This window comes from Gastrolobium bilobum, unplaced genomic scaffold (assembly GCF_033153095.1).
Source record: "Gastrolobium bilobum isolate Gb01-03AN ecotype WA unplaced genomic scaffold, APGP_CSIRO_Gbil_v1 utg829, whole genome shotgun sequence".
NCBI classification, from domain to species: domain Eukaryota; kingdom Viridiplantae; phylum Streptophyta; class Magnoliopsida; order Fabales; family Fabaceae; genus Gastrolobium; species Gastrolobium bilobum.
The window spans coordinates 710,941-838,129 of NW_026899533.1; the positions used below are offsets into that span (position 1 = coordinate 710,941).

The 127,189-nt window shown below is 36.3% G+C and overlaps 8 protein-coding genes and 1 non-coding gene across 10 annotated transcripts; 7 read left to right on the plus strand and 2 right to left on the minus strand.

Moving 5' to 3' along the window:
* Positions 1-11,194: 11,194 nt before the first annotated feature.
* LOC133291127 (glucan endo-1,3-beta-D-glucosidase 1-like) lies at positions 11,195-13,210 on the plus strand. Its single transcript, XM_061489324.1, has one exon. It carries the CDS (start codon positions 11,210-11,212, stop codon positions 13,208-13,210), a length of 2,001 nt encoding a protein of 666 aa, XP_061345308.1. The 5' UTR covers positions 11,195-11,209.
* A 15,453-nt stretch (positions 13,211-28,663) lies between these two features.
* On the plus strand, positions 28,664-39,007 carry LOC133291084 (acyl-coenzyme A oxidase 3, peroxisomal-like). Its single transcript, XM_061489266.1, has 13 exons — positions 28,664-29,166; positions 30,772-30,889; positions 31,307-31,414; positions 31,555-31,727; positions 31,817-31,916; positions 32,030-32,104; positions 32,219-32,349; positions 32,802-32,937; positions 33,015-33,134; positions 37,655-37,801; positions 37,882-37,986; positions 38,066-38,167; positions 38,433-39,007. The coding sequence occupies exons 1-13, from the start codon at positions 28,700-28,702 to the stop codon at positions 38,679-38,681; spliced, it is 2,031 nt and encodes a 676-aa protein (XP_061345250.1). The 5' UTR covers positions 28,664-28,699; the 3' UTR covers positions 38,682-39,007.
* Positions 39,008-42,788: 3,781 nt separating this feature from the next.
* On the minus strand, positions 42,789-42,894 carry LOC133291134 (small nucleolar RNA R71). The gene has a single exon (XR_009748766.1). It is a non-coding gene; the product is annotated as a small nucleolar RNA R71 (small nucleolar RNA).
* Positions 42,895-54,171: 11,277 nt separating this feature from the next.
* LOC133291075 (UDP-glycosyltransferase 79B30-like) lies at positions 54,172-59,376 on the plus strand. The gene is made up of 2 exons (XM_061489256.1): positions 54,172-54,191; positions 57,987-59,376. The coding sequence occupies exon 2, from the start codon at positions 58,003-58,005 to the stop codon at positions 59,374-59,376; it is 1,374 nt and encodes a 457-aa protein (XP_061345240.1). The 5' UTR covers positions 54,172-54,191; positions 57,987-58,002.
* Positions 59,377-63,332: 3,956 nt separating this feature from the next.
* LOC133291099 (transcription factor VOZ1-like) lies at positions 63,333-67,387 on the minus strand. The gene is made up of 5 exons (XM_061489287.1): positions 67,177-67,387; positions 66,625-66,848; positions 66,349-66,507; positions 64,174-64,786; positions 63,333-63,989 (listed from the first exon to the last, which is right to left on the minus strand). Exons 2-5 carry the CDS (start codon positions 66,844-66,846, stop codon positions 63,535-63,537), a joined length of 1,449 nt encoding a protein of 482 aa, XP_061345271.1. The 5' UTR covers positions 66,847-66,848; positions 67,177-67,387; the 3' UTR covers positions 63,333-63,534.
* Positions 67,388-70,556: 3,169 nt separating this feature from the next.
* LOC133291126 (uncharacterized) lies at positions 70,557-74,727 on the plus strand. Its single transcript, XM_061489323.1, has 4 exons — positions 70,557-70,849; positions 71,140-71,274; positions 74,019-74,105; positions 74,334-74,727. The coding sequence occupies exons 1-4, from the start codon at positions 70,718-70,720 to the stop codon at positions 74,490-74,492; spliced, it is 513 nt and encodes a 170-aa protein (XP_061345307.1). The 5' UTR covers positions 70,557-70,717; the 3' UTR covers positions 74,493-74,727.
* Positions 74,728-82,552: 7,825 nt separating this feature from the next.
* LOC133291107 (protein mak16) lies at positions 82,553-88,746 on the plus strand. Of its 2 annotated transcripts, none has more exons than XM_061489300.1 (9): positions 82,553-82,815; positions 82,926-83,035; positions 83,416-83,534; positions 83,637-83,734; positions 85,195-85,282; positions 85,367-85,504; positions 85,623-85,737; positions 87,462-87,598; positions 88,399-88,746. In XM_061489300.1, exons 1-9 carry the CDS (start codon positions 82,754-82,756, stop codon positions 88,441-88,443), a joined length of 912 nt encoding a protein of 303 aa, XP_061345284.1. In that variant the 5' UTR covers positions 82,553-82,753; the 3' UTR covers positions 88,444-88,746. The 2 variants fall into 2 exon arrangements, with proteins under 2 accessions (XP_061345284.1, XP_061345285.1); XM_061489301.1 differs by having other exon boundaries at positions 87,477-87,598.
* A 14,275-nt stretch (positions 88,747-103,021) lies between these two features.
* On the plus strand, positions 103,022-118,519 carry LOC133291076 (probable O-methyltransferase 3). The gene is made up of 5 exons (XM_061489257.1): positions 103,022-103,082; positions 106,681-106,701; positions 109,740-109,919; positions 117,174-117,637; positions 118,217-118,519. The coding sequence occupies exons 1-5, from the start codon at positions 103,022-103,024 to the stop codon at positions 118,517-118,519; spliced, it is 1,029 nt and encodes a 342-aa protein (XP_061345241.1).
* Positions 118,520-124,829: 6,310 nt separating this feature from the next.
* Positions 124,830-125,696, plus strand: LOC133291077 (uncharacterized). The gene has a single exon (XM_061489258.1). The coding sequence runs from the start codon at positions 124,830-124,832 to the stop codon at positions 125,694-125,696; it is 867 nt and encodes a 288-aa protein (XP_061345242.1).
* The last annotated feature ends 1,493 nt before the right edge of the window (positions 125,697-127,189 follow it).

The following is a 127,189-nucleotide window of genomic DNA, read 5'->3' on the forward strand; positions in this document are numbered from 1 at the left end:
ATTGGATTTTTGCATCGGATGAAGAGAGGGGAGGGGAGGGTGGTTTTTGGTTTGAGGATGGGGCCTTGATTGATTAAGATTAGGAGGGTGGGGTTTGGGACGTGGAAGTTAAGAAGAATGAATGGTTGATTGAAGTTGAAGGAGCAAGGTATCTTGCGCCATCAAGGTATGTGAACGTGACCATGTCAAGAAAGAAACCAAGATTTCTCGATTGGATTGTGCAAGGAAGGGATGCCATGATGCTTTGCGGTTAGAATAATCTAAGATGTGACTTGTTCAAGTGAGAACATGAGGAAAACAAAATAAAATATATGGAACACTTCGTAGTTAAGGAATTATATCGATCTAAGCTAAGGAAGGTACTTTAATTTTAGACTACACGTTGGTTATGTTGGTAGAACTCAAATATAAAATTTGATACATTTTACTTAATAAAGGAATGAAATGATGATTTTAAACAAAATGAAGTACAAATTAGTTTCAAACAATTGAATTTGTTATTCTTGGGTTAGGCACGAGAAGTTATCTTCGTATCAAAGAAAAGGCCACTCATTAATTTCAGTGAAATAGTTAAGAGAATTACAAATCACCTATTTCAACCCAATTTATACAATTATCGTTATATAAATGTTTGAAACATTAGAAATTGAGAGTAAAATTATTACCTAAACCATCATTCGAAGTAACCTGGAATAAGCATAACCCATTTGACATATAAGAAAAAAGAGGAAATTTCTTGTCATTATTACAAACATACGAAAAAAAAAACTTTCATTTAGGAGCATCAAACAAATAATTATTGCATGCAATGTTATTAAACACGGTCATCAATTCAGTTGGAGTACTGAGTCAATGGATTATTGATTCAATAGTTACTAGTTGGACAACATAAATTGATTTTATATAAAAATATATGATAAATATATGATAAATACATAAATAGAAGCAATATGACATCCAAAGTAATTTGACTTGATGAATAGTATGTCATTCCCCTTCCCATAGGTGCCAAGTTTGAATTCGAGGAGTGCAATTATGATAAACTATTTTGTCACAATTTCAAAATCTGGTTCAACCAACAAACGTATCGTTTGAACCCGATTTTTTTACCGGTTCATAAGTTCTTAACCGAGTTGCATGCATAACCGGTTAATTAATTGAATCGGATTAGTCCAGTTCTTAATTTAATTAGTTCAATCAGGCAGATCGAGCCAATTTTAATAATATTAATCGCTTCGTTACATACGAGAGATCAACATATGTACATATGTAAGTGCATGTGGTATGAATATTTTTAAATTTTGGTAAAATATCAAAAACATAATTAAAAGATAAATATTTAAAATTATAAAATGATATTTATATTGCATTTAAGTAGTTATTATTGACAACATAATTATTTTTTCGGATATAAGTGGGAACTGAACACATAACCTAATACAACCTACTCAAACCCCTTACCACAAGACCAAACCTAATGCTAATGCCTATTGACAGCATAATTCCAATTACATAGAATGAGCATAATTAGAGGTGTAAATATATCAGAAGAATTATCCTGGGCTTAGACCTAACGTATATTAAACCAGACCTAATTTAGTTTGTTTAGCAATTAAAAATAAGTTATTTAAAAAAAAGACCACAAACTTACTTTTATAAGGTGTGATTTATAAGATTATAAGTCAACCTAGAGCATATCATTTATTTTAAATAAAATAAAATTATTGTTTAAATTATTATTTTTTAAAAAATATTATTTTAATTATTTGGGAATAATATTTTTCTAATGACATGAGATAAAGTTATCTTCAGCAATCCCAAAATGACTTTATTTTGGTGGTTTGGGAAAAAATGTACATTATGTAATTTTACTAAAATGCTCTTTATTTTTTTTTCTAAACCCCTGGAATGATATCATTTTGGGATTACAGGAGATAAATTTTTAATCTCTAATTATTTTTTATGATTCATAATAAGTATAGCTGATTTACAAAGGTTAAATAAATTAATACCAAGCTTAAAATGTTCTATATTACCCTGTATTTCTTAAGGCCTAAGCCTAAACCTCGCTACGCTAAATATAACCAGGTGACATATAAAAAATACTTTTACTTATGAGCATCAAATAAATAATAATGGCATGGCTACTAGGAGATGGCTTATGGTGACTTGCTCAAGTGGCTCAAAGGTAGCGCAGGACACTGTTCAGTTTTCAATAAATCTTTGATTGTGATGTGGGGATTGTTTCAAATGATTCATACTTTGCATTTAGGATTTTTATTGGCTGGACTTGTTGGGCTTTCTCTTTCAATGCTAAGCCCAAGTTCATTGAGGGGTTTTCTAAAATCCCTAAACCTTAAACTCTAGATTACACCTCCTCTATATATTCATTAGTTGTGGATGGAGGCTAGGTTAGAGGGAAAAGATTCAGAGAAAATTATTTGAGAGATTTGTGAGCAAAACTTTAAGCTTTGTATTTGAGAGATTTCTAGAGAGAGTTTGAGTAAAACATCTCTAGGGAAATTTGATTATCACCATTGTTGGAGAGGTTGTCTTAACCATCACTTTGATTCTTTGTACCCATTATTTTCATAGTGGATGTTTGAACTGGACTAGGTCCCGTGGGTTTTTACTTCTTTATTGGAGAAGGTTTTTCCACGTTAAAACTGCTTGTTTTTCTCTTTCACACTCTCTCCTTTATTTTTGTTTTTCCACTTGGTGAATTTCAGGCCGAGGTAAGATTGCCGAGATCCGAGATCCAGGATCTTGTTGATTGACTTCCGCGAAAAGGCTTCTTAGCCGAGTTGAGGGAAACGAGTTCTCAACAGTGGTATCAGAGCCCTGGTTCGACGGGTTCTGAGGGAGACGAGATGGAGACCAGTGGTATAACCCATGATGGAGATGTGTTCAAGCTGACCGCAGACAATTTCACCTATTGGAGAACGATGATGGAAGATCATCTCTACTGCAAAGATTTATATGAGCTCATTATCCTTGATGAGTGGAAGATCCTGAGTCGTAAGGTGGTAGCTACAATCAGAAAATATATTGACAAAAATCTCTTTGAGCACGTGTCTGAATTCACAAACGCGTACGAATTGAGGACGAAGCTGGAGTCCATGATTCAGAAGAAGACTCTTAAGAACAAAGCATACCTAGTTCGCCGACTTGTGAAGCTGGAATACAAGGACGACATGAGCATGATTGAACACCTCAACACCTACAAAGGTATTGTTAATCAGTTGTCTAAAGCCGAGATGAAAATTGATGATGAGACGCAGGCTTTGCTGCTATTGAGCTCGCTGCCAGAAAACTGGGATACTCTAGTGGTGACTTTGAGTAATTCGGCTCCAGATGAAAAATTGAAGATGGATGTCGTAACAGATAGTCTCCTTAATGAAGAAGTCAGGAGAAGAGAACGAGGTGTTTCGAGCACTTCTGAGGCCAACATTGCTGAGAATAGAGGGAAATTTGACTCTCGGGGTAGAAGCAAAAGCCGAGGTCGAGATTGTGACAGAAGAGGAAAGTCCAGAGTTCGGTCAAAGTCAAAATATGAGTTGAAGTACTTTTATTGTGGGAAGACAGGGCATGAGAAGCCAGACTGCTGGACTTTGCAGAATGAGGAGAAGAACTGCTCTGTGAAGTCGGATCAGATTATTTCCAAGAAGAGGGAAAACAAGAGCGCCATTGCTGTGGCTGCCAACCCGGATGCCGAGATATTCCTCCTAGGTGAGGATAATTATTTGAATGTTGCATATGATGACTCCACCTGGATTGTTGACTTCGGTGCCTCCTTCCACGTTACTCCACACAAAGGTTTTTCTGTAATTTTGGAGTCGTGAAGATGGGAAATCAAGTGACCAGCAAGATTGTTGGTGTCGATGATGTGACTCTGACCACAGATGTTGGGTAACGACTTGTGTTGAAAGATGTAAGGTATGTTCCTGACATGCGATTGAACCTAATCTCGGTAGGCAAGCTTGGCGATGCCAGGTTTGTGAACTACTTCGGTAGTGTTAGATGGAAGCTGGCCAAGGGAAACTTGGATGTTGCTTGAGGTAAGAAGGAAGGCTCCTTGTATGTGATGCAAGGAAAGATCAATGGCGGAGAAGCCAATTCTATCCGAGATGGACCTAGCTTGGAGCTATGGCACAAGCATCTCGGCGACATGAGTGTGAAAGGGCTCCAAATTCTACACAAGAAAGGATTACTGACCGGGTTAAAAGGTCAAGCGTTGGAGAGTTGCACGCACTTCCTAGCTGGAAAGCAGCACCAGGTTTCTTTCGTGAAACCAGATCAACCCAGAAGACGATGGTATATTCTTGACCTCGTCCGTACTGATGTTTTCTCTATGTCAGAAGATTTCTTGGAGGAGCTCAGTATTTTGTTTCATTCATTAATGATCATTCTCGCAAAGTGTGGGTATGTATGTTGAAGTCTAAAGACCAGGTACTCCAATCCTTTAAAGAATTCCATGCAATGGTTGAAAGGGAGACTGGCAAAAAATTGAAGGTAGTCAGATCTGACAATGGTGGTGAGTATTGCGGCCCATTTGATGCATACTGCAGAGCGGCCGAGATCCGACTTCAGAAGACGCCCCCCAAGACTCCACAATTGAATGGACTGGCTGAGAGGATGAACAGGACTATTGAAGAGAAGGTCTGAAGTATGTTATCAAATGTCGGATTGCCAAAATCATTCTGGGGAGAAGCCGTCAGAACTGTTGTTGACCTGATCAGCCTCTCACCATCACGGCCACTTGAAGGAGAAATTTCGGAAGAAGTCTGGACAGGTCAGAAAGCGGCTATAATCAATTGAAGGTATTTGGATGCTGAGCTTTCGTGCATATCCCTAAAGATGAAAAGGCGAATCTCGATGCGAAGACTAAAGAATGCATTTATCTTGGTTCGCCGAGATGTGAGTTCGGGTTCCGACTTTGGGATTCAATCAATAAGAAGATAGTGAGAAGCTGAGATGTGATCTTTCATGAAGATGAGGACATTCATGACATCTCGAAGCCCAAAGTCCGGGTTACTGTTAGACGTGAAGAACCCATCCCTCCTATCCGAGATGAAGCAGGGGGAGAAAATAAAGAAAATAAAGAAATTGATGACCAGCAACAAGCTGATGATGACCAAGATACTGAAGTCCGAGTTGACGATGAGATCCAGAATGAGAATGATGAACCGGGTTCTCAAGCTGAAGAACAGCCAAGATATCCAACTCGAGAAAGAAGACCCTCTACAAGATACCTGTATGATGAATACACCGCTGTAGCTGAAGACGGTGAGCCTCAGAGTTATGATGAGGCTGTGACGAGCTCAGAGAAAGAAGAATGGGAAAAGGCAATGCAAGACGAGATGAAGTCTCTGCACGAGAATCAGACTTATGAGCTGACCGAGTTGCCAGAAGAAGACGAGCTTTGAAAAATAAATGGGTCTACAAGATTAAGAATGAAGAGAACGGGAAGAAGTCAAGATACAAAGCCCGAATTATAGTGAAAGGCTGCAATCAGAAGAAAGGAGTAGACTTTAATCAGAAGAAAGGAGTAGACTTTGAGAAGATTTTTCCTCCTGTAGTGAAAATGACCTCGGTTCGAACTGTGTTAGCTATGGCGGCTTCGATGGATCTCGAGGTAGAATAAATGGACGTGAAGACGACATTTCTTCATGGTGATTTAGAAGAAGAGATATATATGGAGCAACGTGAAGGGTTCCGAGCTCCAGAACAAGAAGACTTGGTATGTCGGTTAAAGAAGAGTCTATATGGTTTGAAACAAGCACCTCAGCAGTGGTACAAGAAGTCTGAATCATTCATGACTGATAACAAGTTTGAGAAGACAGAGGCCGACCACTGCGTATTTGTGAAGAGGTATGAGGCCGAAGATTTTTTGATTTTGTTGTTATATGTTGATGATATGCTTATTGTAGGGAAAGACAAATCGAGGATAACCGCTCTGAAGAAGGCGTTGAGCTCGTCCTTCGCAGTGAAGGACCTCGACCCTGCAAAGCAGATTCTCGGAATCAAGATTATCCGAGATAGACAAAAGAAGCTACTGTGGCTAAGTCAAGAGAAGTATATTGAGAAGATTTTGAAGAGATTCAGCATGGACAAAGCCAAAACAATGAGCACCCCCCCCTAGCCGGACACATAAAGCTGAACCAGAAGCAATGTCCGAGATCTGATGAAGACAAAGACGAGATGCTGAAGATCCCGTACCAATCCGTTGTTAGAAGCTTGATGTACGCAATGGTTTACACTAGACCTGACTTGGCATATGCTGTTGGAATGGTAAGCAGGTATTTGTCAAACCTCGGCAAAGAGAACTGGGAAACAGTGAAGTTGATCTTCAAGTACCTCCGAAAAACGACCAACTTATGCCTTTGATTTGGAGACGGCACAACCGAGTTGCAAGGCTACTCAGATTCTGATTTATGGGGAGATTTCGACTCGAGGAAGTCGATGACGGGATATATGATGAAATTTGCCGGAGGAGCTGTCTCTTGGAAATCAAGACTTTAAAAGTGTGTGGCACTATCGACAACCGATGCTGAGTACATTGCCGCTACTGAGGCAAGCAAAGATATGCTGTGGATGAAGAAGTTCCTCATGGAACTCGGCCATGATCAAGACAAGTACGAGCTGGGTTGTTACAATCAAAGCGCAATCCATCTTGCAAAGAATTCGACCTATCACTCCCGCACTAAGCACATTGATGTGAGATATCACTGGATCCGGGATGTGGTGGAAGGTGGAGAGCTCGAACTCGTCAAAGTGCACACTGACCAAAATTGGTCCGACATGATGACAAAGCCGGTTCCAACTAGAAAATTTGAAGACTGTTGTGAAGGAGCCAGGTTGATGCTGAAGCCGACGCATTGAAGTCGGAGGGGGAGATTTTTTGGGCTTCCTCCTTCAATGCTAAGCCCAAACCCATTGAGAGGTTTCCTAAAACTCCTAAACCATAAACCCTAAACCCTAGATTCCACCTCCTCTATATAATCATTAGTTGTGGGTGGAGGCTAGGTTAGAGAAAAAAGATTCAAAAAAAATTATTTGAGAGATTTGTGAGCAAAGCTTTAAGCTTTGTATTTGAGAGATCTCTAGAGAGAGTTTGAGTGAAACATCTCTAGGAAAGTTTGATTATCACCATTGTTAGAGAGGTTGTGTTAACCATCACTTTGGTGAATCTTGATTCTTTGTACCATTATTTTCATAGTGGATGTTTGAACTGGACTAGGTCTCGTGGGTTTTTACTTCTTTATTAGAGAATATTTTTCCACGTTAAAACTGCTTGTTTTTGTAACACTCGGTCGCTTCAAGAATCAACGACTATCCCCACATACTAACACGAGACTTTTTAGTGTGTTTTTTCCTCACTCGCACACTTCTCGGGAAAACTTTCCAAGAGGTCACCCATCCCAGAATTGCTCCAAGTCTAGCACGTTTAACTAAGGAGTTCTTCCGTTCCGGGCTACCGAAAAGTAGATGCATCTTGTTAGTATAGGTAGTACCAATTAATTCTTATAAACTATCACAAATTGTGCAGCCTTATACCTGCACAACCTTTGGAATCCCTCTCTTTCGAGTGTCGATTCGATTCATTCATGCATGTAACCCCCCGCTGGAAGCCTGTCAGGAGCCGCTCCTTGTCCGTGCCTCTTTGCACCGGCGATCACTCCCCGCCCTCGTCAGCGCTTGGGATGTTACATGCCCACCAACTTCTGCCTGGTTCGTCCTCGAACCACATCGTACTGGAAGAGAGGCCCTGCTCTGATACCACTTGTAACGCTCGGCCGCTTTAAGAATCAACGACTATCCCCACATACTAACACGAGACATTTTAGTGTGCTTTTTCCTCACTCGCACACTTCTCGGGAAAACTTCCCAGGAGGTCACCCATCCCAGAATTGCTTCAAGTCTAGCATGCTTAACTATGGAGTTCTTCCGTTCCGGGCTACCGAAAAGTAGATGCATCTTGTTAGTATAGGTAGTACCAATTAATTCTTATAAGCTATCCCAAACTGTGCAGCCTTATACCTGCACAGCCTTTGGAATCCCTCTCTTTCGGATGTCGATTCGATTCATTCATGCATGTAACCCCCCGCTGGAAGCCTGTCAGGAGCCGCTCCTTGTCCGTGCCTCTTTGCACCGGCGATCACTCCCCGCCCTCGTCAGCGCTTGGGATGTTACAGTTTTTCTCTTTCTCTCTCTCCCATTTGTTTTTGTTTTTCCGCTGCGCTGCCCGACCTGGTGAAGTTCAGGCCGATGTAAGATTGCCGAGATCCAAAATCCAGGATCTTGTTGATTGACTTCCGCGAAAAGGCTTCTTAGCCGAGTTGAGGAAACCGAGTTCTCAACAGGACTGTGGAGGCTTTGTACTATTATAGGCCTCGTGTTTATTTTATTTATTTTATTGTAACTTAGGGTTTTTAAGCTAATAATTATATTCCCCAAGTGCGATAAGGATGGTATAATAAGATATTATCGGATGTAATCCCCATTAGGTGAATCATGTAAATATGTGTCTCTATTTTCTTTCCTTTTCTTGTTCGGTCCCAACTGGGATGAGTTCCTTTCTGAATTGGATTTTTGGTTCTTATTTTGTTTCTTGGTGAATTTGATCGAGCGTTTGGTAGAGAAAAAAAAAATTTACAGGAAAATTTTCGGGAATATCTTGATCGAGCGTTTGCCAAAATCTTTTCGAGAATGTTGAATTAATTTTATTGATACTGTGTGTTAATTTTCTCAACACATGAGAAAGAAACAATTCCACCCTTTTAATGATAATCTTCTCCAACCATTTTACATAGAAAAACAAATGTTCCGAAAAAAAATTTCCAACCATATTTTTACTTCACCTCCTACCAAATATAGGCAAATAATTTTTCTCACGCCATTTTCCTAGGAATTTTTTTTTTTACTTCCTACCAAACACCCCCTAAAAACAAACAAGGATGGAAATTCCATGATAACTTGACTTTCCCTTTTTATTGTTTAGGCATAAGAACTGAGTTGCAGAGACTTTCAACATTTTATTTTTCACCTCAGAAGATGGATTTTTGACTCTCTGATTAGCTTAGAGTGCAATTTATATAGAAAGTGTTATTTGTGTTCTTTGTTGGTAGCCTAGTGGTAATGGATACACTGAGGCAAAAACAAATCACTAACAACGTTATATTGCTACAGCAACAGCTATTGATAATCTGAACACATAAAAGCAGCTCATCATGAAATGAAATTTACTGAAATTTTAACAGATTTTACTTCTTTTTTTTTTTTTTGTCTCCTCCTTCTCTATTTTTTTGTTTTCTTCCTTTTTCTATGTAATATTCAGAAGTGTGTTGTGTCAAATAATCCCCCTATGCTATGTAGTATTCCCTCTCATCCTTCACAGGTCAATTTTTTTTTTCCAGATATTTGTAACTGATGCTAGCTTCCTTTTATCATTTCTGTGACCTATCTCTTTTGCCTCAATTTGGCAGGATGACATATTCATGCATACTCCTTTTGAATTTTTCTTGCGGCTTGACTCTTGATTTTTTTCTTAATTGCTCTTGTCTTATATGCTTAAAGATGAGCATGCTTGTGGGATAGAAACAAGATTGATCGCCCCATTACAAAAAAAAAAAAAAAGAAACAAGATTGATCGAAAAATTTGGATTTTACTGGCAGGTTGTGTACATGAGAAAGAGAAGGCTCATTTTTTCTTCACACTTCAAGGGTCCAAAGCTGATTCAGACCAAAATTAGTGTTCACATAATCACATTGTTATTTCTAAAAGGCTTGTTTTTATTTTATAATAGTTTCCAAAACACACAAAACTGTTTTCATTTAATGTTTTGTTTTCATGCACAACTTCCTAGTTTCATTTAAATAAAGAAAAGCCGGGGAGAAGAAAATTCCAATTCTGTTCTCACCCTACAATTGAATGCACGTCCTTGTAGAGACTTTGCCATAATGATGAAAATGAAACTTGTACACAGGTATGAAAATTTCTTATATACTTTGTGTTGCAACTGTTAGAATGTACATAATTCTTACATATACCAAGGATAAAGACATGATTCTCAGATATACCAAGGAAAAAGACATACCTAGAAGCATCTTTTCGCAAAGTTTAGGGTGACTTCTCTGTCTGGGCCTTTTTTTGTGTAGGGAAAAGAGGACCAACCCTAATATATATTCAATTGTCTTTAATCTGATACTTCCATCGTTCGTAAACCAGATGAACGCTTGAGATCAAATGCATTAACTTTTGTAACCGTAACGATTATTGCTTCTAATTAAAAGCATTAATCTTATAACCGTTAATTAGTAATTGGGCCACTTTAATAGTCATGACTCATGATATTTCTATCATGTGGGCGTTACATTTCTAACAGCAACATCCAGATATGATTTAAAAACATTTTGTTTTCAATATTATGCAGTGTTATTGGAATACTGTGATACTATTACTATCATATTACAAAGCTACTAGTAGTCACTTAAAATAACGCACTATCAACAAAATAACAAACTAGCTTCAACTAATTAACTAACCAATGAAAATGGTTGGTAACACATTCTGCTTAGGTTCCTTGCAAAAAAATCATCGGTTTTTGCTTGTTTGCAGCTTTCACTTCCATTCTGATTCGTATGTATGTAACTGACTTGTGCTTATCATGTTGTTCCATTTTTTCAATTGTGTTCACTTAACGTTGCTAGATGTGGAATACTGATTTTTGGTATTTTATTCCCATTGAGAAAACCTCGGTTTTGTTTCTTGACATGGTCACATTCACGTACCTTACTGGCCTAAGATCCCCTTCGCTTAAATCAATCATTCAATCCTCTTTACTCCTCACCCTTCTATCGTCCATTCCTCTTTAACAAGTCCCCATCAACAAAGCAAAAACAACCCTTTCCCTCAACTTGTTCTAAAATGCAGCTCACCAATACAATAAATTATACTCAACTAGTCAACCATCCAATAAATATACCTCAAAATCCAAAACTCAATCCCCACTATCCCTACTCATAACAATTTAATAATTAACCAAGTTGTACACATATTAGTTGCCAATGCTGAAAATACTCAATATTCAAGGTGAGAACTGCACTCACCACAGACTTTGGAAACACTATAAAAACCCCCCAAAACCCATCACCACCATTACAATTATCATTCAAGCATTCACCATCATAGCCACCACGATCAGCAGCAATGACTAACACCCAGAAGAACACTCCTTTTATCTTCCCACAGGGTCATTCCACTGTCCTACCTGATCCCTCCAACTTCTTCTCCTCAAACCTTGTTTCAAATCCACTCCCTACAAACTCTTTTTTCCAAAACTTTGTCCTAAAAAATGGTGACCAACCCGAGTACATTCACCCTTACCTCATCAAATCCTCAAACTCATCCCTCTCTCTCTCATACCCATCTCACACTTTCACCTCTGCTTTCATATACCAAGTCTTCAATGCTGATCTAACCATCTCTTCCTCTGAACAAAAAACCAGTGAGAAACACATAATCTCTTCATGTAGTGATCTCAGTGTCACCTTGGATATCCCTTCTTCCAATCTGAGCTTTTTCCTTGTAAGGGGAAGTCCTTTTCTGACTGTGTCTGTAACCAAACCAACCCCTCTCTCCATCACCACCATCCATGCCATTCTTTCTTTCTCTTCAAATGATTCCCTTACAAAGTTCACATTTCAGTTTAACAATGGTCAAACATGGCTCCTATATGCTTCCTCGCCAATCAAGTTGAGTCAAAGCCTTTCCGAGATCACTTCTGATGCATTTTCTGGCATAATTCGGATAGTTTTGTTGCCTGATTCCGATTTTAAACACGAGGCAGTTCTTGACAAGTTCAGTTCTTGTTACCCTGAGTCAGGTGAAGCTGTGCTCAGAGAACCATTTAGTGTTGAGTATAAGTGGGAGAAGAAAGGATCAGGTGATTTGCTACTGTTAGCACACCCTCTTCACCTTAAGCTTTTGTCTAACAGTGATAGTGATGTCACTGTTTTGGATGATTTTAAATATACAAGCATTGATGGGGAGCTTGTTGGTGTTGTTGGGAATTCGTGGGTTTTGGAAACAGATCCTGTTTCTATAACTTGGCATTCTTCTAAGGGTGTTATAGAAGAATCCCATGATGAAATTGTTTCTGCACTTTCTAAGGATGTTGATGGTCTAGATTCATCAGCAATAACAACAACTTCATCTTATTTCTATGGTAAATTGATTGCAAGGGCAGCAAGGCTAGCATTGATTGCCGAAGAGGTTTTCTTCTTTGATGTGATTCCAAAGATTAGGAAATTTTTGAAGGAAACCATTGAGCCATGGCTTGAAGGAACTTTTAATGGGAATGGATTTCTATATGATCAAACGTGGGGTGGCATTATTACCAAACAAGGGTCCACTGATACTGGTGGTGATTTTGGGTTTGGAATTTATAATGATCATCATTATCATTTGGGATACTTCCTTTATGGAATTGCAGTGCTTGTTAAGATTGACCCAGCATGGGGTAGGAAGTATAAGCCTCAAGCCTATTCACTCATGGAAGATTTTATGAACTTGAGCATAAGATCAAACTCCAATTATACACGTTTGAGATGTTTTGATCTTTATGTATTGCATTCTTGGGCTGGAGGGTTAACTGAATTTGCAGATGGAAGAAATCAAGAGAGTACAAGTGAAGCTGTAAATGCATATTATTCTGCAGCTTTGATGGGTATGGCATATGGTGATGCCAATCTTGTTGCCATTGGATCAACACTTACAGCATTGGAAATGCTTGGAACTCAAATGTGGTGGCATGTGAAAGAAGGAAGTAATCTTTATGAGGAAGATTTTACAAAAGAGAATAGGATAATGGGTGTTCTTTGGGCTAACAAGAGAGACAGTGGACTATGGTTTGCTTCTGCTGAGAGGAGAGAGTGTAGGCTTGGCATTCAACTCTTACCTATTTTACCTATTTCTGAAGTCCTGTTCTCAAATGTTGATTATGTTAAGGAGCTAGTGAAGTGGACATTGCCTGCTTTGAATGGTGAGGGTGTTGGAGAAAAATGGAAAGGGTTTGTATATGCCCTTGAAGGGATTTATGATAACAAAGGTGCATTGCAGAAGATTAGAAGCTTAAATGGTTTTGATGATGGAAACTCATTGACTAATCTCTTGTGGTGGATTCACAGCAGAGGTGAAGGTGATGAATAAATGGTTTTGATATTTAAAAATAAAATGAGATTAAAGTTAAAAACTCAATAATTTCATGCGTTGTATCTGACTTTTGTTTTTCAATTGATGTCTGTTTCTTATAATTCCTTATATGAATAATAATTGTGGACCTTATCTTTAATTTTGGTACAAGACTTTGCTTCATTGTCCGTATGGTGGCATGAGGACTTTTCTGTGTAACGTGTAAGCATATTCCAAGCGGTTGCCGACCTTCACTTTTTAATGTCGTTTTTGGCAATTTTTAATATTTAAATTATTGCCTGCGGCTACTTATAAAGTTATAACTTGTAAGTACAATCATAGAGTCGGCCCAAAAAAATATATTATTTATGTACAAGTGAAAACATAATGGGGAGCGACTGAGATTACTTTTTTTATTTTCAATTTGTTAAAAAGAATGGGGAAAAAGAAAACAACCTTAGAAGACACTCGTCAGGCATTTGGTTGAGGAGAAATTTTTTTAATACTAGAAAAATGTAATTACTAGAGAAATGGTTGGAAAGTGAGTTTGGTAGAAAAATATAAAAAAAAAAAAAGTTGTTTGATTGGGAAAAAATTTACCGAGAAAATTTGGCAACTTGAGGGTATTTTGGTCTAGGTCAACTTTCACCTTTTACCTTTTATCCATCTAACTAAGGAAAATCACGTCGAAGAAAGCTTTCTAAACAGTCATAATTACTCCATTTCAAAGGCCAAATTTGAATAGCTATGCAATATGAATAGATGGAAAAATTTTAAGAAACTCTCTACCAACAAGGAAATCAACAATTGCCAGCTTGATTTGGATGGAAAATTTTTAAGAAACCCCAACCACAAGGAAATGAAAAATAGCATGTGGGGGAATTGAGGTAACTAATAGCAGCCCTGAAAATACCAATAGGTTTAGCATAAGCGAGTTTTAAAATATCACTATGTTTTATAACACCATAAAAGATTTTGATGATAGGAATTTATTTATCAATATCTAGAGACAAATGATTTTTTTTTTTTTTTATAAAGAGTTTTTAGATAAAAATTTATATTTGATAATACATACATTCTAGGATGTGCCTGTTTAATAAATAGAGAGATTTTTTCTTCCAATTTTTTAATTCTGATAATACATTATACAATATATGTATTTAATAAATAATGTGCACGAGAATGAATAAATGAATAATTTTTTTTTTACAATTTTTTTCCTTGAGTTATTGGTTTATTTTCTAGAAGAGAAAAAATAAATTAAATTTATCAAACCTAATTATTAATTATTTCTATTTTTTAGATTAAAAATTGGAAGAAGAAAAAAAGAAACATTATCCTAAGTGAGTAGAAAATGACAATATGTTGTGTTTTAATTATAAAGGTGAAAATTTTGGGTTGGTGGGTCTTGTTTGAATTCACACAAATACATTCAACACAAACATAACATAAATAATTATTCATGTGTCAAAACACTCGATACTAATACGATTCATTTACTATTTAGGATGACACAACACAATAACTTGTCAATTTTACTTTTCAAATGAAAACAATTTAAATAACTTCAAATTAAAAAATAAAAGTGGATAAGTGGGATAAATATCTATTTATATAACTATTTAATTTAACAGAAAAATATTTCTGCAGTTACCTACATTTACTTTCAAAACGATGTCATTTTGGGATTGAAAAATTTAAAAATTATAATTAAAAAGACTATAATAACTCTAAAATACATTAAAATTACAAAAACACTATGATTTTCGCCCCAAAACGACGTTGTATTGAGCTTAATGTAGATAACTTATCTGCAATGACAGCAGAAAAAGTGAATCCTTAATTTAATCGGTGGTCACCAACACGAATACTCATAACACGAATGAAAATATAGGTTGAGACGAACACAAAAAATCAGTATCGTATTTGAAATGTGTTGAAAATTGACACTCCTAATTTTAAACGATATCCTTGTCGTTTTTTCATTTCTTTTTTATTTTTGGTTATGGAAGGATTAATTATGTAAAAGATCCAAAATGGAAAACTAGAAAGTTTGGTGGTGTTTGGTTGAAGAGATCTGAAAATTTCCCCATGCAAATGAACTTGGCATTCCAGAAAGTTGTTGTTTGGTAGAGAGATTCATTGAAGTTCCCCATCTATGCTATTTGCATAGCATTTTCCCATTTAGTTGTAGAAAGCCAGCCATTGGCACTGTTTAGAATCTGAAGTTGGTGGTGGTTTTTTGGGGATAGCTGAGTAAGTTGGAAAATGAGAAAATAAAGCAGACCAAAATACCCCTTCGTAATCCTTCTCCTCTTTCTTTCCACCGTCTCTACGCAGCAGCAGCCACCTGCAACCACCAACAGCCGCCGCGATGGTCACCATGGACAAAGAGGCGGGCACCACTGTGGCAACCCAGGGAAATTTTTCGATTACGTTCGAAGCAACAACCCCACAGATGCTAGAACTCCACCATGTGATGCACCTGCCCATGCTCCAATTGTAAAGATGACATGTACTAAAATATTGATATCTTCAAAAAATGAATTGCTCAACTTTGTACTTTTACTTACTGAAATTTTAATCAGTTAGCAAGAACTTCGCAATTCCATTTTTTCTTTTTTTTCACGTTTCTCTCTAATTTACAATTATTTTTATTTTCCCAAAAAATTTAAAAATAGGGATATTTTCGTAATTGTCACTTATTTTTCCATTTATATTTTACCTCTAACCAAACTTAAATTTTATAAATCTTACCTAATTTGCTCGATAAATTTTTTTCCAACCAAACAGCTTTTTTTATATTTTTCTACCAAATTCACTTTCTAACCATTTTTCTATCAATTATATTTCCCTAATATTGTCAAGGTAACATTTCAAATAGACTAGCTAAACCGTTAAGCATAATAGACAGATTACTAAATCCTCGAGGACAGCCCCCGCGAACATTTGTCCTTTTCATATCAGGCCTTTGTATGTTCATTAACTTTTTATGATCATTATTGTTTATCAGGCCTTTGTATGTTAGTTAGAGGTACACAACAGAGTGATTAAAATTCGTACAACGGATTAGCAATCCCACGCCACGAACTACGAGCCTTTGTCCCATATCTCATGAACTTGTATAAAATTGTTAAAACCTGAATTTATATATCTAAAATTGATCGATGAGAATCATGTTTAAACTTGTATAAAAACTCATTTAATAAAAAGGTATTAGGCTCCAATTCAAAAGCCGGGTCTTAATATTATTATCATAAATTATATTCAATTTCTATTCAATTCGAATATAAATTGAATTCTAACCGACTGGCCTAATATACTAACTTTTATTTTTATTTTATATTTTTTACACTACTTATAATAGTCCTATCTCTTTTCTCAACTCATTTCCCTCCTTTTTGTTGGTTAAACAGACTTTTTGAAATATTATGTTGTTTGTATATATATTGAATTTATGAATTTTTATGAAATTATTAGTGTTGTTGATTGTATATTATGTTTGGATAAATATTTATTATCTTTTTTTTAATAAGCTAACCAGCTAAACCAGACTTTATTTTTTGTAAATAAGCTAGGTCACATGTCGATAATTATATTCATAACAGGTAATAGGCTAGGTTAGGCTGGCACTTTTAAACACAAACTTAACATTTAAGACTAATGGTCGGCCGGCTCGGCTCGTTAACACCTTCAAGGGTGATTATATATCTACACTTTTGATGTGTATTGAGGAATAATACAAAGAAAATAACACAAGGCAATTAATTGATATACAATACTGTAAGAAACCAATTCAACCCAAAAGCCCCCTCACACGAGAGCCTACTGGACTTGAAGAGTGGACAACGCACAGGCCCACCTACCTGTGCGAAGAAAGAAATTCCACTACAAAGAAAGTGGGGGGCGATGAGGATTGAACCTGGTACACCAAGGCTCTGATACAATGTAAAGAATCAATTCAACCCAAAAACTTAAGCTGTTGGGTGAGGCCACATTAATGATTTTATATATATCTCAACAAATACAATTTTGTTTATATATTGTTTGTGAGTCGATTTACAAAATTTGGGTTGTGTTATTTGTTTTGCACTAAAACAATGCAAACATTTTTTTAATAAATTTTTATTTATTTTAATATTTATCATTTAATTATTCTCACACTCTAATTTTATTTATAATTTATTAATAATGGTATTATATTTTTAATTAATTTTTGTTCTGGAGTGAACATTAATTGTCTAGCAGGATAGCTAGTATTTGTATCTACGGAGCTTATGGTAAAGATGACAGGCAATGAGAAGTCCTGCACCTTAGGCCAAAGTCCGATGGTATGAACAAGGGTGTGTGTGTGTGAGTCACCTGCGGTGGATAGGATGTGCTCTGGGCACAAGTATGTAGGTTGTAGCCATGGTGACTAGGATAAATTATCAGATGAGTTCCTAGATGAGTTATCAGATGATCCCCCTTGTTAGCTATAGGGGTTATATATATATATATATATATATATATATATATATATATATATGAATGCACTAGGAGATTGAGCACCTAGTGGGTAGTTTGCAGGTGACTTAATGGCATGATGCAATGCTTAGTGGGTGGTTATTGGTAGTGGATGGAAGTTATGGGAGAGTGGTGGAATGAGATGCTCCATGTAGTGGGGATAGGAAATGGGAACCACTTAAGTGGTCCATAACATAAGCCCCCCAGCGTGGCGTTTTGTATATTCGGAATGTCGGGGTAAAAGTAAAGCCTTCGTGCCTATCAAATAATGTTTAGTGTTGTGAAAAAGGATACGAATGCCGGGGAAACCCAGCTTGCGAATGCTTCCGGGTTCCAAGTTTCTTTATTGTGTCGCTCGTTGGTTGTAGTTGTCTCCGGGTTTGTAATTGCTTCTGAGTTTGAAGATAGAGGTGGTTTCTCGGATTTGTCAGCATAAACCTGCAATAAATAAAAATAATAATAGTTTATTGCGTACCTCAGTAGGATATGATAACCCTATATGATGATATCTTGTGCGCTGATTAGGATAATTCAGAATCAAATGTTGAACAATTTTCCCGCTTCCGATTAGGAAAAGGATGGGTGCCCAAAGGTCTTTTAGTAAACCATTTTTATCTCGGAGCACCGGTCTTCTTTTAGTAAACCATTTTTATCCCGGAGGGCCGGTCTTCTTTTGGCGAACCATTTTTATACCATTTTTATCCCAGAGGGCCGGTCTTCTTTTGGCGAACCATTTTTATCCCGGAGGACCGGTCTTCTTTTGGCGAACCATTTTTATCCCGGAGGCCGGTCTTCTTTTCGTAAACCATTTTTATCCCGGAGGGCCGGTCTTCTTTTGGCGAACCATTTTATCCCGAAGGGCCGGTCTTCTTTTAGTAAACCATTTTTATCCCGGAGGGCCGGTCTTCTTTTGGCGAACCATTTTTATCCCGGAGGACCAATCTTCTTTTAATAAACCATTTTTATCCCGGAGGGCCGGTCTTCCTTTGGTGGCAAAAGACTTTGTTTTCCTGCTTCCGAATAGGAATTGAACGGGTGCCCATGAGGCCATGGAAGGTGGCATGGGACTTTTGGCCCTGCTTTTGAGTAGGAAATGAGCAGGTGCCCATGAGGCCATGGAAGGCGGCATGGGACTTTCTGCTTCTAGCCATATTGTGATTTCTTTGTCCTTGAATTATTAACTCGGTGGATGTCTTGCACCCTGAAAAACATGAAACATGCAAGCTTGCAAGGAACTCGTCAATTGTGAGAGAATTTATTGAAAGATAAAAAACAAGACAGGTTTTAGTAAAGAACCCATATTATTATGCACTGTTAAGAAGTCATTCTTGCTTGTATTTAAGGTCCAAATAGGGTGAAAGTTGCATCGTGTGGATACTCCATTATCCACCTGACTAAGTATTAAATTATCATTATAATTTTCAGATTATGTATGGTGGTTCCCTGCAACTTTGTTTTTCATAATTAGAATTAAAATATTCACTAATCATAAATAATAATCATCAATCAATAATGCATGGTTAGGATTACCAATAATAATGACTAATTAATTAGAAAGTGGAACTTATTGTTAAAATCTATGCGCATTCTGAGAACTCTCTTTGTAGCCATTTGGTTGTTGTCGGCATATAAGTAGGGTGACATCCTCAGATGCCCACGTTCATTGAATGGGCATCTCCAAACTTTTAATCTTTACATTCCTCTATAGTCTCCACGTTGGCTAACAATTTCATCAGATCATTTTCCAAAAAGTCAGCTTGTTCATTGAACAATTCTGGACAAATTCAAACTTAATTCTAGTAAAGTTAACTAAAAATTCATTTCACATAAGAGATTAAGAAATTGCAATGTCCATGTCATTATATCCTTTCTATGTTTCGTGTAATATTCAGCCACATTCCATATAGAAAGAGTTCATTCATGCCAGCCTACCTCCAAAGGAAATAAAGAATTCAAAACACCAACTACCTCGTTTCTCCTTTTTACATACAAATGTATTCATTTTGATTTCGTATTGCTTATGAAATTCGCATTCTGGCATACATTAACATCTCAGTTTGTCTTTCCAATTTTATTTAAATAATAATTTTATTAACTATATTGGTAGAATTAGGAAAACTAGTTTGGAGTACATAAATTGCATTAACAGGGATTTCATCGAATGTGTACATAATATTAGTAATAGGAAAATCATGGAATTAATAATAATTCAATAATTAAAATTGAAAATAATTCAACCCCTTGATAAAAAGATAAACAGCAACCCAATAAAAAGCTAAACAGTAACCCCAGCGGCATTTTTTATTTTATTTTTTTAATAAAAACGACAAAACGAAGAGAAGACACATTATCATTATCTTGTATATTTTTTTTTATGAGTTTTATCTATCTTCCTCTAGGTTTGTTATGTCTTCCCTTACAAATTTACAATATTATGATACAACTTTTATTATCATATGCAAATAAGAATAAGCTCATCACATATTGAAGAGAGGGAACAGAAAGAAAGATTAAATACAGTAATGATAATAGCAAACCCACCCAAATAATTTGGTTTTTTCTTTTCTTTTTTAAGTTTCCAAAGTTACCATTTTTTTTTTTTTTTTTTTGAATTATATGTTATTACTAATACTGCATGCCAGATTCGTGCCTCTTCTTTTTATGATATATATTTCCCCAAAGTTGTACTTCCTTTTCTTTAATTTTTATTTATGGAAAATAACTCATCCATTCAAAGGAAAGCCCCTAGAAATCAGAAAATATCTTGATCACGTTCACAATTAACAATCTTTAGGATATAAACTTGAAAAAACATCAACAGAAGGGTAGCATGTACATAACTCATACTGTAGTTACCAATAAATATTCAGAGGAAATAATAATATGATGAAAAAATAATAATAATAATAAAATAAAATTAAATAAAAAACAAAATACTCTGACTTTAAAGAACTATCTTTTCTCTTCATCGTTTCCTTTTAAAATAAGATTATGTTTTATGATTGAGTTAGAGGGGAAAACTTAGCTTATATTTTCTTCTGGCTGGTTCAAGTTGTCTTGGTCGATTCTTCTGTGCTCAATGTTTAGGTCTGGTCGGCGTTTGTTGTTGTTGTAGCTTTAATGAGATTTCTTTCTTGGTGTTACATCTCACATCATCTATATTTGATGACTTGTCTAAAAGCATTTATCCTTCAAAAACAAAAGTTAGTGAGATAAAAAAGAAGTACATTAGTGGTGTGAATTAAAAACAAATAAATGAAGATCAACATCAAATGAGTGCTTATTGCACTTAGTGGGATAATTGCTAATAACTGCATTTAGTGGAGATACTAAAATATAAAGTAACTGCATAAAAAATAACTGTATATGCACTTCATTTGTTTTTTGTTTTTTGTTTTTTTTTTACTTTAAACAGCTGGATATTTATTTTTATTTTTTTACCAAAAAAAAAGGTCAATTTGATAAGGTCTTACCAGTTCTTAGCATCAAATGACTAACACGTGAATAAATTCTAAAAAAGCAACAGGCAACAATTTGTTTGAAATAAACTGTCAACATATATAACTTATAGTAACCTCTGCTACATGTAGTTAAAACTAGTTAAAACTCTGACCATGTTACTTCAAAGTTCAAATACTAAAGTCACCGACATTATATAAATATGACATCTAAAGAAAACTTTTCTTTTTATTTTATTTATTTATTTTTTCTTAAAATTTCAGATTTCTCCCCATTATAAATACAGTTGTTTCATATCGTGGGTGTAACTGCAAATTGTGTAACTGCCTATGGTTTAATTTTAGAAAACTGAAAATGGTTATGCTCAATGATATGTGCTTTTTGTGACAACATGGTATGAAACACCATTAAAATTAAAGGAAAAGAAACACAGCATAATTTCGATAATTCAAAAGTAAAGAAAAAAAAAAAACTCCATTCTTTAAATAATTTGATCCATTTAGTACTAAGAATGACAAAACAAAAGTACACCCATGCTCCTGAAAAATGACCCAAAATAGGTTCTATATACATGTGATTTTTATAGACGTCTTATGCAATAAAGTTTGAAAATTTGATGGGCAGTCACTGCATATTGCATTTTTTTTTTATCATGCCACTATTCCTTTTTTATATTATAATTCCCTTATCTTTGAAAATTTGATAAATATCATTTCACATCATTTTCTTTTTTATAGAAATATATAAAATAACAAATAATTTAAAAATTGGAATATAATAGCTATGGAGTTTGTAAATACTCCAATAAACACTGATATCTTTAAATTTAAAAAATATATATACATATAACTGGTTAGAAAAATGAACTAAAAGGCCATTGTGTTTGATTACGATAATATATACATATAAGCCTCAAAGTACACATTTTCCACAAGTACGCTTTATCTATAAAAATAATTTATGAGAATATAGTTATTGATTTTTTATTTCTTCAGTTAATCATTGTTTGATAAGTTATTCTTAATTAGACGAAAGCATTTTTTGGAAAAATAATAATAATTCCAATATTCTATTATTATATTAGTGCACAACCAGCAAATACAAAAAATATAATAAAATAAAATGAGAATGCAACCAATCAAGTTTAAATAAGTAGATAATTTAAATAGCATGCTACTTACATACAAGATAATCCATGGAAATCCAAAATCTAAATTTTCTCAAACTCAATGGATTCAAATGAAAAATAAAAATAAAAAATAAATTAAACTTTATGCTTCGAAGTCCGTTGCACAGTGAAGCAAAAGGAACAATTGAAAAACGTCATTCAACAATAAAACGAAAAATCCGTCATGCTTCAAAATTTAAAGACACAAAAGACGGAAACAGTGAAACGAATTAAACTTGTATCCAATAACACGTAAAACGAAAAAACCAAACTTGCATTCAAACCTAAACAAAAAATAAATAAATAAAGGAGACTTAGCTTATAATCCTTAGATGGACGTCAATCCCCTGATCATAGCAGCGATTGGGGTAAATTGCAAATAAAAGTTTTTCTTCTTCCTGACGCCATTTGGCTTTTGCCATGGTTTGATGGACTAGCCGTGTTGTTTGTCATTAGCGTGAAATCTTCTCCGACGGGTATTGGTGAATGGAGGTGGGATTAGAACTTTACAGTTCCCCACATACGGCACCAAATGTTCTGGAATGAACATTAATGGTCTAGCAGGATAGCTAGTATTTGTATGAGCTTATGGTAAAGATGACAGACAATGAAAAGTCCTGCACCTTAGGCCAAAGTCTGATGGGATGAACAAGGGGTGTGTATGTGAGTCACCTGCGGTGGAGAGGATGTGCTCTGGGCACAAGTAGGTAGGTTGTAGCCATGGTGGCCAGGATAAGTTATGAGATGAGTTCCTAGATGAGTTATGAGATGATCCCCTTTGTTAGCTATAAGGGGTTTTATATAGATGAATGCACTAGGAGATTCTGCCCCTAGTGATAGTTTGCAGGTGACTTAATGGCATGATGCAATGCTTAATGGGTGGTTATTGGTAGTGGATGGAAGTTATGAGAGAGTGATGGAATGAGATGCTCTATGTAGTGGGGATAGAAAGTGGGTACCACATAAGTGGTCCATAACAAAAAGAATTAATTCATGTGTCCGATTATTTGTCTTGGTGAGATATTTTTGCTGGAATTGAAGATAAAAAAACTATAACAATAAAGAGAGATGAGAGAGTTGATTTCCAAATCTAGAGAGAGAAAGAGGTGTGCAGATCCCAAACTTAGAGAGAGATAGAGAGGGTGTAAGAACCCGCATCGTTAATTAAGGAAGTTAATTAATTAATTATGTGAAATTAGAAAATAATTACATAATTGACCCTAATAATTATTATGAGGCTTAAATAATTACGGTAAGTGAGTAATAATGGTGAAAGTCGCTTTTCTGATGAAAAATGCAGATACCGATTCTGCTACTCGGTATAAATGCGTACCGATGAAGTATCCTGGAAAATTACGAAAAGTGTGTATATGTCACTAGAATAATATATAGGACTTGTAAAACAAATTTCAAGTCAAAATAATGAGAACTGGTGTCAGAACTGATATTGGCTATGGAAAAGCGCGTACCGGAAAGGTGCTGCAAAAATAAAATAAAAATATGATAAATCTTAGAAAAATGAGTAGGTTCAGAATCCTAAGTTGGGGATTAAAATGCTAGGCGTAGCAATTAGCACTAATACTGTGTGTTCAATTCTTAAAACGCTATAAATACGCAAGTTTGGCCCAAAACCCTAGGTCGTATCAGACTTCTACGTGACACTCTTGGAGGCTGAACTGTGTGTTACTGTTTCATTGCTTCTCTTCACCATTTTGAGATCAAGTTGTCACCTTTGCTTGATTTCTTCATCTCTAAACAAGTAAACACTTGGTAGAGTGCATTGTGAGGCTGAAGGTTAGTATTTACTGGGTCGTGGGTACCATTTGGGGGAGGTGCTTTTGCTGCCTCTGAACTTGGTGTGTGTGTTAGCCATTTACTTGGCATTGGTGGTGCCAAGGAGCCATCTGTTGTGCAAAGGGCCAATCTTTGATCATCATTTTCGCACACAGTTGATGTCAGTACCTTGGAGCTGTTGTGTGAGCTCCAAGAGCTCTCGTGACTCTGTTTTAAAGCCTTTGGGTAAGCACCATCACCTTGATCATGAGTTTTCTTGGTTAAAAATGGAACCTTGATGCATGTAACAAGCTAAAGATCATAACTTAAGGTTGGGTAAGCTTAAACACACCTAGAAATGCATGTGTTAGCTTCTGTAATCAGTAAAAATGGATCCTTAGGAAAGATATCTCGCGAAATGCAGAATCTGGGTTCTGCGGCGAATTATCCGGATATTGGGTTGGAAATATCCGGATATTGATATCCGGATATGGGGTTCTGAATATCTGAATATTGATATCCGGATATTGCGAGATAGATATCCGGATATGCCCCCGACAAATATCCGGATATTCTGGGTTTTCGAAGAACAGAAGTTGTTCTATTCATATAGAACGATATTTATGGGTTTGTGGACCCATGATGAGTTATGTTGAACCTCTGTAATAATTAGTTAAGTCAGAATCAAGTGATTAAGGGCTTGTGGCTTTGTGAGAAGCCTTAAGGCATAGAACGCAAAAAAAAAGGCGTTGTCTTATACCGCATGCTTGTTGAGTATGAATATTGATATTATTGTTGGTCCAAACAGATTGTGATTGTGCTGTGTGAGGACTTTGAGCTTGTGTGGACTCTTGGCATTGGATAGTTAGCTTGCAAGGTAAGCTTTCGTGTCCTCGGTTTAGCCATTGTATGATCCACCATGTCCTATGGAGGGATGATTTATATGCATGATGTGTTTTCATGTACTGTTTTATTGAAATGCTATGAAGCTGTTAAGTGCAAAATGCTTATGATATGTATGTGGTGTTTCGCCTAGCCAGGAAGCCATGGGGTGGTACTGGGGGCGGGTACAGCATGGGCTGGTACTGTGTGGGTAATAGACGCATTCCTGCACTTCTCTGATCAGTAGAATTGTTATAACACACATGGCATGATTATCTGTTGCATTGCATTATTTTGAAACTTATACTGTTGAACTGCTTTAGAACTTATATTGCACATGTAAGTGAGCTTGGGGTGGAAGATCCTTGAGGACCCCTTGTCTTACTGAGATTTCTTTTTAGAGATCTTACCCCACGTTTGGGGCACATATTTCAGGTTCAGGTAATGTGGGGGTTGAGACCTCTAGCGGTAGGAGGACGGAGCTTAGCTGATTATATGCTGCTTATGTTGGATGCTGGATATTGACCGTTGCCTTTTATGCTTTTAGCTTCATGATGTTATTGTTGAGACTGCTGTGGGACTTTGTTGCCTTATTTGGTGAGCATGGGGATTGTCTATGCCACATTGACTTGACTTTATGTTTAGTTGTTTCTAGTTGTAATTAATAATGTATCAGGATATTGTCCGGACTACGTGTTGTAGATCCGTGACTTAGATACTCACATATATGTTATGAGGTATTTCAGTTAGTTGTTGGATTACAATCACATACAGACGATATTTTGTAATTGGATTTTAATAATCAACTTGGCTAAGTATAATGACGTCATAATTGAACAGAAAAAGTAATTCCGCATTTTTATATTAAGCGTGGCTTAATACGATGACATGTTAATAAACCGGGTTAACACAGGGTGTTACAGAGGGGATGTGAGAGTAAAAATTAGAATTATAAGAGATAATTATGAACCGTTAGATTTAATTTTAATCTAATGGTAATAAGATTGATGATAAAAGTGATAAATTTACCTGGTGATAAGTATAACCGTCCCCTTAATTGTGTCACTTGTGTTTTTATGTATCATTAAGAAAAATGACAAGCGATAAAGATAAGGAATCATAGATGTGAAAAGCCAGCCTCAAACGTGGGCACTGGGCAGCGTCAGGCCGTCAGCCATTCTTAAAAGTCAGCGATTCAATTAATGATACATAAAACATTAAATAGTAAAAAAATTTAATTTTTTTAACAAGAGTAACTGTCAAAATGAGTTCGGTCGGCCTGGCCGATCTGCTCCACTCGTGAAATAGAATTGAGTGAGACAGACTTAGTTTTATAGTTTATTCTTGTTTTTGGTGAGACGGGACAGAGCGGATTAATGTAAAATATATTTGGGTTAGTGGGTCAGTCTGGCTCCTCAGCCAAACGGAGCGGGACAAAACGAGTTTTTTTGGCTCAATTTTTTTTTGTTGTTGATATTTTTGGCGCAATTTTAAAAGTGGGAAGGATGGGTTGACTTATCTTTTGATAGATTAATGGCGGCGTGGGACAAACCGCCCACTTTGCCACCTCTTTTTTAGCTATAAAAGAACTTTATCCTCTTATTAAACAATTTAATTTTTTACTACTTAAAGAATGCAGCTATTAACTATTACTATTTTTAATAAAATTATTAAAACATAATATGTATTATTTTCTGGAAATTTTTAATAAATATTCCTAAGGTTTTTTGGAATAAAAAATGCTCAAAACTTTTTTAATCAATAGTATCCTTAATATTTAAATTGTTAAACATCACCGTTAAATTTGATTAGGAAAAAGAAGTTTTATGTTGTAGAAAATTTCTAATCTCATATCTTAGATACAATAAATATGAGGTCCATCAACTTTAAAAAATAAAAAATAGAAAAAGAATGACACACTTTTTTATGGTATCTATCATAAGGGTTTGTTTTGTTTTCTTCTACTATATAACAAAAACAAACCTCAATTTTATTTAGGATTTTATACTTTTCATGTTACATTAGATGAACTTTCTTATGTCATAAAGAGTCATATGAAACGTATATGTTAAATAAAGTAATATATGAGATCCATATTAACACGAAAATAAAAAAGTATGTAGGAAAATTTCTCTTCTCATTTATAAAACTCTTTTATTATACTGAAATTGTATTTTATCTTCAACCAAATATAGACTTAAAAAATTTAACCCAATTTTTCGGTAATACCAAACAACTTTCTTTTAACTTTCCTACCAAACTCATTTTCTCACCATATTCTTAGTCATTGTATTTTCCTGGTCAAATTTTTTTCTCCTCTACCAAATACCCCATAAACATTTCCAAACAATATCGGGCTGTGTTTGGATGTGTTTTTATTTTTGGGAAAAATGTATGTCATTTTTTTTTTTTTGATAACAATGTATGTCATTTTAAATGATGTAAAGTTGTGTTATTTTAAGTGAAAAAAATAGATAGATCATGGAGGAGTGAGAGTGGGCAAAAAAATAAGGTGTGAGTCTCATTTCTTTGTGAGAGTGAAATGACAAAAATTATATCAATTAAAAATAAATACTTCTTCCTTTATTTTATTTTTTGTTTTAAAACTTGTTTTGAACATACATTTTGAAAACTGATTTTAAGATAAAAAGAATAATAAAACTTGTTTAAGTATAGTTAATTTTAAAATTATAAAGAAGTTGTAATTATTTATAAAATTATCATTAATGAAGTTTCATAATTACAATATTATTACCATAAAGTAATTTAAAATTAAAAAAACAAATTTTTTTTTTATCAAAATACCGTTAATAAATCCTTATATTTATATTTTATCAAAAAAAGATCCTTATATTTATAAGAATGCACCACAAAAAAAGAAAAGAAAATAGCTTTTGAAAGCATCCCTAGTCTTGTTTTGCTTTTCTAATTTTTAAAACTAAAAAACAGATGTTATATCTAAAATTGATTTTACGGAACACCGTTATGCATAACAGAAATCAAACAAAGCCTCATAGTTCTCATCTTCGTGCGTTGTAATTTCCTTTTATAACAAAATATTTACACAAACACAAAAGTAGGTGGATTTATATGGACCAGAATTAAAATAAAAGACAGAATAAAAAAATATGAACTCATACCTATAACATCATAAATTTGAAATATTTTTTTCTTACTATTAATTTTTTTATTTTATTTTTGTCAATCTAATAATTAGAATTTATTGAATCATATTTATTAATTAATTTTTAATTTTTAATAAATTATAATAAAAAATAATAAATATAACATTTTTTATATCGGAATGATATTATAACAACCAAGTTATGTTACTACCAAATTACTACCAATCAATCTCACAGTTAGATCGATTATATTGATCCAACAATTATATTTATTTCTTTCTTTGAATGATCATGATTTACCAAATTTAATATTTTATATTTATTTTCACCTTTGTATGATTATGATTTCTTATATTTAATGCTTTCACTTTAAATATGGGAAATCATAACATATAAAGATAAAAATAAATATAACCATTTTCATCCACACAATCAATATAAGTGAGATTGATTGGTAATAACTTAATAGTAGCTTATTATAATATCCTTTCCTTTTTCATATTTATATTTTATTTTTCGAAATTCTCAAACTTACTTGGATAAAGCTTCATTCATCTATTTTCCACATTCATAATCTTGTCATCATCATCCGCCATGGACCACCACCGCGCTTTACGGCGAACCGAGGTACTCACCAACCACCTGCTCCTCCGCGCGCCGCCGCGGACAAGCGTTCTGGAACCGAACAGCTGCCTGAGCTACTCCCCTCCGGAGCTTTCGAATTCTTGTGGATTCGACGTGAGGGAGATGCGGAGGCTGATGGATGGTCACAACTTGGATGATCGTGACTGGTTGTTCGGTTTGATTGTGCAGAGCAACCTCTTCAACCGAAGGGAACATGGTGGGAGGGTTTTCGTGTCACCAGATTTCAACCATTCGATGGAGCAGCAGCGAGAGATGACGATGAAGCGAATCGAGTATCTGTTGGATCGAGGGGTTTTTGAAGGGTGGCTAACTGGTGATGGGCCTGAACAAGAACTGAGAAATTTGGCTCTTCATGAGATTATTGGGATGTATGATCACTCCCTCGCTGTTAAGCTTGGCGTTCATATGTTCTTGTGGTATTGTTTTCTCCCTTGTCTCAATTCATTTTTTTATTTTTTATTATTGGTTTCTTGTTTGTGGAACTGTTAAAATTATGGACAAATAAATATAAGAAAGGGAGAGTGTTTGTGGAATTGTTAGGACTATAGTTGAGATTGTATCACATGACTTGATCGTCCCGTGAATTTCATTAAACCTTTGTCTGAGACTACAGTAAGATTTAAAAGAAAGGTAGTATAGCATAAATTCGTTCCCCTTGGTCCTTATTATTCCTCGTTTATGAAGAAAAATTGAAGAATTCTTCAAATTTGGCTACGTGTTGCCCTGCCTAAGTTAGTCTGAATTTTGTTTTGTTTCTGGCTCTGCCATTGAGTCCTGGTCATTTTAAGTGATATATGAGTTCTATTCTGGTTTGTTAGGTGAGGTGGAAAATTTGAAGGGTATCTGAGTAGGTGAAGCTTGAAATAGGGGGTGGATGGGAAGTTTTATTTTTCAGCTTGGTAGATCCCTCGTTAGTGAAAGTCTCTTATAGGGAACAAGTTAGTTGTGCGGGAGAATTTCTCTCTTTCACATTTGAGAGGAGTAGAAATTTAATAGAAAGTTTTGATTTTCACGTGAGAATCATTTTGGACTTGCTAGGAGTAGTTATATCTTCATATGTTTTTGTTATGCTAACGGGGCTTGAAGTGATTTTTGTTTTTTATTTCTTTACCTCGTTGTACAAGCTTGTCATGATTCAATTTTCTCAAAAGCTTAAGTCATGTGTACACTCAAGCAAGAGTCTTTTGGGACTGAAGCAATGGTTGATGCACGTTAACCAACCTTATGAAATTTAACTTTTATTTAGTAAAATGGGGCAAGTAAACCACTTGATCAGCACTGATGCCATGTGATGAACCAAATATCCTAAAAGTTTAAGTATGTACATGAAGGCTTATGAATAACTTTATATCTAACTGAAGGACCTCCTAGACAGCTTTCACTAACTATAGCTAATTTATAAAGTCCGCATATCAAACCAAAGTTTTAAAAACAAGTAAAATTTGGTAGACACAATATTCGCCCCCCTTTTGTGTTCCTTCGCATCCTTCTCATAGAAACCACTTGCCCAACACTAACAAGCTCAGCCTTTTAGTTTCTTTCCTATTAGAGGACTGTATTCAACCAGAGAAGCTCTGGGATAAAATCTAATTCTGTAGTTGACAAAGAATTTAGTGGTGGTCTTAAATTACTAACTCAAATTGTTGTTTTTGTATGTGGATGAGAATGTTTGTGAAGTGTGAATCCAGATGTTTGAATTGTGCTTGTAAATTCTCCAAAAGAAAGTTTAGATTTTAACACGTACCTGGCTCTGTTAAGAGACATAGTCTTGTTTGACAAACTTTCAGGACCTATAATTTAATGTGTTTCTGTGCCTTCTGAAGCTAGCTGTTGCAAGAATTGTAACATAAGTAAATTAATTAGATAAATCTCAATTTTTCAATTATTGTCTCAATTAGGTGGTTGTAGAAAACAATAAAAAGAATGATGGATTCGTACATGATGCCACCTTGGATCACCCTTCCCATATCATTTGTAATAAATGAACTCTGTTGGTTTCTCTGATGAATAATGGATTTCAGGGGTGGAGCAGTAAAGTTTCTGGGGACCAAGCGCCATCATGACAAGTGGTTGAAATCTACTGAAAACTATGAGATCAAGGGCTGTTTTGCCATGTCTGAGTTGGGCCATGGAAGTAATGTATGTGAAGGATGGTAAATAAGTTGGGGTTATTAGGAGCCCGTTTGTTTGGCCTTTTAGAAAAAACAGCTTTTATGCTTTCTTATTTTAGAAGTGTTTTTTACAAAAGTTAAAGCTATTTAGTTTTTTTAAAAAAATTAAGTTTTTGAAAAAAAAATTGGTTTTTGACTTATGCTTTTTTTAGAAGTTGAAATTTTTAGCTTAAAAAAAATCAGGTTTTTGGTTTTTTTGTGACTTTTGATGTTTTTTTTAAAGCAGACATCTAAACGAATTTACATTGAGAAGTGCTTTTTTTTTTCTCTCTGAAAAACAGCTTGTAGAGAAAAAAAACCCATCCAAATGGGCTCTAGCCCATATGTAGTTTATTTTCTTTTTCCTTATAACTTTTAATAATGATTTCTAGACAAAATTTCACAGGTCCGAGGAATTGAAACAGTCACCACTTATGATTCAAACACTGGAGAATTTGTCATCAATACTCCATGTGAGTCAGCTCAGAAGTATTGGATTGGTGGTGCAGCAAATGTAAGGATTCTTTTGTATACTTCTTGATAATTATTTAAAAGCCTAGATGTCACAAGATTGTTTTCGTGCCTACATTTTTCTCCTGCTCCAACTTTGTTTATATATATATATACGTTAAATTAACTTATTTTTCCATCCAGCATGCCACACACACCATAGTCTTTTCACAGCTCATAATAAATGGAAGCAATCAAGGGGTGCATGCATTTATTGCCCAAATCAGGGATTCAGATGGAAACATATGTCCAAACATACGAATAGCTGATTGTGGTCACAAAATTGGTTTAAATGGAGTTGATAATGGCCGTATTTGGTAATATGCACATTTTTCAAACAAGATTGCATCCGATAAATGAATTTTATTCACATTAAAACTGAAAAGTTCTGGACATGTGTTTTCAGGTTTGACAATGTGAGAATACCCAGAGAAAATTTGTTGAATTCCGTGGCTGATGTTTCACCAAGTGGCGAATATTTGAGTGCAATAAAAAATGCAGATCAGGTGATTGCTTTTTCAGAGAGATGATATTCTCTTTTGTTCTCCTTGTGCTCTTCTTTCTTCCCATTGGAAAGCTTGCTGACATATCTTTTTGTTGTATGTCATTCTTGCTCCAGAGGTTTGCAGCCTTCTTAGCCCCTTTGACCTCTGGTCGGGTAACTATTGCTACCAGTGCTGTTTACATCTCCAAAGTAATGACGCCATCTTTATTTGTGGATTTGATCACATTTGTCCGTGTTGTTTCTATGTATTTAACAGACTCATACCTAATTTAAACATCTTACATTATCATGTGTTGTTGTTAGATTAGCTTAGCCATTGCTATAAGATATGCATTGACAAGGCGGGCCTTTTCTATTACACCAAATGGGCCTGAAGTTTTACTGCTAGATTACCCAAGTCATCAACGGCGTCTATTACCTTTACTTGCAAAGGTGTAAGTCCTCTAATTACAAGCATTTTGATATTTATATGCTGATACCTCAAAATGATTCAAGTCTTTTAGGAATCTGAAATTTAGGTATGCCACTTTATTTAATTATCCTACATAATTTAAGATCCCACCCCCATATGCTTTTCTCACTAAAATGTTAAAATCTCTGAAATATATACACAATATTACAGGATTAATTATTTTTTATACCACATTCAGAGGATATTTTCCCATATATATTCTAAAAGAAAACATTTGATTTAAAAGCGACATGCTGCATGCACTCATGAGAAGTGAGACATAAACATCTGCACTGTGGCTCATATATGTTGTTCGTTTTGAATAACTATATAGGGATTTAATAAAAAGTGACTATCCTAGTTTAACCATTGGCAGATATAATAATGGACCGAGATAGTACCTGTTAATGTTCTTTTGTTTACTTTTTTCGACAGATATGCAATGAGTTTTGCTGCAAATGAGCTCAAAATGTTGTATGTGAAAAGAACTCCCGAATCAAACAAAGCAATTCATATTGTTTCTAGTGCATACAAGGCTACTTTGACATGGAATAATATGCGTACTCTTCAGGTTAGTGTTGTTATTATACTTTGGTTCGATATATTATGGTATTGGCTCCACTAAGGTGTTATTAATGCATGTGCTAGGAATGTCGTGAAGCCTGTGGAGGACAAGGCCTTAAAACTGAAAATCGTGTTGGCCATTTTAAGGGTGAATTTGATGTGCATTCGACATTTGAGGGGGACAACAATGTTCTGATGCAGCAGGTAGGATGGATTATTCTGTTAAATATGAAATTTGTATAATAATTAAGCGCAACATTTTTTAATTCAAACCCAGGAGACATATGTCATGCTGATTGCAGAGCAATAATCTAACACAACCTAGGAGACATATGATGTGCTGATTGCAAAGCAATACTAGAATCCTGACAGGTTGTGTTAGATTATTCACATTTGACTTTTTAGCGGTTGTGAAAATATAGAAATAGTTATGTGGGATCCAACTCTGTGGATACTAACTGGGGCTTTTGGCTTCAATGCTTGAAACTTAATATGAACTTGCTGGAGATAAAACCCACTTTGGGCCTTCATCCAACAGTGTACACTTTTTGGTTGATTGGTTTCTAAGTATAGTATTTGAGCCTTTTTGTTCAAGAGGTTAGAATTTTGATCCTTATTACTCTTAGGTAGTGTTTGGTTCGGGTGAAATTTTGTAATACTAGGGAAATGTAAATACTAGGGATCTGCAAGGAAAGTGAGTTAGATAGGAAAATTTTAAAAAAGTTGTTTGGTTGAGCAAAATTTTACCAGGAAAATTGAATTAAATTTCTGAATGTGTGTTTGGTTGGAGATAAAATATTGATGGGAAAACTTAATGAAATTACAAAACTATCCTTCTAAAAACTATCATAGCATTGGACCTGATCTGAGAGTTCTTCTGCTCTCTCTCTTTCTGGATCTGCTTCTTACCAATTAGAACTTAATTTTTTTTTTATTTCTTCTGTACAAAAATTGGATCGCACACGTTGCTGTACACTTTGCTTGTTGTTGATCTTAATATTGTCTAATCATTGGATTGCATTGGCATTGGGTTTTGAGTGTGGTTGAGTTTGATGTACAACAGTGCCACAGTGGGAAGGTTCAATTGAAATGCAATTCTATCCTATAATCTTTTCTCTGTGCATCCTCTGTTGGAGTTTGAGTTTTTCCAACAAATCTTTATGTTGTATAGGGTTTGAACTTTGAAGCATTATCACTTCTTCGGAAATTATCCTGGAGTACATCCGAGGAATATGATGTTTGATATTGCTACTCCCATATGTTAACTATTTTTTATTTAAATTACTCCTTCTCCTTTTGCTAATCAAATTTATAATTTAGAGAAATTATATAGAAGTTAATTGAATAGGAGTTAGAATAGACACAATGTAATGGCAGGAGAGACTCCCAGAAATATATGGAAAAATAATATCCTATATTTGATATGTAATGATTAGCACGGATCTTGAATAATTCATGCTTCTTACCACACAGTATGGATGTTCACACCTGTGAGAAAATCACTCAAACTCTTTATTCTCGCTCAACAATTTGGACTAACTTTTTTTAAATAAAAAAATGGTGTTGGACTAAGTTATCTTCGCCTATGCAAGGCTTTTTAGTGTGAGAATGAATAATAACTCTTGTTGCAAGCCTCTGGCTTCGTTTAAGTTATATATTTTATTGAGACCATAAAATTCCATGACATCCTTTGAGGATCAAGCCTTTTGCCGCACGGTGTTCCAATATGTTTTAGATTGATACCTTCTTGACAACCTATTGATCATACAAATAAAAATGTGTTGTATATAGAGAATTAATGGTTATAGTACAATTCTTCTCAGTATCAGTACTGCCAATATGTTCCAATATGCTTTATGAATACAGTAGTTATCATTCCCATGAGAAGCAGCATTAGGCACAAAATTACAAGATACAGAAAACTACTAATAATTAAAATCAGAAACCAGGTGCATTATAATGACAGTACACTTACAAAAAACTCCCACTTAAATCTGTTTCTAACATACATGACAGTACACCTACATGAACAATTAGCACTATTGAGACAGCATTAACTATGCTTGTCTGCTGACCCTATAGCTGGTCTATAACCAAAAATTACAACATAGTGGTATATACATCATCCAAAAAATCATAGTGCTAAACCATTAACAGTGAGGCAGTAGCACAACAAGTACCAAAAAATGTGAGTACCACAGTCACACAAAAACAGAATGGCAGTAGTTAGGCCTCCATTGACAAGCTATCACTTTGAAGGTATAATTATTGTTCGAAATTTGCCAACAACCCAGCAACCAGGCACCTTCTATTTACCTCACTACTTTGCATGAAAATATCAGTCATACTACTGTCCTTGCCCAGTATCACACCTACATGAACCCTCTGAGGCACGGTCAGTTCATCATATTTGTCTAGCTCATCCATAATTGACATTCTTCTATTGCTACCATCTGCTTGGTGTTGAAAGCAAGACACCAATTTGTCGATGCTCTCAGTTGAAGGACAATAACACAACACCAACTGAAGCAAACAAATGCATTACAAAATCATAACAAAAAAAAAAGTTAAATTATATTGTTTAAAACCATTGTAGAAAACAGAAACCAGCTCCTTAATTATGGGCCAACAAGGGAACTTGTTGACAAAAGAACCTATTCAATGATGAACTAAAAAAATCACTTCTTTTTAAGGTTTGAGTAGGTTGGGGGGTGTCAGCTTTTTGTTCATCATATCCAATTGTGTATGTTGGAGGATTTTATTTGTTGACTCTCTCTTTAAACTATTGCAATGCCTGGTAATTTTGTCAACACTGCTCCTTTCAAGTTTTGACATGATGTATGTTCAGTATTGATGCCAATCTGATATCAAATATGCAATATAAGGAGTGGAATGTAGGAAATTCTTTTAATGGTTTCTGATTTTGGATTTTGTGCTTAATGCAAGATATCACTGCAATAGTTTTTTTCAAATGTTATGTTAGGAGGAGATTGAGATCGAGGTCAGGGCTTTTAATTTAATAGGATCTTCCGTATAAAGTTCAATTAAAAAACAATACTTTCTGAAAATCATAATGAAAAGAAAAGTTAAGGTATCAAGGCAAAATCCAAATTTTAGCAGCGACTGCAGCAACAATAACTTCCACTAAATTCAACATCACTACACCTACACCATACATAACTCCTACATGCAGGCACACAACATAACAAAATGGGAACAAGTTGAGCAATGAAGCTCACAAATACTTGCTTAATAACATCAACCAACACATTCCTAAAGAGGGCAAAACAAAACTCACGTTACAGGGACTAAAGAGAGGAACCCAAGAAAACAACACATTTCGTATCAACATTAGCAATACCTTTCGTATCCAGGAACCCAAAAAAATATACAAATTGAGGGACTAAAGAGAGGAAAAAATATAGTAATACAGATATCAAAGCTATGCAAAATAAATATGAAAACTCCCCTTTCTGAACCGTTTGCCACATACATGTACCAACATAAATAAATAAAAAAAATAAAAAAATAGAAAATATTTAACAAGCTCAACCAAATACAAATCTGATGGAATCGTATGATAAGGAAATGGTGTGTGGCCACTGTAACAAATCATGTTTGCAAGTACCAACCACTCTTAAACAGAGATGATGACTCCAAATGCTATGTATAGTCTTACCAGAATATTGTGACGAAAATAAGAGGATCCCTTGTATGAACGAAAACAAATCGGGCGCTGGTCTTCAAACCAGTAGCTTGTACTTCGCGCTAGATCCGGTTCAATATAACAGATTCTCTTCTTTCACTAGCTAAACAAAAGGAACGTGCTACGAAAGACAACAAACTTTTAGACACTTTTCCATAATAACTACAGACTAAGCTTGATTCCAAAAAACACAAATGTTACCATTACCTGATAACCGAACACAAGCATCTGGGTTTCCTCAGTCATAGTGAGGTTTGGGTTTCAATTGTTTGGGTTTCAGAGCAGCACAACAGAACAAATATGGAACGCGATAGGGATGTTCGGTCCAAGAATCGAAGTCAGACTGGTGTTCGAATTTGGGGTACAACTGGGATTAACAGGGGTAAACTTGTCTTATTTTTCATCTTCACTTTCCATCAAAATGAATTTCTCAGCAATACCATGGTGGGAGAGGGTAAGAGAATCCGTGATTTTCATCCATTTTTCACTTTGATCTCGATAGCTGGGCAAGGAGGAATGATGGATAAGAGGAACGTTGTCCTCAACCAAACGTGGTGTTTTAGGAAACCCACTTACACTTAGATGGGATTATTTTCGTATGTCCCGAACCAAACACTGCCTTATTGTTTTTTAATTGAGATTTCAGCAAAAAGGTACTGGTAGTCCTATGCTTTGTCAGACTTTAACCCAAAAGAATTTTACATGAATGGTTGTGTTTGAAACGAAATCAGTTTTTATGCCTTAATAGAGATATTTAATGAAATATAATATATTAATTGAAACGAATCTGTTTTATGTGTTTTTTATTGGATGGTTAACCAGGGTTCTCCAGAACTGACCATTTCCCATTTCTGATTTGGGTGAACCTTGTTGATAGACTTTTAGCTTATGATATTTGACTTATCCACTTGAAGACTTGAAGTAGCATGAAATAATTCATGTCAAATTTAAGCATCATTCGTTTCTTTTTTGTTCAATATGAATGGATTGAATTCATGGGTTCGACATTTCACCTCAGATCAGCAAGGCCCTCCTTGCAGAATACATAGCATGTCAGACAAAAAACAAGCCATTTAGAGGTTTGGGATTAGAACACATGAACAAACCTTGGCCTGTTATCCCATCTCAGTTAACAAGTTCTACAATTAGGAGCAGTGAATTTCAGGTAATCATTTCACTATACCTGTTGATATTTGGAATAACCAGATAGAACCTTCTATTGTTTCTTACCTCTCGTTTACACAGACTGATTTGTTCCACCTAAGAGAGCGAGATCTATTGAGATGTTTTGCTGCAGAGGTTTCAGAATATCGATCACACGGAAAAAGCAAAGAGTCTGCCTTCATTCAAGTGAGAATTCTACCTGGTTTTGTTAATTATTCCTTCATCTTTTCTGTGTCTTACAGTTTGAAACTCTTTTCTCTTTCAGAGTTATCAGCTTGCAGAGGACTTGGGCAGAGCTTTCTCAGAACGAGCAATACTGAAAACGTTCATGGAGGCTGAGTCAACTTTACCAGCTGGTTCTTTGAAGGTAAATCATTTTATTGCTTGTTCTATATTTCTGCTATATAGAGAGAGAGAGAGAGAGACACACACACAGAGATATGTATACATACATACACATGAATATTGGTTAAATTATTTCTGGGATAAAGAAGTGAAACAGAACTATTCACACAAGCACACACAGATAGATGTATATGTACATACACACACATGTATATTGGTCAAATTATTTATGGGATAAAGAAGTGAAACAGAACTATTTATTGATTTCTTTGCATTTGTCTCTGTAGAATGTCTTAGGTCTGTTGAGATCATTGTATGCCGTGATTTCTATGGAGGAAGATGCTTCCTTTCTTCGATATGGATACTTATCAACAGAGAATGCTTCTGCAGTGAGGAAAGAAGTGCCCAAACTCTGTGCTGAACTTCGACCGCATGCACTTGCCTTGGTCAGTTCCTTTGGCATTCCTGATGCTTTTTTGAGCCCTATTGCATATAACTGGGTTGATTCAAATTCTTGGTCTTCTGCTCAACATTAATACTTTATCAATATCAACCTCCCCTTTATACCAAACAACTTGGTATAAGTAAGAAATTAATGAGGAGAAAGAAAAATAAGCGGGAATAAATAAATAAATAAATAAAGCTGATGCAAAGTTCCTCACTGTGATCGAGGTGTAGGGTGGTGTATGGCGGTATGCTTACATTACACTTTTGTTGTTTAATTTTTCACTTCGGTAAGAAACTCTGAATAATATGTTTAATTATATTATATGTAATAGCGGTTGGATATTTGTATGTGATCGATACTTTTCCCTTTATATTTTTACTGAATCATACACTTCAATGCTTTTAATCTATCTTATTAAAATACCTGTATACATGCTTGATTTCTTTTATTCCCATCATATACTGGTTTAAAGTTGGTCTAAGTCGTGGTTGGTGTGGTCTTCGTAAACAAGCTCTGAGACAGATATGAGTATAAACATTTCTTCACAAAAGCGCACACGCATATATGGAGTGTGAGAGCTCATAGAGAGAAAGATTACACGTGGAGATTAATAATTACTAGCTTTGTCTACCAAAAAAAAGATAGGGGGACAAACCATGCAACCTTATAAGGAAACGAGGGTTTTAAAGTCTAGAATCAGGACGCTGAAGTAAGAATGAAGGAAGCTACCACATCACGTGAATGGGAACTAGAACGTGCAAAAAGTAAATAAATATGTAAAGTAATTAAATTGTGTAGACCTGCAACTAGCCATATACACTTTGCATGATGTGATACAAGCCAAGCAAGCATTGTTCCACTTTGATTCATTCTGTGTCTTGATCCATACATAATTGTCTAACTTTGCAAACACACTGCAAGCGAGCAACACTTTATGAGAGAGAGAGAGAGAGAGAGCTGCTTCAAATGAGATAAGCTTCTCATACCTCGGCTCGATCTGAAGTGAAGACTCGCGCACCTGCGTGAGTAAGATGTATTTTTAAGTTTCTCGAGTTTCTAGTTGATGAAACTTAACCAAACTTTCTGTATTTCTTTCTTCCTATCGAGGGCTCTTTTTGTCTGTCTTTTTTTGTTGTATATACAATTTTTTCTTAAATTAAAAAAAGATTAGTGTTTTTCATGTTGTAATAGATAATTTTTTTTTATATATACGTAAAAGTATGTGAGATTTATGTGGACTCATGAGAAGAAGATAAAGAAAAATAAAGTATAAGCTTCACACATTTTTATGTGCGTGTAAAAAATAAAATTATATCTTATAACATAAAAAAATATTAATCCCATTAAAAAAAGCCTCTCTTTTTTTGTGGAAAAAAAAAAGCCCTTTAATTTGTTGGTGGGTTTGCATTGTGCTCCGCAACAGGTATATGGTCTCAATCGATAAAAATAAAGTAATAAGCAAAAGCTTTCTGTTTGCTTTTGCAAAATTACAACACGGAGTAATAGAGATGGAGCTGCTTTAGAAGTTCTTTTCCATTCAATCGCTGGCTTTCCTTAAGGTGTCTCTCCTTCAGTCCTTTGCGGATGAGTACCAACAAATTAATACATTAAAGATATTAGATAAATAAGAGGTTAATATAAGTAAATCATTGTTTATTCAAACCCCCTCCCCTCCCCTCCCCTCTCTGTCTAGGTATTTGTAAATTTTGATTTTGCAGGCCCTCACAAAACTAGCGTGGTCATTTTCATTTTAATCATTTAGGCTCACTTATTTTCATTGGGCTTCCGATCGATGTTCTCACCATTCATCATTTGATAAAATCAAACCACCTTTATCACCTTACCTTCATAAACTATATTCAACAAAAAAATTTAAATACAAATATACTTATAATATTGTAAAGTATAATAAATAAACTCATTCAAAATTTAATAATTATTCATGAGTTAGCTTAATTTTATTTCTTTATTGTAATTCTCTTTTTGTATACACTGATTTTTATTAATGTATTTTTACATGCATATTTTGATACTTATATGTATGGTGTGTAAACAAAGTAGAAAAAGAAAAACAAAAGTGTCACAATAGTAATTTTTATGACATGAAAAATGATGTAAATTTTACTTTTTAATCTTTTTTATTTTACAATTTAATTTCATCTTAATTATATTTTAATGCGTTTTCTTTTAAGTTTAAAATAAAATTATTCCAAATTATAAATTATGTGTCTCTGGCATATGTAGTTTTCCAAGCTAAAAATGATAAGGATTAAGTCATAAAAGAGCAGTTTATTTACATATTTGCTTATTATGTTGATTTTTCCATTTCAATGATATTTCTCACCTATTTGTTGTGTTTATATAGGGAGAAAGAAAGAGAAAACGAAATTTCAAAAGACTGTTGCACGAATCTGCACGGGCATGGGTTCTCAGCTGCACCGTGAAGACCTGGGCCATTTTCTACAAAAGTGGCGCGATCTGGCGCCATTGTGGCGCGATCTGGCGCCATTGTGGCGCGATCCTGCGCTAGTTAGGTTGCAAGCCTATGTTCCAGAGAAGTGGCGCGATCCCGCGCCAGTTTGCGAGAAAAATCACCGTGTTCTGAAAGGGCAATTTTGGAAGAAGCGAACTAGGATTATAAAAAGAACGCTGTGAGGGTTTATTCAAGACACTTTTTCGACGACAGAGAAAAACAAGGATTCCAGAATGAGGAGAGGAATAAAGGATTGTTCCTAGTCTTCTTTTTGTAATTACATTCTTTCATCTTTATCTTTTATAATTTTATGTCAGCCATGATCATGGTTGGCTAGTACTCCTTATTGTAGTTAGGGTCACAACCCCTATGTGAACCCTTGTTACAACGGATTGATTTATAATTACTCTTTTATATATTTATATTTATCTCTACTCTGTGCGTAATTTCTATCTTCTTTGTTAGAATTGATCAATCTAATAGTTGATGATAGTTTGAGGGTAAGAACCCTAGATAGAAATATTGGGGTTTTTGATCTTGAAAGAGAGTAGGATAACAATTTGTATGCGTGCTAGGAATAAACGTATATATTATTGCAGATGTTTAATTTATCGTGCTCATTGCTTAATTTCATGAGAAACATCGCAAGGAATTGGGGTTAAAGGGTCAACCTTTCAAGGAATTGAGGGTTAGCTATTTAATATTTTTAGATGATAAATTATCTGAGTATTTATTTAAATGAGTATTTTAAATTAATCCAGAGTAAAAGGTGGGATCATATGGTGAGTGCACTCTAGCTACAATGGCTTCTTATATTTTATAAAGTCAATCTCTGTTTTATTTTTCATAACAAAAATCTAAAAATACTTTTTTATCTTAGTTCTTATTGGTACTCAAATCCACAATATTCTTCACATCTCTTTGAATTCTTTCCGTCTTAAAAGGAACGATTATTTGATATTTGATCACAATCCCTGTGGAGACGATACTTTTCTTATCACTGTATTACTTGTGCGATCGGTAAACTTGCCGGTGAGCATCAAGTTTTTGGCGCCGTTGCCGGGGATTGGCGTTTGTTATATCATATAATTTTGATCTTTATGATTGGAATTTGTGAATTTTTTTTTTTATTTTTTTTTATTGTTATTTGAAAAGTGCTACTAATCTCTTTCCTGAGTTGTATGCAAGGTAAAACTGAAGAATTTCTGTTTGATTCTGAGATAGCAAAAACTGAAAGGACAAATAGAAAACTTGCTCGAAAAAAGCTTCAGTTCAAAGAAATTGATACTCTGTCTGAAGAGACTCAGGAGACACCAGTTGAATCATCAATCATGGCAACAAATAATGATGAAGAAAATTCACTCATGGATACTATTCTTACTCTATCTTTTAATAGGCCGAACTCAAGCATTGTCCATCCGGTAATTGGTAACAATAATTGGGAGCTTAAGTCTTCTACTATAAAATTGGTGGAGAGAGCCCAGTTTGGAGGAGGGGAGAATGAAGATCCTCATAGATTCATAGACAGATTTCTCATGGTCTGTGACTCAACCAAACATCCTCAAGTGTCCAATGATGCAATCCGGTTGAGGTTGTTCCCTTTTGCTGTTAAGGGAAAGGCTCTTAGTTGGTTGGAAAGGCAGCCTGCACGTAGCATTCCTACATGGGATGATATGTCTCAAAAGTTCTTTGCTGAATTCTTTTCTATGGAGAGATATAATCAGATGGTGAATGATATTACTAATTTCACTCAGTTAGAGGGTGAAACTATGTGTGCAGCTTGAAACAGATTCAAGGATTTAATGAGGAGGTGTCCTCATTATAACTTGACTGCTGGAAATCAAGTGAGAATCTTTTTCAATGGTTGTACACCTGATATTCGGATGGTGTTGAATGGTGCAGCATGTGGTACTATTAAATCCTTGAGAGCAAATGAGACTTTTGAGCTGATTGAGAGAATGGCTGCCAATGAAAATGAAGGTTTGCCATCTAAGCCTAAGAGAGGTATTCTTCAGCTGGAAGGCAATGATGTTGAGCTGGATGAAAATAAGCTATTATCTCAGCAAATTGCAAATTTGACTTCAAGGCTTGATAAGATGCAGATTTCTGGCGTTCAGGCTAAAGCTGTTGCTGTTGTATGTAAATATTGTCAGGACAATAATGAGTCTAATGAATGTCCTTCTTTGCTGTCTTCTGATCCTCCTCAACAAATGTAGGTGAATGGCATTTGGTATGATCAAAGACCTCCGCAGCAAAATATTTCAAGAAATCAGAATTTTTCTACTGGAAGTAATAATTTTCAAAGGAGGGTTCATGGAACTGGTCTTGACTTCAAATCTAACAATTATTTGCAGCCTCCACCAATCCAACCCAGGGAACCTTCTGATTTGGAGAAGCTAGTAGGACAAATGGCTCAGCATTCTAATGCTTTCATGGAGGAGACTAGAGCTAATACAAAGAACACAAATGCATCTATCAAAAATTTGGAGAATCAAATTGGCCAACTAGCTAAACAAATTGCTGATAGAACTCCAGGTACCTTCCCTAGTAACACAATTACTAATCCGAAGGAAGATTGTATGGCCATCACAACTAGAAGTGGCAAAGTGGTGGTATCTCCAGAAAAGCCAAACATAAATGTGGGAGCTGATGAGAATCTTAATGAGGTTGAGGAGCCCAAAAAAGAAGTTGTAATTCATTCTAAAGTTGTGAAGCCTCTTCAGAAATTTGAAGAAGAAGAATAACCGATTGTTGCTGAAAAGAAGAAATTTGAGATGAGTCCTGGATATGTGAAAGCCATGGCACCTTATCCTGAAAGATTCGAGAAAGATGCTCAGAAGCAGCAGTACGACAGATTTCTTGATATCTTCAAAAAGTTGCATATCAACATTCTATTTGCTGAAGCTCTGGCTAGTATACCTAATTATGCTAAATTCATGAAGGATCTCTTGTCAAGGAAGCACAAGTTGCAAGAGTGCCAAACTGTAGCACTTACTGAGGTGTGCAGTGCTATTATTACAAGGAAATTTCCTCCTAAGCTTCGTGATCCTGGAAGTTTCAACATTCCTATTGAAATTGGTAACACTAAAATTGGCCGGACATTATGCGATCTTGGGGCTAGCATTAATTCGATGCCTTTTTCTGTTTGTAAATCCTTGGGGATCACTGAGTTGAAATCTACTTTGGTATCTCTTTAACTTGCTGATAGATCTATAAGGAAGCCTAGTGGTATTAATGAAGATGTTCTTGTGAAAATGGTCAAATTTATATTTCCAGCAGATTTTGTGGTGTTGGACATGGAAGAGGAAACTGAAATGCCTCTTTTGCTGGGTAGACCTTTCTTGGCTACTGCTCGGGCTATGATTGATGTTAAACAAGGGAAGCTCGAGTTAAGAATGAATGATGAGACTATCACCATCAATGTCTTTGATTCTATGAGACAAGCTTATGATAAAGGTGATTGTTTCAGACTTGATATTTTAGAAGAAGAGGTGAAAGAAGAGAAATCTTCTAGTCATGACCTTGATGAAGAACTTGAGGCACGCGATATTGTTCCTGTTAAGGAAGAAAAAAGTGTTGTGTTTGAGGTTCTTGAGAAGAAGGATTCTGACAAAGAAGATGGTTCCCTAAAAGTAGAGTTAAAGGAGCTGCCTGAAACTCTTAAATACATCTTCTTGGGTGATAAGGAGACTTACCCTGTCATCATTAATAAGGAGTTGTCTTCTGAGCAGGAAAGGAGGTTCATAGAAGTTCTGAAGGAACACAAGACCGCCATAGCGTGGTCCATTTCTGATTTGAAGGGTATAGATCCTTCTTTTTGTACCCACAAAATTCTCATGGAGGATGATGTCAAACCTGTGAGGCAACCTCAAAGGAGGCTTAATCCTACAATGAAAGAGGTGGTGAGAAAGGAAGTTGTGAAACTTCTTGATGCTGGTATGATTTACCCGATTTCAGATACTGGTTGGGTAAGTCCAGTGAAGACTGTTTCGAAGAAGGGAGGCATCACTGCGGTCCACAAGGAAAAAAATGAACAAATTCTTACCAGAATTATTACTGGTTAGAGGATGTGTGTGGATTACCGGAGTTTGAATGCCGCAAAAAGAAGGACCTGTGAGAGAGACACCGAGACTCTGTCTCTCAAAGAAAATAATACTTGAAAGAGATAACCGTAAGGCTCGTGACGTTAAACAAGCGCTCATTGGGAGGCAACCCAATGTAGAGTTTATTTTTTTATTTTATTTTATTTGCTAGTTAGTTATTTGTTTCCTTTGAACCTCTTGCTATGTTGACTATCTGGATTAAAATGTTGAGTTGTATGCTAAGATGCATTGACATATTGTTTTCTGAATTTGATTCCAACTGTTGCTTTGTTCTATTTTATTTTTAAGATAAAGGTGTAATCAAATCTGGGAATGGTGGTGTGCTATATACTTCCGGCTTGATTACTTGTGATCTAATTTCCTTATTGTCATATTCTGAGCATTGGGAAATTTTCTGGTTTTCAGGGTTCACAAGCTGGAAAGTCTAAGAAAAAAAACTGGCGGCACCAAAAAGGGCTAAGACTTCTGCTTCTGCATCTTTTGATGATTTCCGGTTTGTTTCTGCGAAGGCCCAGGAAACCACAAGTTCCTCTGTTTGCTGAGTCATCCTATGCTGCTGAGAGAGATGACATGGAGGATTGATTATATCTCCTTACTGTCGGAGATTTATTGTATATATTTTTAGTTTACTTTTGTCTTTTGCTGTTTTTAGTGGTGACCTTTAGGTTGATGTTAAGGTCACTTAGACTATATTTTGGGTTGTATATGTCCTCATACTCTGATATTGTGCTGCTCTTACTATTATCCATCCTATGTTGTTTGTCCCATTGTGCAACTGTGATAAGTCTTGGGTTTAGTTACTGCTGGGGACAACAATTTTCTAAATCTGGGAATGGGGAAGCATTGTCATGCAGAATAGTTGCAGGAGTGGAAATGCACTTTATATCAGGGGAGATATTCTAACCCGTTTTTATTTTTTGTTTTTCTTAGTATTTGTTATTTTTCTTAGTATTTTGATTGGTCTTGGAAAATATTTTCTGAGCAAGTCCCAGGTTTAGATATGCTTTCCCTAGTTAACTTGACTAATTTCATCATAGAAAGCATGTTTTGTATGAACTTCTGGCATGATATTGCATGCACATGAGTAGAATTCATGATTGCTCGTTTATCTGAATTTTGTGCTGAATAATTAATGATGCCTGATGTTTCTTTTGAGAGTCTAGCTTGATACCATAGCTGGTGAGGTTTTATGCTTAAACACTTTTTTTTATTCTTGAGAGACCTCACTGTAATGGCATTCTAGAACTTGCTCTGTTTCTCTGTGATACATGCATTGATTGAAATGATTAAGGCAATTTTATTCTTGTTAGCCATGGCCAAATTGCCCACCTGTTTGATTTTTTCATTGTTAACCCCTTTGAGCCTGAGCCTATTTTCTCATGATTCCTGCTGATTGCTTAGCCATATTCCTATTGTCTTACCTTTGTTGAGATTGACACGTTTGATAAGAAAAGAAAATCAATTGAGGTAAGCTCCACTGAAGCTAAGTAGTATCTCTCTAAAAAAATAAAATTAATTATATCAAGATAGAGAGAAAGTGTATATAGCAATGTGAAAAAAATGGGAAAATAAAAGGGATGGATCCCTGATCTTAAAGAATAGTGGAGCGTAAATTTGTTTGAGATTGATTGTTTTGCAAATGTATATCAGTGTTTCAATCTCAACTTATAATTTAACTACTTCCCATAATTTCCTACCCCTAAGCCAGGCCAAGTTACATCCATATGGAGTCTTTTTGATCAATTGTGCATGCGTTAATGTTCCTCATCTTTAGGAACTTGAGAATATGATCAAGCTTATGGTAGTGCTATTGCTGTGGTGGATTGAATGATTGTTATTTCCTCAAACACTTGAGTGTTGAGTGTTATATGTTATCTTAGTGAGGGGTGTTCAAGTTAGATTCTGACATTTTCGTGAAAATAAAAGGCATTGTTAGTATGCATATGCTCACTTCTCTGTCTAGGTATTTGTAAATTTTGATTTTGCAGGCCCTCACAAAACTAGCGTGGTCATTTTCATTTTAATCATTTAGGCTCACTTATTTTCATTGTGCTTCCGATCGATGCTCTCACCATTCATCATTTGATAAAATCAAACCACCTTTATCACTTTACCTTCATAAACTATATTCAACAAAAAAAATTAAATACAAATATACTTATAATATTGTAAAGTATAATAAATAAACTCATTCAAAATTTAATAATTATTCTTGAGTTAGCTTAATTTTATTTCTTTATTGTAATTCTCTTTTTGTATGATTTTTTTCATTTATTTTTACATGCATATTTTGATACTTATATGTATGGTGTGTAAACAAAGTAGAAAATGAAAAAAAAAGTGTCACAATAGTAATTTTTATGACATGAAAAATGATATAAATTTTACTTTTTAATCTTTTTATTTTACAATTTTATTGATTTTAATTTCATCTTAATTATATTTTAATGCATTTTCTTTTAGGTTTAAAATAAAATTATTCCAAATTATAAATTATGTGCCTCTGGCATATGTAGTTTTCCAAGCTAAGAATGATAAGGATTAAGTCATAAAAGAGCAGTTTATTTACATATTTGCTTATTATGTTGACTTTTTCATTTCAATGATATTTGTCACCTATATGTTGTGTTTATATAGGGAGAAAGAAAGAGAAAACGAAATTTTAAAAGACTGTTGGCGCGAATCTGCACTGGCATGGGTTCTGAGCTACACCGTGAAGACCTGAGCCATTTTCCAGAAAAGTGGCGCGATCTGGCGCTATTGTGGCGCGATCCTGCGCCAGTTAGGTTGCAAGCCTATGTTCCAGAGTAAAAGGTGGGATCATATAGTGAGTGCACTCTAGCTACAATGCCTTCTTATATTTTATAAAACCAATCTTTGTTTTATTTTTCATAACAAAAATCTAAAAATACGTTTTTATCTTAGTTCTTATTGTTACTCAAATCCACAATATTTTTCACATTTCTTTGAATTCTTTCCGTCTTAAAAGGAACGATTATTTGATATTTGATCACAATGATTGATGAGCATCAATAAACACACTCAGATAATGTATGAATAATTTTATATTAATATTTTAAAACTTTCATAATAAAGCATGATTAATGTTTTTAGTTTTCATTTTAATTTTATATAAATTTCCCTCTCACTATATATATATGGCTTTGTATTTATCATTTTAAATGACATAAGTTATGTCCTTTTAGAAGAGAGATAGACACATAAAATGAAAATCATGGGAGAGAGAAAGTGAGTGGTTTTTTTAATTTAAAATTTAAATAAAAAAATTTATTCTGTGTCTATATCTCTCTTAAAATGACATAACTTTGTGTAATTTAAAATGACAAATATTTTTTCCTATATATATATATTAATTATTTTTTTACTTGATAGTTAATATTTAATAATACGTTGAATAATTTAATTAATTTAACGATAATTCTTAGGTTAGAGTTGGAAAAAATTCTAGTGAGAGAGGAAATAGATTGGTTTCAAAGATCTCACTGTGAGCGGTTGAAATTCGGAGATAGAAACACCAAGTATTACCATTCGAATACAGCCGCGAAGAGAAGAAGGAATCATATCCTTACCATCAAGGACAATGAAGAGGATAGGATAGCCGAACCTTAGGCTATAATCAATCACGCGGCAGAATTTTTTGAGAACCTCCATGCCGAAGAAGATATAGAGGCTGGTGAATTACGCGTTAGGGAAGCTTTCCCTTAGCTGGAAGAGGCGGAGATTCAGAAGCTTGGCTATATTCAGTTACTTAATCTCTTGTTGAAGTCGGTTTCCCTGAGAGTTTGATCAATTTGGTAGACAATTACTTAAGCTCATCCTTTATGAACTTGTTGTGAAACGGAAGGAAGACTAAAGACTTGAAACCTGGTAGAGGGCTGCGCCAAGGGGATCCCTTATCACCTTATTTGTTTGTGTTGTGTGTAGAAAGGTTAGCTCACATGATTTAGGTAGCAATCCAGGTTAAAGCGTGGAAATTGATTGTTTTGAAGAGGAATGGCCCTCCCTTAACCCACCTCCTCTTTGCATATGATATCCTCTTATTTGCGGAAGCAAGCATTGCCCAAGCCCAAATTATAAACCAGGTCCTTAGAACTTTTTGTCAAGCTTCAGGGTAATGTCTCAGTAGGGAGAAATCTTGGGTATTTTTCTCGAAGAATACTAGTTTCAATAGGGCTAGAGAGATAAGTGGGTGCCTTAATATCAACCTTACAAGTGACCTTGGGAAGTATCTAGGCATACCATTACACCATCATAATTAGGTGTCTAGAATGTCTCTTTCTCATATGATGGATCGAGTCCAAGCTCGTAAGAACAATTGGAGTCATCGCACTCTATCCTTAGCTAGGTGTATAACTTTGGTCAGGTATGTGGTGTCTACCCTACCAACTTATACTATGCAATCAGTCACCTTCCCTCTGAAGTTGTGTGACAACCTTGATCGTTGCACCATGAACTTCATATGGGGCTCTTCCCTAAACCATATGAAGACCCATCTAGTGAACTGGGATACTATTTACTCTCCTGAGGATAATGGTGGTGTACATATGAGATAATCTAGATTGATAAACAAAGCCATGATAATGAAGATTGGCTATGAAGTCTGTCAGAGAACAGTACAAATAAATAAAAAGGCTCTCACCCAACAATTTAAGCTTTTGAATTGAATTGGTTCTTTATATGGTATCAGAGCCTCAGTGTATGGGTTCTATTCTCACTGCCCCCACATTCTATTGTGGAATTTCTTAGCACTGGTAGATAAATCTGTGCATTATCCACCCTTCAAGTCCAGTAAAGCTCTCATGTGAAGGGGCATGCTAAAGAATAGTGCAAATAAATAAAAAGGCCCTTACCCAACAACTTAAGTTTTTGGGTTGAATTGGTTCTTTACAGGTCCTTCCTTACCAAGCGTGTCTCTCTCTGGGTTAAGTTGATGCGCAATAAATACAGTATAGGTGATGACTTGATCCCTTGCATTGATAAAACTACTACGACGTCTAACCTGTGAAAGAGAGTTCAGAGTTTTTGGCCTGAGATCCTTCAAGGCTCGAGGGTTACGTTAGGGGATGGGAGAAACACTTTGTTTTGGGTAGGGGAGTGCATGGGTCAGGTCGGTCACGTTTTTGTGCTGACTCGACCGAACTTGGTTTGTATAGGTCAGGTATTTTGACCTGACCCGCTTTAATTTGATCCAAGTCAGGTCTGACTTGATTTGGATTTTTTTGAACTAGTTCAGAACTGAGTCGGATCTGACCTGACTTAGTTTCTGAAGTGGGTCTGACTTAATTTCTGAAGTGGGTCTGACTTAGTTTCTGAAGTGGGTCAAATCCGACCTGACCCATTTTTGACTTGGTTTGAAAACATATTTTAAATTTGATTTTTTTATAGTTATTGATTTTTTTTTAAACTCATGTAATTTAATTATTTATTTGTTTTAAAATATATAAATTTATAATAAATTTGGTATTTGTTGAATAAATAAAGGAATGTAATTTTAAGCCCCTGCACATGTGAAGCAAAATTAGTGAAAATTAATGAAAAGTAAAGGATGAGAGAAAGCTCTTCTCATCTTAAGATGACAAATCACTAATTTTAACAATACTAAAAAAGATCATATTTTCGATAAAATTTCTACGTTGCAAATGACGAAAATTTCGTCACAAAATTATTTTTTCGTCAGAATACTTTTTGTCGAAAAGCGACGGAATTTTTTCTCTAAAGAAAATTTTTACAAAAATAAATTTTCTATCGAAATTTTTGACGAAATTTAGTTTCCGTCAAAATTTTTGACGAAAATGATTTCCTCAATCAAATGTTTTAAACGAAAAAAGATTTCCATCAAAAATTTTGACGGAATGTTTTTTGTTAAAAATTTCGATGGGAATGTGTTCTGACGAAAATTTCGACGGAAATTGTTTTGAGGGAAATGTTTCATTCGAAACTTTCGACGAAATTTAGATTTTTTAAAGAATTTTGACAAAATATTTTTTTTCGTCAAAATTTTTAATCGAAATATTTTGTTAAAATTTTTTACGAAATTTTTTTTTTTGACATAAAGTTTAATAAAAATGTTTTCGTTGAAAACTTTCGCTGAAATTTGAATTCTATAAAGAATTTTGATGAAATTTTTTCGGTCAAAAAATTTCGATGAAAATGTGTTGCTTCAAAATTTTTGATGAATATGTTTTTCTGTAAAATAATTTGACCAAATTTAGATTCTGTAAAAAAATTTGTCAAAAAAATTTTTCCGTCAATTTTTTTTACAGAAATGTTTTGTCACAAATTTTAATAAAAATATTTTTCATCAAAATTTTGATGGAAATATTTTTTGTGAAAAAATTTGACGTAATTGTTTTACGTTAAAACTTTTCTTTTAACGTAATTATGATTTTTTTTCACATACTGAGTGTGGGTTAAGTTTTGGGTCAACGGGTCATTATTAAAACAAATCAGGTCTAAAACTGACCCAAATAAAAGTGAGTCAGTATTTAAACCTTGTTATAAAAATGAGTAAATACCCTTTTTCGTCCCTCGCAATTTTCACGATGCACAATTTAGTCCCCAACAATAAAAAAAGCTCATTTTAGTCCCTATTTTTTGAAAAAAAGAGCCACGTTTGTCCTTCTGTTAGTTGGAATGTGACGGCCCACTTGACGGAGCACAGCTAGACCTTTAGTTAGCTGAGTCACTAACGTCACGGCCACGTGGAGGAGATAGGAACGGCGTCGTTGTGTTATATGCGAAGACCCTGAAGTGTAAACATAAGCGTACAACGTCGTTTGGTTAAGGAGACTTCTTCAACGTTGATTTTAAGTCAGTTGACACACTCACACAACTGTGTTGCTTGTCCATACCCACCATTACCTCTGCTCGTGAGCTTCATTTTCGGTGAAGGTTGAGGAATAGTGGTTTGTTGGTGCACGTCTCGTCTGCAGTTGCAACCATTTGGGGCTAGTGTGGTTTTTGGTGAATATTGTTAAAACGATTGTGAGTGTGGTGACATTCTTGCAAGGTACGTTTGAGAAATCATTTGTTTATTATCTGTGGTCCCCCTTCCCTTTTTCGTCATTTTTTTGCATATTATTGTGGTCCCCCATGTGCGGTTTAAGGAAAGATAAAGTTAGGGTTTTATTTTCTGGTCCCCTTTAGGTATTTTATATTTGGAACTTGTTGCATGTGGTCCCCTTGTTGTTATTTAAATCGCTATGTGTAGTGATTAGTGGTCCCCCATGTAGTGATTAGTGATTAGTGGTCCCCCATGTAGTGATTAGTGATTAGTGGTCCCCATGATACTGTAAAATAATATTTTGGTAGTGTAAAAAATGATTGCAATTCTGTTTTGTATGCAGATGGATGAATATATTGTCATAAGATATCATCATGGGGTGTGTTGGTTAGGAATGATGAAGGGAAGCTTACATATGTAAATAGGAGAGTGGATGATTTACCTGAAATGGATGCAGACTATGTAATATCTTCGTGATGCAAGTAATACCACAGCCAGTACCTAATAGCCCACCTATTTTTTCTAAACTGTATATATGCCTTGAGGCCTGTAAGAAAGGATTCAAAGCTGGTTGTAGGCCATTGATTGGCCAGGATGGTTGTTTCTTGAAAGGTTACTATGGGGGACAACTCTTGAGTGCAGTGGGAGAGGATGCAAACAAGAGCTTTTATGTCATTGCTTTTGCTGTGGTTGACAGTGAGACCAAAGAAAATTGGAAGTGGTTTCTGAACTTGTTACAAGAGGACATTGGCAGCCATGTAGTACATGGCTGGAACTTCATTTCTGATCAGCAAAATGTATGGTTATTTCAATTTTATTTTCGTTTTATATAACCTGTACATTGGTAGCCATATGTAATGACTTTTGTTGATGCTTCATATATGAATGCAGGGTTTGATACTAGCATTACAGGAGGTCATGCCTGGTGCCCATCACAGGTTTTGTCTGCAGCAGATGTGGAAGAATATCATTAAGCAATGGAAGGACAAAGCCATTAGGGGAATAGAATGGGAGGCTGCATGATGCATTACTGTGCCCCAATTCCAAAGAACTATGCAGAAATTAAAAGACTTGAATGAAGATGCTTAGGCATACCTTCACAAGATTGACTCCTCATGTTGGGTCAACGCCTATTTTAGTCACTGGCCCAAGTGTGACAATATAACCAACAACATGGCTAAGGTGTGGAACGCAAAAATTGTAGGATATAGGTCCAAGCCCATTGTCAGCCTATGTGAAGAACTTAGGTGCTATATCATGAGGAGGATGGCTGCCCATCAAAGAATTCTTGGAACAGTTAGGGGTAAAATTTCCCTAGCACAACAGAAGAAGCTGAATCAATTGAAGGTCTTAAGCAATTCCTGGACCCCAACATAGACAGGGAATTTGGAGCAAGATCTATACGAAGTGACTGGAAAGGGTGAAAGGGTTGGAGTCAATTTAACCTATAAGACTTTGCATGTAAAGTGTGGCATCTCACTGGATTGCCATGTGAGCATGCAATTGCTCAATATGTCAGAAGAATGAACCAGCAGAGCTTTATGTCCATCAATGAATGACAGTGGATGCTTTGCATGCCACTTATGCACACACCTTGAACCCTGTCAACTCTGATCAGTATTGGCCTGCATCAACGGAGCCTAAACCCATTCCTCCACCACTCAAAAGGCCAATTGGCCGTCCCAAAAAGCTTAGGAAGAAGGAACAAAGTGAGGAGCATGACAGCAAAACCAAAAAATTAAAAAGGACATATGCTGCAAAATGTGCTAAATGTGGACAGCCTGGTCACTATGCAAAGACCTGTAAGGGACCAGCTGCAAGCAAGAAAGGGAAGAGAGCAGCACCACCTTCAAATCCAGTTAATGTCAACATACCATCAAGACCTGAAGAGGAGCTCCCTCTGAGTCAAGGAGGACCTTATGTGATATCAAGACAGTCCCAGGCAGCTGAGGAATCCATTAGGGGAAACAGCCCACCACCTACTGCCCCACCACCACCAGAACAATTGTCAACTGAAACTGTCAATGCAACAAGCAGTGGCACAAAGAGCAAGCTAATGGCCTTCATGACCACACCTGGGTTTAGGCCACAAAGGTCAGCGTGAATGAAGTTGATCAGTTGTAGGTCCAGTGTTTTTTGTATAGGGGTTCAGTGTTTTTTGTATAGGAAACACTGCTAAATTTGGCCATTTTTTTGAATTGTATGCAAGTTCAGTTGTAACCCTATATTTTTTGGTATTTAAGGCCTTTAGGTGAAGTACCTGTCTTTTTGATTCCCAATATGTCTCTGTATGAGTTTATTGTGAATCAAAAAAAAAAATTTGTGGAAAAAGTTTGAAGGATGGTTTTTTGTATAGGCAGGCCTGTAATTATGCAACCTTACCGTGGAAACTTTTTGAAGGATTGTAAATGTCTACATGGAAACTTTGTCAATTGAAGCTTCGAAATGTTTATGGTGCTATGTCATGAATTACAATGAAGCTTCGAAATGTTTATGGTTGGTGTTTGCTGGTTTCAGTTACATATGTGGTCCACATTTTGCTGCAATATGTGCATTCCATTGCTGCAATGTGCTGTGTTACTGGCAATACCTTTTAGCACTAAACAGCTCATGCCCATTTTTCAAGTTTCAGGGACCAATTAGGGCCCCGATATGAATTGTCAGGGACCAATTTGGGCCTCGACATAAAATGTCAGGAACCAATATGTCCTTTTTGGTTATTCTGTTACAACAATTTTTGGATTTAGGGATACATATCTCATCACATTGTGGTTTGTGATACAATGCAGCAAACTAGAACATTAATTCAATGCCCAAGTATGCAGTATACCATACTACAACAAAATTAGCATTGAGTTGGCATTGGATGCACATATATATGATGCTATCAGATATAAAGGAATACATTGAAAGCTTCTTTTTTATTAATCCAGAAATGTATGATGCAAACAGATTCAAACCAACACAGAATAGGCCATATAATACATCCTTCTTCATTAATTTGGATAACAAGATTACTGAGTACTCATTACACTTCATTGAAGGAAAAATACATTGGGGTCACTTGTTTTGACTATTACAACACTAACAAGAAACATACACATGATGATCACACCTACACAAGCAACACCTAAGACCCTAGCAACCCTATCAACATTCCTAATTTGTTTGTCCATCCTATCTAACTCCTCCACCATCTTCAGGTATAGATCATTCATCTTTCTTTCCTGCTCATGAACCTTCATTTCTTGCTCACTAATCTTCACATCTTGCTCTCTAATCATCATGTCCACATACTTCAACTTGAAATTAATTTCAGCAACATCCAACTCCACATTGTGAATTCTTGCATCTTCCAGCTCCATCCGTTCATTACAGATGTCATCTACCCATATAAAAAAATCACAAAACGGCTTCTTCTCCTGCCAAAATAACAAACCACGATTAGCAACTGTTTCAACTTAATAGAGGGGCAAATTACACATGTATACCTTGAAATTAAGGCACCCAAGGAAAGCCCTGTTTGGGTTTCTCTCAGTTTTGGAGGTATACACAATACTTTGTCTCCCACATTTGCACCTACGACTGGCGGTCCTTGTCAGTGTTCTTCCCCCTATTGAAGCACTCCCACTTGATCCCCCCATGCCAGAAGAAAGACTCATCTTCTTCTATGCCCCAACAAATCCGGTAGAGGTCTTCTACTGTCGTTGATTTTCAGTCATCAACGTCCGGATGTATAGTTTGGGGGATTTTTCTGTTTAGGGTTCATTTGAGCAATTTGGGGATTTTTGTGTTTAGGGTTGATTTCAGCAATTTAGGGGATTTTTTTGATTAGGGTTCAGTGTGAGCAATTTTTCTATTTAGATGCATGTCATTCACAAAACCTCGTCGTCTCTACTTCCACGGTGTACCACGTCCAAGCCGCGTCAGTAAACTAACATGGGCACCGTTAGTTGGGCCGTTTGGGGGGAGTTAACAGAAGGATCAAAGTGGCTCTTTTTTTGTTATTTCAGGGACCAATTTATGCCTTCTTTGTTGCTAGGGATTGAAATGTGCCTCGTGAAAATTGCCAGGGACGAAAAGAGGTATTTACTCTTGAAAAAATAAATATTTATAGGTCAGATCAAGAGAAAGGCAAGTGAACTAATTTTTTTGCACACCCTTAGTTTTGGAACGATAGATGGGTTCCCCAGGTTGATAACTTCCTTGCCGTAGCTACTGGACCTGTTCCTGAGGAAGTGTGGTCTTGGAACGTCTACATATATATGAGTCCCCATGGTTGCTGGAATTGGATCCTGTTTCAACATCTTCTACCAGTCCATATAGTTAGGTAGTTAACCTCATTGCTGGTCTAACTCCCCTGCTGCATATCGAAGGGGAGGATAGAGTCATTTGGAGTGGCTCGACGGATGATTCCTTTTCTGTGACAGATGCGGTTCAGAGTCTCAGCAACAATCGTCAACCTAATAGATCCTTTTGGAACTTAGCTTGGTCGTGGAATGGTCCACATAGGATTCAAGTTTTTCTCTGGCTTCTTCACAGCAAACTTCTGACCAATGATATGTGCAACTGCGATTTTCCCTAGATGCAATCAATTTATGGAGAACAACCTTCACATGACTAGAGACTGTATTTGGGCGAGAAGGGTGTGGGAGTTCGTTATTGATTTGGAAGAACAGGCTACTTTCTATTCTCTTCCCTGGGACAAATGGATGGAGAAGAATCTTAAGAAGAGGTGTGGCTCTCCTTTATGGGACAAGAAGAGAACCCTACCAACGAGGGTTGGCTCAAGTGGTAAGGTACTTGGGTTCGTTTAAGCAATGACTCGAGTTCGAGATCTTGTGTATGCAGAAAATTCTCGCTATGAGACTCACTCAATCACCTACCAATGCTAGGTAACCTACTCGGGTCGGATTGGACATAGTCAGGGCGAAGCAATGAGTGGAGCAATCCAAAAAAAGAAAGAAGAGAACCCTATTTGGTACAAGGTGTTGGTGTATTTGGCAAGATCAAAATAACTCCATATTTAATGGTACGTAGCCCAATCCTACCAAGTAAGGATTGATTAGCCTCTAGTGTTACTCACCAAGCTTGGGAGTTGGAAATCCTGGAAAGCCCTCCTTTGGAGAGCAGAAGCCTTACTATGAGGGATCTAATGGGGGCTGCTACCCCTAGATTGATCCGTAACTAACTTTTCTTTTTTTTTTTTTTTTTTTTATCTTTCTTGTATCCTCCAAAATATAAAAGGGGTGATTAGAATAAAAATGGTAAAGAATAGCATATGGATCTTATCTTTCGTGTAACACCCAAAAACTTAAGTTATTACTCGAGGTTATCTATAGAGGTAACGAGAATTGAACTCGTGATTACTTAGTCACGGAGACTTTAATACCGTGTAAAAAATCAATTCAAACTAAAAACTTAAATTGTTAAATTAGATTTCATTAATGATTTTTAATATTATATTTTTCTAACAATAGGAAATTAGAAGTTTTGATGACTATTATTATTATTATTAAGATGAAAATGAACAAAAAATGAATTTCATTTTTTTTTGTATTATTTCAATTTTTTTTTTAAAGAAATTTGACAATGGTTAATAAGCCGATTAATCTTTGTGAGGTTAATTTTAGAACAACCACCCGAGTCAAAGGATCTCCTGTAATGTCGCCTGTTCTTGATATATAAGCAACACATATATCAAAGTAGCTCTTCACTTCATCTTCTTTGGTTTAATCATCCTCTTCATTTTTATTTTTTGCTGTTGTTGCATACAAAGGTTATGGATTCACATTCTTTACACATAGCAATGTATCCATGGTTTGCCATGGGTCACCAAACTGCATTTCTCCACCTGTGTAACAAGTTAGCCAAAAGAGGCCACAAAATCTCATTCTTCACACCCAAAAGAGCACAAGCCAAGTTAGAGCCATTCAATCTCCGTCCAAATCTCATCACCTTTGTCCCCATAACTGTTCCTCATGTTGATGGCCTTCCCCTTAATGCAGAAACCACTGCAGATGTACCTTACCCTTTACAACCCCATATCATGACAGCCATGGATCTAACCAAACATGACATAGAAACTCATCTTTCAAACCTTAAACCAGACATTGTTTTTTATGATTTCACACATTGGATGCCATCACTGACCAAGAGTTTAGGTATCAAGGCTATTCATTATTGTACTGCTAGTTCTGTTATGGTAGGTTACACTCTTACCCCATCAAGATATTTTCAAGGAGAAAACTTAACAGAAAAAGACCTTATGGAACCTCCCTCAGGGTACCCTGATTCATCTATCAAGCTTCATGCACATGAAGCACGTGTCTTTGCTGCTAAAAGGAAAGATGTGTTTGGAGGTAATGTTCTTTTCTATGATCGCCAATATATTGCAATAAGTGAAGCGGATGCTTTGGGATACAGAACTTGTAGAGAGATTGAAGGGCCTTATCTTGATTACATAGAAAAAGAGTTTAAGAAGCCTGTGATTGCTTCAGGACCAGTTATTCTAGAGCCACCAAGTACTAGTTTGGAAGAGAAATGGACTTCATGGCTTGGAAGCTTCAAACCAAACTCAGTTATTTACTGTTGTTTTGGAAGTGAATGCACTTTGCAGCCAAATCAGTTTCAAGAATTGTTGCTTGGTCTTGAGCTTACTGGCATGCCATTCTTAGCAGCTTTGAAACCCCCCTTTGGGTTTGGTTCTGTTGAAGAAGCATTGCCTGAGGGGTTTGGAGAGAGGGTTCAAGGAAGAGGGATTGTGCATGGTGGATGGGTTCTGCAGCAATTGATTTTGGAACACCCTTCTGTTGGGTGCTTCATTACACATTGTGGATCAGGTTCTTTGTCAGAGGCATTGGTGAATAAGTGTCAATTGGTTTTGTGTCCAAATGTTGGTGACCAGATTCTCAATGCAAGGATGATGGGAAACAACTTGCAAGTTGGGGTTGAAGTGGTGAAAGGTGAAGATGGAATGTTCACAAAGGACAGTGTCTGCAAAGCTGTGAGCATTGTGATGGATGATGAGAATGAAACCAGCAGAAAAGTCAGAGAAAACCATAGTAAAATCAGAGATATGTTGCTCAACAAAGATTTAGAGTCCTCTTATATTGACAATTTCTGCAAGAAGCTTCAAGAGATTGTTGAGGAAAAGAATACCAGTACTTTTGGTAGTAATTAATTAATGCTAGTTATTTTTTATGATCACCAAATATAATGAGTCTCTATTTGCTTTGTCTCCTTTTTATATATATGGGATGTACTGTATGTCATAGATATGGTCATGCGCATAAGGTGCATGAATTGCATTGTTTTTTATAATGTGGTCATTACTCATTACTGAGTTCTTCAAGCTGGAGCCTAAAATTTCAATTCAACTAGTTCTTATGTGTTGGATTTTCTTATATATTGAAATATTAGAGTCAAAGGCTTCAAATGCATACGCACATAATTTAAGTAATGTTAAGTCTTTTTGGCAAGACGGGAAGTCTGGAACAGTAGTGAAATTATTATTTTTTGTAATTGAAAAATCATATATATAAATCTGGAAAACATTTTCTTTGTAATATATAAAGATAAGGCTGTGTATAAGAATTACTTTTACCCCCACCCTCGCTAGTGAAGATTTAACGGGGGAGTATTCTTTTTTTTTTTTAAGTCCTTTTGCCATATGTGCAAGTAATAGTACTGAACTTGTGAACTTTGATCTTTTGGGTTATAATTGTGTCACCTCCAAGCTAACCCAAAGAAGAGGAAATGGCACGTCCAAAGAAGGAATAGGTACAGGAATGGACAAAAATAAATATGTAAGTAGAACGTGAAGACCTGCACCTACATTTCCATCTAAAACTCACTCAGATATACAAAGCCTCGTACTCCTAATCTTCCAGGACCATTAATTTCTTTTTTATTTAAGTATTGAAAAGTTGAGAGGAGGATCATAGGTACTAGGTAGTTTTTTTCTTTTTTTCTTTTTTAAGAATATGGTTTGTAGGGTCCAACCAGTGGCGGACCTAGATGGTCACTACTGTCCGCAATTGCGTACACGAACTTTCAAATTTTTTTTTTTTTTAAGTATAGTAGTAAAGCATGATTAGGTTTCCCTGTATTAATCAAGTAGTGTTACTATCTGTCAATGTTATTATCAATTAATTTTATAGTTAGATTACGTGGATCCAACGGTTATATTTATTTTCATCTTTGTATGATTATGATCCCTCATATTTAAACTAAAAACTTTAAATATGGTTATCATAACCGTACAAAGATAGAAATAAATATTACCGTACAATGAAAAATATGATCACTACTTGGTTGTTACAATATCCTATCTCTTAATACATTTAAAATTTTCTTTAAATTTTTTTCATGAATATCACTAAATGTGCAGACATAAATTACATCTTCTTGGTCCGCCACTAGGTCCAACACATTTTATATTTGAATTAATTCAAATGTATCCAACAACAATTAGTAAGTACCAAAAGTTCAGTAATAAGTACCAAAAAAAAAATAAGTTTAACCTTTTCCTTATTAATAATATATAATTATAATATTAAAATTAAATTTATTTATTTTAGTTTTTTTCTTTCTCCAGAAATCACGTGAGGTGATACGTGCTTTTCTCATTGGGCGGTTGCACCCAATATTCAATATCGCTTTCGCACCAAAAGTTTTCTCCACCTCGAGCATGCACGAGCAACGCGATGCATACAGTTGGTATACTATTTTATTAGATGGAGAGAGATCGGAAAATGGGGGGAAAAAAAAGTATCAATTTTTTATTTTAAATTTGGATTAATCTTTAATATTGTTAGCAAACTCTATCTATAAATTGGCTCTTTCATACTCCTTAAAACATGTTATAAACTCCTTCATTTCTCGTCTCAAGCCTAACTACATCCAATTTCGGGGTTCGCATAGGCATTGTTGCAGCACAATTCTCAACATAGATGTCGTGAATAGATTATGTTTATTTTTAATATAATTTATTTTATTCATTCACAGATAAACAATTATAAAATTAAGAAAATCATACTCTTACGTTGCATGAGATTATTTCTCATGTTACTCTCACTTCAAAAAATATGTCTTTCTTTTTTCTCTTTTTAAAAATTAATGAGACCCACTTTATTTGTCTCTTAACATGAGAAAACTTCTTTACGCATTACATGAGAGAAGTAATCTCCATGAAATTAATGACAAAACTAGAAGAAAAAAATAATCATTTTAATTGTTTATAATTGATCTATCAATAAGTAAATGGAATTTTTTAAATCATTTTTTCCCTTGAATTTATAATTCTTTTCTTGTTAATAGAGCAATAAAAGTAAGGACAAGCCTTGACAGAGTAAAATTGCTTAAAATCAATCCTCACTCCATTCCTTGCTAAGTCAGAATTGTTCAATCTATCAAAAATAAAAGAAAATAAAAATTGTTCATTTATTGTGAGATTTAGATCTTTTTAACTGAATACTCCACTTTTAGAAAATAAAATATAAAACTATAACCGATGGAAAAAAAAAAAAAAGCACAATAGTTGCCCATCCGATTATAGGTATTCAGAGGTTAACCATGTAACTTTATTTTTCCCATCGTATTAGTATTTTTTTAGTTTTCAAATATTTATTAAGGGTTCACTTTTTTTGCAGTTGCTGTGGATAACTTATCTGCAGTAAGCCCAATACGACGTCGTTTTGGATGAAAATCATGGTGTTTAAAATTTTAATTTATTTCAGGATTATAATAGTCTTTATATCTATAATTTTTTAAAATTTCAATACCAAAACAACGTCGTTTTGGAAATAAATACAGATAAGTTATCTGCATTAACTGCAGAAACATTTTTTTCCATTTATTAATTACTGTCATATTTGATGAATTCATAAACTAATGTTTTAATCAAACTGTTTTACTTTCAAATAATATATATATAGGCAGGATCTTTTGATACCAGTGTCAAATTTAAAGTTTGACACCTCATCTAAGAACCGTTGGATAAAAAAGGATTAACGACTCTGATTTGTAAGCATGTGACACCATTGATCTTTTTTGATATAACGGTTCTTAGATGATGTGTCAAACTTCAAATTTGACACCAATGTCAAAGGATCCTACCTCATATATATATATATTCTGAAGTGAACCAAATGCACCACTATAAACCAAACTGTTTTAATCAAATTCTGCACTGAATTGATTTCTTCATTTTAAATGATTTTGTTGATTGCTATCATGAACTCATTGATAACAGCAGCAAGAACACCAATTCTACTCCAACAAATAGTAGCAACAACGACACGTTTTTATTCAAACTCAAACTCATCTGAATAGTCAATTTTATTCATGTTTGCTTTTGTATGTATAACATTAACAATAACATAAGATGACAACATGCCCTCCTAATGTGACTGTAAATATTTACCACTGAATTTATCGAAATTTTGGTCTTTTTTTATAGTTGATTTGTTAATCACAATACCATAGACAAATAAAAGGGCAGAAGTCAACAATAGTTCACTGGAAGAGGAGGGGGCAAAACAAACAGAATGATAGAAAATGTGAAGATTGTTCTCTTGGACACATTGTCCACCAAAATAGTATTTCTACAGGAGTTGCAGGTAAAATAATGCACAAGACTAGAAACTAAGAGCAGTGATGTCTCATTCAACTGAAGGCAAAATGCATGCATATTTTATCTATGCAGAAATTCTATTTTGTACTGGTATTGCCAATAAAACTAATCCAGCCATTAGCGAACTTGTACCAACCAACCAACTCTATAAATCAATTTGAAACTATGTGGTCTAGCATGGTAGCTATTTTCTTGATATGACACTTGATGGAAAGATATCGAGAAAAGAAGGACTTATATATGGTGTTTATTAATAGTTTATTTATTGATCTTGAGACGATAAGGTTCCATGAAAGGTTTTATGATGGGTTCTTGAGAAGGAAAAAGTACCACCAAAGTATGTGGAGGCAATCCAGCATATGTATGATGGTGTTAACGGTGTTGTTGATGTTGATTTGGGTGATAGCCAACATAGGAAACTCCTACAATCCATCAAAAAACATGCAGAACCTTCCTTACAGAATAGATCTAACGTTTAATCTATGTTGCACATAATGAGTTTCTAATCAGCAGACTCCATACAATACTAATATCCAAAAGTGGAATAACAATAAAGTAAGCACACAAGAATTTTAGCACCTACAACAAGAAACTGTTGTTACCTTGTCCAGGGAATTTAGAAATTTCTACATGCTGTGAACCACCATCCTCAAATATGTACAAGTTGGTTAGTAATTTGGCAAAATCACCCCACGGAGTATTCATTTAATTTTCAGGAGATCCAACATTCTCAGACTTGGGGTTTGTTTTTACCTGAACAGGATGTCCATCATCTGATGATGGAACAGCAGCAGTTAGCTTTCCCATCTTGTTCTGTAAATCAGTAAGAGATTCCCTAGTCACTTTTCCTTTAGGACTTTTCTTTTTATCCACAAGCTTTAATTCTAGTTTGTATAATGCGCAACCATCATGGTTATTGATCTCATACTCATACAAATGCCACTCAAGATAACTAAGAGGCTGGGGGTCCATGTAATAGGACCTCTTTTGTCCCCCATGTTCCTTCATCACTTGCTTCCTTGATTCATGCCAACCACGTCCACTGTAATCAGGAAGTGATCTCTGTTTTCTATTTCCACTTTCAAATGCCCTTCTAGGCTTGTCAAAGAAGAGCCACTCCCTAATAGTCTCTCCCTCAAGAAAAGAAAGATCAAATAACTCTGCAACAGAAAAAAAGCTAACAATTCAAACCTAAAAAAATAGATAAAAAGTAATAAGCATGGATAGACCAATTTCTTCTGCAACACATTTGATAGACAAGCCTGTTACTAGAACTTGCAAGCTTAAATGAATATAATTAAATAGCAAGATACAAAAAAAGTAATAAACTTCTTGCATACTCACCTGGAGCATTCCAAGGGGATTTAGTTGAAGCAGCGCCTTCACATTTAGGGATACCCACTTCCTTTCCCTTTGTCTTTGCAAGAACAGCAGCAAACAAAGGATCGTCTTTTACACCAATGCCCCCGGGTCGCAAAATCGGATTCATGCCAGGAAGACCCTCATTATTTGCCAAAAGCTCATGACAACTACTGCAGTAGTCCTGGCACCATTCTAACCCTTGAGCAGGTCTGAAACAGTCCCATAGTGCACATTTTGGGGCTAAAAAAGCAGAAGGTGGAGGGCAGATACTTGGAAGAATGTTAGGTATACCATTATCTCCACAGTTCATGGTGTCATCTCCAAAAAATTGGCTACAATCAAAGCCTTCTTCAAAACTAAATTGAGTTGACTCTGCGTTTTTTATTTCTGCGTTGTGCCCAAGGTCCTGGTATAAATTAAATTGACCAATCAAATCAGAGTTGTGACCTACTGTGTTGTGATCCAAGCCTTGATTTAAACTGAATGGATGATAATGCAACTGAGTTATATCTGAGTTATTAAAAGCGTTGTTGTACAGAGTTGAAGCAGAGCCTCCAAAAGTATGATCTAGTGGTTGATTATCATCAAAACACTTCTGCAAGGTACCAAGCGCCAATTATTATCTCTTAAAGAAAAGCAAGGAAACAAAAGATTAGTTAGTAAAGCACAAAATATGATTAAACAGATTAAAATATCCTGTTCATAAATATTCTCTTTCTTTATACATCGTGCATTAGTTTTTTTTAAAAATTACAAAAAGAAGATTCATTGTAAAAATACTCCTGTTTTAAGAACAACCAACCACTAAAGTGGTTAATCAAGTCCAAGGTTGTTGAATCGCAATAACGTGTATATTTTTTTTATTGATAATCGTGAATCGTATCGAATCATAAGTTTCACAAAAATAATGAAAAATGATTTAAAAATATATAATATCATATAAATTCAAATTGCAAAAAAATCAAAATAAATAGTGACTTTCTCGTTTTTGAATTCAAATAAAAAATCTAATTGGATTGGATTGTTGTTTCAATTTTCAAATTTGAAATCCCAAATCTGGGGTTGAATTTCGAATAGCAAATTGCGATACGATATACGATACGATACTGAATCGCACGATTCTGCAATTAATGGTTTGATACATGACCAGTTCCAATACAGGTAGTCAATTTATATCGCTCAGCTTCCGTATCATATTGTATACGTACTTCGGATCGTGCAATACCAACAACTATGATCAAGTCAATAAGTGGTTAGATATTAACGATTCTGAACATTTTGTTAACCAGTGGAGTTGTTAATTGTTCCTAAAACAGAAAAAAATTTACAACGAATTCTTTTAATGTAATTTTTTCAAAAAAACTAATGAAGGTATGTCACCACTTTTTCCTGCCATTAGTGCCCTAATCGCCATAACTGGCATGGCAAAAACCAAGACACCATTAACATCCGATGGCGTTATGGTGGAATCCCATAATGCCATAGTCCCATGGCTGCATGGCACCACCATGGGTCATGGCTACTATTTCACAACACTGATCTTAGCCAACAGGTTTGCCTGAATAAACTAAAAGATCACACACCACACAGGCATTAATAGTCTTCCCTTATGCTTTTACTTTATTTATAACTTTAAAATCCTCATTGATGTTTAATTGTTCCCCATCTAGCACCAAGAAAAAATAAGCTCTAGAACGGTTGAAGCCATCAGATATGCACACAAAAGGAAAGTTGACAAACAATAAAATGGAAAAATAAAAGCACCCAAACAATACAAAGTCAATGATTTTGATAGAGGTAATGAATCATGTCCTGTTTTGGTATGATATAACTAAGTCCAAAAGAGTTAAAACATAAGATCCTTCGATTTTTAGTCCTCTAAATGCACACTTGGCAAAGACAAGCTTCAACTAACCTTGCAAAGTTCTCCATATGGTTGGTGCCATTCAACAAAAATCTTAATCATATTAACAAAGCACATACTGTACATTATATTCTTCATCTTTAACTGTTAGAAGTTATATTAAAAGCATACAACCGCAAACGGAAACCATAATAAATGGAAATAGGTAAAGTTTTGTTTCAAATTAAGAACCAGGCAAGGCAACATATCACAGATACAAAAAGGACTCTCCTGAGCTAGTGAAAGAAACTTACCTCCTGAAAAAATGCATAATTGTTATCATCAATTTTATTTTGATGGTGCTCAGTCTTCGATGGCGCAAGTTTTGTTAAAGGACTAGTTGCATCATCTTTCTCCTCAATTACATGCAAAAGTTGGGCTAGTTCCCCAGTGAACGAATCAAGGCTTCCATCCTATAGAATGGCAGCATATATTACAATGACATTCAATTTTTTTTTTGTTTATTTTTTAAATGGAAAAAAAATGCAAAGATAATATAATCAGCTATGTCTGAGAATTCAAAAACAAACAGCTAAGGAATTGGCTGGAGACTCTAGTTCCGCTTTCCACTCCCGAAGCAACTGATGCATCTGCTCCTCAAAGATCACAATGTCATTAGCCCTGCTTTCCTTTCTAGCAGACTGAAGATTGGTGAAAATCCCTTGAATTTTATCAACCAGGTGCTTTTCCTTCTCCTTCATGGATTGGTGAGAAGAAGATCCAAATTTGCCCTTGGAATTTTCTTTCATCATACCTTTTATTGAAGCAATGTTACAAAAAGTTCCATGAATTAAAATAGACCAAGACATCTAGCCACAAAGGCTCATGTAACAACAGAAAATGGTTATAACATGGTTAATGATAGTGATCAACTACAACCTACAACAAAACTCTTTAGCAAAAATAGTCATTCACATTCCACCAAAATTAGAAAAAAAAAAAAAGTGTCACAAGCTGAAATTGCAATTACCCTTTTTCACATTGATGGACCCAAGTAAGATAGCACCATCCCAGTTCATCAAGTTTGGGGATTTCTACATGGATATTGAATTTACAGAAGAATCAGGTGATGGGTAATTTACCTTTAGCTTGGAATTGGAGAAAGGAGGCAATGGCGTTGAAAACGACGACGCAGAAAGCGGAACTCTAACTGGGGTGTTCGGATCAGCTTAGACGAAAGAGAAGTGATGTATTGAGATGGAACCCCTCAATCCTGCAGATTATTACTACCCATGATGTGGTGATTCGTTCAAGCTTGAAACTTGAATTAGACGCAACAATTTTTGGTGTGTACTTCAGATACCTCGCTTTTCCTTACCCTTTTGCTTTCTATTTTTATTTTGGGTTAGCTTTTCTACGGTAAACGTAAACGTAGATAATTTATTCAACTCAAAACGATGTTATTTTGAGGCGAAAATCAAGATATTTTTGTAATTATAATTTATTTTAAGATTATTATAGTCTTTTTTATTATAATTTTTTAATCTTTCAACTTAAAACTACGTCGATTTGGGAGCGAATGTAGATAACTTATCTACGTTCACTTTAGAAACATTAAAACCTTTTATTTTTATTGTTTTTAGATTTATAGTGGATAATATAACAATCAATTAGTGTTATTATCAATTAATTTCACTATTAAATCGAGTACGTTGATCTGATAGTTATATTTATTTTCGCCTTAGAATGGTTATGATTTCCCATATTTAATATTTAATATTTATTTTTCCTTTGACGAAAATAAATATAACTGTTGGATCAACATAATCGATCTAATAATGAAATTGATTGATAATAACATTGATAATGACATTAATTGATTGTCATTATTCTTCCTTGTATTTAGAAGTTTGTAAATTTTTTGTACCATAGATAAATGTAAATTTTGATTAAAATATGTAATTTTAGTCTCTACAGTTTTTTTATGAAAAAAATTTGTCATTTTAAATGATTATGTCATTTTAAGAGAGAGATAGACACAAAAAAATATTTTTTATTTAAAATTTAAATTAAAAAAAAACCATTCATTTTCTCTCTCATGATTTTCATTTCTTGTGTCTATCTCTCTCTTAAAATGACATAACTTATGTTATTTAATATGACAAACACCAAACCCTTTTTTATATATATATTGATACTTATATTTATTGCTACATAAATGTTTTCTTATTATTTATGTCTAAGTTATTATATTTTACATTCATATAGATTTTTACTTTCAGAATTTTTCTATACTATTTTTTTATAATTTTTTTGGTACATAATTATTTGTATAATTTTTAATCGTTATAGTATTGATTTTATTTTTTAAAATAATTTTTTTTTTCATTATTAATGTATTAATACCTAAATTTTAAAATCCACAAGAATGAAACTGTAAGATTGATATCCAAAAATGTGAACTATAAAATATAAGAACTAGTTATTTATTCTATCCTTAAAGATTTTATAATTTTGAAAATTTTAGAAGGTGCATTGGATTAGGATTTTAAAAGACTTTTTTGAGATAAATTTTTTTTATAGATTTTAAACGACTATTTAGAATTAGAGGACACTGCAATTAAGGGTGAAAGTGGATTGGGTTGGGCCGAGTTTTGTCCCGAAAAGCCCAAGTCTGTGTCAAAAAATTTCAATTTGGCCTGGCCCGAGCCTAGTATGAGTCTAACTGTTAGCCTGGCTTGATCCGTTTATATATAAAAAAAATGGCCAGACTTGTCCCGTTAGTCTGTTAATTTTTAATTTACAAGCATAACCATGAATCAACTTTACAAAATACTCAAATTATGTTGCTAAAACGAAAATCACAATTTCAACGTTCAAACAGAACCATGAATCACAACAAAACTCATCACAATCTGCATTTAAGTCACTTTCAAAAGCAAAATGCCCAAACTAGATAACATATATTTCATTAGATCCAATTAACAAATCTATACTACGTAAATTAAAATAACTATATAAATCCAACAAACACATCATGATACTTGTAGTAGCCAAAAATTTCTCTTCATATTTTTCCCCCTACAAATAGGGGTGTTAACGAGCCGAGCTTTGGTCTTAACGGGCCGAGCCTGTGTTCAAATGTGTCAGACTGGCCTTAGCCTGTTACCTGTTACGAATATAATATAAGCCGGTGGCCTGGCTCATTTAGGGTGAGATTGTGAAAGAGACATCCTATTTATATTTCTAACTAAAAAGTCTCATGAAATCTACACAAATAGAAAATCTATTAAAATCATCATATTTTTGAATACTACAAAATTATTTTTCCTTTATTTAAAATTCTGATTGAATACCAACGGATTTGGACGGATTCTAAATTAATATTTTAAAATCCTAATCGAGTACTACGTGACTTTTTTTCAATCCTTTAAAATCTTAATTGTATATCAATAGATTTTTTTATCAAAAAACAATCCATTAAAATCATTTGAAATCTCAATCCAATAAACCTCCTTAAATTGGTTCTTTTCCATTAGAAACACATTTAATGGTAAGCTAAAATCAAGAACTCATTCAAAAATTCATGAAATTTTGTCCTTATAGTTAAAAAACATAAAATTAATAAGGTCCCAAAATTCAATTTACAGGTAAGACTCTGAAGCACGGACATGCTTCTTAAAAAAAAAATTCGTGTCGGACACGTGTCCAACACGGACACACTCGGACACGCGTCCGACACGTGGTCAATATTTTAGGAAACATGGTCAATTCTCTGAAACGCTCCGACACGTTTTCCTGACACGCAGTCAATTTTTTCGGACACGTAATCAACGCTCGAACACGTTTTTTTAGTCTTAATTTTATTTTATTAACTAAAAATAAAAAATATATTTATAAATTAACTTTTTTCTGTTATGAAATTTGACATGAAAAATTAACAAGGTACGAAATATTATTTTTGTTTATATTTATGTTATGAAATTTGAATATTTGATTGGTTATATGACTTGTTATGGACTGTTATATCTATTAAATATAAATTATATTATATATATTAAAATTATTATTTATATCAAAACGTGTCTCAACGTGTCGAAATATGCCATTTTTTATAATTAACGTGTCGGCGTGTCGTGTCGTGTCCTGTGTCAGTGTCCGTGCATCATAGGGTAAGAGTTTCTAACATTATTAAAAAAATTCAAATTATAAAATTAAATTTTATAAAATTTAACAATCAAATATCAATTTTTTTTAAATAATATAGGAACTTACTTATGTTATATATTGAATAAATTTATAATTTAGAACCAAAAAAAAAAATCACTTATGCTCCTTTAATTTTTGTAAATTTTTCTCTATAAAAATTGATCATATGAAGTTGTCTACTTGAATGTTGCATGTCCGACATAACCGGTTTACCGATATCCGGTCCGGTCCGAGCCGGTTTTTGTGCAAGGACATAAACCGTTGGTAACACGCTTGTCGGGGATACCAGACCATGATCTTGTTGAGCAAGAAAGATGTGCATCGATCACACGCACACATAAAAGTATCACAGTTGCTTTACTATTAAGTTCGTAGTTATTGAATTCAAAAACAAAACAAAAGAACAAATTGGGGGTTGTTGTGTTCTTTCTCCACAATTTTGAAAAAGTTAGTGTGGGGGTTGAGAGAGAAATAATGGTGGTGCTTCCAGTACTGAAGCTTGGAACACTGGCTTTGAAAACTGCGTGCAAACCCATTGCTAATAGGCTCAAGAAGGAAGCTGGGTACCATCCAAAGTTCCGTAATTTCATCATCAGCATTGCTCAGGTAAGCTTCTCTTCTTTCTACTTCAAGGGGAATTCACAGTGTTGTGTTTGATGTTGGAACAAATCTTTCATTACTCTCGTGTCGCATGTGCACCCCATCAATAAGAGCATGACACATTAGCCTAAAGAAAGATAAAAAGAAGAAGATAATTTTAATATTATAATTATGTATTCTCTCCTATTCAATGAATATATTAGATTTTTCTGTGATCTCGGGACAATAAGAGTCGTTATCTGAATGTGAAGTATGAGTTATAGCAATACGTGATTCATTGTGTTTGTGTGTGACAGGCCAATCATAGGCTTACAACAAGAGTGCAGAGACGCATTTATGGTCATGCAACTAATGTTGAAATCCGACCTATGAATGAGGACAAGGCTGTCCAAGCTGCTGCTGATCTTCTTGGGGAGCTCTTTGTCTTCACTGTAATTAAAAACTCTTCTACTTGTTTCTTATTCTTTGTTCATGAAATGCCATCTACCTGTTTGTGTGTTTTACTGTGCTGATGCTGTTTATTGATTGAAGAGCTGTGACTGGGATACTGATGGTTAGTTAAAGTCATGCTAAGTTCGTTTATAATCATCACAGTATCTCACTGTTATTCGATATATATAATGTACAAGTTCTCAATCCCAGAAGTGTGCATTGGTCTTTCTGCGAGATGAAAAGGCCATCCTTATACTTGGTGAAATAGGGAAAATGCTCATCTAAAGTGAGTTTGTTTCTGAGTGAGGAAGTAAGGGTGTATCAATTTCAGTATATTAAGACTTAGACCATGATGCACTTTGAATTAAATCAATGGTGGATACACCCTTGCTCCCTTTAGAGAAGCCTTGTTCGGTGAAATTAATATTTTGTCCTGAACTTGAGTAAATGACAGACATATTTCTCACTAAATTTCGGAGTTGTCAAGGATCTTCACACCCTCTCGACCCCAGCTATCAGTTTGTTTTGTTAGGACAATATTAAAATGTTATGCTGATGCAATAATGCGCTTTGGAGTGTGGACCTAGCCATGGTCCAATATAGCACTCTTAAAACAATATGATAGTATACCTCCTCCGCAATGTAGCCAAAAGTGTCTTTCTGTTTTTTTCTTTTCTTTTCTTTTGTTAAAATCAAAATTTTCATCTGCTTAAGTTTTTGCTTTGATTAAAGGGAATGACCTTCTAGCAGGAAGACCTCCTAAGAAGACCCATAAAACTGTACAAGTTCTAAAAACAAAACCATGGAGTTATTGATGAAAATGTGATGTGTCTGAGTCTTGATCAAAATCAACTTCCTCATCAGTTAATCTAGCTAATCTCCCACTAAACTTCAATACCAATTTACTTGGTATGACCTTTTTTCCCTAACAACTCTTAGTTTTGATTTTGCAGAGAATGAAAAAAATTCTTGTACCTTCTCCTAACAACTTAAGCTTTTGGTGTAGTTAGTTCATGACATAATATTGGAACCTCTATGATCATGTGATCTAGAGTTTCTTATTGTCTTCCATTCTTCTAAATAACAGTTAAATTTCAACACGAGGTAAGGTGATCTTGTGCATTATCCATGCTTTAAACCCAAAGGTTTCTTGTATAATGGGTCATGTTAGATACAAAACCATTCATGTGCCTTCACCCAATAGCTTAAGCTTTTGGGATAGTTGGTTCATATGAAGCACCGATACGGCGTTTTCGATACGTTCTCGATGATACAGGATGTCGATTACCATACAATTTGTGTCCGATACGTTGGAAAAATTTTTAAGGAGTATCGGTGCTTCATAGCATGACAATGATATTACTTTTTGTCAAGAACCAATTCTTCAAAAGCTTAAGCTAATTTGGTGGAGGCTCAGAAATGGGTTATATATATCTAACTTATGAAATACTATTAATTCTCATCTTTTAATTGAATAAGAGTCATGGGGTCATTTCACAATTTTAGTAATGCTTTGTTCAATATTGAAGAACCTTGAGAACTACTTGAATACGTACAAATGACAAGAAAGTGACATAAACTCTTAGATCATTATTTGGCATTTTTTCCACCAAAAAAGAAATTTTGCATGACGTATATGCTATGTATAAATCTTTGTAGAAACAGAGCAGCAATCATTTTGTATCCATATTTTCTCTGCACGTTTGTTTTCATGGTGAGAGAAGAATGTCCAGTTCATTTAACTCGGCTTTGATCTAACTAGGGATAAGATAGTCCATCCTCCTTAATTTATAATCTCTTTCTGCTTATTTTGTTTTTTACAAGGAATGCAATTGATGATAATCATATATGGCAGGAAAAGCTATCCTTCCTTAAATATGTGCATATAGTATTGGGAACTGGGTTAATAGATTCAGATTGCAGAGACTCCTTATATCAATATTTTGTTGAGAAGGTTTGAGCTTCGTCAATAATTAAATGGCCTTGCAATGCATATGCCCGGTTGTACTTTTATTAGAGCGTGCTTCTTGTTTGCCTCTATGGAACTAAACTAAGGCCTGGTTAGTTCTAGGATGTTTTAAAGGAGTGCTTATGGACTTTGCAATTATCTCCATGAAAGTACTTAAGCTTATGTACCAAGAGCTTCTAAGCTCCTCTTGTGATCATGTTTTAGCAGTGCATAAGAGCTCTTGTAATCTTGTTTAGGCTAGGTCCTCAATGGGCTTCCCTTGTCTAGCAAAAAAGAAGAAAAAGATTTAAACCAGATCATAAGATTTAAGTTATATTTTTTGAGGAGGTAAAAAATGTTTTCTGTCCATCAAAGTTGTGGCAATTTCAAAAAAGATGTATGGGCTTTATAATATATTAACCAGGAAATATCTGCTTGGACGGTACGTTTAGGAATCGTGTCTATAACACTAATATATGTCTTATGACGTGTGAATTTGATTGGCTCTTTATACTATTTTACTTTTTGTGTTATTTTAAACTGAATATTGTTCATATATATAAAGAGTGCTTTCTATAATTTGTAGAATGGCCTGTTCTTCTACTTGTCAAATTGGATATCCATATGATCTTTGGTTGATATGTTTAAATCCATTTTGTTTTCAGTCCTTGGTTAATAGGTAATAGCATACAAAGAATTTTTCATTTGTACCATCTATCAAGATTTCTGCCGGCATCAAATAGTCTTCCTAATAACTAATAAGATTTATTATAAATTTAATTTCGCTCTATTTAGGTTGCAGGAGCTGCTGTCATCTTTGAGGTACAAAGAAGTTCTAAATCGGAAGCAAGAAAGGAAGAACTACGTAAACAGGAGATACAGGTTGTCTTTTGGCCTCTCTCTCCATTGTGGATTATCTGTTGTAAGAGTAGATTATAGAGGGATTTTAATGCAGCACGGCAAAAGTTGGTCTTTTTGTATCTTTTTATTTTCTCTGAATGCTATGAATGGTGGAGGTTTAAAAATAATTTGGAGGGGAGGAAGCAGTTGTGGGGGGCCAAAAATATTGTGAATCTCAAATATGTGCTCACTTTTTTTGTTACTTTGCAGGCAATAAAAACAAGGAATGAAGAGTTAGCAAGAGAACTTGAACTTCTTTCACAAAAGCTTGAAGAACTAGAACAACTAGCTAGAGGACGAGGACTTGCTGGCATTCTTAACTTTAAGCAGACTCATGCCAGTGAAGATAGAAAATCAAAACCCAATTGATTGTTGCAATTGTTAAGCATTGACAACAGATTTTGATAAGTTTTAGTTAAATTCATTAGAACCATAGCGCTTTTGTTTTGGAAAGAAATGTAATTGATAATAAAAATGCAAAGAGGGACTTATATTTAGATGGGGTAAAATCGCAGATGTAAAAGCAAGTTATCAGATGTGTTGAGGAGCATTTAGGATTAGTCATACACCCAACCTCGTAAGAAAAAATAAAAAGAAAGCAAATCTGTAGGACACGTATTTATCAATTATCGTTGTGTTCTTATTAACTTTTCTTTCTGAAGACAAATTCTGCTAGCTAATTACAGTTTTCAAGCCATTGGATAATCTATTTGTCCAAAAATTTGTTTTCTGTCAATCATTTGCTACTACTGTTCACACACCTATTGGTAATCATAAGTTTTATCTGTAATTTTGTGATAATTGTGTGACATTCTGTAAAACAAATCAGATATAAGTCTAGTTTCCTTGCCTTTACAACCTTTATCTTTTGAGTTGGCAGCCCATTGTGACATCATTATTTTTAAAGTGGAAGATTTTGTTGGAATAGATTTCGTGATTTTAATACCTCTGTATTTGGGAAGACTTTTATCTCCTCAAAAAACATAACACCAATCTGTTCCTGTTTGATCGTTAACCACCAAGCCTACTCGGGTATCACCCTCCCTACCGAGGTATCACCCTCCCTACCTGGGTAGCCTGTATTAGGGAGGGTGATATCCGTGTATATTTCTTGAATCTGGAAAAATGCTTGAATTATTTACCTGGGTGAATGTCGCGGGTAGGGTTTTTATATAACCCAACAGCCCCCATTTGGAAAACCCACAAAGGGGTACTCGGGTAGAGCTGTTGGAGGTGTGTAATAGCGCGATTCTAACACCAAATCTTGTTGAAATTCTTCGTTTTTGTGGTATCAGTTCGCGCACGTTACATTGTGGTGGACTGGGACCTCAGGTGGTTCTGGTGCCTTCTTCCAGTACCAGGTACCCGCTCTGCTCTGCAAGATCCCACACTGCTTCAGGAGCCGCTCACCAAATATAGCATTCTAGCCTGTGGCTGTCTTCATGGTCTCTGTTGCCATAGGCACACCAAATCTATGCAGAATCTTCTGCACCAGGAATGCAAAAGGCAATTCAGCCTTCTTTGACTTGGCAGCCTTCCACATCAGTATGCATATATAATGCCTCCAGTTCACCTGTTGATGGTGAAGGAGGGCCCACTAGATAACAAAGTCTCCTTTCAGCACCTTCGAGTGATAATGCGGGCGCAGGAAAATAATGTGTGTGACCACAAAATGAAGAATGCGAGCAGACACCGACAAGTTGCTCACAGGATAATGAGCAAATTGTCCGGCCTCAGCATCTGCCCTCCTGGTCTCTGTAACAATGGCCTCCCGGTCATAATCACCAAATATATGATGGCTGTCTCCATTATATAGTGTTGTACCTGCGACACCATCAAAATCGAACCCAAGTAGCTCTGTCCAGATAGGAGCAGTCATGATGATATCAATCCCGCAGACACGGGAAGTCAACTCGCCATGCACACAGCCAAGGTTCTGGTAGAATGTTCTCACCATAACCTCCGAGTATGGGCACCACATCTCCGCAAGCACAATCAAATGTGTCTCCTCAAGAAGCGGCACAATGTCGAAACGCTCCAGGTTGAAGAAGGCTGAATCCAGTGATTTCGGCTCGCAAATCTTTCGGCTCATGAATGACTTCACAAACCTCTCATGTGCAACTATGTCATCCTCAAACAAATATCCGAACGGCAAGTCCGGAGCCTGATGCATAGCAGCCTGGGGCTGAGAGGATGACGACCCATCGTGTCGACGCTTGGTCCTCCTCTCGATATCCCCCACCGGCATCTTTGAAACGTGTCTAGAAGCCATTGTGTCACACTATTAAACTGAAAAAATAAAGCCAAAATCAGAAATCAGAAACATTAAATTTAGGGTTAGGGTTAGGGTTAGAGTTAGTAATTTTAAAAATTAATCGGTCATAATCAAATGTTTAGCCATGCAAACTACAAAAACGCAATAATTTTCGGATAACAACTGACAAACATATCAAAATTAGAAACCAATTTATAAAAAGGAAAAAAAATGAACCTTGAATGGATTTCAATCGGTAGAAGGCAACAATGTAACGTGCGCAAACTGATGACCACAAAAACGAAGAATTTCAACAAGATTTGGTGTTAGAATCGCGCTATTACACACCTCCAGCAGCTCTACCCGGGTACCCCTTTGTGGGTTTTCCAAATGGGGGCTGCTGGGTTATATAAAAACCCTACCTGCGACATTTACCTGGGTACCACCCTCCCTACTCAGGTAAATAATTCAAGCGTTTTCTCAGATTCAAGAAATATACCCGGGTATCACCCTGCCTACCCAGGTAGGTCAAAAATTTCAAAAAATACACGGATAGGAAGTACCCGGGTAGGTTTGGTGGTCAACGGTCAAACAGGGGAAGATTGGTGTTATGTTTTTTAAGGAGGTTAAATTTTCGAAATAGTTTAAAATGAAGGTCAACTTGATAATTATTAATTAAGGGTTATAGTGGTCAAAAAGCCTGTATTAGGCTGTCTTATAATTTTTTTGAATTTTAAATATAAAACATAAATATATAATATATATATATATATATATATATATATATATATATATATATATATATATATTCGGGTCTATTAGTATTAGCTATCAACCAGAAAGAAAACATAATGGAGAAAATATGTGCATATTCCATTTATCTAAAAGAAAGGATGCAAACATGTATATATACAAGGAAAGAGTCATAATAGAAAGGTGCATATCCGCACTAGAGGCCTAACAAAAAAGTGCATATCAACACTAGAGGCCTAACAGAAAAGTTCACATCAGCGAGAGAATATTTAGTGATTCTGGCACATGTGTGCTGGGAAGAGAGGGAGTGAGAGAGAAATAGAAGAGAGAGAGGAGAGAGGAAAGAGAAAAGATGAGAGAAAAGGAGAAGCAAGAGGGACTACCCAATATTTTTTCCACATCAGCACTACTAACAGAAAAATATAATCAGCATTGAAAAAATAGTTACAACCAAAATAACAGTGAGCTAAAAAAATATAAAGTATATATTAATAGCCCCACTCAAGATGGAGAGTGGATGTTCAGAACTCCCATCTTAGATACCAAAGCTGAAAATTTAGAGGGAAGCTGGGGTTTAGGGCTGATTTGGATGATTTTTTTTAGTCAAAAGTTACATTTTTTTCAAAAAAAAAGCACTTCTATTGTAAAGTGCATTTGGATGCTTTGCTTTTAAATAAAGCAAGAGTCAAAACAAAAGCCAAAAATCTACTTTTTTCAGAAGCTAAAAATTTGAGCAGAAGCTAAAAATTTGAGCTTCTAAAAAAAGCAAAAGTCAAAAGCCAATTTTTTTTTTCAAAATTTTTTTCTTTTTAAAATCTAAATAGTTTACACTTTTTGTAAAAAGCACTTTTAAAATAAGCAGGGCATAAAAGTAGCTTTTTTTAGAAGGCCATCCAAACACACTCTTAGTAAGAAGATCAACAAGTTGTTTGGAGAAGGGAATGGGAAATGTCTTCTTGTGGCCTTTATGAATGTGCTCACGAATAATATGTCAGTCAATCTCTATGTGTTTTATACGCTCGTGAAACACTGGATTTGCTGTTATATGAAGAGCAGACTGATTGTCACAAAAAGAGATTAGAAGACCTGGGTGAAAAACATGAAGATCCTTAAACAAAGAAAATAACCACAATAATTCACAGGTAACATTGTCCATTGATCGGTACTCTGCTTCAATAGATGACTTGGACACGATACTTTGTGTTTTGGATTTCCAGAATATCATAGAATCACCAATAAAGAAATGAAAACTAGATATTGAATGACAACTATTAGGGAAGCCAGCCCAATTAGAGTCATAAAAAGCATTAATCTGTACAACAGATGATTAAGAGAAAAAAATACCCTGGCAAAGAGTGTTCTTCACATAACCAAGTAACCAGTGAGCAGCTTGAAGATGAGGAAACAAGGTGAAGCCATGAACTGGCTAAGATGATTAACAATTGATGTGCCTCTGGCAAGTGTAGTTTTTCGGTATTAAAATTGATAAGAATTGGGTCATAAGAGAGCAATTTAAATACATATTTGCTATTTATATTGATTCTTTCTCTGTCAATAATATTCACCTTTTGGTTGTGTTTTTACAGGTAAAAGGAGTGAAAATTACAAATTATAAAAAGCTTGTTGACGCGACTCCACACACAGGAAAGTTCCATGTTGCATCATGTCGCATAGGCCAAAGTCCAGAGAAATGCGCAACTTGGCGCCACAGTGACGCAAGTTAGCGCCATGTTGCATAGTACAAATGCCAGAGAATTGACGCTAGTTGGCGCCAGAATGGCGCAAACTAGCGCCACCATGCCAAAGGGCGCCAAAGTGAAGCAAACAGGTGCCCAAAGTGGCGCCAAAACACAACACAAGTGGCGCCATCTTGCGCCCAAAATAAGAGGAAGAATGGCGCCAAGTGGCGCCCAAAAAGTGGAAGAATGGCGCCAACTGGCGCCAAGTTACGTGACTCTTGTACCGACTTTGCAATTTGAGACAGAGACGCGACGCGAAGTAGCGCCACACCGGCGCCGGTTTGCGGGAAATTATACCGTGGTGTGCGAGGGCAATTTTGGAAAAATAGAAGAGACTTATAAATAGGATCCTCATGACAGAATTAGGGATTCAGACCTATTCTTCTGAAGAGAGACGACGACGGTGCTCAGAGAGAATTCTTGAGATCAAGTTCTTCTTCTTCTTTCTCTTTAATTTTATGTTTTTATTGAATATTGAATTTCTAGCCATGATTATGCTTGGCTAGTTACTTTTTATTGTAGTTAGGGTCACAAACTCTATGTGAACCCTTTTTACGCTGGATTGATTATTTTCGCTTGTTGATTTTAATATATTTTATTTTTATCCTGTGCGTATTGGTATTATTTCTGTTAGTCTTGATCAACCTAATAGGAGATAATAAATTTGGGAATTAGGGCTCGCAATAGGAATATTGGGGTTTTTGATTCTGAAAGGAGGTAAGGTAACAATTTATGCATGCTCTAGGGATAGACTTGTGTGAGCTGCAGTCGTTTGATTTATCGTGATTAATGCTTAATTTCATGCGGGATTGCTAAGGGATTAGGATTTCAATTGAATTAAAGGGTTAGATTGCCAAGGGATTGAGATTTAACTAATTATTTTAGATGATAATTTGTCTGAATTATTAAATTGAATGAACATTGTCAATCAATCCAAAGTTTAAAGAGGGGATCATATGGTGCGTGTGCCTTAGCTGCAATGCCTTTTATTATTCTCTCAAAAATCCAAACTTTTATCAATTGCTATTTTATTTCTATTAAACAAAATGTCAAAAACAAGTCTTTACTTTTAGTTATATTTGTTACTCGAAATCAACAACAATTTTTCCAACAACAACTGAGTTTTCCAACTTAAGGGGACTAGTTATTGTAGTACTTGGTTTACAATCCCTGTGGAGACGATACTTTACTTATCATTATATTACTTGTGCAATCGGTACACTTGCCGGTGAGCATCAACAATATAACAAATATCAAGCCTAGTGATTGTTAAATACAATAAGTGACCAATTAGGCGACGATAAAAAGAAAGATTAGGAAGGAGATCACCATCAGAAGAGGAAAGTTTAAGACTAATATCCATGGGAGTGTTGCGAGGTTTGCAACCTTGAAGGCCAGACTTTTTGAGAATCTATAGAGCACAATGATGTTGGCAAATAGAAATACAATTGGCAGAACGAGCAACCTCAAGACCAAGAAAATACTTTAATAAACCAAGATTCTTCAATCTGAATTTGCTGTGAAGGACATCAATAAGGAGTTGAAGAATTTGCTGTTAAGGACATTAGTAAGGAGTTGCATTTCATTAGAATTGTTAGAAGCAACAATAATGTCATCAACGTATACCAAAATAGTAAGGAAATAATTATCTGAAGAACGAATGAAGAGAGAATGATCAGATTGAGATTGATGAAAACCAAGCTATAACAAGGTAAAGGAAAACTTAGCAAACCACTATCGTGAGGCTTGTTGAAGACTATACAAGGACTTGTGAAGACAACAGACAACATTGAGAGGGAGAGGAGAATGCTGAGAGGAGTAACCACAAGGAAGATCAAGAAGCTCCCCATGGAGAATTACGTAATTAACATCAAGCTGCGTAAGGGTTCAATTGTGAATGGTATCAAGAGCAAGAAGGACCCTAACAGTGGTCAACTTTGCCACAGGAGAAAAAAGTGTCCAAGAAATCAATCCCTTCCTATTGAGTAACGACTTTAGCCACTAAACGGGCCTTATACCTTTCAAAGGAATTGTCTAAGTTGTACTTAACTTTGTAAACCCACCTACAACCGACAACATGCTTGCTTAGATGAAGAGAGACAACAGACCAAGTCCTGTTTAGTTCAAGTGCCGAGAGTTCAACCTTCATAACAACCTACTATTCCGGTAATTGAGATGCTTCAGAAAAAATAATTGGGCTCAAAGTGAGAGGAAACATAATTGACAAAGGCTGCATGAGAAGGAGAAGGTCTACGATAAGAAATGAAATTAGACAAAGGGTAAAGGGTGGAGGAAGAGCAAATATAATCACCAAGGTGAATGGGAGGGTGACGAGCCCACTGAGGACGTGAGGAAATTTAAGGATCATAGGTAGAGGTTGAGACATTAGACTGAGCAGTAGTTGGAACAGCAAGGGAAGAGGAAGAAGGTAAACTGGAGAATTTAGTGGGTAAAGAAGAAGGGGTAGAATTCAAGGTTAAGGGAGAAATATGTTCAAAAAATACAACATCACAATAGATGAAAGTGCGATTTGATTCTAAACCAAGGAGCTTGTAACCTTTAAATCGAGATGATCACCACTCTATAAGTATTAGGGACCGGAAGAATCATCCATGGTGGAAGACGAACCAAAGGAAGAATCCCCTTCTGGTGGGCGATTATTATTATTGCCACGAGCCATTCAAAAGGGTAAGGGCTAACAAGAGACTTCTGATACCATATTAGCTATCAACCAGAAAGAAAACATGATGGAGAAAATATGTGCATATTCCATTAATCTAAAAGAGAGGATACAAACGTGTATATAAGAAAGTCATAACAGAAAGGTGTATATCAACACTAGAGGCCTAACAAAAAAGTGCACATAAGCACTAATATAAAAATACAATCATCATTGAAAGAGCATTTACAACCAAAATAACAGTAAGCTAAAAAATATAAAGTATATACTAACAAGGTTAATCATTGATAAGCCATTGACTCACTAATTGAATCAATGATTGAGTGTTGCAATTGCCTTGATGAAAATATTAGCAAGAGGAACATATGATTTAAAATACAGATTTTCAAAATTTTTAGAATTTTTTTTGAGATAATTGTTACTGAAAATTTTCCGCCTTTTCATTCTAGAATTTAGAATAATAAAATTTTAATTAATATTGGTATTCATAATCATTTCTAGCTTAATTTTTATATTTTTGTTGTTATTTTAAATTTATCAATTAAAGTTACAATATAATAAATATTAAATTAAGATCAATGTTCTTTATAAATATTCTATATGATAATAATATTTTTGATATAATTATAAATATTTTATATAATTATTTTTATATTTAGACCTAATGTTATATAATCGCCAAATAAATATACATATATAAGTTATCAATTTTATTATACTTTTTACGCATTATATCTTTTTGATATTATTTTTCTGTAAAAGATGATATGTTATGGTAATTATTTACTTAGGGATTTACATTTATCATTTAACATACACAACAAATTTTTCTACACGTACAATATTTTGTAGGACTCACTTTTTGAAAAAAAAAAAAATTATAGCACGTAAAACGAATCTTTATAACATTGCACAATCAATTTTGCTAGAACGTAACTATTGTAAAACCCATTTACTTAACATCATAAAACCCTAAAACGAGACATATCCTCTACGACGGCGTTTCTGGAAAAAATCGAAGCCTTCCCTTCCTTCCATCTTTCGCTCCTTCAAAGGAGGCTTTTCCTTCCATCGTTTCAGCAGCGCCTGAAGGAGCCTCAGTCCAAACGAACTCCATCATTTTTTCCTTAGGCGACTCAAACATTGAAGCTTTCGCATCCTCTTAACTACAACACCGAAGAACCCTTAATATTTTCTTTCAAAGATGCAGCATGACGAGGTTATATGGCAAGTTATCAGGCACAACCATTGCAGTTACATGGCCAAGTAAATACCCCACTTTTTTTTTTTTTTTTTTAAAGTCTCTCTTCATGGGGTTTTCTTTGTTGTTTCTGTAATACAAGTTCCAACCATTCACCTTTTTTCTTTTCTTGCAGAATTGCGACGGGGATTTTTTGTAGAAACCCTTATAACGTCACTGGGGTTTGTAACCGAAGCTCTTGCCCTTTAGCTAATAGTCGCTATGCCACCATTCGTGACGACAACGGTACTTTTGCTTGCAAACACTGTTTTTTTGTATTTTTGGGGGGTAGATTTTAGATAGAAACTAATGCATAGTGATAAAATGCTTGTGGGGTGTTAATAAAAATGCACGCTTTGGCTGAGTTGGGTTTAAAGTTTGGTTCTTTGGAGAACCCACAAGAAGAAGATGGCATATTGAGGCCCTTTTGTAAACTGACTTTGATATCTCACTTTATTTATACATTTTGGTTTTTCATGTGCCCCTGTGGAATAATTTGGTTTGGTTTTGCGTAACATATCAATGATCAAATTGTTATCCTTATGATTGGCAAATGGCAAATGCAGTAAGTCGGGAATTTGTGGTAGGATATGCTAATAATGATATAATTGCTTTGGATGCTGTAGGAGTGTTTTACCTTTACATGAAAACTATAGAAAGAGCTCATATGCCCAAGAATTTGTGGGAAAGAGTTAAGCTGCCTAGGAATTACGAGAAGGCGCTTGAAGTCATCGATAAACATCTGGTACTGCAGATTATGTAGTCTTCGCAGTATTTATATATTCAACTTTTTACTTGCAAGTAATTGTCAAGATTGGTTGTCCCCCTGATCTTTCTACATTGACAGATGTACTGGCCCAAGCTTCTTATACACAAAACAAAGCAACGTTTGACCAAAATGACCCAGATGCGGATACGCATGAGGAAACTTGCTTTGAAGACAAGGTTTGAAATTGAATTGTCATTTGCTTCTGGTTTTATCATGTCAGGCAGTGCATAATTTATCTCTAAGAAGCTTGTGCTCCAGATGCTCTTTTCATATTATTTGATTTCTGCATGTTGATTCTGAGCATTTGAATTACTAATCTGATAAGCGCAATTTTGTGTATGGGTGTGAGGGAAACACATAATTTTCTGTGAACGAATAGGACTGTCACAGAAGAAGTTTGGGCTCAATTTACATCTGATTTTCTATTAGGGATTTATAGTGGCATAGACTTTGGGCTCAAATTGCTTCTGACTTAAAATAATGGACTGGAATTAAACCAAGGCTTCATTTACTTTTACTTTCAATATACCTGCACATGTATGTCAAAACACATCAATTGATTGGGGTAGATAGGCAACCTCAAGCCTAACTGAAAGCCCTCAGGATTAATGGATTGCAAATTAAGATCATGTCTGCATTGCTGGACATCATTTTTGGCAAAGAAGGCAATGATTGGCTGCTATAATCATGCTTAATTCTGGTGCTGAAACATCCACTTTAGGGTATGTAACATTTTATTGCTTCAGTTAGATGTAATTTCTCAACCTTCTCCTCACTTTTAATATTTGCCCAATATTTTGACGTAGCATGTATACTTTGTTTTTGTTAATTTGACACCTAAATACATTCCCAAATATAAAACTTATTCTTCTGAATTGCATTCTGCTTGTAAATATTTATAAAGGAGGGACTAGTTTATGAATGAGAGGCAGCTATCTGCTTAATCAGAGGGCAACATTACATTAGAAAGAAACTGTCACCCTATATTCTGATTGACTATTTTTTGTTCAAGTTTTTTATCCTGCTTTCCTGTCCACATCCTGCACCATATTTGTTTAATTTGGAAACGCTTATTAGAAACTAGTTGCTTGTAATGCAACCAGCGCAAAGTGTATTTATGTACAGGATCTTTTTATGTATTGAACTTTTCCTATTATTTAGTGACTTATTGTGGTTTCTCTCTGTCTCACCTCCTTAAAACTCTTACTTTTCAACAGCATTATTATTATTTTTGATTTATTGTTAATCAGTTTGGCCGCATTTAATTTCAGGGTAAATTTCCTTGTCCAGAATTTGAACTAGATTTTACTTAAATTTTTGAATTTATTGTTTTTCTTCCTTTCGTTGTTATTTTAACATGTCTGTTGGATCTTACATTCTGTATCACAATCTCATTTTGTTTGTTACAATACATATATATATATGTGTGTGTGTATGCATGCATGTGTGTACGTGTATATAGAAAGAGAGCGATTATGTTTTCTTTGGTTATATTGCTTGGATTCATTCATTTTACACATATTGGTCTCTTTTCATACAATTTTTTTGTCTGTTTTCTTCAATGAAAGTTCGTAGCTGTTATTCCATAACAATAGCCTGGTTTATCATGTTGGTTATTGTGGTTGTTATTTTATAGGGAGAAAATAATGACAACTCCAAGGAAAGAGATAAAGAGAGAGGCTAGAAGAGAAGCGAAGGCCGAAAAAGCAGCTTTGTTAGAAAAGGTTATAATTAATCCTAGTGCTATCCATGCACATTAAATTGTGTTGTCTTCGATTTCCTCATTGGTGCTTTTCAATATTATTTAGTCTATTGAAAAAGAGCTATTAGAACGCCTTCAAAAAGGAGTTTATCAACAAAGTGACATATACAACTATCCTCTTGAAGAGTACAATAAAGTTCTTGATATGGAGAAACTTCAACTTGCTGATGAAGAGGATGAAGAGGTTTGTATTTTCTAATAATATTTTCTCTGTTTTCATTATTTCAATAAAAATTGTTCGAAATTTAACTTAATGGGTTGACACTGTCTAATTTATTAATTATTGTTTTTGAATTGAACAGGAACCAGAGATAGAATATGTAGAAGGTTATGATGAACTTGAAGAGGAAGATGACATAGAGGATTTTGGTGGTTTAGCAATTCATGAGTCTCAGGGTGATTATGACGATGAAAATGGTAACTATTAGTTTGAAAGATATAAAATGTGCTTTCCATTGAGTATTTTTCGCATGTTAAAATAGATATTGATGGCATTTTTTTATGTATATTGAAATAGTGGAGTTGGTTCCAAAAGCATCTTGTAAAATATTTCTTCACTTGACAAGAATTTGCTTTTGCATAATTGAAACTCAGATACAAGGATTTTGAATAAGATTTGCATGATATGACAAGTTAAGTGACTCATTCGGCCCTTATTTTGCAGTGAGCTGGGTAACATAACAAATAGGAGTGGTATTATCTTAGTTTAGTTTCAATTTCAAAATAAGTGCCAAAATTTTTATTGGTTGCATAATTATTATTCTAGTAATTATTTACATGTTTTAATTTCTTCAAAGCTGTTGTCAGATCTTTCAAGTCTTTGCACCGTTAATCATATAATTACAGTAATTCTGATGACAAAAGGAAAAATATTTAAAACAATGATTACTGGTTATTGTAAAATATTTCATGTCTTCATGCAAACAACTTTGCAAATGGTGAGCAGGTTTCTACCTGGTTAGTAATTCAAATGCTCAGTTGCATGAGACAGCTGTGTTGTGTTAGGGCCCCCAATTTGGAAAGTATACGTTAAAAGAAATAAGCATGGGTCCAAACAGCCAAGTGGGCCAGCCTCTACCAGTTAGGCCTTGTTAGTTAAAATTGTTAGAGAAGTTGTTAGTTAATAGTTAGCCCTCTAACTGCAATGGCAGAGGTAGGATAGAAATATAGGGAAAGAATGTAAGTGAAGCCAGTTATTTGGTGAATTTGTTTAGGAGGGACAGACAAGGCTCTTGCATTCCTGGGGAAGATTCCTTTTGTACACTACTCTTGCTCTTCTGATTTTTGGATACCCATTGATCCTGAATTAGAGGAGTAAACTCAATAAAAGTTCCCACATTCTCTTTCTGTTATTCCCTAATTTCTGGTCCTGTTCTATCATTTTGTCTGTTTTTATGTGTAGATTTTTTATTTGTGTTGGAGTGAGAGCCTGTCATATGGAGAAGGAATCTCTGTGTGTGAGTTTGGAAAAAGTATGAAACGTGCACATGACCCTGATTCATGGATTTTGAATAAGATGTGCATGATATAATAGTTAAGCAAGTCATGTGACCCATGTTTTGCACTGTGCTGGGGTAAACATAACAAATAGGAGAGTGGTATTGTCTTAGTTTAGTTTCAACTTCAAAATAAGTGCATAAGATTTTAGATGAGAATTTTATTGGCTGCACAATTTCTGTTTTACAATTTTCTAACATAACTTCATTTCTTCTAGATTTGATGCTGTAGTCAGATCTTCCAAGTGTTTGCACCTACAATCATAAATTTACAAAAATAACTCTGATGACAAAAGGAAAAATATTTGAAAAACAATTTTTACTGATTTACAATCGTATGTCTGCTGATAACTTTCAAATTATTATAATATAATAATTCATACAAACAACTTTGCAAATGTTGAAAAGTTCGGCCCCCAAAAAAATGCACATTACCAGTCATATATAATCCTGGTTTCTGCATGGCTAGTGATTCAAATGCTTAGTTGCATGAGAGTGCTGTCTTCTCTGCGTTATGTGGATTATTTCATTGTTTGTTGGATGTGAGAACCTGTCACATGGAGGGAGAACCTGTCATTATTTGTTGGATGTATGAAACTTACTCATTTGGAAAGCAAAAGCATACTGAAGTTTTTACTAATGCAGCTGGAAGTACTGAAGATGAAGAGGACGAAGCAGTTGATCGGAGGAGAGAGAAGAGGAAAATGACTTTAGCTTCAAAGAAACTTGAAAAGGATGCCCTTGATTCTAAATCAAAGAAGAAGGCTAGGGTCCTTGTTGAGGTAATTATATACTGTTTCCTTCTATAAAAAAATGTCATTTCTTTTAAATGGTATTGGATATGTGCACTGCTATGAATAATTTCTGCGAACGACAACTAAACTGCTTCTTAGGGGAACTTTAGTGTATCATGATTCCAATAAATATTTATAATTGTTGATATTCTGTTATAATTTGAAGGTCATGCCTTATTTCAAATAGCTGATGCCTTAGACTAAAATTTCATTGCTCTAAACTTTCACGATAGATGATGTCGGTAGAGTGCAGAAATTTTTTATTTTTTTCTGAGATCTAAAGTTGAGGTGATGCCTATACTTTTACGAAGTTATTGACAAAGCTAATCATATCTTGACTTCAATAATGTTATATGTGCATGTGTTAAGCATGTACTGACAATGAAGTGTGAATCAGTCAAATCGATGCTCATTTGTTCCCTTTTTCTTGCTTGATTTTGCATGGTTTTGGTAGTGTTTGCTTCGTGAAAGCTACTTTCTGAAAGTTATATCAAATAAATATGACAAACGCATTTTATTGTAATTTTATGGTCAATATTCTTTTGTGTCTGAAGAATAAGAAGCACCAATTAGTTCCATCCTTAATTTTTGAAGTAACTTCTGAAAAGCAAATACGCGAGGATAAGATCCTTTATAAGGATTGCCCTCATCTTTATTCATGCAAGTTGAGGTTTGATGGGAAGTGGTTTTGTGGTTGACATTTATGGAATATAGAGTTGTATGAGATACCTAAAATTTCTTTTAGGTTCCAAACCTGAAATTGCAACCTTGATTTTCATGGTTTTCAGGTGGAGCGTGATGATGCTGAAGAAAGACAAGTGGTGGTACAGTAGTTATATTTCACGCTGGTGACTGATAGGAGAGGAAAGCTGCTATAGAAGCAACAGAATTTTGAATGCTGAGTCTTCTAATTAGTTTGTGCCCCCAGGAAGGAAAAAAAAAAAAATAGAACTGAATTTTTTATTTTTATTTTTTTTAATTTCAGTATTTTAAATTATACATTTTTTTTTCTATTTATTTCCCGCATGTTTTGTAGAAATTCAGGGTTGGCAAATGCCATAAAATATGGTCCAGGTCGGTTTGATAGATTCTGTTCATCTGATTCCTACATTGATGCAGCACTGTGACTCTGATCAACGGGGTGTGTGTGCGTTTTTTTTTTATGCTGTGTTACGTGGGTCTGCAAGATTTTGGAGCCCAATATAATAACTTTTGAAACAATTAAGCACATTATGATAAGTTTTCAAATCATTTTTACTTACAAATGTTTTATTGACACCTGCTTATTTATATATAAAATAGGGAAATGTTATATTTACAAATTTTTTGTTTATAAATTTTTACAAAATATATTATGTCTGATTGGTCATACTTTAATCAAGAGTGTATGATCAATCATACTTAGTGTAATTTGTAAACAGATTTTTTCTCTATAAAATAGGCATGTTTTTAAATGTACATTGACATTCTTGCACAATTGTTGCAAATGATTTCATTTGAAGGGTGAGTAAGGCCGTGAAGGGTCAGAATTTTTTTTATCTAATAAACTCAAATGTATATAAAAGAAGAAAAAATGTGTGTTATTTTAAATGATATAAGTTGTGGTATTTTATAGATACAAAAAGGTAAAATTTATATATTTTTTTAGTGGGATTTATATCTGTGTCTGTAAAATAATATAATTTGTATCATTTAAAAGGATACACACTTTTTTTATAATGGGAAATTGCTTGCACAAATTATGAGTTATTTGAGTAATGTGCATTATTCAAAATGAGAGTATCTAAACATGTCTCAAAATCTTAATGGAAGTTGTAGATATTTTTTTTCAGTTTTTCATTGAGTCATAACACATAACACGTCCAAATTCATGGTGAGAAGTTCAAGTTATAGCTAAAGAATTCGGACTAAATCAATTTTCAAGATAGCACCTATTCAGTAATTTAGAGGCCAGTTTAAGGTTTTTTAACTCCAGAATTATGCTTAGTACCCTTCATCAAATTTGTAGGTCTGCTTCAAGCTTTTCGAATCACTCAATAACATTCAAATCTAAGGTCTATAGCTCAAGTTTTGGGTTGAAATAAAAACTATGTCCAGCAGTGAAGAGAATGACGAAGGTTTGAGATATATGAACAAATTCATTAAAGGTTGATTAAATATTCAATAATAGAGGTTCCACCAACTCTTGAATTTGAGGGTTTCAAGTTCATATAGAATACTGATGAGTTTTGTGACCAAAAAAGTAGTGAAAGAAGAAGGAAGGAATGATAGGAAGGAGAATCTATTAGTTGTTGAGTCCCAATTGATGACTATTTCAAGTATTTGGGTAAAAATCCTTGTTTTGTAAGTTTCATCTTGGGCTGAATATACTCATTGTTTAAGAAGGAAAACTTCATAGGACTCTCACAATTTGAAAAGTTGGAGTCTAGCACAAACAAATGATACACATGTGAGGTGGGAGCAAATTGCCAACTACTCCCTTGTTTTGTTCTAAAAAAATCTTTGAATAACTTTAATAGTTGAGATTTTTATTGTCATTATTATTCCCAAAATCTCAAGTGGGTTCTACATTCCCACACATTTAAAACCCAACAAAATGCGGCTACAACCACCAAAATTTTTATTATCACATTGCAAAACATGAAAGTACGACCCGACATATGAATGTGGTCTTCACCATTAGAAACACTTTCTTCTATTTCCTACACACAACATAGCTTAAGCCTGAGGAATGCATTGGCTCACTCACATGGGTGGGGCTAACTATGGCAATGGTTTTGAGGTCGCACTTTGCACATTGTGAAAATTTTCTACCTCCCTACAAATAACCCATTCGCGATTAGTCCGATTCGGAGCGTGTAAGAACCCGCACCGTTAAATTAGGAATTTAAATGATTTAATTATTAATTTAGGAAGTAATTCCATAATTGACCTTGAATAAATATGGTAAGACTTAAATAATTACTATAAGGGCATAATAACGCTAAAACTCGCTTTTCTTACGAAAAGTGCAGATACCGGTTCTGCTTAATGGTATAAGTGCGTACCGGTGAAGTATCCCGAAAAATTATAATAAGTACATGAATATTCTTAAAATAATATCTAGGTTAAGAATACCAACTTTGGAGCCATAATTATGGGTATTGATGTCAGAACTAATATCGGCGACGTGAAAATGCGTACCGGCAACGTGTTGCAAAAAATTATAATAAAAATATGACAAATCCTAGAAAAATGGCTAGGTTCAGAACATCAAATTTGAGATTAAAATGATTAGCGGAGCTATTAGTGCTAATACCGACGGGTTAAACTTAAGTGAACTATAAATACAAAAGGGCACACTTTTTTAGGTCAAATTTTCCTCCTTCCTACGCGAGTTTCTGATTCTCCTTGGCTGCCACCTTCTTCTTCATAGGAAAGTTGGAGATTTTCTCCATTTTCAAGCTCAAGACTCCACCTTTTACTCTTGAAACCCTCCTCCATCATTGTGTAGACTTGTAGCAAGCATTGGAGGTGTGGGGAGAGTGTTCTTGGGAGCTTGAGCTTCTGTTTTCTGAGTGTTTGGGGACTGCATCCTTGGTTGTGGGAGTGTGAGTGTGTTCCACCTCCATTGAAGCTTCAAGAACCAAGCTTTGAAAGGAAAGAACTTACCTTGGTGTGGGGATTTTCGTGCACCACTAAGTCAGTGGCTTGGAGCACTCCATTGGTCATCAAAGTCTCCTTATTTTTCTGAGTTCAAGACTCTATAGGTAAACCTTGATCATTTTCTTTGAAATTTCATGATTTTAGCTTGTTTGAGTCATTAAAAAAGGGAACTTTGATCATTCAAGTTAAGAGTTGTTAATCTAGGCCTAATGTGTAATAATGAACTATTGTTTTGATAAAAAATCAGGCCTTGAACCTTGGGGAAGCTTTGGGGTCGCGGATTATGCAGAAAAATTATGCAGATTTCTGTTCTGTCCGCGTGGTAATCGATTACCTTTTGTATGGTAATCGGTTACCATGTGCAGTAATCGATTACCCTGTTTTTGGTAATCGATTACCATGTGCAGTAATCGGTTACTCTATTCTTGGTAATTGGGTATCGTGTGGAGTAATCGATTACCACCTGTATGGTAATTGATTACCACCTGTTAGAATGATTAGAAACCAGTTTTAATGCGTGGGAAGTTTAACACCCCGTGCATACCCGGTTTGTTATCATATCATCGTATTAAGCGTTGCTTAATTAAAATGCGGAATTAACTTTTTCTTTCCAATTATGACGTCATTATTATTTACCAAGTTGATTACTTAATCCTTTTTCAAAAACATTGCCTGTATGTAAATTGCAATTAAACAACTACTGAAACACCTCATATATAAATAACTGTGTTTCTAGTCACGGAGCTACAACACGTAGACCGGACAATATCCTGATAATTTATACAACTCAAAGCTAAGACATAAATAACATCAATGTGGCATGGACAATCCCCATGCTCACCAATTAAGGCAACAAAGCCCAACAGAGTCTCAAATCATATAACAATATACTGAAGATAAACATAATCAGTATCCAGACATAACAACAAGCAGCATGCATATCAACTCAACTCCGGCCTCCTGCCGCTAGAGGTATCTACCCCCGAGGTACCTGAACCTAAAAATGTGCCCCAAACGTGGGGTGAGATCTCTAGAAAAAATCTCAGTAAGACAAGGGGTCCTCAAGGATCTCTCCACCCCTAGCTCACTTACATGTGCAATATAAGTTCAAAAAGCAGTATAACAGTATAAGTTCAGAAATCAGTGCAATGCAGCATATAATCATGTCATGTGTGTCAAAATCCTACTGGCCAGAGAAAATGCAGGAATTACATACGTCTATAACCTACAATCAGAGCAAGACGCCACTTGCACCCACCTACAGAATCACCATCTTGTATGACGCCACATACTCAGGCTTACCGTCTAGGTGGAACAACACATACATATCATAAGGCACTTGCACATAACAGCTCAATAGCATTTCAAATATCAATACATGATAACACATCATGCATATAAATCATCCCCCATGGGGTATGGTGGAACCAACAATGGAAAAACCGAGGACACGGAAGCTTACCTCGCAAGCTAACTATCCAACTCAAGAGTCCAACCAAGTCCAAGGTCCACAAACAACACTCTCACAGTCTGTTTATACCAACAATCATATCAATATTCATATTCTAATAGTTCATGACATAACGACAACGTTATCCTTTTACATTTCATGCCAATAGGCTTATCCCAAAGCCCTAAGCCCTTAATCCAATTGATTCTGACTTAGATTATTTATTACAGAGGTTCAACTAATCAATCAAGGGTCCATAAACCCCAAATAAAGTTCTGTATGAACAGAACAATCACTGTCTCGAAATTCCCAGAATATCCGGATATTTGTCGGGGGCATATCCGGATATCATATCCAGATATCCAAAACCCCATATCCGGATATTTTGCGACAGAATACAGTTCTGCATTTTCGCGAAGATATCACCCAAAGATTGTCCTTTTAACGATTCTAGAAGTTTAAACATGCATTTCTAGGTGTGTTTAACCTTACCCACCCTTAAGTTATTAACTTTAGCTTGTTACATGCATCAAGGTCCATTTTTTCCAAAGAAAACTCAAGAACAAAGGTGGTGATGCATACCAATAGTCCAAAACAGAAAAAGGAATGCTCTTGGAGCTCTCTATGCAGCTCCCAAGGTTCCGACTTCAAGATGCACGAAAATGGCACACCAAGAATGGTTCTTTCTCTTCAAAGATCACTCCTTGAAGCTCAAACAACCAAAAGAATGGCTCTCACACCACTCAACTCAGAGGCAACACCCTAAACCTCCATAAACATCACCCACAACTTAGCAAAGGCTGACCTTCACCCTCACAATTCACTTTACTAAGTGTTTACAAATATTAAGAGGGAAGAATCAAGAAAAAAGTGACAACTTGGCGGTTTTCAAAAGGGAGGAAGGCAAGAGTGGGGAAGAGGCTGATCAGCAGCTCAAAGGACTCACGTAGCATCAAATTATGGCCTAGGGTTATGTGCCACATTATTATATATAGTCCGTTTAAGTTTAATCACACAGTATTAGAACTAATAGCTACGCTTATCATTTTAATCCCAAACTTTGGATTCTGAACCTATTCATTTTTCTAAGATTTATCATATTTTTATTTTATTTTTTGCAGCACTTTGCCGGTATGCGCTTTTACGTAACCGATATTATTTCTGACACCAATTCTCATTAATTTGACTTGAAACTTGTTATAATAGTCCTAGATATTATTCTAGTGATATATACACACTTTTCATAATTTTCCGGGATACTTCATCGGTACGCATTTATACCGTGAGGCAGAATCGGTATCTGCACTTTTTGTCGGAAAAACGACTTTCAACATTAATAATCACTTACTATAATTATTTAAGCCTTCTCATAATTATTAGGGTCAATTATGAAATTATTTCCTAATTTCACATTTAATTAATTTAAATTCCTAAATTAACGGTGCAGGCTCTTACAGGAAGATTCCCAATTGGGCATGATACCCTAGGAAGTTAGTATTACTGTTGGGAAACATTAATACCTTTAATAGTGGGACTTTATACTTGATAGTATGAATTAGAAAGGATGTAAACGAAAGAGAAAATGTTGCATAAAGATTATGAAATTGAGGTTTCTGAATATTGAATTGTGTATTCAAACGAACAGATTGCAATTGACGTGTTGTGAGACTATTGGGTTGCCTTTTTTTATCGAGCCTTTGGATAGAGATTTTGGCACTACAGGTAAGCTTTCGTGTCCTCGGTTTTGCCCATTGTTGGTTCCATCACCTCATGGAGGGATGGTTATATGCATGCTGTGTTTTTATGAAAATAAACGATGATTCTTGATATGCTATTGAGCTGTTTTATTGAGTGCAAGTGCCATATGATATGTATGTGGTGTACCACCTAGACGGTAACCCCCGAGTATGTGGAGACATACAAGATGGTAACTCCGTGGGTGAGGTGCAAGCGGTGTTCTTTGTAAAGTAGGTTGTAGACGTATGTAATCCCTACCTTTTAATTCTTTGGCCAGTAGGATGCATACACACATGACATGGATATATGCTGCATTGCACATATTTTGGAAATTATATTGTTATACTGTTTTGGAACTTATATTGCATATGTAAGTGAGCTTGGGGTGGAGAGATCCTTGAGGACCCCTTGTCTTACTGAGATTTCTTTTTAGAGATCTCACCCTGTGTTGGGGCACATTTTCAGGTACAGGTACCTCTAGGGTTGATACCTCTAGCGGCAGGAAGCCGGAGTTGAGTTGATTATACATACTGCTATGCTGATATGCCTGGATGTTGTTTTGCTTTACTATCAGTAGATTGTTATTTGATTTGAGACATTGCTTGGCTATGTTGCCTGATTTGGTGAGCATGGGGGTTGTCCATGCCACATTGATTTCTGTTATGTTTGAGTTTATTTGAGTTGTATAATGTATCAGGATATTATCCGGTCTGCATGTTGTAGTTCCGTGACTAGATACACAGTTATTTATACTATGAGGTTATTCAATTAGTTATCTATTACAATTCACATACAAGCGATATTTTGAAAAGGAATAAGTAATCCACTTGGTTAATAATGAACGGTTCATAATTGGAAAGAAAAAGTTAGCTTCTGCATTTAATTAGCTGCGTTATTACCATTTGTATGTTAATACATCGGGTGCACACGGGGTGTTACAGAGCGGGTTCCAAGATTAAGGCTTTAAATAAACTTCTCTAAAGATGGTACTGGGGATGCTCTCACTCGACCCCCACCTACTCAGTTTCCTGACGCCAAGCTACCATCATTTGGTTATCCATTCTCTTATTTAGAAAGGACCTTTATGCTACTCTTCCACAGCCGTGGAACTTATTCTCACAAAATCGAGCCCCTAATACACACACCTCTCCTCAACTCGACCTAGCCCAAAGTTAGCATCGTTAGCCAAAGCTAGCAGAGCTCTTGTTCTCTATACTAGAGTCTCCCTAACCAACTAGATATTGATCATTTAATTATTTCTCGTATCTATATCCAATCACAATACAAATTCGTATATTGTAACATCCTGGGCGTTGACGAGGGAAGGGAGTGATCGCCGATGCGAAAGGCCATGGACAAGGAGCGGCTTCTGGCAGGCTTCCAGCGACGGGGGTACATGAATGAATCGAATCAACACCCGAAAGAGAGGGATTCCAGAGACTGTGCTGGTATGAGACGGTACAGTTGGGAATAACTTATAAGAATTAATTGGTATTACCTATACTAACAAGATGCATCTACTTTTCGGTAGCCCAGAATGGAAGAACTCCATAGTTAAGCGTGCTTGACTTGGGGCAATTCTGGAATGGGTGACCTCCTGGAAAGTTTTCCCGGGAAGTGTGCGAGTGAGGACAAAGCACGCTGAAAAGTCTCGTGTTAGTGTGTGGGGACAGTCGTTGATCCTTGCAAGTTGCCAGGCTGGGAGTCCTGTGTCATTTCGGCTATAAAGTCGGCGAGAGCCTGAGCTTTAATGGCTGTCCTTGGTTCGTAGCAAATTTGGTATTCTAACAGCTCAATTGCCCAGGACGTCATTCGTCCGGCGAGATTTGGCTTGTGTAAGACCTGCGGATGGGTTGATTGGTTCTGACGACGATCGCGTGGCAATGAAAGTACGGTTTTAGTCTTAGGGAGGCAAAGATGAGCGTGAGTGCGACCTTTTCCACCTGTTGGTATCGGAATTCAGCTCCCTGAAAAACTTTGCTGACGAAGTAAACAGGTCTCTGTCCCTTGCCCTTGTGTTCTCTGACCAAAACGACACTTACAGCTTTAGCACCTACGGCGAGGTATAAGAACAGGGTTTCACCATTGTCAGGCTTGGTGTGGACTGGGGGGCATGATAGGACTATCTTAAATTCTTGGAAAGCCTTCTCATACTCCTCAGTCCACGAGAATGTCGTCCCCTTTTTGAGCAGGTTATACAGGGGAAGGGACTTATGCGCCGAATTGGCAAGAAAACGAGTGAGGGCTACTATCTGGCCAGTTAGCTGTTGTACTTATTTGACAGTTCGGGGGCTTTTCATTTCTATGACCGCCTTACACTTGTCCGGATTTACTTCAATGCCTCTCTCAGTGAGCATGAAACCTAAAAATTTTCCAGCTGGTACTCCAAATGCGCACTTGCTAGGATTCAACCTCATGTTGTACTCCCTTAGCCTATCAAATCCGCTTTGGAGGTGCAGTAGATGTTGTTCAGGCGACTGTGACTTGGTGATCATGTCATCGATGTAAACGTCAATGATGTCACCGATCAGTTCTTTGAACACCTTGTTCATCATCCTCTGATAAGTGGCTCCAGCATTCTTTAACCCGAATGGCATCATGGTGTAATAATAGTTGGCGTTCTGGGTGATGAACGCCGTTTTGTCTTGGTCTTCTTCCAATAAAGGAATCTGATTGTAACCGGAGTACGCATCCATGAAGGAAAGCATTTTGAATCCGGATACGTTGTCTACCAGCTGGTCAATATTAGGGAAAGGATAGGCGTCCTTAGGGCATACTTTGTTCAGGTCAGTGTAGTCTACGCACATCCTCCATGCTCCGCTGGGCTTTTTAACCAACAATGGTTTAGACAACCAGGTTGTGTATCTGATTTCCTTGATGAAACATGCATCCAGGAGTCTCTTAACTTCTTCATCAATGACCTTTTGGCGATTAGGCCCAAACTTCCTTTTCTTCTGGGCGACAGGTTTCGCCTTAGGGTCAACGGACAGTCTATGACAGCATACTTCAGGGCCAATTCCGAGCATGTCAGATGGATTTAATGCAAATAGATCCCTATTATCTTGTAGTAGCTTGATTAACTTGCTTTTCACCTCCGGGTCAACGGTCGCCCCGATGGTTGTTGTTTGGTGGTCAGCATCGCCTAGAACAACATGTTCTAAAGCTTCGTCAGGGGTAGGTCTGGAGTGTTCCAGGCGGGGGTCATCTCTTGCGTCAAACTCCACCAGGAAACATTGCTCTTGCTCATTCTCCTTTCTGCTAGAATTTTCACCCGTTGGCTGTGCTGTTACCTGTTGGGCTGCTGGTTGGTCTTTGAAGGTGACCTTGGATATTGGTTTGAGGGAGATGTTGTAACAGCTTCTGGCCACTGTTTGGTCCCTTCTTACTGTCGCGATCGTGTTGTCCCTTGCCACAAATTTCATTGCAAGGTGAGGGTGAGAGATACTGACCTCAAAGGCAGCAAACATCCTTCTTCCGAGAATGGTGTTATACGCTGAAAGAGTGTTGAGTACTAAGAATTGAATGTCGGCTGACGTTGAAGTGAGTGGCGTTCCCATTGACACCGTAGGTTGATCATGCTGAGGGGCTTAGTGACTGTTGCATTGAAGCCCAACAGTTCTCCAACTACTGGGGTTAAATCATTTTCAGTAAACCCTAAAGCCCTGAAACAAGGTAAAAATAAAATGTCAGCGTAGCTGCCATGATCAACTAACACTTGATTCACGCCAAATTTGGCGATTATAGCTTGAATAACTAGGGTGTCATCATGCCCATGAAGGACATCGCCCAACTCATTGCTATCCCATACGATCATTGGTTTAGCGGGGTTAGCCGTAATTTTTGCTTTGGTGATGGTTTTGCCTGAGACCGCCAAACATTGCTTCAAATGCCTTTTTCTGGAGTTGGCTGTTTCTCCGCCACCACTCAAGCCGCCGGAGATCATGTTTATGACGCCATGTTTTATGACAGCGGAGTCTTCCTCCTCTCCATGTCTCCCTCTAGTGTTTGGGTCGATTTTCTCTATGTGACTTCTTGGGGAGCCTTCCCTTTGGTTGCGTTCACGGCAAGAGGGTCTATAGTCAGCTTGGTTAGCTCTTCTCCTTTCAGGTGACCTACTACGCCCTGGGCGATGCCTGGATGGGCCAACTTCACGTGTTGAATTACTGACCTTTCTTTGGGCTCCTCCTTTAATCAATTCATCAATCTCTTCTTTAAGATATCTGCACTCTTCAGTGCTGTGACCGTGTCAGCGGTGGAACTTGCAATACACGGCGTGTGTCCAAGTTGGCTCTTGGCGTTGTGGGTAGGTCTTACGCTCCTCATTATATTCAGTTTGTAGTACACTGTGTGATTGTCGTCCTGTATATCTAGAGGACTTGTGAGTTCTCCTATCCTCGTCATCTTGGTCTTTACTTTTGCCCGCTTTCTTCTCTTGATTTTGCCCGTCATCGGATATGCTCCCCTTGTATTCTTCGATCCGCATGAATTCCTGGGCCTTTTTCTTGTCCTCTTCTAGGTCGGTTATTTCGTGGCAGGCGAGTTCATAAGCAAATGCTCATTGCCTCAAGCCTGATAGGAGTATGTATGTAAGAACCCGCACCATTAATTAAGGAAGTTAATTAATAAATTATGTGAAATTAGGAAATAATTCCATAATTGACCCTAATAATTATTAATGAGGCTTAAATAAATATAGAAAGTGAGTAATAATGTTGAAAGTCGCTTTTCTGACGAAAAGTGCAGATACCGATTCTGCTAGTCGGTATAAATGCGTACCGATGAAGTATCCCAGAAAATTATAATAAGTGCATGAATATTCCTAGAATAATATGTAGGACTGTGATTTCAAGTTTCAAGTTAAAATAATGAGAACTGGTGCCAGAACTGATACTGGTTATGGAAAAACGCGTACCAAAAAGGTGCTGCAAAAAATAAAATAAAAGTATGATAAATCTTAGAAAAATGAGTAGGTTCAGAATCCTAATTTTGAGATTAAATTGCTAAGCGTAGCAATTAGCGCTAATACAATGTGATTAAGTTTAAACCGGCTATAAATATGACTTTTGACCCAAAACCCTAGGCCATGTTGTGCCTTCTACGTAGGATTTCTGAAGCCTTGTGACCAGCCACCTTGCCACTCCCTTCCTTCTTCATTTTCTCATCAAAGACACCATCTTTGATCATTGTTTCTCCTCTTGATCAAGCAAACACTTGAGTGTGTGCATTGGAGAGTGTAAAAGGTGCCTTTTCTGAGTTTTGAGGGCTGTGTGTGTGTTGGGAAGGGGCTGTTTCTGAGTTGGTTGGTGTGAAAGTGCTTTCTTTGGTTGTTGGAGCTCCAAGAAGCAAACTTTGTGAAGAAAGATCCAAGCTTGTGTTGCATTTTCGTTTTCCTTGAGAATTCAGAACCTTGGGAGCTTCAAGTAAGCTCTAAGAGCATCATCCACCTCTGTTTTGAGCTTGTGGTATGATCATCACCTTTGTTCTTGAGTCTAATGGAAAAAATGGAACCTTGATGCATGTAATGGATTAAAGATCATAACTTAAGGTTGGGTAATGTTAAACACACCTTAAATCGCATGTTTGAGCTTCTGTATGCATGAAATGAACCACCTTTGGGAAGGATATCTCGCGAAATGCAGAACTGTATTATGTTGTGAAATATCCGGATATGATATCCGGATATTGATATCCGGATATGGGGATCTGGATATCCGGATATTGATATCCGGATATGCTGGGTTTGCGTGAACAGTAACGGTACTGTTCATACAGAACTATGTTATGGGTTTATGGACCCTAGTTTGTGTAAGTTGAACTTCTGTAACGACTAAGTTAAGTCAGAATCAAGGGATTAAGGGCTTGTGGCTTTGTGAGAAGCCTTAAGACATGAAACGTAAAAGAGAAGCGTTGTCTTAATGTTTATGCTTATGAGCTATGGTTATTGATATGATTGCTGGTCCCAAATCAGATTGTGATTCTGCTGTGTTGGGCTTTGAGCTTTGATTGGACTCTTGGCATTGGATTGTTATCTTGCAAGGTAAGCTTTCGTGTCCTCGGTTTAGCCATTGTTTGTTTCACCATATCCCATGGGGGGATGGTTTATATGCATGATGTGTTTTCATGTACTGTTTTATTGAAATGCTATGGAGCTGTTAAGTGCAAAATGCTTATGATATGTATGTGGTGTTTCGCCTAGCCAGGAAGCCATGGGGTGGTACTGGGGGCGGGTGCAACATGGGCTGGTATTATGTGGGTAATAGACGTATGCCTGCATTTCTCTGATCAGTAGAATTGTTAGAACACATATGGCATGATTATCTTCTGCATTGCACTGATTTTGGAACTTATACTATTATCTGTTTTTAGAACTTATTGCACATGTAAGTGAGCTTGGGTGGAAGATCTTTGAGGACCCCTTGTCTTACTGAGATTTCTGTTTAGAGATCTCACCCCACGTTTGAGGCACATATTTCATGTTCAGGTAACCCTGGGGTTGAGACCTCTAGCGGCAGGAGGCCAGAGCTTAGCTGATCATATGCTGTTATGCTGCTTATGTTGGATGCTGGATATTGACTGTTGCCTTTTATGCTTTTAGCTTCATGATGTTATTGTTGAGACTGCTATAGGGCTTTGTTGCCTTAGTTGGTGAGCATGGGAATTGTCCATGCCACATTGACTTTACTTTATGTTTAGTTGTTTCTAGTTGTAATTAATAATGTATCAAGATATTGTCTGGACTACGTATTGTACATCCGTGACTTAGATACTCACATCTATGTTATGAGGTATTTCAATTAGTTGTTGGATTGCAATCACATACAGGCAATATTTTGTAATTGGATTTTAATAATCAACTTGGCTAAGTATAATGACGTCAAATTGAATAGAAAAAGATATTTCGCATTTTTAAATTAAGCGTGGCTTAATACGATGACATGATAACAAACTGGGTTAACACGGAGTGTTACAATGTGTACCTGCACCTTGGGGTCAAGACCTTGCACAAGTAAGGCCTCTTTGTCAAAACGGTCTAAAAAAGATCTAAGAGACTCCCTTGACTGTTGGCGGATTTTCTCCAGCGAGTGGACTGATTTGGGTACTGGGCAACTTGTCGCGAAGTGAGTTTGGAACTTGCTCGCCAGATCGTCCCAAGAAGCGATACTTCCAGTAGGAAAAGTGGTCTACCACGCCAAGGCTCTCCCGCCTAGAAGCGTAGGAAAGGTCCTGCACATTAGGAGATCTGTCTCGCTATGGAGGGTCATTGCCGCTTCAAACTTTTGAATCCACTCAAAGGGATCCGTGTCTCCTATGTAGGTGTTAATGTTGGAAGGGAATTTAAAGCCCAAAGGTATAGGGGTCAGGCGAAGGCCATCTGTTAAGGGTTTGTTGCGTCTAGAAGTATTGACTGGCGTGGCACACACATTCAGGTTAGGCTGGTGTGTGTCAGGCAGTGGACGGTGTGCTTGAGGGGCTTCTACTGAAAACGAGAGAGCGGGGGCGTGATGGATGCCGTGTCGGGGAGGTGTTTGTACCATGTATGATGCTTGAGGTTGTGGAATGGTTGGGTTGTGTTGCGGTACTGTGTAGCCATGGAAGGGGATTCCGGCAGCTACAGGTGGCATGGCATAAGGGGCACCCATGTGATGGGAGTGAGGTCCAGGGGGGGTATCTGGCGACTATCGGCATTCTGTGGTCGTTGTACATAACCATAGGTTGGCTTCTGGGGGTTGATATATGGGAGGTGGAACTGTTTGGGGGACTGTTACGGGGAATGACATCCCGTAGTGAACTCCAGGCGGTGGGGGTTGAGTTGGGACCACGTTTTCTGCTTGGACCTCACGTATGGCCACATGACGGTCTAACCTTGTTACTCTGGCTTCAGCCATTGGAAGCGGTGGGCCAACGGACTGCAGTACCGGCGGGAGACCCTCGGCTACTGCTTGCTGGACCGGTGCTGATTGTACGGATGAGGGAGAACTGGAATGGACCGTTTGCACGTGGCCTTCGGGGGTGGTAGCTCTTGGCTAATGTGTTCTCCTTGTTGTGACCACCATATTTTGTTCAGGGTGCAAGATCTTCCTTCAGTAGATCGTTGGAAAGAGAGAGGGAATAGAGGTTTATAGTTTCCCACAGACGGCGCTAATGTACCGTTTGAGGACTATAAGCCCACTATGTTCCCTTCTGGGATGAGTCACTATATGGGTTATACCTCTAGCACAGGTAGAGACCAAGCTATGGGATATAGTTCCAAGTATGAAGCTAACAGGTAATAATGGGGATTGGGTATGTGTGTGTATATGACTCAAGATAAATGGGCAGAATAACGATACATAAGATGCATTTCCTCTGTATCCAGAGGGGTATTTATAGATGAATGTGATGTTGATCTTGTGTGGGTTGGTGAGGAGAGGGTCAACTCTTTTTGGGTTTCGCCAAGGGTGGCAGACGCTACTAAGGGTGGCAGGCGCTGCTATGGTTGCAGTGATGCACCCCCTGTGCCTGGCGATGTCAGCATGTGACAAAGGGAAGTTACCTCTTATGGTATCTGGGGCGGTCTTATTGGAAGTTATAATCCCAAGATGAGACATTATGGTGTCTCACCTAGGGAGCATCATCGTATTGGGGGTTGTGAGGCTGAAGGTTGATAGGGCTGACGTGGACAAGGGTTTTGGGCTTAGACCTTTAGGCCACTGTATCGTTGGGCCATCCGGAACAACGAGTAAATGCGTTACTCTGCGTTTCTAACAACTCGTACTATTTGCACAACTGATTTTTGGCCACTGAGAGTGGCATAAATCCAAAGATCAGCGAAAGTTGCATTACTGGTTACATAACAAAGTACCCTTTGTTGGGCTTCCTCCTTCAATGCTAAGCCCAAGCCCATTTGAGGGGTTTCCTAAAAACCCTAACCCTAATTTCCACCTCCTCTATATATACTCATTAGTTGTGGGAGGAGGCTAGGTCATATTGAGAGAACAAATTTGAGAGAAAAATTATTTGATTGTTTGAGCAAAGCTTTATGCTTTGCATTTGAGAGATCTATAGAGAGAGTTTGAGTGAAACATCTCTAGGGTAATTTGATTATCACCATTGTTGGAGAGGTTGAGTTAACCACCACATTGATGTATTTGATTCTTTGTAACCATTATTTTCATAGTGGATTTTTGATCTGGACTAGGTCCCGTGGGTTTTTACTTCTTCATTGAAGAAGATTTTCCCAAGTTAAATCTGGTTGTGCTCTTATTCTCTCTCTCATGTTTTTCGTTTTTGTTTTTTTTTCCCGCTGCGCTGCCTGACCCGGTGAAGTTCAGGCCGAGGTATTGCCGAGATCCGAGATCAGGATCTTGTTGATTGACTTCCGCACAAAGGCTGCTTAGCCGAGCTTGAGGGAACCAAGTTCCCAACATTGGTATCAGAGCCGGGTTGGGCTCAATCTAGCCATGTAATTGGCTAGGAGGCGGGTCGAGTACTTTGCGCTTCGGGTACTCGGTTAAGGGGGAGCATACCAATGGTGGGTTTCACACTTGAGGGGGAGATTGTTAGGATATTCAAGTGTGATGAGTCCCACATTGGTTGGTGATGGGCTAAGTAAGAGTATATATATGGAAGGACCCATGAACCCAATGCCTTAAGGTCTTGGGTTGAGACATGGTGTCGGATCCACTTGCTACAGTTGTTGTAGCCTTAGCTCATTGGTGATGGCCCCCCGCCACGGGCTTCCCCTGGACTTGCCTGACATTGGTATCAGAGCCCGAGTTCGACGGGTTCTGAGGGAGACGAGATGGAGACAAGTGGCATAACCAATGATGGAGACATGTTCAAGTTGACCGAAGATAATTTTACCTATTGGAGACCGATGATGGAAGATCATCTCTACTGCAAAGATTTACATGAGCTCATTATCCTTGATGAGAGACCGGCAGGAAAAATTGATAAGGAGTGGGAGATCCTGAGTCGGAAGGCGGTAGCCATGATCAGGAAATATATTGATAAAAGCCTCTTTGAGCACGTGTCCGAGTTCACGAACGTGTATGAGTTGTGGACGAAGCTGGAGTCAATTATTCAGAAGAAGACTCCCAGGAATAAAGCATACCCGGTTCGCCGACTTGTGAAGCTTGAATACAAGGAAAGCATGAGCATGATTGAACACCTCAACACCTACAAAGGTATTGTGAATCCGCTGTCAAAAGCCGAGATGAAGATTGATGACGAGATGCAGGCTTTGCTGCTGTTGAGCTCGCTGCCAGAAAACTGGGATACTCTGGTGGTGACTTTGAGTAATTCAGCTCCAGAAGGAAAGTTGAAGATGGATGTCGTGACAGACAGTCTCCTGAGCGAAGAAGTCAGGAAAAGAGAACGAGGTGTTTCAAGCACGTCTGAGGCCAACATTATTGAGAACAAAGGGAAATCCGACTCCCGGGGTAGAAGCAAGAGCCGGGGTAGAGGTCGTGATAGACGAGAAAATTCCAGAGGTCGGTCAAAGCCGAAATATGAGTTGAAGTGCTTCACTGTGGAAAGACAGGCCATAAGAAACCAGACTGTTGGACCCTGCAGAATAACGAGAAGAACGACTCTGTGAAGCCGAATCAGATTATTCCCAAGAAGAGGGAAGACAAGAGCACCACTGCGGTGGCTGCCAACCCGGATGCCGAGATATTCCTCCTTGGTGAGGATAATTATTTGAATGTTGCATATGATGACTGCACCTGGATTGTTGACTCCGGTGCCTCCTTCCACGTTACTCCACACAAAGGTTTTGTCTCCTCTTATCGAGGTGGTGATTTTGGAGTCGTGAAGATGGGAAATCAAGTGACCAGCAAGATTGTTGGTGTCAGTGATGTAACTCTGACCACGGATGTCGGATGCCGACTTGTGTTGAAAGATGTAAGGCATGTTCCTGACATGCGTTTGAATCTAATCTCGGTAGGCAAACTTGATGATGCCGGGTTAGTGAACTACTTCGGTAGTGTTAGATGGAAGCTGGCCAAGGGAAACTTGGTCGTGGCCCGAGGTAAGAAGGAAGGCTCCTTGTACGTGATGCAAGGAAAGATCAATGGCGGAGAAGCCAATTCTGTTCGAGATGAACCTAGCTTGGAGCTATGGCACAAGCGCCTCGGCCACATGAGCGAGAAAGGGCTCCAGATCCTGAACAAGAAAGGATTATTGACTGGGTTGAAAGGCCAAGCGTTGGAAAGTTGCACACATTGCCTAGCTGGAAAGCAGTACCGAGTTTCTTTTTTGAGACCGGATCAACCAAGACGTCGCAGGTATATTCTTGACCTCGTCCATACTGATGTCTTCTCCATGTCGGAAAGATCCCTTGGAGGAGCTCAGTACTTTGTTTCATTCATTGATGATCATTCCCGCAAAGTGTGGGTGTATTTGTTGAAGTCTAAAGACCAGGTACTCCAATCATTTAAAGAATTCCATGCGATGGTTGAAAGGGAGACAAGCAAAAAATTGAAAGTGGTCCGATCTGATAATGGTGGTGAGTATTGCGGCCCATTTGATGCATACTGCAGAGCGGCCGAGATTCGACTTGAGAAGACGCCCCCTAAGACTCCCCAGTTGAATGAACTTGCTGAGAGGATGAATAGAACTATTGAAGAGAAGGTCCGAAGTATGTTGTCCAATGCCGGATTGCCGAAATCATTCTGGGGAGAAGCCGTCAAAACAACTGTTGACTTGATCAACCTCTCACCGTCACGGCCACTTGAAGGAGAAATTCCAGAAGAAGTCTGGACAGGTCGGAAAGCGGCCTATAATCAACTGAAAGTTTTTGGATGCCGAGCTTTCGTGCATATCCCTAAAGATGAGAGGGCTAAACTTGATGCTAAGACTAAAGAATGCATTTATCTTGGTTCGCCGAGATGTGAGTTCGGGTTTCGACTTTGGGATCCAATCAATAAGAAGATTGTGAGAAGCCGAGATGTGATCTTTCATGAAGATGAGAACATTCATGACATCTCGAAGCCCAAAGTCCGGGTTACTGTCAGACGTGAAGAACCCATCCCTCTTGTCCGAGCTGAAGCAGGGAAAGAAAATCATGAAAATGAAGAAATTGATGACCAGCAACCAGCTGAGGATGACCAAGACATTGAGGTCCGAGTTGATGATGAGATCCGGGATGAGAATGTTGAACCGGGTTCTCAAGCTGAAGAACAACCGAGATATCCAACTCGAGAAAGAAGACCCTCTACAAGATACCCACCTGATGAATACTCCGTTGTTGCTGAAGACGGTGAGCCTCAGAGTTATGATGAGGCTGTAACGAGCTCAGAGAAAGAAGAATGGAAAAAGGCAATGCAGGACGAGATGAAGTCTCTGCACGAGAATCAGACTTATGAGCTGACCGAGTTGCCTGAAGGAAGACGAGCTCTGAAAAATAAATGGGTCTACAAGATTAAGAATGAAGAGAACAGGCAAAAGCCGAGATACAAAGCCCGAATTGTAGTGAAAGGCTGCAATCAGAAGAAAGGAGTAGACTTTGAGGAGATTTTTTTCTCCTGTGGTGAAAATGACCTCGGTCCGAACCGTGTTAGCCATGGCGGCTTCGATGGACCTCGAGGTAGAATAAATGGACGTGAAGACGGCATTTCTTCACGGTGATTTAGAAGAAGAGATATATATGGAGCAACCTGAAGGATTCCAAGCTCCAGACCAAGAAGACTTGGTATGTCGGTTGAAGAAGAGTCTCTATGGCTTGAAGCAAGCACCTCGACAGTGGTACAAGAAGTTTGAATCATTCATGATTGATCATAAGTTTGAGAAGACAGAAGCCGACCACTGCGTATTTGTGAAGAGGTATGAGGCCGAAGATTTTTTGATCTTGTTGTTATATGTTGACGACATGCTTATTGTAAGGAAAGACAAATTGAGGATAGCCGCCCTAAAAAAGGCATTGAGCTCGTCCTTCGCAATGAAGGACCACAACCCTGCAAAGCTGATACTCGGAATCAAGATTATCCGAGATAGACAGAAGAAGCTACTGTTGCTGAGTCAAGAGAAATATATTGAGAAGATTATGAAGAGATTCAGCATGGACAAAGCCAAAACAGTGAGCACCCCCCTTGCCGAACACATAAAGCTGAACCAGAAGCAATGTCCGAGATCTGATGAAGACAAAGATGAGATGATGAAGGTCCCGTACCAATCTGCCGTCGGAAGCTTGATGTATGCAATGGTTTGCACTAGACCCGACTTGGCGTATGCTGTTGGAATGGTAAGCCGATATTTGTCAAACCCCGACAAAGAGCACTGGGAAGAAGTGAAGTGGATCTTCAAGTACCTCCGAGGTACGACCGACTTATGTCTCAGATTTGGAGAAGGCAAAGCCGAGCTGTAAGGCTACTCCGATTCTGATTTAGGGGGAGATGCCGACTCGAGGAAGTCGACTACAGGATATTTGATGAGATTTGCCGGAGGAGCTGTCTCTTGGCAATCAAGACTTCAGAAATGTGTTGCACTATCGAACACTGAGGCTGAGTACATTGCTGCTACTGAGGCAAGCAAATAGATGCTATGGATGAAGAAGTTCCTCATGGAACTCGACCATGATCAAGACAAGTATGAGCTGAGTTATGACAATCAAAGCGCAATCCATCTTGCGAAGAATTCGACCTATCACTCCCACACTAAGCATATTGATGTGAGGTATCACTGGATCCAGGATGTGGTGGAAGGTGGAGAGCTCGAACTCGTCAAGGTGCACACTGACCAAAATTGGTCCGACATGATGACGAAGCCGGTTCCAGCAAGGAAATTTGAAGACTGCTGTGAAGGAGCCGGGTTGATGCTGAAGCCGACGCATTGAAGTCGGAGGGGGAGATTTGTTGGGCTTCCTCCTTCAATGCTAAGTCCAAGCCCATTTGAGGGGTTTCCTAAAAACCCTAACCCTAATTTCCACCTCCTCTATATATATTCATTAGTTGTGGGTGGAGGCTAGGTCATATTGAGAGAACAAATTTGAGAAAAAAATTATTTGATTGTTTGAGCAAAGCTTTATGCTTTGCATTTGAGAGATCTCTAGAGAGAGTTTGAGTGAAACATCTCTAGGGTAGTTTGATTATCACCATTGTTGGAGAGGTTGAGTTAACCACCACATTGGCGTATTTGATTCTTTGTAACCATTATTTTCATAGTGGATTTTTGATCTGGACTAGGTCCCGTGGGTTTTTACTTCTTCATTGAAGAAGGTTTTCCCACGTTAAATCTGGTTGTGCTCTTATTCTCTCTCTCCTATTTTTCGTTTTTGTTTTTTTTTTTCCGCTGCGCTGCCTGACCTGGTGAAGCTCGGACCGAGGTATTGCCGAGATCCGAGATCAGGATCTTGTTGATTGACTTCCGCACAAAGACTACTTAGCCGAGCTTGAGGGAACCGAGTTCCCAACACCCTTTCCTGGCATTGAATTTACTCACCCTAAACGACATAAAGTGTATCTTGTAATGTAAGCGTGAAAAACACTATTGTCTCACATTGAATCTGCTCACCCTCAAAGGCTATAGATGAATCTTGTCGTAGCAGTGACAACGGGATGGTCAGATCTTTCAATCTATGACTCAAATAGGGGAAGTAGATGTCCGTGGGTACGATAGGTTTTCATTTTTTTCCCTGAGTACGACGGCTCAAGAACGTGAATTATATATATGGATAACAAGAAAACATAAGCCTAAACTTTTTGAGCTCTTCTCCTATACTAAAGCTCAAAAGACTTTTTGGTAAAAAAGAAAATCCCAACAGTAACATTTCACCCGTAACAAATCATGTAAGGTGTATTTCCCTATATATCATAGGATTAGTTGTATAACAAATAAAGCTAATCTCTATAACAAAATGATATGCTAATCAATTTCGTATATATGTAGAATTATAGCGTGTATTTTTTTTTTCAACGGCCAATCATAGGACAATTTTTGCATAGTAATAGACATGTGATTTATTTAAATATTTTATATTTAAGTATGTAAAAACTTAAAATAAAAGTTTATAATATTAAACATTTTTAATTTTTCCGTGGATTCCTCGGGTAACATACTAGTGTCATTATAAATAAAACAAACGTGAAAAATATTATATAGTTTTCAGGAACTTGAATAAAATATATATTGGCATATTATAGTGTTGCTCTTATATATCTGCAATAATTTTAAGTTATGTCCATATTTCAAGATATTGGCAGAACACCTGCTCCCCCTATAAATGGACCCAAGTAATGTGAGTTTCCATACTACAAATCTAGCAAAGTAGTTCAGGCATCAAAGCTATGGAATCCCCCATTGAGGAGCATGCTGCCAAACTACTTCAAGCTCAAACCCATATATTCAATCACATTTTTAGCTTCATAAACTCCATGTCCCTTAAATGTGCAATTGAGTTATGCATTCCAGATGTCATACACAAGTATGGCCAACCCATGCCACTCTCACTACTCATTGCTTCACTACCAATCCACCCCTCCAAAACTGGAAGCATGAATCGCTAAAAATGCTTTAATCCATGGTTAGGGTCTAGCATGTGTATTTTATAATTCATTTTCATAAAAGTTTAAATTTTAATCGGTAAAAATGCTTTAATCCATGGTTAGGGTCTCTCGTGTATTTCTCGATTTGTAACAAGGAGACTAATCCCATATGATTAGGTTTCCTCCTTGCTATTTTTGTTTATTTTTGGAATTTTTGTGTATTTTTTCAATATTTTGTAAAAGTTCAAGATCGAGAAATCGCGAGGAAGATGCGCAATCAGCACTGTCGGAAACTTTTCGAGCACTTACCGATCTCGGAATGAGGCGATCTATATATGGTTGGAAAGAGGACGGAAAGACAAACGCAACGGTGGGTGGATCATCGCCATCGGAGACTACACGCTCCACCACGCGCCTCCACAAGAGGCTGAGAGTGGCCGCCACTCTCCGGCAAATAATGGGAGAGTGAGGGAGCGTCCGGCCACCTTTTTGGGTGGTTCCGGCGGCGGTGCACTCGTCTCTACATGGCAGTCCTTCCCCTGGAGTTTCAGCTTGATTTGACTTCGGGTGACGGCGCGACAGACCTGACGGCTAGGGTTCCTCTTTCGCGTCCTAGGGTTTCTTGCCAAAGGATTGGGTCTTTGGGCTTTTGGGCCCATGAAACCCTAAAGGGGCTTGAGACAGATACTATGGGCTAGGCGAAAGTCGAATTCCAAAGTTGTATTATTTAATTTTATTTAATTTTATTTTTTTTTAAAATAAGAAGGCCATGGATTAAAGTAATTATGATTTATTATTTAATGCTTTTATTGATTGGTATAAATTATATGATTGATAACATGCTTTATTGCGATAACATGCCATATAGAATAGGTGGTGCCAATGGGTGCAGCTCAGTTGGTTCCTTGGCGTTGAGTTAGTGGGGTTGGACATGTGTTCGATTCCCGCTGAATGCATTCTTGGGGAAGGGGCTGAACCTTTAGCCATCACTGACCCCCGCACTCCGGATCAGTCCCATAGCCGGCTCAAAGAGTCGAAGCTTGTGGGGATACCGGAGGGAGCCAACTCGCCTCAAAGAGGTAATTAGGGTTGGGTAACTCCAAAAAAAAATAAAATAGGTGGTGCCATATTGTTGCATAACTTGTATGATTGCATGAGCATAATAGCTATTATGTCTTCAGCGACTAGTATGATAGTTATTATGGGATTATTTTGATTTTAAATCATCCTAAGAAATTAATTAATAATTATTATGATTTTTATTAAAAATCTAGATTAATAATTGAATTAATTAATTTTGGATAATTAACATCAAGACAAATAATCGTTATGGAAATTATTTTGATTTCAAATTATCCTCATAAATGATAATTATTATGATTTTTGCAATCTAGATTAATAATTAAGTCAGCTATTTGGATGATTTAAATCTAGAAAAATGATTAAAGAAAATTTCCTAAGAGAATTCTTTTATTTTGCGAGTAATTTGTGGGTTTTCTGAAATGGTCATGGAATAACACACGCTGCATACAACATTCATGTATCATGATTGTTTGGAGCACACACTGACGTAAAGTGACCGGATTTCAGGACCTTAATGCTTTCAAAATTATGTTAAGCTTACTGCACGTTTATCGGCGCTCTTACTTATATAGTTTTTGAAATGAAACAAAGGATACTCTCAATTAAATAATTCTTGGAAATTAGAAAATGTTGCTTATGTTGAATGGAAAGAGATTTTAAATTAAGAGATTAATTTAACCTTCAAGCACATTATAGGACCATTAATAAAATAATCATGTGAAGTCCCATCGAATAAGCATGATTGGATTTTATTAGATTGGACTTAAATATCTATGGGAGGAGATTTAAATTAAGAAATTAATTTAACCTCCAGGCGCATTGCGGGCCTATCAATAAAATAATCATGTGAGGCCCCAACGGATAAGCATGATTGGATTTTATTGGGCCTTAATAATTTCAAAATTTTAATAAAGTATTGTACGGCCCATCGTCGATAATACTAAGTTATTAAAGATAATTTTGAAATTAAACAATGAATTCGACTGGGCTTATGAAAATTCTCAAACAAAAATGTTGAATGGGTGAAGGTTTTAAAAATTAATTAATTTTAAAACCTGCGGGCTCCATTTGTGGGTTTATTAGTGAAATGGTTATCGCTGAAGCCCCATCGGATAAGGATAATCAGATTTCACTAGATTAAATCTTAATAATTTCAAAATTTTAGTAAAGTATTGTACGACCCATCGTCGGTAATGCTTAGACACTAAGGATAATTTTGAAATTAAACAATGGTTAATTACATTCAACTTTGGTAAAATTGTTAACCCTCCCATCGAGGCTCTGGCAATGGCACTGAAGGCCCAAGTAACAATTTTGGTTTTTACAAGTAACTTGCCCATCGTAAGCCTTGTAAAGATAAACTGAAGGATTGTTAACAATAAACAAGAGTAGTTATGAGAATCTACTCGCACTTCGTTTGTTTATTGCATTATTTGTTTGTAATTGTGTGCTTTATATGTTTTTCATAAAATATCTTAGAAATGATTTTGAGTCGAAAACCTCTAGATGGTACCAACTATGAATAAGTGAAAAGCAAATTTTTGATATTGTTCTAAAACATAGAAGCTAAAATTTGTCCTGACAATGCGAGGGCCATAACAACCTGTAGAGGATGCGTCTAAGGTAACTAAGATGCATTTCTCAGATTGGGAAAGGGCAGATATGGTAGTTCGCTGCTATGTTATTGTCAGTCTTTCCAAATACTTGCAGAAGCAAGTGTACATGATTAAGAGTGGAGTAGAAATGCTTCAGACTCTTAATGACATGTTTGCTGCGTCTAGCAGTTCTGCTAGACAGAATGCAGTCGATGCAGTTTTTGCTAAGAGTCTTGTTAAATCCAAAGGGAAAAACCCAAGGGTGGTAACAAGAACAAAATGACTTGGTTATCAGTTGTCAAACCAGTTGCTATGAAGAATCCGCAAGGCAAGTTCTTCAAGTGCAGACTGAAGGGATACTGAAAGAAAAATTGCCCAGAGGTGATGAAAAAAACCAGACATGGGTATATTAAGGCCTGATCAGTGAATGAATCATTGATTCAGGAATCACTGATTATGTTTGTTACTCATAGCAGTAGTTCAAACATGGTATGCCTGTCAGCAGTGGACAAAGATATTTTAAGCTTGAAAATGGGAACTTGTGTCTGCATTTGCAGTAAGACAAGTTATTTAATGACTATGGTTTTGAGTAACTGTTTATTTGTTCCGGAGTTCAAGAGGAATTCAATTTTTGTTAGTTGTTTTGGTTAAAACATGGTTTGACAATGCAATTGATTCCTCAGTTACATTTCGAAGTTCATCTTCGTCTTGTTTTGTTCTGGTACATTGTTTTGTTATGTTGAATGGAAAGGATGATGAACAAGAACTTTCACCAAAGAAATAAAAGTTTCAAATGAAACATAACTTTGGCCTTTGTGATTGAGTCATATTATCTCAAGTAGGAAACATATTTTAGTTAAAAGAGAGACTGAAAGTTCAAGAATCTTTTAACTAACAGCTACATGTTAGTCCTATTTGGAAGGTAAAGTGGCCAAGCAATCCTACAAGGGCCAAAAAGGTTTGCGCAACTATTCAACTAGAACTGGTACATACTAATGTATGTGGACCAATTAGCGTTCAGACCAGAAGAGGTGATGAGTACTTCATTATATGAATGTTTACTCTAGATTTGGACAGATGAACCAAGTGCGCCATAAGTTTAAAGCTTTTGGAATTTCCAAGAGGTTTAAGTCTGAGGCAGAAAAGCATGAAGGTGTTCAAATCAAAACACTTTGGTCTACTAAAGTGTTTGGCTACCTGTCTGGTAATTTCAGGTCTTACCTGATTTAAGAGGGGATAGTTTTCGTAACTGTCAACTCTAAGAACGCGTTAGTTGAATGAAGTTGCAGTATGCAAAAATCAAACATTTCTAGACTTGGTGAAGATCATGTTCAGTTATTCATCTTTGCCAATGTTGTTCAAGGGAGATGCCTAAGAGAAAGAAATCTATCTTCTTAACTTGGTTCCGTCAAAGTTTGTTGTAAAGACACCTAAAGAATTATGGAAGGAGTGCAAGCCCAGATCAAACCATATTCGGATTTAGGGTGCTACGGCACACGTCCTACAACAACAGTCAAATGAGATGGAATCTTGTATGGAAGAGTGCATATCTTTTGGCTACCCTAAGAGAACTAAGGATGATTTCTTATTTAGTCTTAAGGACAAGATAATCTAAGTGAGCACTCATATGATTTTCTTAAAGGAGGACTAGATAAGAAATTATAAGCTCTTAAGTTAGGTTATTCTTGATGAGATTTATCTCAGATCAAGAATTTCCAGAATCTCTAGAAGCTTCATCCACTGTTCCCTTGATTGTTCAAGAGGGGATAAATATATCTCTAAGTGAACAAACAAGAGAACCATGATTGGAAATTCAACATGATAATATATAAGTGAAACTAGTAGAAATATTAGTATCACATGTAAAGGAACAATATCAAGGATAAGCGGATCCTCAAGAAATTGAAGATCCATCATTTGACCCACTCTTTGTTTTACCTATAAATACACAAGGTCTAGTGCAGTACATTCGTAGTGGGAGAGAACCTTGTTAACTCTCAAGTTGTTTCTTGTTGAGTGACATTGATCCTACTAGTTACGATAATGCACTAGAAGATGTTGTTGATCAAGTGTTGCTCAGGCTATGAACAATGAGATGAAATACTTGTATTTCAACTCCGTTCGGTCCTAGTAAAGACACCAAGAGGGGTAAAACCCACAAGGTGCATGTGGACATAATAGGCAAAGAGAGGATGGACGGAAAGGTGAAAACCTTCAAAGCTAGCTTGGAGGCATTTCTTGCCAGACGCCATGCTTGAGTCTATCCAGATTCTCTTAGTTGCTATAAGTCTCAATTATGAGATTTCATTTTGGGAGTTGGATGTCAGGAAATCTACATACAACAACCAAAAGGGTTTATAGCAAATGAGTAGGAACACACTGTATGCAAGTTGTGAAAGTCTATTTCATAGACTTAAGCAAGCATCCAGGTCTTGAAACATCAGTTTTGATTAGGTTATCAAAATTTTGATTTTGAGAGAACCTTGATGAATGATGTGTATTTGTATGTAAAGGATGCAACGGAAGACAGTAGCTTTTCTGGTACTTTATGTAGATGATATGCTCCTTATTAGAAACAATGTGGAGGTAATATCAAGCATAAAGAGATGGCTAAGTTAGTGTTTTGGTATGGAAGTACTGGGGATGCCAATTATATTCTTGGTATAAAACTCTTATGAGACCGGAAGAATAAGTTGTTGGCATCACCTCAGGCTACTTACATTGACAAAACCCAAAATTCAACATGAGAATTCCAAGAGAAGAATTATAATTCTCAGATGTGGAATTCATCTTCCTAAGGAGTGACCAAAGACTTCTAAGAAGGAAGAATGCATGAGCAAGATATCTTATGCTTTGGCAAAGGTAGACTCATGCATATCATGTTGGGCGTTAAACCAGACATCTGTCGCGTAGTGGGAGTAGTGAGATAGTACCATTTTGAACCTAGAGGAATACTAGATTATTGTTAAGCATGTACTCAAGTATCTTTGGAGAACGAGAGATTATATGCTGGTATATTCTAGTGGGAGTCTTGAAAAGCTGAGTTTTCAAAAATTCAGTTATTTCAAGTGGATATTGACTCAAGAAAATCAACCTCGAGCTATGAGTTTTTCACTAAACTCAGATAGCATTAGAGGTGGATCTTGCAGACCCAGTTACTAAGAGTTTGCCTGAACTTGTGTTCGAGAGGCATGTTACTTCTGTCGATCTTAGGAGGATCCCAGACTTGCATTAAGCAAGTGGAGTTATTGGTTTCATTGTGCTCTTGGAGTAAGACGATGAAACAATAAAATAATTTTCTGAATTTCATAAATAAGATTTTATTTATTTATTTTGCGCACTATTTACAAACATAAAGGTCCGGATCAAATTGTGGAGTATATGATCATATGGATACGTTCATGGAGGACATGATCATAGGATCTCACAATTGATGAATGGAGTCACAGCCGTTAAATAAAGTTGGGCACTTTATTCAGGCTGCAATATTTTATGAAATGATTTTGTCCGAATCATTGTAAAATATTGGTGTGAATTAACATTCACATTGAAAGGACCAAGGAGAGATTTGATTAAAGTTGTTTTTCTGTCATAAGGTATCAAATCTCCAGTTAACTATAGTTATGTGATTGCTCTTAATCCTGAGTTTATTATAAATAGGTAATCAAATAGTTTTCATTCTTTGATTTACCAACGGGTGAGGTTCGATCTATTGACAGCCAATAACTCGGTATTTTGGGAGTGAGATTATTTGATTATCGGTATTTATGAGATAAACAACATGGAATTTGTAGGATATGTCCCCTTGATATGTTTCAGTACTTGGATATTAAAGACACTGGCCAGTGCATGTAATCCATCAGAGAAACTATCATAGTCAAGGGAATAAATAATTGATTGAGTTACAGAAAACTTGTCAATCAATTATAGACATTCTACAAAGGGGCGATGCATATTCATGTTATAAGTGTTGTTAATCTTGGAGTTCAAGTTCGGGCTTTTAGTGGAGTAGCACCGAATTAGATAATCATTCGTTGATTATCATGAGCCTTGATTAATAACAGATGGTAGATCCCCAAGCTAGCTTGAGACAAGGGATGGGGTATTTTTCAGATATATGATGACTTATGGGTTACATGATCTTGGGTTTTACGACTCAAGTTTGTATCCAAAAGAGCAAGTGGGAGATTGTTGGGTTTGCTCTTTTACTAAAGCCCAAATGGGTTATTAGTATGAGAAGAGCCCAAGGAACCTAGAGCCCAATGAGCTAGGGTTTCTTGGAACCCATATAAATAGTACCTCTTAAGTCATCAGCCTCCTAGGTCTTCTTTGTGAGAAAGAGGCAGGCTCAGAATCTAATCAGTGCCCACACACTTCCCCTTCCTCCTCGAGAGATAGTTTGGAAGATCTGCCACAGTCTAGCTTCAAGGAGGTTGTTCGTGCTGCGGCTGAGGTGAGCTGTTCGTGAAGAGGAATCCTACAAGGGAAGATTCTACACGAGACCTGTGCACCGAGAGGTAATTGTGAAACAAGGATGATTCGGTAAGCATACCAATGTACTAGGTCCTAAACCGCTTCCGCATAAATCTAAGATTTCCTACAACTTAATGATCAACCCTTGAGCATGACATCTTTTTTGCCTTTCGTACTTGACCCGACTATGATAAATCCATGGCAGAAATTTTCTACTTGGTTTAAAAATGATGATCCTACTCCATTTTACACGGAAAATGGGATGACACTTTGGGATTATGCTTGCCATGAGCCCAAATTCAATCACGTTCTCAATGAAGCCATGGCTAGTGATGCTCGATTGATTTCCAATGTGGTCGTTGAGAAGTGCGAGGGAGTGTTCATGGGATTGGAGTCATTAGTTGATGTTGGGGGAGGCACAGGGACTATGGCAAAGGCCATTGCCAAGTCATTCCCACAATTGGAGTGTATTGTATTTGATCTCCCACATGTTGTTAATGGCTTGCAAGGAAGTGACAATCTAAAATATGTTGGAGGTGACATGTTTGAGTCAATTCCCTCTGCCGATTCCATTTTGTTAAAGGTAAAGTATTTTCACATATATAGTTTATTATCTTCTTCTAAATTGCCAAACCTTTAGCAAAGATGCATCATTATTGAGAATGAACTTGTTATCATAATTAGGGTCTAAGTTGCTTCATAACTTGACATATTGATCTCTGCTTATTCCAATAAAAAGATCTAGGTTACACACATTTTTTTATTTCTTGAGGGTTTTACTATTTGATAAACAATCATCTCACCTAATCCATGGTTTTTTTGGATTTGATACCTTGATAAATAATTAATCATCTCACCTAAAAGGTTAAGTTATTAAGTGATGAGTCTTCAATAATTTTATATTATATCTCTCTAACACAAGTAAGAAATATAACAATTTCTTGCGAGGTTTTGCCATTTGATAAACAATGATCTCACTTAATCTATGATTATCTTGGATCTGATACCATGATATATAATTATCTCACCTAAAAGGTTAAGTTATTAAGTAATAAATCTTCTATAATTTTATATTATATCTCTCTAGCTAACACAATTTAAAATATAGCAAAATAATATTTAATTTCGTTGCACATTCATAATTAATTTGAGTGACATGCAGTGGATATTGCATGACTGGAACGATGAGGAATGTGTGAAAATACTGAAGAAATGCAAGGAGGCACTCACTAGCAAAGGTAAAGAAGGGAAGGTGATAATCATTGAGGTCGTGATGGGGAATGAAGAGATAGATGGTGAATTTGTTGACACGAAGCTCTTCTTTGATATGGAAATGATGGCCTTGGTGACTGGAAAAGAGAGAAATGAGAAAGAATGGGCCAAGCTTTTTTTCTCTGCTGGTTTCAGTAACTACAAAATAACTCAACTTCTGGGTTTGAAGTCTCTCATTGAGGTTTATCCGTAGTATAAGTGATGAGAAGAGGCACACTATGTGTATCATTCACATGAATTCCTCTGTTAGTTTGTTCTCATTGACCTATCCAAGTTTAGTAGTTTACACCATGTTTTTTATGTCCACTGTGTGCACCTTGTTTTTTTAATGCGGAAACTCTTGTGGGTCTAGGTAATTTGTCTTTATGCAATCGTGTATTACTATAAATAGACGCGTAAGATGGCAAATTTCATGGTGGGTGTGATGTCAAAGTGCACTTTTAATATATGTTTGTTTGTTTATTTATTTCATGCCATAGTTTATACAAACTAAGCTATAGAACAGGAAAGACATTTTGGTTGGTATGACCGGACCAAGATACGGTTGGATTTGGTCGACATAAGAAAAATGCCAGTGAATGGGACATATTGCATAACTTTTTTTTTATATGACTATAATACTCTACTTTTTCATTAAGTAACAAGTATCTTTAAAACATTTCAATTATGAAGTAAAAATGTTATATTAAAAGAAAAATTTAATAGAATAAAAACTTATGTATTCTTTAAGACTTTTCTTTAAACAATTAAGAAAATATTTAATAGGCCTACAAGTAATTTTTTTTAATTTTTGATAATTAAATTAATTACCTTAGTTCTTGTATAATTAATTACTTGTAGGATTGAGCATTGTAATTAAGTGAAAAGTTATAACGATATGAGTTAACAAAAGTTACAGCTGGAAGTTTTATTAATAGAGGATGCCGACGGAAAGGTAATAGATAAAATAAGAAAAAGAGGCTGGCATTATTGCTTAGTGCCGTTACTTCAATTTCTCATCCTTGAAAAAGCAGAAAAAAATCAATGATTTATAACTAAAAAACTACTCGACTACCACAAAGCAGTGGAGATAATGTGATGTTTCAGCTGATGTGATTTTACTCTACTAGAATCGAACTAATTAAGTAATAGATAAATATATGGATAATATAAAAAAAAAGCGGATTTGTTTTCTTTTCAAAATCTACTTTTCTCATGCATGGAGGAAAAACATTCATCGGGAGTTCAATGTCATACCAGAATACTATTTCAAGCAACAATCGCTTGATTGGTTTTACATTTACGAAATGACTTTATATTTTTCTATTCCACTTTTTTGGGATTTATCCATGGTTCCTCTTACGGTACGAAGAAAGAAGAGAGTTATTCATATCAGTGAAAGATGGAAGTTGAATTAATTAACCAAGACAATTATCTGTACATATATATATATAACCTCAGGCTAAGCTAACTAATTAACATAATTAAGCTTAGTGGGCCAAGTGACTAAACTAATGGGCCGAGTAACTAACTAAACATATATCAACCCTCCCCTCCCCCCCGGTTCGGAGGTGTATGTCTAATAGTCCCAACTTGCTCAAGAAATCGTGAAAGGGAGCTGGATGTAATGCTTTGGTGAAAGGATCTGTCAGTTGCTGTGATGTTGAGATAGGTAGCATATGAATGAGCCCACCTGCAATCTTCTCTCGTGTGATGTGGCACTCAAGCTCAATATGCTTGCTACATTCATGGAAGGAGAGATTGTGGGCCAAGTGGATAGCAGCTTGATTGTCACAGTAGACCATAGTTGGATTGGAGAAGGAAACACATAAATCTTGTAGTAGGTATGCAAGCCATTGTATCTCACAAGTTAAAGCAGCTAAAGCTCTATATTCAGCCTCTGCTGACGATCGGCTAACTGTAGTTTGTTTCTTGGATTTCCATGAAATTAAGGATGATCCTAAGAACACACAGAAGCCAGTGGTTGATCTTCGCGTATCTGGACATGTTGCCCAGTCAACATCTGTAAAGCCACGAAGAGACAACTGATTATGTGATGGAAAGAATAAACCTTTTGTTGGACACCCTTTCAACGAGCGGAGAACTCTACATCCTGCATTAAAGTGAACCTCCATGAGGTTAGCAACAAACTGACTCAATTGCTGAACAGCAAATGAGATATCTGGGCGTGTGTTGGTCAGGTATAGCAGTCGTCCTATTAATATGCGATAGCTAGCAGGATCAGAACATGGCTTGCCTTCATTCTACTTCAATCTGATATTAGGATCCATTGGAGTGGATGCTGGTTTTGCTCCAAACAACCCGCTATCATTGAGGAGCTCCAGTGTGTATTTCCTTTGGTTGAGTACCAAACCTTGGCTAGATCTGGAACTTCAAGGCCAAGAAAAAATTTCAAAGGTCTAAGATCCTTTATGCAAAACAAATCATCCAAGTGACACTTGACAGATGTGATCTCCTCCATATCATTACCAGCCAGGACCATATCATCTACATATACAAGGAGGGCTGTGAAGGACTCACCTTTGGCTTTGATAAAGAGATAGTGGTCTCCAGATGATTGTAGTATCCTAAAGTCTTGAGTTCAGTGGTTAATTTTGCATTCCATTGTCTGCTGTCCTGCTTTAAACTATACAAAGACTTTGTAAGTTTGCATACATGCTGTGAACTAGGTGCTTGAACTCCTTCAGCCACTTTCATGTAGACTTCCTCAAACAAGTCTCCATGCAAGAATGCATTATTTATGTCAAGCTGCTTAAGGTGCCAGTGACGTGCAGATGCCAAAGCAAGCAGTAACCTTATAGTGGTCAATTTTGCTACTGGGGAGAAAGTTTCAAAATAGTCAATCCCCTCCATTTGATTATATCCTTTTGCCACCAACCGTGCTTTGTAGCGAGAGATGGTTCCATCAGGGTTGTGTTTAACTTTATAAACCCATTTGGATCCTATAGGACATTTTCCTTTTGGCAGTTCAACAAATTTCCAGGTCTGGTTTTGGTTTAATGCTATAATCTCATCATTCATAGCAGAAACCCACTCAGGAAATTGGGCTGCTTGCTTGTAGTTTAGAGGTTCAATAGAGGAACTACTATTATGAAAGAACGAAGAGTAGTTAGCTGAGCACTTGTTATAAGATACCAAATAGGATATGGGATAAGAGCATGAGGTAGAGATGTTGCATTTGTAATCTGCCAAATGTTTGGGTTGAGACCTGACCCTTTCTGAGCGTGATAACTCATATTTTATTGCACTTATTTTTTACTCTTGATTAGTATTTTTAGGATTTATTTGAATAAAATAATGATTTTATGAGTTAATTTATATTTTTAGTTTTTGATTGGGTTTAATTTATTTTCGTCAGAATTTTTCAACTTTACGTTACTTCTGTATTTTGGCCATATCTCGGTTCACAGTTGTCGGATTGACTCCGTTCTTCTTGGGGTTTTCAGATAACACAAAGGGCTACAATTCTTATGAGAGCTCGAAGCCCAATTCGGAATGGCAGCTGGTTGATTTCTGACGCCAAGTTGGACGCGTTTTGCTGAAGTTTTATTTTATTATTAGACTTGTAATTTAAATTAAAACCTAATTACTTAAGTGGCCCAAAGCCAAATTTTAGTTTTATTTTATTTTATTTATTTTATTTTATTTATTTTATTTCGTATTATAGACAGATGGGCCGATCAGAACTGAACCCTAACCCGATTTGGGTAGGGGTATATGACGGCATAGTAGGAAACTTTTCGTCATTCTATAATTTTCGAATTTTGGGATCAAAGAGTTTTTCTCTTCGCGTTCTTCGCGTTCTTCGTCTTTTTCTTCTTCTTCTTCTTCTTCTTAATTTTTAATTATGTTTACCTTAGCCATGCTAGGCTAAGCTTTCCTTAATCAACCCATGGATTGAGGATTCTGTGTTTTAATCCAAAGGATCTGTGCTTTTCATGAATCAAATTTGTTTCTCTTCCCAACTCAGGTTGACATCACACGATTGTGGATGTTCAATCTGAGATACGCAATCGCGTTCTTGGGAAGAGATTAATCACTAGATTTAGTTATTAGGTTGATTAACCTAATAACCTCAAGTCAATCGGGCTGATATTTTGCGATTGCATAAATTGACGCGCCATATTCGACCAAACACTAGGCGATTGTCTAGAGAGGGATTTCCTAAACAATTGGAGGGATTCTGAATTATTTAGGGTCAACCACGTAATTGATTATCAATTATCCAATGACGGATGTCCATAGAATCCTAATCCTGGGTTGTTTGTTTTTAATTAAAGAAATTTTGTTTTTACATCTCGTTTTATTTTTAATTTAAATCAAACAAAAATCCCCCATTTTATTTTCTGTTTTTATTCAGCGATTTTAATCCTTGCGATTTCCTTGAGAGACGACTCAGGTTTTCACTTTACTACAAAATTTTAATAAACCTGATTTAATTAATTTGTGCGAGTTCGACAGCTAGTGTCGAATTTGGTGCCGTTGCCGGGGAAATCGCATCGGTTTTTATCATTTTTTTATTTTTTTATTTTTTTGTTCTGAATATTAATCCCTTTTAATCTGACCATATTTTTCTTCAATTCTTAGTTATTTTTTTTTGTTCTATTTTTGTAAGATAGGTTATTAATCTTTTTAGTTTAATTAATTTTTTTCCGCGATTTTTGGTGTTTTTGGTGATTGGGAAGACGACTGTCTTATCCAGATCGTTCTCAAAGTTTCAATTCTGAAAGGAATTCGACCTTCTAAGCAAAAATCACTCCCAAAAAGGGAGTGAGGTCACCCTTTATTTCGCGAAATTCAGTCGTTTACTAACCTTTTTTGCTGTTTATTTGTTGTTTCAGAACGTATCGGGTATTTCTGAACTTGTTCGGCTTGCTCTGATCGCTCTGAAAATTGGTGAGCCAAAGGAGACGATCATTCCAGTCAAATTCCTTCGTTTACTATTTTATTTTATTTTTTGAAAATATTTTATTTTATTTTTGAGTTCCTAGGATCAATTATAATTTTTGTGTGGTGGTCTCAAAATTTTTAAAAATCATTTGCTATTTTTTCTATATTTATTTTCATTGTTTTTCATAAGTTTCGTGTATTTTCGTATGTTCGGTAACAATTCTTGCTTTCTGCCTGCGCCTATGATGCATGACTAAGAGTAATATCAATGTTAATGATCTGTTTGCATTTGATCCTGAAATAGAGAGAACATTGCATGCTGCTAGAAGAGCTCGTATGTTGACTTATAGTAGAATTACTGAACTTGATCCTATTTCTGAGCATACTGATTTTAATTGTTCTAGTTCTTTTAATAGAGTAGATTTTACCTCTTCTAGTGATTCTCTAGTTAATTCTGAAATCATGGATAACAAAAGTTTGAAACAATTGGCTGAACTTGATGTTGAATATTATCAGCCACTATGTATTCGTTATCCTGATTTAAATATTGCATTTGAATTAAAATCTGGTTTGATTCATTTGCTGTCAAAGTTCCATGGTCTTGTAGGTGAGGATTCTCATAAGCATCTGAAGGAGTTCCACATGGTATGCAGTACTATGAAGCCACAAGGAGTAGATGAGGAGCAAATCAAGATGAGGGCTTTTCCATTTTCTTTAGATGGTGGAGCTAAGGATTGGTTTCACAACTTGCAGCCATCCTCAATTGGAAGCTGGAATGATATGGCCAGACACTTCCTAGAAAAATTCTTCCCATCTTCAAGAGCCACTTCGATCAGAAAGGAAATAAGTGGCATAAGACAAGCAAATGAGGAGAACTTGCATGAATACTGGGAGCAATTCAAGAGGCTATGTGCAAGCTGCCCGCACCATCAAATCCCAGATCAACTGTTGATTGTGTAAAAGGGTTGCTTCCCATGGACATAAATTTTTTAGATGCAGCTAGTGGTGGAGTCCTAGAAAATAAAACACCTGTTGCTGCAAAAGAATTGATTGCAGAGATAGCAGCCAATGCTCAGCAATTTGGCACCAGAGCCAACAACAGTGCAGTGTTCCAAGTGCAAGCATCTACAGTCCCATCTTCAGCAGCTCCTACAGTAGCATCAAGCATGGACAATCAAGGAATTGAAAATAAGCTTGATGAGTTAAACTCACTGGTGAGACAATTGGCAGTAACACAGATAGTGCAGCTTCCCACTCCACAGATGAGCAACCCGTGTGGCATCTGCTGTAATCCTCTTCATCCCACGGATGTCTGCCCCTCCTTTCATGATAGCATCCCTCTAGTTGACCAGACACTAGCGGCAGTAGGAGTTTTCCCTGGAAAATCGCAGTATCAGCAGCAGCAATACAATCCCTTCTCCAATACTTACAATCCTGGCTGGGAGGATCATTCCAACTTGAAGTGGAATCAGAACCTGAACCAACAGAGCCTTCCTCCTTATCAGCAGAGGCAAAATATCCAGCATGTTGTACCTCCACATCAATTGCAATAGGAGCCACTAGCCCAACAGCAGAGCAATTGCGGTTTTTCACTATAAGATTTGGTGAAACAGATGGCGACGAGTAACTTGCAATTCCAGCAGCGGACCGAATCTACAATTCAGAACCTGCAAACACGGATTGGCCAGTTGGCAACATCAATTAGTCAGGTTCAACCTCAAAATTCCAGCAGTTTTATTCCTTCTCAAATAGTTCCAAATCCAAAAGGGAATGCAAATGTCAGCGTTATATCTCTGAAGTCAGGCAAGCAACTAAATGAGCCCCAGCAAGCTACAGTTGAGGATGAACTAGCATTGGAAAAAAATAAGACAGCGCAAGAGAAGAAAAAATTTGATAATGAACCTGAGTTCTCCGTTCCGCTTCCCTTCCCTCAAAGAGCCATCAATTCCAGGAAATTGGCAGAAATAGCACAAGAGAAGGAGATGCTAGACACATTCAGGAAGGTTGAAGTTAACATTCCTCTCTTAGATGCGATCAAGCAGATTCTAAAATATGTCAAATTCCTAAAAGAATTATGCATCAATAAGAGGCGACTAAAGGGGGACGAGCTAGTTAGCGTGAGCCGCAATGTATCAGCCCTCACCCAACCCATGCCTGAGAAATGCAAAGACCCAGGTACATTTACTATTCCCTGCATTATTGGAAGTTGTATATTTGATGATTGCATGCTAGATTTAGGTGATTCCATTAATGTCATGCCTGAGTCTATTTATAAGTCCCTTGGTCTTGGTCCTTTGCGTGCTACTGGTGTTGTTATCCAGTTAGCCAATAGGAGCAATGCTCACCCTTCTGGTTTAATTGAAAATGTTTTAGTCAGAGTTAATAACCTGATATTTCCTACTGACTTTTACATTTTAGATATGGAGGGTGAGTCTCCTAGTAGTAAGCCCCCAATCATACTTGGGAGGCCCTTTTTGTAAACTGCAAGGACCAAAATAGATGTGCATGCTGGGACTCTTTCCATGGAATTTGGTGATATCATTGTACATTTTAGTATATTTGATTTAATGAAGCATTCTAAGGTTCAGGTTGATCATTCAGTTTCATGCATAAAAGTGATTCATGATGTGGCTGATAAGGTTGATTCTGAATTGATTAGTGATTGTGCATTACCTGTGGATTATGACTTGCCTATTAATGTTAATTCTGAATTTGTACTAAATGTGAAGTTAGGAAAGACTCCCTATTCTGGTAATGATTTTGATCCTAACCCTCATGGACCATAGATGAAATGGGTACCAAAAAGTTCTTCCTCTATTTTTAGTATGCAAAAAAGTTTGCGTAAGGTTGGAAGAAAGGATCAAGAGAAGAAGAAATGCACACAGAAAAGAAAGCCCCCAAAGTTGCGTGATAAGCAGATGGGGAAGACTTCCACAATGATTGGCCATCACCTCAAAGTTGTTCATGAAGGACCCCAGAAGCAATTTGTGGAGACAGAGGCTCTGCTCAATGATGCTGTTTATCCTCCCTAAGGAGGACAGGGAGTTATTTTCCCTATTTTCATTACCTTTCAGTTTATTTGAATTTTTAATTTTAGTTTTTCGGGGCAATAAGTAGATTATTTTGTTCTTTCTAAAATTTGTTGAGTCATACATAATTGAATTAGATTTGATACTTGTGATGGATCACTCTGGTTAGGCTGAGTTCTTAATTCTTGTATTACTTGACTTGGCAATTGATTTTGTGATGCTGATATGTGATTGGTATACCCTTTGGTGAGAATTTGGGCTATATGAATGGATCTTATCATCTACCATTCTTTATTTCTTGTGTGCTTGTACTCTTGATTGTTGTTCTCTAGAACTTGCTCTTGTTCTTTTTGAAATTACATTTTTCTTTTGCATGCATAAATATAATTGAGGCCTTCTTTCTTTTATTTTTTCACTTTAGCCAGATAGCCATCCTTTGCATTATATTCCCTTTGGTTAGCCCTTTTGTGCTTTATATCCTCTTTTTCTTAGCTACGTGACTAGCCTAAGTGAAAAACCAATTAATTCCCCACCCTGGAGATTTACTGAGGATTGATTTCACTATTGTTTTGTGTTTAAATGTGGGGGTTTACCCGAGACGTGCAATACTTTAAGTGTGGGGGAGGAGTCATTTAATATTTTAATTTTACTATGAAAAAAAATGAATGAAAAAAAAAACAAAGCAAAAAAAAAGTGAAAAAAAAATTGATAAAAAAACAAAAAAAAAAAGATATTTTTTTTTTAGTTATTTGTGTTGTGTTTTTTCTGTTTTTATTTCAGTTATGTTTCGTTAGTACAATTTTTATTTTGCTAGTTTTTTTTTTATATTTCTGGGTGTTTAACCTTTCTTTTCCATACTCACCCATACTTTCACCCCAACCCCATTTTAACCTTTAATAAAGTCCTCTTGATTTATGCATGCATTTATTCTTAGTAGTTGAGAA

Bases quoted from the DNA above. Each gene is read 5' to 3' on its own strand.
- LOC133291127 (XM_061489324.1), top strand. From the start codon at position 11,210: ATGACTAACACCCAGAAGAACACTCCTTTTATCTTCCCACAGGGTCAT.
- LOC133291084 (XM_061489266.1), top strand. From the start codon at position 28,700: ATGGACCACCACCGCGCTTTACGGCGAACCGAGGTACTCACCAACCAC. The intron at 31,917-32,029 runs GTGATTGCTTTT...TTCTTGCTCCAG, and splicing joins CAATAAAAAATGCAGATCAG to AGGTTTGCAGCCTTCTTAGC. The intron at 32,938-33,014 runs GTTAGTGTTGTT...TGCATGTGCTAG, and splicing joins ATAATATGCGTACTCTTCAG to GAATGTCGTGAAGCCTGTGG.
- LOC133291075 (XM_061489256.1), top strand. From the start codon at position 58,003: ATGTATCCATGGTTTGCCATGGGTCACCAAACTGCATTTCTCCACCTG.
- LOC133291099 (XM_061489287.1), bottom strand. From the start codon at position 66,846: ATGATGAAAGAAAATTCCAAGGGCAAATTTGGATCTTCTTCTCACCAA. The intron at 64,787-66,348 runs GTAAGTTTCTTT...GGTACCTTGCAG, and splicing joins ATTATGCATTTTTTCAGGAG to AAGTGTTTTGATGATAATCA. The intron at 63,990-64,173 runs GTGAGTATGCAA...TTTCTGTTGCAG, and splicing joins ATCCCCTTGGAATGCTCCAG to AGTTATTTGATCTTTCTTTT.
- LOC133291126 (XM_061489323.1), top strand. From the start codon at position 70,718: ATGGTGGTGCTTCCAGTACTGAAGCTTGGAACACTGGCTTTGAAAACT. The intron at 70,850-71,139 runs GTAAGCTTCTCT...TGTGTGTGACAG, and splicing joins TCATCATCAGCATTGCTCAG to GCCAATCATAGGCTTACAAC. The intron at 71,275-74,018 runs GTAATTAAAAAC...CGCTCTATTTAG, and splicing joins GGGAGCTCTTTGTCTTCACT to GTTGCAGGAGCTGCTGTCAT.
- LOC133291107 (XM_061489300.1), top strand. From the start codon at position 82,754: ATGCAGCATGACGAGGTTATATGGCAAGTTATCAGGCACAACCATTGC. The intron at 82,816-82,925 runs GTAAATACCCCA...CTTTTCTTGCAG, and splicing joins CATTGCAGTTACATGGCCAA to AATTGCGACGGGGATTTTTT. The intron at 83,735-85,194 runs GTTTGAAATTGA...GTTATTTTATAG, and splicing joins AAACTTGCTTTGAAGACAAG to GGAGAAAATAATGACAACTC.
- LOC133291076 (XM_061489257.1), top strand. From the start codon at position 103,022: ATGAGACATTATGGTGTCTCACCTAGGGAGCATCATCGTATTGGGGGT. The intron at 103,083-106,680 runs GTTGATAGGGCT...TTGTTGCTGAAG, and splicing joins TGGGGGTTGTGAGGCTGAAG to ACGGTGAGCCTCAGAGTTAT. The intron at 106,702-109,739 runs ATGAGGCTGTAA...ATGCTGCCAAAC, and splicing joins CGGTGAGCCTCAGAGTTATG to TACTTCAAGCTCAAACCCAT.
- LOC133291077 (XM_061489258.1), top strand. From the start codon at position 124,830: ATGGCGACGAGTAACTTGCAATTCCAGCAGCGGACCGAATCTACAATT.